This window comes from Lactuca saligna, chromosome 9 (assembly GCF_052625555.1).
Source record: "Lactuca saligna cultivar CGN05327 chromosome 9, ASM5262555v1, whole genome shotgun sequence".
In the NCBI taxonomy this organism is placed as follows: domain Eukaryota; kingdom Viridiplantae; phylum Streptophyta; class Magnoliopsida; order Asterales; family Asteraceae; genus Lactuca; species Lactuca saligna.
The window spans coordinates 30,223,013-30,367,191 of NC_136425.1; the positions used below are offsets into that span (position 1 = coordinate 30,223,013).

Consider the following 144,179-nt stretch of genomic DNA (forward strand, 5'->3'; position numbering starts at 1 on the left):
TTTTTTTTAGTTCATTCGCATTTGAGTTGTTTGTCTCACCAAATACGAAATGAATATTAACCATAATCACCTTCGTATCTTTAACCCCAATCCATACAACCTCATATGCGAAACCCAATTTTGATTTGTATTACCAAATGCGAACATTTTTGCTTTTACACGTGAACTGCATTTGACTCCAATAATGAATATTAACCATAATCACCTTCGCATCTTTATGTTGATTATTTTAAACATGGAACATTTATGTCTATTATTTAGAATAACTATTATTTTTGTCACGATAAATATGTTATTTTTAATAAATAATCAATAACCAATTGTAAACAAAATTTATATCTTTGATTCTCTAAAATTAATTCATACATTTTTGTAATGGTTGCAACATATTTACTGAGAAATATTGATCAGAAAAACGGCTTATGTAATGGCACAAGACTACAGGTGTTATCATTGGGCAAACGTGTTATTGAGGCACGTATAATAACTGGAACTAATATTGGAAATCGGACTTTTATTCCAAGAATGTCTTTAACTTCATCAGAAAAAAAGATTCCCTTCAAATTCACAAGAAGACAGTTTCCTTTGGATGTATGTTTTGCAATGACTATTAACAAAAGTTAAGGACAATCGTTGTCAAAGGTTGGTCTGTTTCTGAAAGATCCAGTTTTTTCACATGGACAATTGTATGTTGCCTTATCTAGAGTTCAGAGTAGAGAGGGATTAAAATTATTAATTTTAGATAAAGATGGCAAACTCACAAATAAAACTTCCAATGTTGTTTATAAGGAAGTTTTTCGAAATTTGTAGCCAACTTTTTTGTAACGTCGTTTTATTCAATTTTAGGAAATCACACTTAATCCATCATATTACTTTATTTTTTATAATTACGTATTGTTGTATTTTATGTTAATTTCATTACACACATTGGTATTGTATCATCTGCATATGTCCAATTAGAATGATGAATAAAAAAAATAGTTTTCAAAAATCTTCATTCCTAATTAAATACTTCCCATTTAGTTACTAATTAAATAATTACCAATAAAAAAATTATTTAAATATTCAATATTACAATTTATAAGTTATCAGAATTATTGATATAATATTTTATTAAATAATTAATTTTTAAATTCAATTCAAAAACAGCACCCGTGGGTTCCACGGGTTTTAACTTAGTATATATATATATATATATATATATATATATATATATATATATATATATATATATATATATATATATATATATATATATATATATATATATATATATATATATATATATAACCCTCAACCTATTAAACAGACCTAGAAATCAGGAAAGATAATATCTATCCTAAAATAAAAGATATACAAGATATATACGCTAGTTATTACTATAGCTCCAGACAAGAAAATCACATTGAAAGACACTCTGCATTTTAGTTATACAATGTCAATATCAAAAATTACTGTTGAAACAAACATACATATGTTTTTTCCATGGTTACCCCAAAAGATAATGATTATATGATATAAAATCATAAGTATATGACATAAAACAATGAACAAAATAAAACTTATTAAAAGAAAAAGATAGCCTTTTAATGAACAATAGAAAGATTATTAAAAGGTAACAAAATGAGACACCTTGCATGAGAAACCAAAATAGCATTAATTCCAAATGAAAAGTAATCAAGAACAACATAAATTAAACCCATCAATCGATCATGTTCGTAACTGATCAAACTGATACAAATCGGTTCTTGTTTCAACTTATAGGTTCGGTTTTAAGAGGTCACGATTTAATATTTAACATCATTTAAAGAAAACAAAAGAACGCCTTGAGTTTAACATACATTATTTACGAACCAAAACTTTGGCATGCATATAGACTCCAGGTGTTTCTTCATGCGATGAAGCTCATCAACAGATGCAGCTTGGTTTTGCTCGAGCCACTTGGTCGTATCAGCAATTCCACGCTCCATTTTCTTCAACCTCTTACAATTCTCCATATTTTTGATCTTATTCTTCATGTTGTATATGCATTCCTCTAGCGCATTGAATGCATCTGCTCTCTTCCTGTATTCTTGATCCTCCTGTTTGTACTTGACAGCATCTTCCATCATCTTTTCAATCTCTTCCATACAGAGCCTTCCATTTGCATTGGTAATTGTAAGTTTCTCCGTCTTACCCGTTGATAATATCTTTGCTGTCACTGTCAGGATACAATTTGCATCTATTTCAAAACAATACTCGAGTTTTGCAATTCCTTTTGGAGCCGGTGGTATTCCAGAAATTCTGAAGGTCCCTAACAAATGATTATCTGTAGATCTTGTTCGTTCACCTTGATACACCTGAACATCTACACAAGGTTGGTTGTCGCGGGATGTATTATATACTTTAGATTTCTTGGTAGGTATTGGAGTGTTCCTTGGGATAACAACATCAAATATGTCTCCTAATATTCCTACACCAAGGGACAAAGGAGTGACATCCAATAACAACAAATCCCGACAACTCTTATGATTGTTGCCACTTAACTTTGCAGCCATAACAGCTGCACCATATGCAACAGCCTCATCAGGGTTTACACTCTTGCATAGCTCCTTCCTTTCAAAAAATTCCTGCAACATACACTGGACCTTTGGTATTCTAGTTGAGCCACCAACAAGAATCACCTCATTCACATACGGTTTCTCCATCTTTGCATCCCTTAAACATGCCTCTACAGTCTCGATGCATTTAACGAAGAAACCCATGTTAAGCACTTCAAATTTAGCTCTACTGAATTTCATAGAAAAATCAATCCCCTCGTGTAAGCAGTCTAAATCGATAGAAGTGAGATTATTGCAAGAAAGAATCCTTTTTGCTTTCTCACAAGCACATCTCAACCTCCCCAATGCTCTTTTGTTACCAGTTAAGTCCTTATTCCATCTCCTGTTGAATTCCTGAGCACAGTGATGCACCATACGACTATCAAAATCTTCACCTCCCAAATGAGTGTCACCTGCAACGGCTTTCACCTCAAGGGTACCACCACCTTCCGCCATTGTTAATAGAGAGACATCAAAAGTGCCACCACCCAAATCAAACACAAGCACATTAATCTTGCAAGTGATATCTGACTTATTGTCAAGACCATAAGCAATTGCAGCTGCTGTAGGCTCATTGATAATACGAATGACATTAAGTTCAGCAATAGCTCCAGCATCCTTTGTTGCTTGACGTTGCGAATCGTTAAAGTAAGCTGGGACAGTTATCACAGAATCTTTTACAACTTTTCCAAGGTATGACTCAGCAGTTTCTTTCATCTTCCCAAGAATCATCGATGAAATTTCTTCAGCCAAAAATTCATTCTCTTCACCTTTGTAGGAGACAACAATCTTTGGTGTGTCGACAGGCCCTTGTATGACCCTAAAAGGCCACAATTTCATGTCATCCTGCACTTTGGAATCACCGAATCTCCTTCCAATCAACCTCTTAGCGTCTGCACATACTCGGTTAATTAGATAGCCAAAAACTTTCAATCATAAATTGACAAAGTAAAATGCAGAAGAATTTGGAAAGAAACATCAAGTAGACATAAACAGATATATATCCCAGTTTCCAACAGAAAGATAACCAAAGCTCGTGCTTATAGTAAATGCATTCGAGACTTGTTGATTTTTGGTCCAATGTATTCCACTGTTCCCAAATAAAACCAGTCATGCATGATGTATGTAATTTGTTGTTTAGTTAGTTTTCCCTCAAACCCATGAATACCTAAAACCCTAAAATCCTAAAATAGAACATCTGGGTCAAACTTGTTTCAACGAGTAGTTTATAACAAGGATCAAATGCTTCAGTGGATTTGATTATGACTCAATTTACCGAAAATTCATTCAGAAACAGTTTTCTTAGGATACGACGACCATTCAAATATATAACGAACTGTTTACAGTTCTTTTCTTATACTTAATACTTAATCATAATAACATTAACAACATTTATTAATAACTAGCACAAGGCTAGCTTACCAAATATAGTGTTTATTAAGTTCTTTTCTTTTACTTAATACTTAATCATAATAACATTAACAATTTCTTTTCTTATACTTAATACTAAATCATAATAACATTAACAACATTTATTAATAACTAGCACAAGGCCAGCTTACCAAATATAGTGTTAGCAGGGTTCATGGCCACTTGGTTCTTGGCGCTATCACCGATTAAACGTTCTGCATCACTGAAAGCAACACAAGACGGTGTGGTTCTATTTCCCTGATCATTGGGAATGATTTCGATGCGACCATGTTTCCAAACGGCGACACATGAGTACGTTGTTCCGAGGTCGATGCCGATCGCCGGTGCATTGTTTCTTTTGCCGTCCATTGCGGTCAAAATTCAAAATCAAGTTATAGCTCTGATAATACAATGCGATAGATTATAGAATTTTCTAACGAATAAACGAATTTGGTTAAATACAGTAGATCATAGCATTTTCGAAAAAGATAAACATACGTTTTAAATTTAGAAGATTAATCTAGATATTTAAAAGAACCAGATAATATGGATATTTTGAATTTTCTATAAATATTAAAAATGATTTTGGGAAAAATATTAAAAATTGAGAAGGTGTTTTAGCTTTCGACATTTTAAGTTTGGATGAACTTCTTAATAAATGAAAATAATTTTAATACATGCTATTCTCTTATTAACTTGGTCACATGTCATTTTTTTGTATTTTTGAATAATTGTTTTTTCCATTTCACCATTTGTCATTTCTATTTTTTTTTTCTTAATTAACACATTATACTTACACCTCAATTAACAATTGCTTTACTTAAAAATAACCAATAAATTACAATATTAGTACTCATATGATATTTAATATGTTTCCTTTTAAATTTTAAATTTTAAATCTACAATTTCAAATTTAAATAAAATTTTGTTTAAACTTTCATATTTGATTTTTTGATTTATCAAACTCATATAACATACGGGTCTTACATCTAGTTAGATTATTAAAAACACATCATTCCTAATAAATGAAAATAATTTTGACACATGTTACTTTCTTATTAACTTGGACACATGTCATTTTTTGGTATTTTTGAATAATTGTTTTTTCCTATTTCACCATTTGTCATTTTCTATTTTTTTTTTTAATATTTTTCTTAATTAACACATCATACTTACACCTCAATTAACAATTGCTTTAATTGAAAATAACCAATAAATTACAATATCAGTACTCAGAGGCAATCAAACTCGTATAACATAATGGTCTCACACCTAGTTAGATTATTAAAAACACATGAAAATGAAAAATATCGTTAAAATTACTTACTTAATTGTTATACAGAGAAAACAAAATATTTAAATAAGTAATTTTAAGGATGTTTTCATTTTTCATGTGTTTTTAATAATGTAATTTTTCCATTTTAATGTGTTTTTAATAATATAATTTTTATATAAATAATTCTAATTGTGATTTTAATAATCTGTTCACCCCGGGTGAATAGAGAAATGAGATTATGAGTCTCCTCCATGACTGTCTGTCTGACCCCACCAGACATCGGAACCCATACCCGACCGCATCGGGTCAATAATTCCCAGTTATCCTGCACAAACCGGGTGTTCTCACCCTTGATTGTCTCCAACTTCCAGTTCTCCGGTCGCATGCCCTCAACCTGAGCATCCCTGATCAAGTTCACTAGCGGAGAATCCACCGCTATCCTCATACATACCGCTGGGGTGGAAGACCCAGCTGACTTGCGGCTCAAAGCATCCGCCACCACATTCGCTTTACCGGGGTGATAAAGGATCTCGCAATCGTAGTTCTTGACTACATCTAGCCACCTGTGTCGCCTCATGTTCAGGTTCGGTTGATCCATGATGTGTCTCAAACTCTTGTGATCCGTGTATATGGTACAACGAACCCCATATAGGCAATATCTCCATATCTTGAGAGCGAACACTACCGCTCCCAACTGTAAATCATGAGTAGGATATCTCGTCTCATGCGGCTTCGGTTGTCGCGATGCATAGGCTATCACCCATCCTCTCTGCATGAGGACTGCCCCCAAACATGTGACAAATGCATCACAGAACACCACAAAATCCTCCACTCCCTCCGGGAGTGTCAAGACTAGAACCTTGCACAAACGCTAACGGAGAGTCTCAAACGCGCTCTGTTGCTCAGGACCCCACCGGAAATCCACCCCTTCCTCATCAGACGAGTGAGGAGTACTGCAATCTTAGAGAAATCCCGAATGAATCTCCAGTAGTACTGTAACGACCCAATTTTCACATCAAAATTTTTTTTTTGTTTAAAAACGTTACTTTAGAAAATATTAATAACTAAAACATCATTCGATCATCCATAATATAAACTGAACCATGTCCGAAAACCAAAACATACAACTAATCAGAATATCAGAGTATCAATCCCAGAAAAGCTCGTAAATGCGGAAACCGAAGAGTGTGTGTGTGTGACATGCTGCTACCGCGCCGGCTCCTTTCCCCTAGCTGAGGAGGTACCTGAAACCAAAACTGAAACCGTAAGCACAAAGCTTAGTGAGCTCCCCCATAATACCCCATACCATGCAAGCATTTAACAAACAACATGCAATTAGGAGATACGGGCCACGCCCACACTCGTGAAGATACGGGCCCCGCCCACACTTCGCTTTCTGAGAGATACGGGCCCCGCCCACACTCGTGAAGATACGGGCCCCGCCCACACTTCGCTATCTGGGAGATACGGGCCTAGCCCACACTCCATTCTCGGAGAGATACGGGCCTCGCCCACACTCAACCGCCAACTCATATCATACAAGTATCGCACAGACAACAAGTGTAAACAATTCTATCATACTGGCATATATCATAATCAACTCAACTAAGAGATACGGGCTCGGCCCACACTTTAATACTAACGTCTTGTCTATACGGGCCGGCCTTGGTGCCTTAGACCCGTTACTACTGGAAGGAAACTCACCTCGAAATAGCTGCTGGTCTGTGTGGGAATTGATCACCTACTACTGCTGCTGCTGCTCCGGAAACTCCCCGGCTGTAATTCCCACAATGTACTTAATCATACACTGCTAACTGTCCTTTGGGTAAAAAGACCATTTTTCCCCTGGTCTAGCCCTAAGTCAATTCGAAGTCAACTTTTAGTTGACCCGACTCGCCGAGTGGATCTCCACTCGCCGAGTCCCTGTCTAGACAATTGTCCTGGGTCCCTGATTCTACTCGTCGAGTTGGGCTATGACTCGACGAGTTCATCTTCTAAACTGACATTCAACTCTTTCATCCTACTCGCCGAGTTGTATGAACAACTCGTCGAGTTCATCTTCATCCGAAGAACACATATGCTAAGACTCGCCGAGTTGTATGAACAACTCGCCGAGTCTGTTCTTGATCTATGAAGATTGCCTTGGACTCGCCGAGTCAGGGCATTGACTCGCCGAGTCCTAACATGGGTGAGTTCAGCTCCCAACTCACCGAGTCACCCCCTGTGACTCACGGCTCAACTCGACACATCATGAAGGGACCAAATCGGTGACTCGCGACTAGACTCGCCGAGTCACCTATACGACTCGCCGAGTCGCCGCCATGCATCCACCAAATACACCGATTTGCTCGATTTCAGTCCATGCCATTCATAGATCTGGACTTCTAGGACACAAATCACACGTAAAGTTTCCAACTTTACGTGTGGATATTCACCAATATGGATTTTAGGGCTCAAAATGCCTTAAAATGGTAGATCTAGGGCTAACAAGCAACATGGGGCCATAAAGCTAACAGATCTGAGCTCCTGGAGCTCAATCTTGCCTAGATCCAGAGGCCAAACATCTTAATACGACATATAAGGCACATACGAGCTTGGGGACTTGACCAAGAAAGACCCAAATGAAGTTTTAAGCATAGAATCATGGGGAAAACGGGTTATACCTCAAAGGAACTGCTGGAAGAACACAATAGTTGCTTGGTTGGCTTTCCTTCTTCTGGATCTACTTCTTTCCTCCTTCAAAACCTTCAAAAACACCCACAAAAGTCTCAAACTCTCAAGGAATGGCTTAGGACGAGGTATACAGGGCTCTAAGGGTGAATGGGGGTTGGCTTGGGGCAGTTAAGTCGTTTAAATAGGGTGATAACCCCTGAAACTTAGGGTTTCATCCAACAGCGGCGACTCGCCGAGTCTAGGATATGGACTCGCCGAGTCGCCAACTTAAAACGTGACCTGGATCGCGTCTCTACTCGGTGAGTCGGACCTATGACTCGCCGAGTCCAAGGCTAAAATGGGAAATGTTCGAATAAGATTTACATACTAGAAACCAGGTGCTACAAATCTCCCCCATGTATTTTAGACTTCGTCCTCGAAGTCTACTGCTCGTTCCTGAAACAGCTCGGGGTAATGCTCCATCATCTCGTCCATAGGCTCCCAAGTCCATTCCGAACCCTTGCGGTGCTGCCACTGCACCTTCACTAATTCCACTCTCTTGTTCCTCAAATCCCTCGACTTCCTGTCGAGGATTGCGACTGGGCGCTCAATGTAATTCAAGCTGTCATCAACCTGAATATCCTCCAAAGGCACTACTGCTGAATCGTCCACTAAGCACTTCCGCAACTGAGAAACATGGAAAGTGCTATGGATCTGGCTGAGCTTGGCTGGCAGATCCAACCTGTACGCCACCCTGCCCACCCGGGCTACGACCCTGAACGGTCCGATGAATCGCGGGCCCAACTTGCCCCGCTTCCTGAATCGAGTGACGCCTTTCCAAGGCGACACTTTCAGGAGAACCATATCCCCGACTTGGAACTCCAAGTCGGATCGACGCTTATCGGCGTAACTTTTCTGTCGACTCTGAGCAGTCTGAAGTCTGTTCCGAACCTGTTGGATCCTCTCTATCGTCTCTAGCACCACCTCGGTGCTTCCCTTGACTCTTTGGCCAACTTCACCCCAACATATCGGGGTTCTGCACCTCCGCCCGTGCAACATCTCGAACGGTGGTCGGTCAATACTCGCGTGATAGCTGTTGTTGTAGGAGAACTCAGCCAAGGGAAGATAGGTATCCCAGCTACCACCGAAATCCAACACACACGCCCGCAACATGTCCTCCAAAGTCTAGATGGTCCGCTCACTTTGACCATCTGTCTGCGGGTGAAAGGCGGTGCTAAAATGCAATCGAGTGCCCAACTCGTCATGAAACTTCTTCCAAAATCTGGAAGTGAAACGTACATCCCTATCCGAGATCACCGATACCGGCACCCCGTGCCGCGCCACGATTTCCCTGATATAGATATCGACCAACTTCTCGGCCGATATGCTCTCCTGAATCGGAATAAAGTGAGCACTCTTGGTCAGTCGGTCCACGATGACCCAAATCGAATCCACTCCACGCGCGGTTCTGGGAAGCTTTGTAATAAAGTCCATGGTGATATCTTCCCATTTCCACAGTGGAATGTCCAATGGCTGCATCTTACCATGCGGTCTCTGATGTTCGGCCTTGACCTTCCTGCAAGTCAAGCACCACTCTACGTACCATGCCACATACCGCTTCATGCAGGGCCACCAATAGTTCAGACGAAGATCCCTATACATCTTCGTCGCCCCGGGATGGATAGAGAATCGGGACTTATGCGCCTCATCCATAAAAATCTGGCGGACGCCCCCGTGATACGGCACCCACACCCTATGGTGTAGTGTCAATAGACCCTGACTATCATAATCAAAAGAGGATACCTGACCCACCATGCGCTCGCTCTTCCGATGCTCCTCCTTGATAGCCTTCTGTTGAGCCTCCCGAATTTGCTCCAATAGGGGAGTCACTACGGTCATCCTCAGGCATACGTCCCTGATCGGTGCCGCCTTGCGGCTAAGCGCATCGGCCACCACGTTGGCCTTCCCCGGGTGGTAAAGGATCTCGCAATAATAATCCTTCACCACATCCAACCACCGACGCTGCCTCATGTTCAGATTCGGCTGGTCCATAAGATACCTCAGACTCTTGTGGTCCGTGTAGATGGTACAACGAACCCCGTAGAGGTAATGTCGCCAAATCTTGAGGGCGAAGACCACGGCCCCCAACTCCAAATCGTGCGTCGGGTAGTTCGCCTCGTGGGGCTTTAGCTGCCTTGAAGCGTAGGCAATGACATGCCCCCTCTGCATCAGTACTGCGCCCAACCCTGAAACGGACGCATCACAATAGACCACAAAATCCTCTACACCCTCTGGCAGGGCTAAGATCGGCGCCTCACACAGTCTCCGTCTCAGCGTCTCAAATGCAGCTTGCTGCTTGGGTCCCCACCGAAAGACCACGGCTTTCTTCGTCAGCCGTGTCAGGGGTACGGCTATCTTTGAAAAATCCTAGATAAATCTCCGATAGTAACCCGCCAATCCCAGGAAGCTCCGAATCTCAGATGGAGACTTCGGGACCTCCCATCTCATCACGGCCTCGACCTTGGCCGGATCAACTAGAATCCCGTTCTGGTTGACGAGGTGTCCAAGAAATTGCACCTCGCGCAACCAAAACTCACACTTGGAGAACTTGGCATACAAGCTCTCCCTCCTCAGGGTCTCCAATACCTCCCTCAGATGCTCCTCGTGTTCCTCCCGAGTCTTGGAATAGACCAAGATATCATCGATAAAGACTATCACAGACCGATCCAGCATTGGTCTGCATACGCGGTTCATGAGGTCCATGAACGCGGCAGGAGCATTGGTGAGCCCAAACGGCATCACCACGAACTCGTAATGACCATAGCGCGTCCGAAACGCGGTCTTCTGCATATCCTCCTCCCTGACCCTCATCTGATGATAACCCGAACGCAAATCAATCTTGTAGAACCAAGATGCCCCCTGAAGCTGGTCAAATAGGTCATCAATCCTTGGAAGCGGGTAACGGTTCTTAACCGTTACCTTGTTCAGCTCCCGATAATCTATACACATCCGATGCGACCCGTCCTTCTTCCTTACAAACAGAATCGGGGCTCCCCAGGGTGAACTGCTCGGACGAATAAATCCCTTGTCTAGCAGCTCCTGTAGCTGCGTAGACAACTCCTGCATCTCGGGAGGGGCCAACCGATACGGCGCCTTGGATATCGGAGCCGCGCCAGGGACAAGGTCAATCCTAAACTCCACCTGTCGCTCCGGAGGTATCCCAGGAAGCTCCTCCGGGAAAACATCTGCAAAGTCTCGAACCACTGGAACCTCGCTCACTGTCGCCTTACCCGCCTCCCGGGTATCCATCACATATGCGACATATCCTGCGCATCCCTGCTGGAGGTAGCGCCTAGCCCTCGCAGCTGAACATACAGTGGGTTCACGCTGAGGCCTCTCTCCATGAATCACTAGCTCTCCCCCGCTTGGGGTCCTGACCTGTATTAGCTGCTGCGCGCAATCTATCACCGCCCCATTGGGGGTCAGCCAATCCATGCCTATAATCACCTTATTCCCACGCAACGGAATGGGAACCAAATCTACCAAATAGCGCTCCTCGAACAAACGCAGCACACAATCTCAGAATATCATCGATGCTCGTACCGATCGATCGTCAGCGATCTCCACTTCCAAAGGGCAATCTAACTCGCCCGATGGCTCAAGAAACTTCTTGCTAAGTGCAAGGGAAACGAATGATCGGGATGCTCCTGAATCAAATAACACTTGAACTGGGAAGCCGTTCACATGGAACGATCCTAAGGCATACATATACATATAGAGCACATATCAATAACATAACATCATCATAAAAAAAATAAAGGGGAAGAATCATACCCGTCACCACATCGGGTGCAGCGCGTGCCTCCTCGGCAGTCAACTGAAATGCCCGACTCCTCACCACTGGATCCTCTGCCTTGCCCTGCCGACCATCCGTGATCCGCAGGGTCGCTGGAGCTGGTGCCTTCACCGGCGCTGCAACTGTCAACTGGGGGCAATTGGCCTTCTTGTGGCCCCTCTGGTTGCAGTGAAAACACAGCAACTCGGATGTCTGAATAGCTAAAACTGGAGCAGTACAATCCCTGCTAAAGTGCCCTGTCTTGCCGCACTTGTAGCAGCCTCCTGATCCCATCCTACATACCCCCACGTGCGTCATGCCGCATTTCCCGCAGCGGCTCGATCCTGACTGACCTTTCGGCCTACCGTCTGATCCCTTGGGCTTCTTCCCCGAAGCCCCTCCCGCCTGACCGTCCTCTAGTTTCCGTTTCCGGATGTGCTCCAAATCTATCTCCCTCTCCCTAGCCCTGGCAATCATAGAGTCCAGGGTAGGGCAAGCCGAAAAGCTAACATGCTCCCGGATGTCAGCTCGTAGCATATCATGGTAACGAGTCCTCCTCATGTCCTCGTCACCAGAATACTGGGGCACCAATAAAGCCCTCTCCCAGAACTTGGCGGTGGTCTCCGCCACAGTCTCCGTCGTCTGCCTCATGTCTAGAAACTCCCTGGCCAGCTGCTGAAGCTCGACCTCCGGTGCAAACTCTGCCCTGAACCTGGTCACAAAGTCCGACCAGGTCATTGCCTCGATAGCTGAGGCTCCCAACGAGTCACCCACTGACTCCCACCAATCCCGGGCTCGGTCTCGTAAACACTCTGCTGCGTACCTCACCTTCGACCCCTCGGGGCAGAAGCTAGTCAACTGGGCAGACTCGATATCTGCAATCCATCGCCTGGCGACAATGGGGTCCTTCACCCCATGGAAATCCAGCGCACCACTGCCCCTGAAGTCCTTGAAGGATAGTGTGCGAGATCCTGACTGGCTAGAGGCTAAATCGCTCCTGAATGCCCGTAGGCGATCCTCCATCAACTCCATGATCCCTTCCTTGATCCACCCAAAGAGAATGGGGGTCGACTCAAGGATGCCCCTGGTGATCTCCGACGTGATGAACTCACGTAGCCTCTCGTCAATCGGCTCGGAGCCTGATCCCGAACCTGACCCCTTTCCTGAACCGCCATCTGTCGGTCTCGGTCGAAGTACCACCATTCTGCAAAACATCATAATAATCATTAGTGCTACTGCTACTTTCTGAGGGATCTCAACTAGTTACAGGTTCCCTGGTCTCATCTTGGCCTTCCTTGGTTCGGGTACGGATCCTCTGCTTTCAGTAGTACGGGCCCATACTACCTTCCACATCTATTCGTACCTTCTCCAAGGAATTCCTCGACTCCACCAAATCCCCTTCACTACTGTTGATCAAAGCTATACTCATCCTAGGCTTGCCCTAGGGAGATCTCTAATTCTACTCTAACCAGTCCTCAGCTGTTGCAGGTCTCATTATAATGCCAATTGGCCATCACCCGAACACCATCACATGCAGCGAGACTCAGATAATCCTTCGAGTACCCGAATCGTCCCTACAACGGTTGGACTCAAACAAGAGCTGCGCAATAGGATTAAATCCGGTACTCTAAGATTATTCAACTCTGATCGCATGTGGTGTGACGTATTCGCCTAATGGCTAATTCCCATTATTCGGAGTCCCACTTAGCACGAAGCAAGCAGCATTCGGACAAGGAAAAACGACTTCAAACAATTCTGCTCTCATAGAGAGGAACTGAACTAGCACACCGTGTTAGCTTATACTACCAGGCAAACCCTAACAGGCTACCCTACCGCTGTCTACACTATACAAGCATGCAATTCACATATAGATAGAACATGTAAGGCAGGCACATAAGGCATCATTCCTAGATCCTTAGCCCTATTCTAGCATGTTGTTCTACAAAAGCTGATAAACATAACATAAACTGGTATGGGTACTTTGGGGAGTACTTACTTGAGCTCGGCCGGTCGCGCACATCACACACACTTTTGTTCTATCTTAAACTCTTTTCTTGTTGTTCAAAATCATTTTCTAAAAAGTTCTTTAAATCCCTAGATTTGAGTTCAGACACCCCCAAAGGTGAGTCCGAATCCCTCAAACCAGGGCTCTGATACCAACTTGTAACGACCCAATTTTCACATCAAAATTTTTTTTTTGTTTAAAAACGTTACTTTAGAAAATATTAATAACTAAAACATCATTCGATCATCCATAATATAAACTGAACCATGTCTGAAAACCAAAACATACAACTAATCGGAATATCAGAGTATCAATCCCAGAAAAGCTCGTAAATGCGGAAACCGAAGAGTGTGTGTGTGTGTGACATGCTGCTACCGCGCCGGCTCCTTTCCCCTAGCTGAGGAGGTACCTGAAACCAAAATTGAAACCGTAAGCACAAAGCTTAGTGAGCTCCCCCATAATACCCCGTACCATGCAAGCATTTAACAAACAACATGCAATTAGGAGATACGGGCCACGCCCACACTCGTGAAGATACGGGCCCCGCCCACAAACTTGTAACGACCCAATTTTCACATCAAAAAATTTTTTTTGTTTAAAAACGTTACTTTAGAAAATATTAATAACTAAAACATCATTCGATCATCCATAATATAAACTGAACCATGTCTGAAAACCAAAACATACAACTAATCAGAATATCATAGTATCAATCCCAGAAAAGCTCGTAAATACGGAAACCGAAGAGTGTGTGTTTGTGACATGCTGCTACCACACCAGCTCCTTTCCCCTAGCTGAGGAGGTACCTAAAACCAAAACTGAAACCGTAAGCACAAAGCTTAGTGAGCTCCCCCATAATACCCCATACCATGCAAGCATTTAACAAACAACATGCAATTAGGAGATACGGGCCACGCCCACACTCGTGAAGATACGGGCCCCGCCCACACTTCGCTTTCTGAGAGATACGGGCCCCGCCCACACTCGTGAAGATACGGGCCCCGCCTACACTTCGCTATCTGGGAGATACGGGCCTAGCCCACACTCCATTCTCGGAGAGATACGGGCCTCGCCCACACTCAACCGCCAACTCATATCATACAAGTATCGCACAGACAACAAGTGTAAACAATTCTATCATACTGGCATATATCATAATCAACTCAACTAAGAGATACGGGCTCGGCCCACACTCTAATACTAACGTCTCGTCTATACGTGCCGGCCTTGGTGCCTTAGACCCGTTACTACTGGAACGAAACTCACCTCGAAATAGCTGTTGGTCTGTGTGGGAATTGATCACCTACTACTGCTGTTGTTGCTCCGGAAACTCCCCGGCTGTAATTCCCACAATATACTTAATCATACACTGCTAACTGTCCTTTGGGTAAAAAGACCATTTTTCCCCTGGTCTAGCCCTAAGTTAATTCGAAGTCAACTTTTAGTTGACCCGACTCGCCGAGTAGATCTCCACTCGCCGAGTCCCTGTCCAGATAATTGTCCTGGGTCCCTGATTCTACTCATCGAGTTGGGCTATGACTCGACGAGTTCATCTTCTAAACTGACATTCAACTCCTTCATCCTACTCGCCGAGTTGTATGAACAACTCGTCGAGTTCATCTTCATCCGAAGAACACATATGCTAAGACTCGCCGAGTTGTATGAACAACTCGCCGAGTCTATTCTTGATCTATGAAGATTGCCTTGGACTCGCCGAGTCAGGGCATTGACTCGCCGAGTCCTAACATGGGTGAGTTCAGCTCCCAACTCACCGAGTCACCCCCTGTGACTCACGGCTCAACTCGACACATCATGAAGGGACCAAATCGGTGACTCGCGACCAGACTCACCGAGTCACCTATACGACTCGCCGAGTCGCCGCCATGCATCCACCAAATACACCGATTTGCTCGATTTCAGTCCATGCCATTCATAGATCTGGACTTCTAGGACACAAATCACACGTAAAGTTTCCAACTTTACGTGTGGATATTCACCAATATGGATTTTAGGGCTCAAAATGCCTTAAAAGGGTAGATCTAGGGCTAACAAGCAACATGGGGCCATAAAGCTAACAGATCTGAGCTCCTGGAGCTCAATCTTGCCTAGATCCAGAGGCCAAACATCTTAATACGACATATAAGGCACATACGAGCTTGGGGACTTGACCAAGAAAGACCCAAATGAAGTTTTAAGCATAGAATCATGGGGAAAACGGGTTATACCTCAAAGGAACTGCTGGAAGAACACAATAGTTGCTTGGTTGGCTTTCCTTCTTCTGGATCTACTTCTTTCCTCCTTCAAAACCTTCAAAAACACCCACAAAAGTCTCAAACTCTCAAGGAATGGCTTAGGACGAGGTATACAGGGCTCTAAGGGTGAATGGGGGTTGGCTTGGGGCAGTTAAGTCGTTTAAATAGGGTGCAAACCCCTGAAACTTAGGGTTTCATCCAACAGCGGCGACTCGCCGAGTCTAGGATATGGACTCGCCGAGTCGCCAACTTAAAACGTGACCTAGATCGCGTCTCTACTCGGCGAGTCGGACCTATGACTCGCCGAGTCCAAGGCTAAAATGGGAAATGTTCGAATAAGATTTACATACCAGAAACCAGGTACTACAAGTACCCTGCTAAACCCAAAAAGCTCTTGATTTCTGAATGAGACCTCGACACCTCCCACTGCATGACTGACTTGATTTTGGCTGGGTCATCCAAAATCCCCTCCTGGTTAAGGAGATCTCCTAGGAACCGGACCTCTCGCAACCAAAACTCACACTTCGAGAACTTGGCATATAGCCGTTCTCGTCTTAGAACTCCCAACAACTCCCTGAGGTGCTGCTCTCTGGTCTTGGAATACACCAAGATATCATCTATGAACACGATGACCGAGCGATCAAGCATCGGTCTACAGAACCGATTCATCAGGTCTATGAATATTGTTGGCATGTTGGTGAGCCCAAATGGCATCACCACGAACTCATAATGACCATAACGAGTTCGAAACGCGGTTTTCTCAACGTCCTCCTCTCTGACCCGGACTTGATGATACCCCGACCTCAAATCAATCTTGGAGAACCAAGATGCACCCTACAACCGATCAAAAAGATTGTTTATCCTTCGGAGTGGATAACGGTTCTTCACCGTCAACTTGTTCAACTCCCTATAATCAATGCACATCCAGTGTGAACCGTTCTTCTTCATAACGAAAAGGATCGGTGTTCCCCCATGGAGAACTGCTAGGTCGAATGAACTACTTGCCCAACAGTTCCTGCAACTGTGAAGACAGCTCCTGCATCAGGTGGCGCCAACCGGTACAACGCCTTGGCGATGGGAGCTACACCCGGCACCAGGTCGATCCGGAACTCGACCTGCCTCTCCGGAGGTATCCCTGGCAACTCCGTCGGGAACACGTCAGAAAACTCCTTAACCACTGGAACCTATGAAACCGAAGTCTGATCCCTGACCCGTGTATCCACCACATACGCTAGATAACCCGCACACCCATGCTCAATATACTTTCGAGCCCTGGCAGCTGAATAAAACCCTGATCCCACTCTAGTGCCCTCACCATATACAATCAGTTCTCCTCCACTTGGGGTTCGAACTACCACTCGCTGGCCCTCAAAATCAATCATGGCACCGAACCGACTAAGCCAATCCATCCCTACAATCACACACACACCTCCCCCATGGGGATCAGAATCACATCTTTCGAAAAGGACACTCTGAAAATCTCCAACTCACACCCTCGGTAGACGGAAGAAGCACCCCCGTGTTTGTTGGCGACAGAGACTCGCAACAGACACTCTAACTCGCCCACTGACACACTAAACTCCCTACTAAATGACTGAGATACGAAAGACCAACTCGCCCCGAAGTCAAATGAAACCAATGCAGGCAAGGAGTTCACTAAAAACGTACCTAATCACAGGCACAAGGGATAAACATAATACATATATAATAAATGAGATAAAGATAGAAACATACCAGCAACCACATCCGTTGCTGTCCTGGCCTCCTCTGCTGTAAGCTGGATGGCACGCCCCTGAGCCTTCGGAGGTGCTGCCTTAACTGGGCTCCCATCTGCAATCCTCAATGTGGCCGACACGAAAACCTGTGTTGGCTTAGTGGCAAGCAACGGACAGTTGGCCTTCAAGTGGCCAACCTGATCACAGTGATAACATATCCTCATACTCGGAACCGAGGCAACCTGGCGATAATCCTTCGCATAATGCCCCTCCTTGCCACACCCGTGGCACCCACTACCAGCTCGACAAACCCCATAATGACCCCTATCACACTTTCCACAATTGCAACTCTACTAACCCCCGGTCCTAGAATCAACGGTCTTGCACCGCTTAAGCGCCGGTTGTGACTGTGTCGGGGCCTGCTGCTGCTCCCTCAAATGCAGCGCAATCTCCAACTCACACCACCTGGAGGCCTCCAGCAATTCCTAAAGAGTATCACATCGTTGGGTAGACATAAACTGACGGATGTTAGTCTTGATCATGCTCAAATAACGGGTCATCTGAGCCTACTCGAAAGCAAACTCTGGGCAGAACATCACCCTCTCTGTGAACATGCGGGTGATCTCCGTCACCGACTCCCCATCCTGTCTCAAGCTCAAAAACTCCAATGACAACCGTTCCTGCTCAAACCATGGAATGTATCGGGCGCAAAACATATCACTTAACTGCTCCCAAGTAATAGCAGCTCTTTGATCATCAATGTACGACCCAGTCATCAATCTCCACCAATCCTTGGCCCCGGACCTTAGCAGGTTCAGAGCACACCTGACCTTCTAGTCAGTAGGACACGAGCAAGTAATGAAACACCCCTCCAAATCTGAAATCCACCTCATAACCTTGATAGGGTCATGTGTCCCATCAAAAGTAGGGGGCTTCGTGTTATCGAAGTCCCTATACTGGAAGCCCCGAGTGGCTCTTACTCCTCCCCTTGCCGTTGTTATAGCCGATGCGGCTACAGCGGCAACCGTCTCTGCAAGGGCTGCGTATCGCTCATCGAAGTACTCAATCAAGGTAGTCTTAATAGACCCAAACATCTCCGGTAGCTGAGCCCAGAACAAATTGGGAACCTTATTATGCAGGATCTCTCGAACCTTGGCGTCTAACTCATATGTCCCTATCTACACCATAGGCTCATGTGCTACTGGCCTCCCCTGGTCTCCGCCTCCTGATCCTGATCCGGATCCAGTCACATAGTGTCTCGTCATCACCATTCTGAAACATACCCAAAGATATCAGATAATCCACATAAATAACTGGGAACCAACTCTCGTCTAAGCCCTAGGGGTTGTGACTTCCTTGCTACGTGTATGGGCCATGTGCTTTCAGTAGTATGGGCCCATACTACCTTCCACTCCTACCCATATTTGTCTCAAGTATCACCACAACTCCCTAACAACATACATACATCTGGTGGTCGCTCAACCTCACCCCTAGAAGAAGGCTAACTGTCTCACAACTGACCTACCGACCTTACACAACCCACCCATTCGTGAAACTTCCACCAACCCTGCAGAACTAGCATATGCTAGCCATACATAACGCTGGACCCTATAGACTTTCGAATATCTGATCATGCCCTAAGTCCCTAATCAACAAGAACAGAACATAAGGCCAAATCAAACATTCTCGGGCTATAAGATCTTAATTATGTACAGTCGTGATACATACATAAGTAACTATAGTAATGATGTCAATCTCATATAAGGAAACCCTAGGCTAGCAGGCATCATGTAATCAGACAATTCTATCATGCAATTCCTGAAGATACCTAGCCTGATACTAGCATGCTGTTCTAACATATCACAATATCAAATAATCGAATGGTATTGTGGGGTCTACTTACTGGCTCCGATTGATCGTACACCCTGCATCATCCTTTACTTATTTTGAAAACCATTTGAAAAAAAATCATTTTTAAAAATCTTTTCCTTGATTTGTGACAAGAGTCACACGAGTGTTCCTCCAATTCACTCAAACCAAGGTTTTGATACCAACTTGTAACACCAAAAAATTTCAAGCTAATTTAAAACTTTTCAAAACATTTAAAACCAACAGTTATTACAGATTTGTTTTCAAAATAGTCTATATAAGAGTCTTTCCCAAAAAACATAAACAAAACATGAGGAGATGTACGATCATGCCTTCGCCTTGCCACGATCCCCTGGTGTACCTAAAACATTAAACTAAAGTTGTAAGTCCGATAGCTTAGTGAGTTCCCCCAAAATACCGATACACTACACATAATACATATATAAATACCACCATATATTGGGTCCACAACTTTATAGACTGGTTTGCCCCCTAGGCCCATAGTGTGAGCTTGGATTGCCTTCCAGGCCTACATCTCACATCTGGATTGCCATCGAGTCCACACTACGAGTCTTCCTCATCTCGTATCTGGAATGCTCCTGAGTTTGTTGGTTACCGCATGGAGCAGTATCACCTCAACCCATCCCACATAATATGTCGACATATAATACAACTAATGCACATACAGATAATCACATGATACTACAGATAGACCTACAGATCTACCTAACTGGCATAGCAACTAACATGCAACACTAAATCATACTCAACATACTACCAACTGCTAGGAAATCATATCCAATGGGCCGACCTTGGTGCCTTAGACCCCTTAGCATAGTGATGATAACTCACCTCACACTGTCGACTCAAAGATTAACTCAAGCTCTCGGATTGCCGGCACAAACTCCACCACCTATATTCACTATAGAACCATACTTGTAAATTTCCAATTTCCCAACAATGTCCCCATAATTCCACTGGTCAACCGTTGGTCACAATCAAAGTCATCGGTCAAGGTTAATAGTCCATGTTGACCTCAACTCGTCAAGTACCCTCAGCTACTTGCCGAGTTCCTTGTATAACTCGCCAACTCGTCGAGTCACTAAAGTGACTCGTCGAGTTCCTAAGGTTTGCGGTCATAAACTTCTTGGCCGACTCATCGAGTTTCCCTTGCAACTTGCCAAGTTCATATGTGTCTAAAGGTTGGGAAAACCCTAGCCGGCTCGCCGAGTCACTCATCTGACTCGCCGAGCCCATGACAATCTCCATCGGATTCGCCGAGTCCTACAGTCCTTCATCCATACAGATGCTTTTTAAGCCATGCTAAGGCTCCAAATTGTAGATCCAGCTTCCCAAGGCATGTTTATCACGTAAAGTTGCAAACTTTACGTGCATGCAAAGCTCTAAAGTCTTAAAATGACAAAACTAAACTTGTAAAGAAGTCTTACACTTGAGGGAAGGTTCATGCTTGACAAAGATAACAACTTTATGGACCTAGAGACCAAGGAGAGATCAGATCTGAAGTTTCAACTTTAGATCTTAGCTCCAACACAAGAAAGGCTTCCAAAAATCCACCCAAATGAGATCTAAGATGAAATGAGGCCAATATAACAGCTTAATAGCTTCAAAAATGGGTGCCCACTGAAGTACATCGTTGATTCCCACGAGTTCCTTGCTTCAAATCACTTGTTCCCTAAGCTTTTCTCACCAAAATCCTTCTTTAAAGCTTAAACACGCCAATGTAGCATACACACACACGAATTAGGGTTTTGGAATGACAAGAGGCTGTAAAGGGGAGGCTGAAGAGGCCAATGATCCTTTAAATAGGGTGCAAAACCCCGGAAATTAGGGTTTCATCCACCAGCTCCTACTTGTTGAGTCCCATCTTGGACTCAGCGAGTAGGTCACTTAAACACGTGGACCAACCCGCTACTACTCGACGAGTAGGGCAACCAACTCGTCGAGTAGACCTTGAATTCAAAAAAAAAAAACTTATATCAAAATCAATACTTGAGAATCGGGGCGTTACACACAGCATGGTGAATAGGCACCACGTGGTGGTATTCTTATGAAATCTCGTATTCTCCAAGTCAACTCATTTATTGCGAATCTTCCAACCACCACGACGTGGTGTAGAGTAGCCACATCTTGGTCTTCAAATTCCAAGCCTTTTTTTGTCTTGGCTCACTCATTCCTGCTTCCAACTCTGCATTTGCATCCTTTTTATCTTGAGCAAGTATTTGCTGCTACAAAGCAGGTTTTAAAGCAATTAAGTGCCTTTTGTTCTATAATGAGCATAAATGTAGCAAAAATTATTAAGACAAATGTATGAAATATATAACTAAATAAGCACATATCAGGTTGTTCTGATGGTTGTTTTGATTCTTGGACCACCGGCTTTTGTGTTTTCCCGAGTTGTTGGATGAAAAGAAAAGAGCTACACTTTGAGACATAAGAGATTCAATACAAGAATCAGAGGCCACCTCCTAAGACTCATTCAATAAAAACATATTTTTAGCCTCAATAAATAAGGGAAATGGTTTAATATTGGTGATAACATCCACAATGCTATGATAGGAAGGTAGAAATTGTCTCAAAATTTGCATCACAAGCTCGATTTTAGTGATTGTAGAATCAACATCTTTAAGATCATTGACAAGGTTTTTAAGTGTCTGACAAAACTTGGTAATGGAGCTTGAACCTTTCTTTGTGTTTCAAAATTGATCTTGCAGTTGCAACACTCAGGACATTTTATTGTTCTGAAAAAATTCATCCAACTTGTCCCAAAGGTCTTTTGGCAGTACAATCATCACTAGAGATGATTTGAAACAACTAGGGATCACAAGTGCTATAAAACCATAATTTAATACTAGCATCCACCGAATACCATTCCTCATCGTCATCTTCGATTGGGAGTGATTTACCTTAAAGATGACCATAGGATAATGTACCTCTACACATGTTTGAAAAAAATTGACGTCATAGCTTATACTTTGAACCATCAACATTTAACTTGAAGCTAAATTGATTGTAGACATTTTTGAGGGTACATAAGAGACTTAGCTTTGATGGAGTATTGGTGGATGAAGAGGTCGATATTGACATGCAGAACACACGAGAGATAGAACAGAGACGATCAATTTGCAGCAACAATGGACAGGAACTCGACAACAACATAAGCATATTATGCGCAGTGTAATCAACAGGAAACAATCGAATTTGGTGGAGAAGGACCGGTGGCATTGTGAGACCTGGTGGACATGGTTGTGCTGATCAAAAAGCAGAAGTTCAGTGGAGAAGAAAGACATGTGAGGAGCTGTGGGAGTTATTGTTCTCAGTGATCAAGAGAGAAAAAAATTAGCAGTTGGGAGAAGACACTCATAGACCGTACGTGAGAGTAATGGGTTGGAAACCCTAGCTTGATACCATGTTGAATATGGGAAAAGCCTCAATTGGGAGAAAGTATGCACAATATATTTATATATGCAATAGTTACAAAGGGGACCCTACTCTATACAATAATCGACAAAAGTAGTATAAACTAACAATTATGATTTGGCTAAAATTTGTTCTTTTAAAAGTTATGGGATTCATTTGAAGGGTGTGTTTGGTGCCCATCCCTACCTTCTCATCTATTCCTTCCAGTGGTGTGAATATGGCTTCATCATCTTGTACTATTTGCAACGTGGAAGTCGAGACTACCGATCACAAGTTTGCTTCTGGTCCTTTTATTCACAAAGCGATGTATTGGATTTTTAAGTGGTGTGGGATTGATGGTAATTGTTTCTCAAATAAGGAGGAGTACATAAATTTTGCGGCTAACTGGGTAACGACAAATTGTATGGTGTTTTTTGGTATGTTTGGAAGGCGCGCAACGATAAATTGTTTCATCTTCTTCCTCCTAGCCCTACGAAAAACGGCAGATAACATAATTTTGTTGGTGTTTAGTTGGTATAAATACAAGTGTAAGGATGGTAATTGTAGTTGGGCTTGTTGATGTAGTTTCCCTTTTTCTTTTTTCTTGTATATATGTAATTTCCCTGTTTCTGTTTTGTCTCACTACTGGGGCCTTGCTAGGTTTGTTGTTTTACCAAACGTTGCTGGTTAAAAAAAAATTGACAAACAATCAAAATAATTAATTCATGTTAAATGGTAGTTAATTACTATATATAAGTAATAGCCCCTGATAATAGAAACACGCTCCATACCTTAGTCATAAAAAGTTCAATTATTTTTAAGAGAAATAAAATTATAAATCTTTTTTCGACATTTACTAGAAAAAAAAAAAAACGAACAATTATGATATACAATCAGAAAACAATTACATAATCAACACAGAAAAACAAAATACAAGAAAGAACAAAATGCAATTTATAAAAGATATAAAAACTTCGCCGTTATAGAAAGGCTCAATCTTAATAATGACCATTTAGAGCTTGATGCCAAACCAGTCCTTAACTAAATTAAAGGCCCCCATAACCAAACTGTAACTGTTGTTGTACCAGTCCTTGTTTTAATGGAGCTTTAAGAAAAATTGTAGGACCATCAAACGTCTGAGACTTAGGTTCAGTTATCCACCCTCGACAAGATACACGATCTTTCAAAGTCTAGAAAAAACTGTGTTGTGTAAAATATTGGAAACTAACCACCCATAGCATATCTATATATGGTATGCAATGTTGTTCATATAGATATATAATGTACCAAAACCATATATAAAATAGCTTTCGAAATTAAGTGTAACCAACCAAGAATGTAAACTAACCCCATTAAATGATCATGTTCATGTTTTTGTTCACAACTAAAAAAACTGATAAAAAGTGGTTCTTGATTTACCAATTTAAAGAAGTTACATGTTACTACATGTAACTACGTTTAACATCATCTTATGAAACCAAAAAAAAAAATACTTAGAAGATAGGTGAGTGTCACAACCATGATTTGAAAGCTAAAAATCTCACACGCATATAGACTCAAGATATTCCTTCATGCGCACGAGCTCATCAGCAGATGCAGCTTGGTTATGCTCAAGCCACTTGGTCGTGTCAGCAACCGCATGTTCCATTTTCATCAACTTTTTACGGTTCCTTGTGTTTTTCATCTTATTCTTCATGGTGTGTAAGCAGTCTTCTAATGCATTGAATGCACTTGCTTTCTTCTTGTATTCTTCATCCTCATGTTTGTACTTGTCAGCATCTTTAACCATCTTCTCAATTTCATCCTTAGAGAGTCTTCCATTTTGGTTGGTAATTGTCAGTTTCTCAGTCACACCTGTTGATACTATCTCTGATGTCACTGTGAGGATCCCATTGTCATCTATTTCAAAGCAGTTTTTGATTTGTGGTACTTTTCTAGGAGCCGGTGGTATCCCAAAAACTGTGAACATCCCCAACAAATGGTTATCTACAGATCTGGCTCTTTCACCTTGATAAACTTTGATGCAAACATCGGATTGGTTGTCATAAAATGTAGTATGAAATTTGGATTTCTTTGTAGGAATTGGGGTGTTACGTGGGATCAAAACATCAAATACTTCTTCTTTTACTTCTACACCAAGGGATAAAGGAGTGACATCCAATAACAACAGATCTTGAAACAGTCATCCCCGTTCCCACTCAACTTTTCAGCCATAACAGCTGCACCATAAGCAACTGCCTCATCAGGATTCACCCTCTTGCATAGTTGTTTTCCATTAAAAAACTCCTGCAACATAGATTGGACCTTTGGTATTCTGGTTGATCCACCAACAAGGATCACCTCATTTACACGAGATTTATCCATTTTTGCATCGGTCAAACATGCCTCTAGTGTCTGAATGCATTTAACGAAGAAACCCATGTTGAGCTCTTCAAATTTAGCACGACTGAACTTCATAGAAAAATCAATCCCCTCATGTAAGCCGTCTATTTCAATTGAAGTCAAAATATCGCATGAAAGAATCCGTTTTGCTTTCTCACAAGCACATTTCAACCTCCCCAAGGCTCTTTTGTTGCCCGTTAAGTCCTTTTTCCATTTCCTCTTGAATTCCTGAGCACAGTGATCCACCATACGACTATCAAAATCTTCACCTCCCAAATGAGTGTCACCTGCAACGGCTTTCACCTGAAGAGTACCACCGCCTTCCTCCATTGTCAATAGAGAGACATCAAAAGTGCCACCACCCAAATCAAAAACAAGAACATTAATCTTGGAAGTAATGTCCGACTTATTATCCAAACCATATGCAATTGCAGCTGCTGTTGGCTCATTGATGATTCGCATGACATTAAGTCCAGCAATAGCTCCAGCATCCTTTGTTGCTTGACGTTGCGAATCGTTAAAGTAAGCTGGAACCGTTATCACAGCATCTTTCACAACTTTTCCAAGGTATGACTCAGCAGTTTCTTTCATCTTCCCAAGAATCATGGATGAAACTTCTTCCGCTGAAAATTCATTCTCTTCACCTTTGTAGGAGACAACAATCTTTGGTGTGTCGGAAGGCCCTTGTATGACCTTGAAAGGCCACAACTTGATGTCATCTTGCACTTTGGAATCACTGAATCTCCTTCCAATCAACCTCTTAGCATCTAAAAATCCACAATATAAAATTAAGCCAATTTATATAGCCAAGTAAATTTGAAAAAAATAAAAACAGCTTTTACCAGTAAAGATTATAATTACCTGCATCAGTTGTAGAAGTAGATGTATAGATTGATGTTTCAAAGACAATTGAAGTAATATGCATGCAGCAAAATATGCAAAGAAACATTGACTAAATATCCCAGTCCACAGTAGAATGAAAGATATACTTCTTGTTTAAAAAACTTTATCTGATACTAAAAGAAGCAGATATATATTAACCCAAAAAAACATAAAAACCATATCGGAGAAACCTAACTTCAAAGATTAGTTTAAATCAAGGATCAAAAACTTTAGTTCATTTGAATGTAATTCACATTGCATAAATTTCATTCTGAACAATTTTCATAATATCAGACTCCTTTGCTGAATATGATATTTTCACATGCTTAATCTTACTAAGGTTAACCAAATAATTAAGAAAAATAAAGGCTTACCAAATATGGTGTTAGCGGGGTTCATGGCTACTTGGTTCTTGGCGCCATCGCCAATGAGACGTTCTCCATTAACGAAAGCAACACAAGAAGGTGTGGTTCTGTTGCCTTGATCATTGGGAATGATCTGGATATGACCATGCTTCCAAACTGCGACACATGAGTAGGTTGTTCCGAGGTCGATCCCAATCGCCGGTGTGTCGTTTCCTCTTCCGTCCATTATAGTTAAAATTTAACGTAAAGTAATAGAGTATTTTCGATTTTCAACGCAACTTCTATTTCAATATCAGACTCCGTCGCTTGGTTAACGAATTGATGAAAACCGACGTTGAAGAAGCCTAAGTTTGACAGAGCCCCTAACTTTTTGAGGCCTCCATTTTAATTTGTTATTTCCCGCTCAAAGTTTTAGTCGCCAAATAACCTATCTACCCTTATTCTCACTCTCGCTCAAAGCTGGAAAAGATAAAGTTTCCAACTTCATTCCGAGAAGTCAGCTACTAAATTATAAAGATTTTCGTATTGATTAGCAAGATCTGCATAAATGATGAAGGTAATTTCACGAAATCATCTCCTAAATCTCTGTGATTCTCAATCTTTCTGTTGGTATGTAAACCTCGTGGCTGGAATGTTTGTTTTTCTTGACATTTTAGCTCCTTATGTGTATTATGTGAGAAATAAATTAAGCCATTAAATAAATACTATTTAAGCCATTAAAGATTACTAACAATTTTTATTCAACTATCAGTTGTATTTCCATTCTTTGGTAAGTCAATGGACTCTTTACCATGTTTAGCATATTTTCAGTTTGATTGAGCTATAGATTGTTTGTTTTTATCTTAGGTTACATATAAAATTAGGTTTGTGATTTCAATATTGGTTGCTAATACAATGGACACCAGATGGTAGACAAAATTTCACAAAGAAAGTTTGTGTCTTTACTTTCTATTATTTTGATTATTTGTGGAATTACACTTATATTCACTACAAAAGTACGGAGCTATTGCGACGACTATGGTTGTCAAAATCGCAATCCTGATCGTAGGATCATACGATCCTACGATCCTAAGTAAGAAAAAAGATCCGTATCTTAAAAGGATCGTATTTGAGATAGAATCGCAGGTAGGATCGTAAGATTATCGGTAGAATCGTAGGATCGAGATCCAATCCGATGCTACCTTCCTTTTTTTTTTTTTTGCAAATGAAATTTTTTTTTTTTTTACTATTTTATGTTTCTTTTACCATTTATCAATCTAACATTTATCATTATTTATTGTGACTTATGACTAATATTTTAAAGTTTTTATAACTTTTGAACGAAAAATTAAATGTTTGAAATATTTTTCATGAATTAAATATTATAAATTAAAATTATATTCTATTTTGTGGGATTTTAGGATTTGGCTCCCGATCTTGCAAACCCAAAAACGATCCTGGATAGGATCCCGATCTTGACAACCTTGGCGACAACACCTATCCCGAAGACGGTAGTCGTCGCTACAAGTCAGGTTATGCCGACGCCATATCTTATGCCAACTAAGACTAAAGTTCTTTGTCTGTGCCGACGACTTGTCATCGCTACAAGTCTGGGAACGACCAAATTATTCGCGGTATTCTGAAAATCTACGCCGACGACACGGTATAGGTGTCAAGAAATCTATTTTTCATTTATTTTTATTCTATGGTGCAGAATATCAGAACGACAAAGTTTTTTTTGGAAGCTATACCGACGGCATGTCGTCGGCATGCTACGTGGCGATCCGCGTGAAATGTCTATCCCGACGACTTGTCGTCGGCACAACTTTTTATTTTGTTTTTTTTATTTCAACAAAAAGTGGAACGGCATCGTTTATTTAAACCCTATAACGACAATGTTGTACATGTATATTGTTTTATGACAATGATGATAATGTTGTACATATATATTGTTCTAGTGATGAATTTGATTGATGGTATGTTATAGTTATTATATATCCTGATTGCTTATATATTTGTTAAATTTTCAAATATTCCTTATTTATAAGTAGTTTTATTATATATTTTGAATGTTTATAATATTTGTTAAATAGATGGCAGAAGTCGCGATGGACTTGGAGGAGATGGTAGGGATAGACCTCCACAAGGGGTCCTATGCGGTGTACCATTAGGTTGCCAATCTTGTAAGTTATATGAAATTCTTAAGTATTAGATATATTAAAGTTTTAAATGTCTAAATTTCCAATTCTATATGTAAATCTAGCACAAGCGAAAAATGTGAATGTGCGTGGAAAAGAGCGAAACTTAAATTTGTACGATAAGTATGAAAATAACGATTGTAAGCCTTTGGTTGTGAAAATTGATACCTCCGGGTGGACATATCAATTCGTGGGGGATAACGGGAAATTATATGTCAAATTGATCTCAAATCTAGTGGGATCAGAGGTACTGTTGCTGAAACATCCATAAAAATCAGGACAAATTTAAACTTTTTAAAACATTTAGAAACCAACAGTTATTACCAATTTGTTTTCAAAAGAATTCTATATCAGAGTATCCCAGAAACATAGTCATAAAAGGTGAGGAGTTGTACGATCACGCCTTTACCTTCCTGCAATCATCTGATGCACCTGAAACAATAAACTGAAACTGTAAGCCCGAGTCTTAGTAAGTTCCCCCAAAATACCGATACACATACAGTTCACATAACAATATCAACAATATCATAACATAATAAACTGAACAGCATGCAATGGGTCCACAGCTTTACAGACTGGATTACCCCTGGGCCCACAATATGAGTCTAGATTGCCTTCCGGGCCCACAGCTCACATCTGGATTACCATCGAGCCCACAGTACGAGTCTCCTTAGCTCGTAACTGGAATGCTCCCGGGTTTGTTGGTTACCGCACGGAGTAGTATCACCTTAACCCATCCCACATAACATATCAACATATAACATAACCACTGAGCATGCAGATAATCATATAACAACATAGGTAGTCCTATAGATCTACCTAACTGGATAACCACTAGCATGCAACACTAACTTCATACTCAACATAATAACACTGCTAGGATAACATATCCAATGGGCCGGCCTTGGTGCCTTAGACCCCTTAGTATAGTGATGTAACTCACCTAGCACTGTTGAACTCCCGCATATAAAACTCCAGCTGTTGGTTGACAGATTCCCGAACTGTCAACATCAAAAAATACCTAATTAATAATTGGATTCCAAGCCCAAGGTCCATCTCACACTCCAAAGACCCAAAAGTCATGTAATGACCAAAGCCTAACATGTGCCCAATTTTTCCAAATTGGGCCCAAACCTTTACATGGTTATAATTAAAGGCCCAACTACCTAGTCCAGTCCAAACACTAGGCATTTCCAATAGCCCAATATCATATAATCATCAAGGCCTAACTATGGCCCATCTACGACCCAATTTTCCAAATTGGGCCCAAACCCTCATATGGGATTTACCCTAAAGCGCATTAAATTATTCTAGTTCATTTGCTTGTTCTTGGATGGCCCATTAATAACCCAATTACCAAAACCCAATAGAAAGGCCCAATTAAAATTTAGTTTTCTTACATGAAATGATGATTAGGGTTAAGTGTTCCTACTTAACCCATTAAGGACTTAATCCATTAAGTCCATTATTGCCTCAGGTGAATTTGTCAATGATTATAATTTAATATTTTGATTCTGTTAATTAATTCAAGAGCGGGTCTCGATAATTTTCTCAAAAATTAGGGTTTCAAGCCATTAAGGTTTTCCAACCCAAATACTAGCCCATTAATCAAATTGCTTAATTAAAAAGGTTGATTTCGTCGTTTATAGGAAATTTTGAAAAATTGGCTTGTGTTGTTTTATTTGAGTGAATTTGACTATATAATAGTGTATTTGATCAAAAAAAGTGAAATCGAAAGTCTTATTATTTTTAGTATCAACTTGTTTTGTTGGCTTAATGGGTTAAAGTTCTATAAACTTTTAGCCTATTTATAGTGGATCTTTTACAAAATTTTATATATTCATTTTGTTGTTTAATTATTCTAACTATTTTTTTTTTAATTAGAACCTATAATCATGTTACAATTAACTCATCCTTATGAACGTACAATATATATTACACTCACATAACTAAAAGTTCATATTTCAAAGTAATATTAAACCAACTTTATTATATCACGTTACTTTAAATAAAAATAAAAAATCAATGTCATCAAAAACCTAAATGTAATTTTTTGCTTATTAATTTTTTTATAAAGGTTGAAAGATTATGTGATTGATGTAATTACAAAAAATAATAAAAATAAAGAAAAATATGGGTTTCCAGTTCTAAACTCATTTTACCCGGTTCCACCTTACCCACTTTCCTATTTCCGGGTTTTTCGGTTCTACACCCCTTTTACCCGGTACCGTACCCGGAACCGAACCGGAATCGGTTCCTATATACCGGTCCGGTTTCCGGTTCTAAAAAATATCGTTAAACGGTTCTAGGTTTTCCGGGTCCAGTTCCATCCGGTCCGGGTTTGGACTCACTTTCATCCCTAGTTCTTAGTATGTGATGGATAGAGGAGAAAGAAGATGCTTTTCATACCCGTTTTTTCCCCGAGGAGAAAAAAGTTCGGTTTGTCTTAGACAAATTGTAACATGCATCGAGAGACGTTTGGGATTTGATCGCCTAGTCCACTACAGTGGCCGATCTAGAAATCGTGTTGTGGGAGGAGTTCATGACTCAATTTAAGAAGAATTAGGTATCTCTAATGATGGGTAATCATATGTTTCCAAAGTTCGGGATGGAGGCTCAACAGAGGACGGATGAGCAAGAACAGGTACTCATTCCAGTGATATAGGGAGTCAGTGTCATTATGGTAAGTGTGGGAAAGCGAATGATGCTACCCATTAAATGGTTATACCTAGGTGTTTTAGATGTAGGCAAAAGGGTCATTTCAGTCGTGAATGCAAGTACTAGAAGAAGAAAGTATGCTTTCGTTGCATCTGGATGGGTCACGTTAAATTATCCAAGGGGAGCAGGAGGGATGAAATCTGATCCAACAATTGTGATTATCTCTAGTATGTTTATGATTATATTATGATATTCCTTTTATTCATTTTATGCTTATGATGAATTATTGGTCTGAACTCATGGACAAGCTATGTTGATAGATCGATTGATTGTTAGCATAGCGTGTTAATGTTATGTTGGGATTGTCAAGCTATTGTTTGAAAAATTAGAAGGTTCGTCAGAGAACAATGCAGGAATAGGTATTCGGGGGCTTGGAATTTTGACCTATCCATTTTGTTTGTTCTTTTTCAACTAAGGTTTTAGGATAGGGTTAGTTATTCAGATGTCTATCTTTTCAGTTATAGATGGTATGTATCGGTTCAGGCCCTGTTAATTATGGTGGATGGTCAATAATAGTTAGAACCCTAAGTAAGAGAGAATCGGGTATTCTGAATGGAGGTCCAAAGGACAATTCAAATCATTGAATTTCAGTATCATGAGTTAGAAGAATATATTGTTCGAGAATATAGGATTATTGGTTTAGGCTTACTATTAACATAAGGGAGGGAAAGTACACTACCATCATAGTTCTCGCAACTGCAAAGTTTCTGTTATGTTTCTTAGGGATCCACCAAGCTTTAGGAAGAATTCAACAACCGATAAAATAGTGGGTGTAACACGATTAGTCATAAAATTTATGTCTTTAGGAAAGCATGAGTTGACCTCGCAGTAGAGAGTTATTAGGCAAGGAACTCGTTGTAGCAAGTAGATCCCTTCGGGAGCGCCAAGTTTTTCGTGATGGAACGATTGGATCGCTCAGGTTGTGTATCGGGTATAAAGAGTATGATTATCTTGCATCATGGATTGATTATCTTTTAACAAGGATTGGCAGTTGTTGATTGGTTTTAGGGTAAGGTATATGTTTTTTCGTATGGGCTTTGTTTAGACAATCGTTAATGGTAAAGGTGATATCTTTCAGGATTGCTATGTAGCAATAGTAATGAGATTTATGGATATTAATGGTTTGGTCATTTTCGATCAATTGGTTATACTTTTCATCATCATTAACTAAATTTGTTTGAAAGTTTTTATCAAAACTGTCAGAAGTTCATATGTCGGAGGCGATGTTTATCCAATTCTTCATATGCCATCTTGTAATCATGTAAACTTCAGCTTTGGGATGTTACGTCGGCAGGATGGCAGATGGGGTCAATCCAACAATAGTTCAGTTAGTTTGACTTGAGGATAAGACTTGATGGGAATCCAGCCAGGTATGGTATGGTTATCAGTTTGCGAGGTTCTTTACTTTTTGATTTGGGTCGTAAATCAGAAGGGATGCTGAGGATCTAAGTCAGGTAGTATGTCCTTTTTTAGCCATGTGAATCTTGTTGGACCATCGAGTGATTTTCGTAATTGCTGCATGTGACTTGAATAAGATAGCCTAAGAACTCTTGGTTTGGCTTTATTGCATGGTTCTTGTCTAATATATTGCTTTCAAGTAGAAACAAACATATGATTGTCTATCTTATTTTCTGACTACATACAAATATGTTTTCATCTGGTGTTGTGCTGATAACAGTTATACTTCAGTATGGTTTTTTGTTACAAAATTTTATGTCTCATGTTACGACTGGCAAGTGCGGGAATGGATGTTGATTGGGTTCTTGCAGGTCGGTGGGATGATGGTTATGTACCTATAGGCCCACTGAGGTGTTGGTCATGAGTCTTCAAGCCCATGGAGGAATGATGGCAAGAGCAATGTTGTACTATGAGCTTCTCATTCCAATGGTTGGATGGTGTCACGACGTATCGTGAACTAGCGTGTATTAGAATTATGTGGGTTGAACCCGATAGTTTTTTGGTTGAGACTCTTTGGTCTTGGTTCGTTAGCCTTTTTGGCATAGTCTGGGTGTTTGAGCATTATGGAAACACTATGTGGAGTCTCAGTGGCCAACAGGTTTTAGGTCATAGGTGGGTATTATGTTGACTCGTTGGAAGTCATGGTTGTGCATCCAAAGTTCTTTATTGCGTTTCTGCAATTGTGGATCTATGTTTGTCTTTGAGAGTTGTTTATTAGGCGTTGGGTTACTACTTATGGGTATTGGTTTTGGAAACTTCAAACCATGGTGTTCTTTGTAGTCCTCTAGGATGATTTATCAGGTGATTGCGTACGTGATCTGAGATGGAACGTTAAATACGATGTGAGGTTTTGATTTGTTCATTGTTTTGCTTATGGGAGCAGTGGGTTGGTGATGACTTGTTAGGAATCCATGTGTGCATTTCAGGACCTAAGGTCAGGTGTGCATTTGAGGACCTAAGTACATGAATTTTCATATTTGAGATTGTTTGAGTTATTTTGGTCAGGATGTTTTGGGTACTCGCTCCAGCGTAAGATGGTCATGATGAATTTCCAACTTGATGACTTTACAAGTCCACAAAGTGCTTAATACAAGGTCTTAATCCATTAAGACCTTCTACAAGATGCATGAAACAATTCTAGCAATTGGGACCTAATTTTTATGGCTTAGACCCCCTCCTAGGGTCTAGAAGGACAACTCAAAATGACAATAACCAACCATGCACAATATGGGACCTTTGGGATAAGAAAAGCAACATAAAACACCCAAAAATGGGATAAAATAACCAAGACATCAAGGTATAGACTTTATACCTTCTGGAGCTTCTCAATAAGGAAAAGATCCCAGATCCACAAGCTTGCTTCCACTTCAAGGCTCCTTGATACAAATTCTTCTTCCTTTAACACACCAAAACACACTCTTGAGCTCAAAACACACACTAAGGGGGCTAGGATTTGCAAAAACGTCTCAAAGGGTGTGGAGGATGAAAAGGTGGGGAGAAATGAGCCACAATGTTGCTTAAATACCACCCAAACCCTAATAATTAGGGTTTCCTCCTGACATTAGTATGCCCCGCATACATAAGTGTACGCCTAGCGTACTAGGGCGCGCAACATACACACATGTATGCTTGGCATACTCCTCCTGCCTAAATTACAAAATTACCACTAGGGCTTCAAAGCTTATTTTTTGGACTTAAGGACCAATTTGACATGAAAAAGAATTATAGGGGTGAATTTAGAAGTACCTGAACATCGGGATGTTACACAGGATGTTTCCTTTTTCGGAAAGACAAACTTTAGTTTGATCAAGGGAAGGTCTTTCACTTTAAAGGATAAAGTTTTATACCTAAAGGAATGGAGCTTGTGGGCTAAGAGAATAAGTATTAAAACTATAAGGATTAGCTTTTTCTAAGAAGTTGTCCGGGTTTAAGCAGAATCGGGCCTTACTGGATCAGGACATTTGCGACGCGACATATAAGGTGTCACTATACGAATCCTATTGTTTGGTATTAAGCCTTAGGTCTCGGGATTTGAGCCTATTTAAGAGCATTTAACCTAGGTTTCAACATTAGCAACCTCCATCACTTTCTTAAGAACCTCTAGTGAAACCCTAGACCTTATTGAAGCTTTGAAGCTCATCCACTCCCTTGGGAAAAACACCACCACTTTAAGCTAGTGATTTCGGTCAAAAACCCCAACCGAGAACCTCCTTTAAACCACCGAGATCAAGGGTGATTGCGGTCCAAGTATGTGACTTCAGTCTCACATGTTCTCGGTCCAAATATAAGATTTCGGCCTAGTTAAGATTTCGGCCTAAGAGATTTCGGTGTAGGAGATTTCGGTCCATCTCAACTGAAATCTCAAGATTTTTGGGTCCCAAAACCGAAAACCCCAAATGCAAGGTGTAAAAATGTTTTGTCTTAACTATTTGACTTTTGTTGGCTTAATTTACTTTTGTTGACCCGAAATAGCTGGTTGTCACATATTGGATCTCAACTAATGGGTTCGTCAACTCTTCTTGGAGAAGAGAGTTTAGAGGTGTTTGTGAAGCTGACGAGTTCCGATAATTAATAACTCGTAATGGGCATAGACAAAACGATGGGTGTGGGGATTTCACTATTACCTCTACTCCCATGCAGTTGCTTACGCCCCATCAACTTGTCTAATGTTTTTGTATTAATGTTGAGTGTCGATAATTTAAAGATTAATTTGAAAGAAATACCTTAATATTTATAATTTTCATTTGATATTTATCTACCATATTTTGTGAGAGTGTGAGACATTTAATCAATGTGTAGGAATGACACTAACCATTATAAATGACTTCTTTTGTTTTTTGCAAAAATGATAATTTTTTCATATATGGATCGTTTCATACTTGTTCTTGATATTCAGGACTAACTAGATATATGTAATGTGTGCTTTTTTTCTCGATTGCACCATTTTTTTTACCAACCAACCCTCTTTTCTAATTCTAATGTCTAAAATATCTATTTCAAAATGTAATATCATTTTTTTCAATCAAATATCTTATTTTTAACCCTTGTATCGCATACATACTTTAGATTTACTATATTTTTTTTTATTAGATTTTAATAAAAAAAAACGAAGTATTTTCTCGAAATTGCAGAATTGTTCATCGGGTTTTCGAAGTTATTCTTAGAATTTTTGATTTTTTTTTTCAAAAGTCGGATTTTAAATCAGTTAGTTGAAGATTAGTCGGCACCTAGTTGGAGACCCTAATTAGGAAATAAGTTAAATATAAAAATAAATAAATATGACTTATATCATAATAAAGTAGGTAAATGCTACTAATATCATAACACAAATAAAATAATATGACTAATGCAACACTAATACTTCCTCAAATAGTTTTTATTGAGGTATTATTTTTCAAGGTGTTAAAATTTCATCATTTTCACAATGCGACTAATATCATAACAAAGTAAGTAAGTGCAACTAATATCATAACGTAATAAGATAATATGACTAATGCAAAACCAATACTTCCTCAAATAGCTTTTATTGAGGTATATCTTTTTCAAGGTGTTAAGTTTCATCAGTTTCACAATTTCACTAATTACGTACAAGATGCTTAATCGTTAGATGTCGCCTAAAAATTAATCGTATTTTAGTCGACTTTTACAACCGATGTTAACTTAAAATGGTTAGTTTTGATAATTTCCATTTAATCAAAATTTCAAATTATATATATATATATATATATATATATATATATATATATATATATATATATATATATATATATATATATATATATATATATATATATATATATATATATAGAGGAGGGTTCAATTGAGAAAAAAAAAGTTGAGAATAAGAGAATCATTCTCAACCACTCATTTATTTTTGTCGCAAAAGCATTCATCGTACCAACGGAAATGGGAAAAGAATAGACATGTGTTTTCCAACAAAACATATTTTCTTAAACTATGCTAAGCATTACCTTAATATATATAAAAACATAGTTTTTTTGGTTTTTTTTTATTTTTAAGAAGCTATTTTTATCGAAAAATGATTTTAAATATACCAAAATTCATGATTTTTTAGTCTCTACAAATAGACATCCATATTGATATATAGTTTTAAGATAAAATAAAAGAAAATATATTTTTTTTTAATATTTTCAGCTATCGTTATTCATAAGTGAATAAAAATGAATCAGGTTTTTACTACAGTACATTCGTTATTCACTTATGAATTAAAATTATGATTATTATTTTTTTACAATTTAAGTATCATTCATATATGAATGTAGCATATACTAAACATAGTATATTCATATTTAAATATTAGACGATTCATTCACTTCTGAATATTACATAATATATTCAGTTGTGAATATTAGATGGTATATTCACTTATGAATATTAGATAATATTTTCATATCTGAATATTACATAGTATTACATGGCATATCACATGTGAATATTACATAGTATATTTACTTGTGAATATTAGATGATATATTCACTTATGAATATTACACAGTATATTCACATATGAATATTACAATGTGTTTTCACAAATATATATATAATTTTTATATGTTATTCACATATGAATAACATATAGACTTGCATATTCGTTTTTTGTTTTAATAATCATATACTAATTCAAGTGAGAATTATATGATACTTGGACTATTTAAATCTTACAAAATAGTAGATAGATAGAGAATTATATGAAAATTTTCAAAAAAAAAAAAAACGATTTGATCTTTTTCTAACATCAATTTTGAAGTTTTATTTGAGAATCAATGTTGAATGAATTATATGAACTGGATTTTTTGTTGATTATCGATTATGTTGATCTAATAACGCTGGGAGTATAATTAATCGTAAATGTTGAAGATCTGATCGTATTCAAGCAGAATTGAAGGTTGGCTTAAAAGAACCAAAAACGAATTTTTGTTGTTAATTGCTGAATCGTGTTGATAAACATGTTATTAACGTAGATCGATGATTGATTAACACCGGATGATGTTGATGATGGTTTAACTGAAGAAATTTGGATGATGAACGATTGAAATTTCTATATAGTTACATAGTTGAGATTGAAGGCTATTATCATATTTACAAGTTTGTCACCGTGTCTTTTTATGCTTCGATTAAATGAGTGGTTGAGAATGATTCCCCCATTCTCAACCTTTTTTATTTTTTCAATTGAAGACACCTCTCTCTCTCTCTATCTCTCTCTCTCTCTCTCTCTCTCTATATATATATATATATATATATATATATATAATCTTTTTATTTAAAACCTGTTTTTTCTATTTTCATCTTTTTTACTTTTGAAAAGTTATTTTTACATCATCAATAAATGTCATATGTTGTAGTAAAATTCAACAGTTTTTTTCTTTGTTGTTGTTCTGGCGTTCTTGTTTTGGTTTGAATTTGAGTTCTTCGCTCATTTTTTGGTTGTAGCTTCTTTTTCCACTTTCGGTTAAAAAAAAGTATGCGATTTAGGTTTGTGTTCATTTGGTCATCTTTGCTTTTTTTATGGTTTAGCCTTGCGTTGGTATTTGATTCTCGTTGAATCTTGCTCGCATTCATTGTAATGGGTATTTCTTTTGTTTCAGTTTTACTGTTGTTTGGCAAACTCTCAATGCCTATTGCTCAAGCGTTGTGAATTTGAGGGAGGGAAAGAGAGAATAAGCAGGATATGGTATATGAGTTTATCGATTTAGTACATTGTAGAGTTGCAAGAAAGGGTTTTCTTTGTTGTGATGCTTCCATTGATATCTTTGGGGTTCGCTTGTATGTTGTCGAAATGTGGATCAGGGTTTCTCTAGCTTCAGAAATACAAATTTTGTTTGGCTACATAAAGTGTAGATTGATTTTTGTTTTAGCTGTTGTTATGTAGGTTAGATTAGTTTTGGTTGCTTCCGTGCAGCGGAGGTGGTAATGGTGATGGTGGGTTGTTGATTGCGGTAGTGGTGGTGGTGAGTCTGTTTGTGTTTGTGTTTGTGGGGGTCTAGGTGGGTCGAGTGGGGATGGGGATGGGGCAGGAGGGATGGTTGTGGGTGGGTGGGTGTTTATATTTTAGAAAAAAGTTGGAATTAGAAAAATATGGAAAACAATAATTATTAGTTTTCTAAAATTTTCAAAGTTGTTTGTAATTTTGAAAAATAGAAAATTTTCATTTTCCGTGAAAAATAGAAAAAATTTTGAATAAATGAGTTTTAAAAATTCTCATTTTTCTTGGAAATTTTTTCTGGAAAATGACTCAGTTTTCCGTAAGTAAATGCACCCTAAGTAATTTCCAAACTAGAAAGTATTCTCAACGTTTTCTTATGGGGTAGCTCGTCGGATCACAAAAACATCACTTAGATTGCTTGGTACAAAACATTGAAACAATGAACTACGAAGAATTGGGAGGTTTGAACATTGGAAGTTTAAAAGCTTCTAACCTTGATCTTCTTACTAAATGGTGGTAGCATAGACAATATATGGAAGAGGGTTAATAGATCTATTTATTGAGTTAATTGGGGTTTAGGGACGATTAGACCGGTGGCCCAAAGGAGGTTGTAACGGGAAAAATCAATCACTTGAATGTTGACTTGAAGCCTTTTCAAATTGATCTAAACAATCTCTTTATAGAAGCAATGACACTTTTTTTTTGTAATTTTGCTTAGTTGGGTGCTTTTTTGCTCCTTTTTTGTAATTTTGCTTAGTTGGGTGCTTTTTTGCTTAACTTGTGGAAATACCTTCCTCACTTCAATGACCGCAAAGCATTGGATGTCATGTTAGACCATCTCCAATCCACTTCCATCCCCCTCCAATCCACTTCCATCCCCCCTGGAGTCCCTACATTCAGTGTATCATCATAACAAGCAAACAGGAAAGGGGACTCGACGAGTTTCCCTAGTAACTCGACGAGTCGGATTGGGTTTCCAAGCCCTGGAGTCCCTATATTCGGTGTATCATCATAACAAGCAAACAGGAAAGGGGACTCGACGAGTCGGATTGGGTTTCCCCGCCTTCTGGATATCAAGTGAACTCTTCGAATTGATGAAACAACTTGGCGAGTTGGCTAGGGTTTGACCAGGTTTTCTGGACTCGATAAGAACTCGACGAGTCGCTAGATACACTCGACGAGTTGAGGTCAACATGGATTGTTGACCTTGACTTTGACCAAGGTTGACTTTGAGAGTAATTTTAGGATGATGACAAGTCTATCTTATAATGCTATAGGCGGTTGAGTTGGAGCAGCACGTGGGACACATCTAATTCTAGCTTGTCAGTTTAACATTCGTGAGTGTTGAGTCTTCTCACCATACCCATGGGTCTAGGGCACCAAGGCCGGTCCATTTTATGTTATGTGGTACACTAGTTGTAGTAGAGATATGTGGTATGATAGTTAGCTTTATGCTAAGCTGTATGCTAGTGATTATATGATATTTGTATGGAAGACCTTGGGGGGAGCCCATGGCAGTTGGATATAAGACCATGTGGGGGAGCCCATGGCATTCCTAGGTAAAGACCATGTGGGGGAGCCCATGGTATGATGGTATAAGATACTAGGGGGAGCCCACGACATCCTTATATGTTTTTGTATGTGTTATGTAGTATGATAGATACTTGGGTGATATATGATATGCTAGTTGTTTATGTATGTTATTGCATGGAAGACCATGGGGGAGCCCGTGGCAGTTGGATATAAGACCATGTGGGGGAGCGCATGGCATTCCTAGGTAAAGACCATGTGGGGGAGCCCATGACATGAAGGTATATGACCCTGGGGGGAGCCCACGACATCCTTATATGTTAGTAGGCATGTCTTATGTGGTATATGTAGCTTTTATAGCTAATATTATATGTGTTATGTAGATTGTGTGTAGTGTATGCTCTGGGGGACTTACTAAGCATATGTTGCAGGTTTTGGATTTGTTTTAGGTACATCTAAGCCCAAGGGTAAGGGCAAGGCTTGAAGGCGCAATGTGCACTCTCTCATGGTGTTTTATGGGACACTCTGATGTTTGAAATAAAAGTTGTAATTGATATGAGTGTTGAAAACAATTATATTTGGATTTCGTGATTTATGAGATGTGTTTGGTTAATCAAAAATGAAAAAATTCTTTTGAAAAATTGGATCGTTACAAATATTAAATAAATGAGATTATATTTATAACACTTAATTATAAGGTTTTGTAAAATAAGTTATCATATTTTAAAATTTCAATATTTATTTAAATTTTTATATGAATTTGATAAACAAAAATCAAACTTTATATTTATCATTAATTAATATAGTTTAATACATAACAAAATATTATAAGTATTAAATCTTACATTTAAATTATAATTAGTAGATAAAAATAAACTAGAAACATATAAATATATAAAAAGATGGATGAAAACCAACAATTCAAAGTTTATCCCCATTTTAAGATAAATGAATACTATAACACCAATTTGGTGTTATACTATTCATTTCTCCCAAAATGGGGGGAGGAGGAGGAATAAATGGGTTAGAGTTAAAGAGGAATGGAGATGGAAAATGTAAGTGAGTTGGAGATGGTCTTAGGGACCACTTTTAACAACAGGAAAAGAAGGAAGGAAACAGATGTTTTAGAGGCAATCTCAAGGGCTTTTGTGGGTGATTTGGACATATAGGAACGGTTAGTGTTTAAAAGTACGGTGAAAGCTCTCCCATGTTGGCTTTCGATGTTAAAGCCATGGCCTTCTTATGGCTTAAGAATAGAATAGAGTGGGAAGGTATCTCATTTGGGAATTTTGGGCTGCTAATCCTCTATATCTCAACATGTCACTTCTAAGGATACAATTCAACATACAAAAACATATAAGGATGTCGTTTTTCAAAATATGCATATCTTTAGATCGTGCTCTTTCACCTTGATACACCGTAATAGTTGCATGAGATTGGTTGTCATGACATGTATAAAAGTCTTTGGATTTCTTCGTAGGTACAGGAGTGTTTCGTGGGATCACAACAGTTAATTTTTCTCCTCTTGTTTCTTGACCAAGGGACAAAGGAGTGACGTCCAATAATATTAAATCTCGAACACGTTTATCGCTATTACCACTTAACTTTGAAGCCATGACAGCTGCACCATATGCAACAGCCTCATCAGGGTTCACACTCTTGCACAGCTCCTTCCTTTCAAAACATTCCTGCAACATACACTGGATTTTCGGTATTCTAGTTGACCCACCAACAAGAATCACCTCTTTTACACACGATTTCTTCATCTTTGCATCGCTTAAACATGCGTTCACAGTCGCAATACATTTATCGAAGAAACTCATGTTGAGCTCTTCAAATTTAGCTCGACTGAATTTCATGGAAAAATCAATCGACTCATGCAAGCCATCTATTTCGATGGAAGTTTGAATACTGCATGAGAGAATCCTTTTTGCTTTCTCACAAGCACATCTCAGCCTCCCTAATGCTCTTTTGTTCCCCGTTAAGTCCTTGTTCCATCTCCTCTTGAATTCCCGAGCACAATAATCCACCATGCGGTTATCAAAATCCTCACCTCCCAAATGAGTGTCACCACCAACAGCTTTCACCTCAATGGTTCCACCTTTTGCAATGGTCAATAAAGAGACATCGAATGTGCCACCACCTAGATCAAAGACGAGCACATTGATCTTCCGAGTAATATCAGACTTGTTGTCTAGACCATAAGCAATTGCAGCTGCTGTAGGCTCATTGATGATGCGAATGACATTAAGTCCAGCAATAGCTCCAGCATCCTTTGTTGCTTGACGTTGCGAATCGTTAAAGTAAGCTGGGACAGTTATCACAGCATCTTTCACAACTTTTCCAAGGTATGACTCAGCAGTTTCTTTCATCTTCCCAAGAATCATCGATGAAACTTCTTCCGCTGAAAAATCCTTCTCTTCACCTTTGTAGGAGACAACAATCTTTGGTGTGTCAGCAGGCCCTTGTATGATCTTGAAAGGCCACAACTTGATGTCATCCTGCACTTTGGAATCACTGAATCTCCTTCCAATCAACCTCTTAGCATCTGCATATACACGGTTAATACGCCAATAGCCAAATGTTTTCATTGATATTGAAGTGACAAAGTAAAATGCAACACAATGATAACCAAAGCTCGTGCTTATAGTAAATGGTGCAATGTATTTAAACTGTTCCCAAATAATACCAGTCACCATGTAGGTACGTAATTTGTTGTTTTCTTAGTTTTCCTGAAACCCATGCATAGCTAAATCCATAAAACCCTAAAAACCTAAAATGGAACATCTGTGGGCCGGTCAACCGTGCTTCAAAGATTAGTTTATAACAAGGATCTAATGCTTGAGTGGATTTGATTGTGGTTCAATTTGAAGAAATTTTGTTCGGAAACAATCTTCTTAGGATCGGATGACGATTAATCAAATATATTAATGAACTCTTTAATATTACAATTCCTTCCGCTGAATATGGAATTTTCCTATACTTAATCATAATAAGATTAACAACATTTAATAATAACGAGCAAAAGGCTTACCAAATATGGTGTTAGCAGGGTTCATGGCCACTTGGTTCTTGGCGCCATCGCCGATTAACGTTCTGCATCACTGAAAGCAACACAAGACGGTGTGATTCTATTGCCCTGATCGTTGGGAATGATTTGGATGTGATCATGCTTCCAAACGGCGACACATGAGTAGGTTGTTCCAAGGTCAATGCCGATCGCCGGTGCATCGTTTCCCCTTCTGTCCATTGCAGTCAAAATTCAGAATTCAAAATTCAAACTTTAAGTGTGTTTTCACTTTTCACGGTAATACAATACACGAAATAGGCGAAATAAGAAAGTCAAATTGTATGATAAAAATTGTATATTGTATAACATATAGTTGGAAACTATCATTTTATACCAATTACAAAGAATAATTAATAAAATAAAATCTAAATTGATATTGTTAAAGATTCTCTATAACCATATTATCTTAATACTTTTTTCACTTTTATCCATGGGTTTTGCATAAATTAAAAACTATATTCACTCTTATTTATATTTATTGTTCACTTTTGATTTTAAGGTTCTATTTTTCAATTTTGATTATTTTTTTTATATATAATACTTAATGTAAATTATATGAATGAGTTGTGTTTTAAATATTTTTTTATTGTTATAAGTTTCATATTCTAGTAATATATAATACAAATAAAAATATTTAAAGTTAAAGTTAATAAATAAAGACTTCAAAAATCAAAAATTAACAATAAATATGAGACAGAAGAAGAGTATAATTCTAATTTAAAGTCAATCTTAGATATTATCATATTAAATCAATTAAAAACTACTTATCTGACAAAATCTTACATTTTTAAACATTAACCTCATTAGAATAGAAATAATGAAATGTTTAATTATATTTTTTTCCCTGAATTTTAATATTTTGAAGAGTTTGCAAAGATAAAAAAAGATTAATGAGTTAAATAGCTATTTTAAATTTATAAGTAAGATGTTATTTAAGTAATAAAGAGATTTTTAAGTTTGCTTAACATGATGATATAGATCAAACTTGCATTTATTATGCGCACTTTTGAATCATGTTTCTTATCTCACATCTCTTAAGAAACATAACCAAAGTGAAAGCACACAACTATGTATTAAGAATCTATTTTTTTAACCCACATTGCTTAAGAAACAAAATTCAAGGGAAAATTAGAATCTGCAAATAATAAGCTAAAAGCATTTATTTATAAATTTTTTTAGAATGGCTTAAATATACAAAAAAAAAACCCACCTCTAACAAGGAGTTAGAAGGAAAAGAAACATTTGGAGTACAAAAAGAGAATTTTGAAGCCACAAATTCCAATATGAGTGGAAGTTATGATTATTATGCACAACCTATCTAAAAAAAAAAAAGAAACAACATCATCAAAAATATTATCTTTCTTTTGGATTCTCCGTCTCAAACAAGTAGTTATTCCTGAAACGCCATATATACCACCACGTCATCGCCACAATAGACTCAAGAACAACTTTCTTAGTCGATGAAACCACAACCAAATTCAAGAACTAATCAAAAGCATCTACCAAAATCAGAGCCAACAAGTTAACTAAACACCAATGAGCAACTCTCCTCAAAACAACCTTTACAACCTCACATTCCAGTAAGACATGATTCACAGAATCAATTGCATTGTTACACACTAGAACCAAGCCACTGGGGACATCGATAGAGCGAGCCAAAAGGTTGTCCAAAATTGGTAGACAGTTCAAGACAACATGCCAACAAAAAATATTAATTTTAGAGGGTACCACCTTGTTCCACCTAATGGAAATTGAGTTGTAGGGCATTCTAGAAGCTAACTCCTACAACTAGGTATAAGGATAACCATAAAGCACATATTATCCAATTGAGAGGACACAACTCCCATAGTAGGATCATAAGACTAACTCCAACGTCTTCACCTTCGGTGGCACATTTGACTTTGCCACTTCGTTTTTCTTTAGGAAATTCCTCGAAATATGCCCACCATCTCTGTATTCGTAACATTTCTTATCGTTGAATGTACAATCTTTGGAATAGTGACTCGTTCTTCCATACTAGTAACAGATCACCTCCCTGTCGCATCTCCCAAAATGCTTATTCTTGCACTTATTGCACCACTTGGCTTCATCGCTACCCCTATATTTCTTGTCGTTGAGGTCATACTTTGAGAACGTATTTTTCTTGTGGGATCTTGGAGATCCTTCAAGCTTCCTTTTCTCTCTTTTCTCTACTTTCTCCAGACTATTCTTTCATATATATGGGTCTCTACATTTCTAGCTAACCAAATAGCCTCCTTCAGAGTCTTTGCTACTTTCACCATTGGCCAAAGTCTATTGGCAGTCCATTAGCAAATTTGTCAACCTTGGAGAGTTCGGTGGGTACCAAATTAGGTACCAGCTTCATTTTCTTAGTGAATATGGCAGCATACTCACTGATACTCATCTTTCCTTTCTTCAAGTTATGAATTTCGTTGTTAATTTTCATAATGTCTTGCTCATAGCAGTACTCCCTTTTCAGTTGCATAAGGAAATCCTCCCAAAACATCTTCCTTACTTCTCCTTTTTGCATGGAGTTAGCCAGGAGTTTCCACTAACTTAACATGGCATGCTTATGTTGTCTAGTAGTGAAGATTGTCTTCTGACTATTGTTGTACTCACAACTTTCGAGTACCATCTCCACTTGGAGATCCAATCAATAATTTCCACTGGTGGTGGGATTCCATAAAGACTTTGTGGCTTGGATGTCATGAGGTCCTTATACTTACATCCCTCTTTTTCGATTTCATCATCAGGGTTGATCATCCTAACCTTTCATGGCTTAGCTTGGTTAACATTTTGACTGTAATTTCCTTCCTCTGATTATTCTTCTTCCAGTTCACGTTGCACGATGGGTTTAGTAGGTTCATTCCTAATCCCTTGAAGTAAACGCCTTATCTCTTCTATCTGGAGATCTAACATCACCTGAATCATTTCCATCATTATTTGTTCTTATGCAGGCATTGCCCCTAGTGTATGCTTGACTGTACGTAGCTCATGCTGCTGATTACCATTTTCTAATCCGCTTCGAGTGCTCACCATGTCATTCTACACACCATAGCAAAGTTCAGTGTACCGAGATGAGAATTTAAGATAAGGAAGGATTTATTTATGATAGACGCATAAGTCCTATTTATCCCTTCGAAAAGTTACATTCCAGTTCTAATACCGTAATTAAAGATTCAAAATCACGAACACATAAAATTTCCGAAGTCTAGGTCAGCAATAGACCTTAAATCTAACCAGGTAATAGCAAATTAGGCAACCTAAAGAATGCTATAAATCATTTAGAAAATAAAAAACAAATTAGGCATCTTATCCTAAGGTAAGTTAGTGCTTGTGCCAATTCAGGTGTACTACCTAACGTATAGTCACACGTCTCACGATCATTGCTTAGCATTCTAAGTTTATGTCTAAGAATCCTCAAATATCTCCAGTTTGCTTAAACTAATGTTATAATACCATCTGTGACATCCTTATTTTTACAGTCGTTTTAAAACTTTTTATTTATGCTTACTTAAAAGAGAGTTTATTTATAAGTGCGAAATTTGGTCCCGTAAAAGTATTTCCGAATAAATGTTTTTCATTGATTTATAAAATATTAGGATGTCATAACTGATACAAAACATAAGAATAAATAAACCTTACAACATCTTAGGCTATCAGTCTACATCTTCTTGAATCTCCCATCATTCATGTACCTTTATACTGCTACCTGTCATACAAAAAAGTTGAGTGGGTCAGGTTGAGAAACATAGTGAATACATAGGGTTTTCAATCCATAATAATATAGTTAATATGTTTAATTCTCAAACATTTAACCCAGACACCCAGTTATCCATTCCCATTTTCTTTTATATCTACTCTAAGAACCTCTCTTAAGAATCATCACCTATATCACAATTTCTTATTAAATCATCACCTATCATCACATTTTATATTTTCATCTCTAAGGGCTTCTCCTAAAGTTCATCGCCTATCATCTCAATTTATATATTTCACCGCTAAGGGCTTCTCCTATGGGTCATCGCATATCATCACCTATCATCCCATTGATAGTACTGTTTAAGGGATTTCTATGCAATACATGTTAGTAGAGTACACCGGATGAACATACGGCTCATACATCGCCTGAACATGTAATTCATCACCTGCAGGTTGCGAACATGCATGTGTTCCACCGACTGTTTAGATTAGTATGTGGTCGTCATCTACACTCTGGTAGATGGCTGCATCGCAATCATTGCAAACATCGTTAGTAAGGGTTGGGGTATCTCTTAATCATTTTCCATGGTTAAAGACCTCTCTTAATCATTTTTCATCTCCCATCTCTCATCACCCATCACCACCTGATATATATATATATATATATATATATATATATATATATATATATATATATATATATATATATATATATATAAGTACGAAAATAATGGCATATTTAAATCGAGTAAAATCATATCATATAGGTTTACCAACACACATTGCAAATATAGGCACGTATATCATTTAATTGTCTAAATACCTCATATGTATGTATAAGATGAAAATAACTATACGCTCACTTGTTAAAGTGGATGAGTGGAAAGTTGGACAGCGCTTCGCTTCAGCACTTATCATTTCCTTTGATGTGAACTAGGTTCAATTATCACTAAGTCTTACTTATTATTTCTTATGACTAATGATAGTCTAGATTCCTCAACAATCCTAATGTCTACATCAAGATCTATCAAGTAAGTAGCAACCAGATAAGATCATATCAGATGTAGGGTCCATTTCGTTTATAGAGTTGGTTGGAAATCCCACTTTAAGCACCTCACTAAATCTTGCCTAACCATCACCCCCATAAGTAGATCAATCAATATAATGACTTGGAATCACTAACAAATCTTATTTATAAATTCATAACAACTATGAATATAAATATAAATTACACAAAAATAACATTGAGTGTAATTTAATTTACAGAGATTTCTTAGACAAAAATTCAAAAATTGTCGTGGTAGAACTCTAACCTTCTAGCTACTAGATGGCGGGCTCTCAAGGACTCCAGGACCTCGAAAGAGAAAGGTTGTAGGGGTGAAGAGATCGAATGAGAGACTAATGTTATTTATAGGGCAAAAAAATTATTTGCACGCCATGCACTTGTTTAGATCGGGTGGCATGGCGATTCCTAAGTGGTGTTACGTGTCGCAATTTGGGTGGGCTGTCAGATGTGCACCGCGCATCTTGTCTATGCACGCAACTGCATGCGGAAATTTCTATTTTCTTAAAAATTCATATATTCTTCATATGAGATTCGTTTTTGACGTACTTTATATCCATACATAGCTATCGATGAAATCTACAACTTTTGTTTTCCGATGGATAGTTTTGAATTTATTTTTAAAGTTATATTTTTAACATGGTTGGAGATGTTGTACCCCATTTGTTGGGTGGGGGGGGGGGGGGAAGAGAGAGAGAGAGAGAAAGAGAGATAGAGAGAGAGAATTGTACCATCCCGATGTTGAGTTACTTTCAATTGTAACCCTATGTATGAATAAATATTGCATTTTAGCCCTTGAGTATAAGAAAGAGTGCAAAAGGCCCATAGTGCACAGTCAAAAAAATTCTTACTTTTTCACTACCCACTCCATCTCCTTGTCGTGATGTTCTCCCCACGAAGAACCTTCACTGATTTCTTCAATTTTTTGATTTCTTCTACCAACAAGGTAACGCTTTTATACTGTTTTTTTAGTTATAGTCGAGTATTGTGCTATTAATGTTGCGTATTTACTTATTTGAAACCGTATTTGGGGCTATTTACTATAGTTAGGGTTTCGATTTTTTGGCAAAAATCGGACTTGTTTTTCATGTTTAAACTTGGATTTTTGCTTCAACAGATTCGATTACATGCCCTAAACAAACCCTTGACTTGATTACAGTGGAATATGGCTTGATTTTGGTTTGAATTTGTATAGATTACTCGGCCAGTTCGTCGACCACGATGACTCGCCGTGGTCAGTAATTTGTGACTTTAATCTGTTTATTTTTTATTCCTAATCTTGCATATTATTTCTTGGTTTGTTGTTCTTTGTTCTTTTGCAGATTATGGCCAGCCGATCGAGGAGGAATCAACTCGGGAGTCGCCCCGACTTCCCGTGGTACACTTTTTCAAGATTTGTGGGTCCACAGGTGCTTTCAAAATGGAACGGACGTCTTGAGTGGCTGAAACAATGAAAAGTTCATGTACCAGCTGTAGTTTATTGGGGTTGGATAGAACAAGTTGGATTGTTAGAAGGTATTAAACCAATTTTGGTTAAATCTTTTGATGGGGTGCAAGGAAGATTTATGTGTATGGCATGGAAGAGGCTGTTCCAGATCCAAGAGATTATCTATAAGGAATTGGTGATCGAGTTTTTAGCAACGGTTTCATTTAGAAGGAAAATTGGTTCGCTCGAGAACGGAAATCTTACATTCTGTTTGGGAGGAGAAAGGCGGGACCAAAGCCTTGTCGAGTTCGCGATGAGGACGGAGATTTATCTCCCGTCCGAAGTTCACACTGAATCATGTATTGAGTTTATTACAGGTTGCATCCGAATCGCTAAGGGATTCAAAGATGATACATATTGGCTGACTATTGCAAATGACACATACAACAAAGGGACTGCACAAGAAAGCGAGATCCGGTCACCTCTCCATTGCCTCCTGCACAGGTTAATCACGAATACCATAAATCAAAGGCAAGAGGGGGACAAGGTCCCGACATTGGGTTTATTTTTCTTATGGTCCCTCATCACACTAAATATCCATGTGTATATCCTTTTTCTTTTGGTGGAATTTCTATCCATTCGGGCAGGAAAAGATCGCCACGATTCTCCTCTATATGGCGAGATGTTGATCACCCGGATTGCACGGTCCTTTGGCATTCTTGAGAAGCGTGAAGCCATGTTCTTGACAATCGAGCCTCAAAAATATTTTCTCTTCTTCTATATAAAAGGTCTCAAATTGATGTTGATAATGGGCTTGGTAATTTTTCCATTCTAGATGATACTCCCCGGCCGAGGATGAGCTCCCAATGGAACCATACAATGTAACTTTGAGGAAATTCCAAGACAACTTGACACAAGGTGTCAATTTTACGAATATGAGTTTGGATTTCATGATGCAAAAAATGAACTTCAATCGACCCAATAAATTTTCGGCTTCATATCCGCATGTTCCATGTTGGGAAGAGCTTTGACGGGAGTGGAGCGGCATGGAGGAGCTAGTGGAAGTGGAGGCGGTGCTTACGATGATGAGCAGGAATGAATATTTTTATCCTTTTGTTGCAAGTGGACTTAAGAGATTTTATTTTGTTTGGTTTATTTTGGTTTGTTTGCTTTGGTTGTTTATGTTGGAGATTTATCTTTTTATTTGGTTATTTAATTTATTTCCTAGTTTTATCACTTTTCCTTGCTTTAGATTCCTAGGAATTTTTTAGTCCAAGTGAGGAGTAGTTTTGGCAAAAAAAAATGACGCATTTTAGAGAAAGATTAGAAAACGGCGAGAGAAGTGAGAGTTGAGTATTTTGAGTGTTATTTTGTGCGAACGAGTGAAGAGTCACGTCACCGAAATGGTTATCTTTGGAATATTGAAGAAATCTGATGTATACAACACTTACTTGTGCCATTTCATTCTCAACACGACGTGGTACCCTACACCATGACGTGGTGTCACAGTCGGAAAAAAAACTCTATTCCACCAAGCCCACCACAACGTGTTCATTTTTACCATGAGGTGGTGCCTTCTCGAGTCAGATTTTTTAGTCTAATCCTATACATCCTGAAGTATATATGTCCAAGCCTTTGAGTCACGTTCTGTAGCGGTCAACCACTTCCATTTCCACACTTTTGAGCAAGCTATCTTACACACATGCAACACGATTCACGATGCATCTTCTATCTTAGGGGAGTCTTTTCCTTTTTGTCCATTTTATTTTTATGTTTTGCATAGCATGCAATAAAGGCATTGCATGGATTAAGTGTGGGGTAGGGATATATTCCATTATAAAAAAAAACATTTGATTTTTCAAAAATTTGCGTTGCTAGTTTTCAAAATTTACATTCATATAGACTTGAAACAATAGTTTAATTTAGTAAAACCTAGCTAAGTAAATTTTTTCCTAGTATTGAATGGGATGATCCGAAGAAAGCCTAAATGTTTATCCGAGCCAACACATATTATAGTGTATTTGTGGCTTCCCATTTACTAGTAAAAATCACGAGGTATGAAAGGTAATCTGGTAGCTTATATGATGTAACAAGTTTTGCAGCTTGTGCCTAAAATCTATCCAGGAGAGCTTATGTAGTCATTGCACTTAGACTAATGCCTCTAACCAATCAAGGTTGAAGTTAATCTCCTTTCTTAAGCATGTAGGACTTTGAATGAAAAAAAAGTGAGATACATTAAAAAAAACAGAGAGAGAGAGAGAGAGAGAGAGAGAGATTACCAAAAAGTTGAAGAATTTTAGAGCTGACAAAGTATGAAATCCAAAGATCAAAAATTCAGAAGAAATTATAAAAGTTGAGGATACCAAAAATCAAACAAAAAGGTGGTGAATTTAAATAAGTGAAAGACAAATATCAAAGAAGAGATGAATTCCAAAGAGCTCCATTGTGGTATCAAGTTGTAATTTTTCTAGAATTTATGTATGCTTGGTAGTTTAACCAAATTACCTTGAGGTTAAGAAAGATTTATGGGGATGGATTCGGAGGTTTGCAAAAATGAGTGTCGTATAAGCTAAAGGGTGAAGGTTCATATGGATTGTGAGTATTTAGGAATGGGAAGTTTTTAGGAATTATAGACACAAATACATGCATTGTGGTCTTGGGATAATGGCTGAGTTTGAAATGGATTGTTTTATTTGATATTGGTGAAATAATAAAAAATCAATTTACTTGGGGGCAAGCAAAGAATAAGTGTGGGGTATTTTGATATGTGTATATCTATACATATAATTGTACAACATATATCAATATTTTTAATTTCTTTTATGCCCTTTATAGAACAAAAGGTACTTAATTTGTTATGTATTGTGCTGAAGGGGTAAAAGATATGCTTTGAGAAAAAAGGAAGCAGGAAGTTGGAAGCTAGGAATTTTAATGAAGACTTTTAAATGAAAAAAATGCACTTAACACGTCGTGGTGACATCTCCACCACATGGTGTTTTGGAACCTTCCCGATGGATTATGGATGCTTGCCGAATACGGGATAACTTTGAAGACCACGACGTGGTGGCCTTACCACGTCGTGGTGATATGTTTTTTGGAAAACTATAAATAGATGTCATTCTCCTCCGAATTGGGAACTTTTGTTGGGATCTTTGGATGATTTTTGAAGGCCAAATATCTGAATTGAAGCTTGGAAGTGAAGAAATCGATTATAGCTTGGGAATTGAGAGCATTAAGGCAACAAAACTATTAATTGTGACTTTATGTTTTAGTTTAATTATGTCTATGCATACGAAATTCATTTTTTTTGACTTTAGTTGCTGAAATCATGGGCAAAAACCATATGACTTTCGTTTGGTGTAGATTTGCTTGACTATCTATGATTTGATTTATGGTAGGATTACATTTTATTGGTTATTTGTTAATTTAGATTATTAAAAGACCCTTATGTGCTTATGATAACTGCTTAATCTATTTATAATCTAATTATTGTTGAGTTTAATTAAGATTGCATGATTATATTTCTTAATTGAACTTGAATCTTATGATCTTTGTGGATTGCAAAAATAGTAGGACTGGAGTTTTGACTAAAACCTAGGGTTAGATAGAAAAATGGATAAATAAGTGTAGGAGCTAATATATGATGACCAATCATATATTGAATTGAATCAATTAATCAAATTTGATCAATCTATTATAAGTCTAATTTAACTCGAACCGAACATTAGTGAGCTTGTTAGTTTATGTCACACCCCCAAACCGAGATGGCGGAAACATTCGGGGGTGGAGGATGTCATGTACAATATCATAACAATGCACAACAGTAAAACAAGCAACAACATCCATTGCATTAATAATATAGTTAATACATGTGTGTTCTTTGTATAGTTGTATGACACCAAAAATGTATAGCAAAAATAAAAGACGAGTCTTGAACATGCTCCGTCTTCTCAAAACCTGTGCTCGTGTACCTGTCTAATGGTTCCCTGAGAATACAAGTTATTTTGAAAAGAGAGTATCAACATTTAAGTTGGTGAGTTCATAAGTTTTTAGTGTCAAAATGTTTGTATTTGCTTCATGTAATTGTTAGTATACTTCCCAGAAAATCCTATATTTTCTTTTTTAAAATGAAAAGTAGTCTTTTACCCGAGACCCAACTGTTTGTATGTTTGTTCTCTTGTAATAGTGTAAAATGTATGTTTGTACTTGAAATAGTACAAAATGTATGTTTTCAATATTTGTAAACTATCGTTACTAGAAAATTAGTATGCATTGCTCATGTGAGAATATCATTGTATGTATGTAATGGAAAATGAATATTTACAGTAGTATTGTTTAAAATACACTACTGATGAATTAACTGCCTTGTAACCGAATTGGTTAATTAAGGTTTTAATGTGATTAAGGTTATAACCATGCTTTATTAACAAGTATAAAACACGACGTTCTTCATGCGTCGAAAATGATATGATATTTGTCACCCGTAGACCTATAGGTCCCACTGTAGCTAGCAACAAGGTATAAGCTGGTCAGTCCTGTATATATCTATACACAAACTCACACTCTCCCTCCAGGAGACTCTGGTTACAAATCATAACTTAGCAAGAATATCGCTATGTGCCATGAAATAGAATTTCACATTCTAGTTAACTTGTTCTTATATAGTATGTAAGTTCCTCTTGTTCTTGTAAATGAATAGTATACTTTGTAATGAAATGTAGTAGTATGTATGTATTGATTCATGTATTGTTTCTATGGTCTAGAAAATAATATGATTTAATTCTCTAAACTATACCTATTATAGTTTAGTAGTACGTTTTGTTTGATCTGTAATGATTTGGAGAAAAGACTCAACTGCCGAACATATGCAATTGTGTTAAGTATGTCCTTGAAAATGAGATTTAATATTCATGTATATATTTAGCATGTATAATTATGATTTAGCCAACAGTCGGACTAGAGATCCTACCCTAATCCAACAACCAAACAATGAGCAGGAGTTACGGTATTTAACAATAGTCCTAAGTCAGTTAAAGCATGATTATGCATAACTATACAAACGAATATGATTTTGATATAAACAGAAATCTAAAATAGTTTAAAAGAGTTTTGAAATGATTTTAACAATATTTATAAGCTTAAGAATACCTTTTTTTGTTTGTTTTCACATGTAAGAGTTAACATAATTAAATTATGTTCTACTTGTATTCCCCCCCTCCGTAAAAACATTGAAAAAGGTAAATTGTAGGGGTATGAACTCACCTTATGTGAGTGATTCGTTTGAAGGTTCGATATAGGATTTTTATTTCCACAAGTTATATCCCGAGGCAAAAACGAGTCCTAAATGCATTTCACGTAATATATATGTATACAATTAGTGAATATAATCGCAAGTACGTTAATGAAATAGACTAGTTTGTAAGTTTCACTTACAAATACGAGTGTTAGAAGCAATTTCGAAAGGCTACTACGAGTTCTTGGCCAACCCTTTGGGTTTTCGGCCTAATGAAGATCTTGGTGTTCCTAGTGAAACCAAGGAGATTCAAGGGTTTTCGGTTAAGGATCTTGATGAAATGAAGAACACTTGATGCTCTAAGCAAGATACGAAGGAGATTCAAAGGATTTTCGGATGATAGTTGAGAGAGAATGAGGGTTATCGGTTGATGTTCTTGAGAGAGAAAAGTGTGTTTTCGGTTAGAAGTGTAGAAGTGAGGAAATGTGTTCGGTTTGGTCTCCATATAGGGTCAAAACTAATGGGACACATACGTTGGTTCTCGCACTGAGAGGATAAGACCGAAGTTTGCGGTCAGAAGGGAGTTCTCGGCTATGAACCGAGGGTTTGCTGTCCGAAGTGAGTTCTCAGATGCGAACCGAGGGTTTGCGGTTCCTGCGAGACTTCTCAGATTTGGGTGTTTTTTCTTCTTAGTTACTCAACAATGTAAAACATGGTTTATACACTTAGAGTTTATTATTCTAACAATAATAAGTTAAATCAAAACCAGATTTTGACTTTTATTTGACATGTTTGACTCTAATTGACCTAAGTTTGACTTTGGTTGACTTTTAAAATAATGAAAATAACGGGTTGTCACAATTTATCCACCCAATCATTGAATGAATGAACTTGTTTGCTAAAGGATTAAGTTAGTGAACATTAACTTGGTCATCTTAGGAATCGATAACCAATTGAATATTAATCCATTGCACTTCCATAAATCAACCATAACAGCAAGTAAATTAAAGTTGAACGAAAGTCTTTCAAATACCTTGGTTTAAATCGTTTTTTTTTTTTTTTTTTTTGCTTTAGTTTGATAATTGTTTTAATTAATTGTTAATTTAGCTTAGTTAAATAAGTGTCTAGTCTTGCAAAACTATAGAAAACCTTTTTCTCAATTAATTAGTAATTTAGTTAGTAGTATGTAAGAATTAACTAAAAATATCGTTCCTTGTGTTCGATACTTGTCTATTGTGCTATACTATTTACAACAAGGTACACTATCTTAGGTAGAAATTAGTTACATTAGTAGGATAAAACTACTGCATAATTATTTTTCACATCACAAAGAATCCAGTAATCAACAAGCGTTGAAAACACATATCATTAGACTTCCATTTCATACAAGAACAAGTGGAATCCAGTTATTTATCTATCAGTTCCATTTCTTCGGTTGATCAATTGGCGAACATCTTTACAAAACCTTTGCATTAGGATCGATTGGAAATATTAAGAAACAAGCTGCAAATTCGACCCACATTTCAGCTTGCGGGGGTAATAACGTTCACTAAAGATTTATCAAACATGTTTTATATCTCACGTATAGAAGTAGTCTTAGTCAACTTATGTACCTAGTCTTATGCTTATATTCAGGAGTCAGTCGTAGTTTAGTCTTTATATATGTTAAATGTATTCCTTGTAATATTCACAGAAATATACAGAACATACATTCATTAAACTATTCTCTTTGTCTTTAATGAAGATATGCCTTCGTCAGAGTTGGAGTCGGGCCCTTCTTGCCGTCAGTAAACCCTAGCGTTGCTATTAGGAAACGTAAACGTTGTTGTCACCTCCTGACCTTTAAAGAAGGCTACCATTAGAAACTCCTAGCTTTGGAAGTGGAAAAAACCATTCTTATCGTTAGGAAATCCTTCTCGTCGTCAGAAAACATTTGATGCAGATCAAGACCCGATAGCAGACGTCCCGAGCCTGCTTCATGAAGACCCACTCGACGACCCGGTTGATCACTCTTGAACCCATGTCAAATGCATGGGTTATTTCAAACAGGAGATTTCTTTTGCTTTAATTTAGTAATGGTATAATCTCCAATCTTGGATGGATTGGATTTGATCTATTTTCCTTATTTAGTGATTTAAGAACTTTTAATTGTTTTGCTTCCTGGGAACGAGGGGATTGTTTTTTTTTATGAATAATTGAGATTCTTATCTCCAGTATTATTTTCTCTCTTTTGTTGTGTTCCTTCCTATTCAATATCCCTATCAAGTGGTATCAGATTCAGACTGACGATCATGGTTGGCAGAGGTCGACCTCCACGTAACGTCACACGTCATGTTGGTGCACCCGATGTGACCGTTGTGAACCGTGACCCACGTGATATTGAAGAAATCGAGCGACTACAACAACGGATTCGAGAATTAGAATTCCGACAGGATGACCGCAACGAGGAAACCGAGTCAGACTCCATTGTCTGGGACGATGGTAATGACAGAGAGGAGAATCCTTTTGGCCGCCGTCCACCGTGTCAACTCCGAACACAAAATCACAGCGATATCCTACGTTCTTTGGGGGTGCGAGTTGAGATTCCAGAATTTGAAGGGAAAGCACAACCAGACGATTTCATTGATTGGTTGAGTACAATGGAACGTGTGTTTGAAATCCGGGATATCCCTGATCATCTCAAAGTTAAAGTTGTTGCCATTAAGTTGCGCAAATATGCGTCTTTGTGGTGGGATCATGTAAAGCAGAAACGACTTCAACAGGGTAAATCACGGGTTGAAACTTGGAACAAGATGAAGAAACTTCTACGTGCAAAGTTCTTACCCATCAATTACAGGCAAGATGCATTTTTCGAATATCATAGTCTAACTCAAAACAACTCTTCGGTAGAACAATTTATCGTCGATTTTGATCGGTTAAGGATGCGTTGTGGAGCCGATGAAGACGAAGAACATGTGATTGCCAGATTCTTAGGAGCCTTGCGTCCCGATGTGGCTGATATCGTTCAGTTACAACAATTTTGGACCCTTGATGACGTCTTTCGTCTTGCACTTAAGGTGGAAAAACAACTCAAAGGTAAGACCCGTGTTATTCCTACTACTCGTACCCAACCACCTGTACGATCTTCCATCACATCCGGGACGCGAATGGGGATTGTTCCTACGCAGCGATCAGAGGGTACCTCTACGGGGGATGTGACCCAGACGGGTACACGACGTTGTTATAAATGTCAAGGCTTTGGTCATTATGACCGCGGATGTCCAAACAAACAACTTGTTACTTTCGTTGATGATACACCCTGTGATTATGATACAGATGGAGGCGATGATGTTGCACCTCTTGATCAACAAGTTTTGTTCCCAGACCGAGGAGAAGCATTAGTAGTGCAACGAGTCCTCTCCTCCACCGTTGCTCAAACTGCCGATGACACTCTTTGGTTACGTAACAACATTTTCTGTACAAAATGTACAACAAAAGGTAAAGTGTGTACGGTCATTATTGACGGGGGTAGTTGTGAAAACGTGGTGGCAACGACTATGGTTGACAAGCTTGGGTTACAGGTTGAAGACCATCCCGCACCTTACCAATTAACATGGCTAAAAAAAGGGTAACCTTGTTCGTGTGACTAAACGTTGTTTGGTACAATTTTCAATTGGCAATAAATATACAGATGAGGTGTGATTTCTATGGACGCATGTCACCTGTTGTTGGGGCGTCCGTGGCAATACGACCGTCGCGTAAAACACGATGGCTTTCGCAACACTTATAGCTTCAAGAAAGATGGTCTCTCCACATTATACTTGCTCCTCTTGATATTCGAGACTCTGCTACACAAGCTCTCATTCTTCCTAAATCATAATTTTTGGAGTATTCTAGACACATTGCTCCGCCTTTTTTACTTGCTCTAGTAGTGACAGAAGCGAACCAACATAATGCTCAGATGCACCCACAAATTGAACCACTAATAGTAGAATTCATTGATATTTTTCCTGATGATATTCCGGCAGGTCTTCCTCTTATGCGTGACATACAACATTGTATTGATTTTTTACGGGGTGCAAGTCTTCCGAACAAACCCGCTTACCGGATGAACCCCAAAGAATATCAAGAGCTCCATCGACAAGTAACTGAACTTCTGGACAAAGGGCTAATTCGGGAAAGCATGAGTCCATGTGCTGTGCCGGCCTTGCTTGTTCCCAAAAACGGAGGTGCTTATCGTATGTGTATCGATAGTCGAGCAGTTAATAAGATCACCATCAAGTATCGGTTCCTTATCCCACGATTTGAGGGCCTGTTAGATCGGTTACACGAAGCTAAAAAGTTTTCAAAAATCGATCTCAGAAGTGGATACCATCAGATCCGGTTACGACCCGGTGATGAATGGAAAACCGCATTTAAGACGCGGGATGGATTATACGAATGGATGGTCATGCCGTTCGGTCTCTCTAATGCTCCGAGCACTTTCATGCGACTTATGAACCACGTTTTTCAAGATTTTATTGGCAGATTTGTGGTCGTCTACTTTGACGATATTTTGATCTTTAGTCAAAACATCCAACAACATATAGCCCACCTTCGTGATGTTTTCACAGTCCTTCGTGATCAAAAGTTATTCGCCAACCGTATGAAGTGTCATTCCTCACTTCTGAAGTTGTGTTCCTGGGGTATTTGATTTCCGGTGACGGGATCCGGATGGACGAGACTAAAGTTCATGCTATTACTTCGTGGCCTACTCCAAAGTCATTACATGATGTTTGTAGCTTTCATGGCTTAGCATCATTTTACAGACGTTTCATCCGTAATTTTAGCACTATTGTTGCACCCATCACCGCATGCTTGAAAGGTGGTAAATTTTTGTGGACTGAAGCTGCAAGTAAGGCCTTTGAAGACCTTAAGCACCATGTCACGAGTGCCCCTGTCTTGGCTCTTCCAAATTTTAATGACATGTTCCAAGTTGAGTGTGATGCATCGGGTGTGGGCATCGGCGGAGTTCTAAGCCAAAGGGATCGCCCTATTGCTTTCTTTAGTGAGAAACTCAATGACACGCGGCAGCGATATAGCACGTGCGATAAGGAATTCTATGCTATTATTAGAAGTCTCGAATATTGGCGACATTATTTGTTACCCGGTGAGTTTATTCTTTTTTCTGATCATCAAGCATTACGACATATTCAGGGTCAAGCCAAACTCAACCCACGACATGCTAAATGGGTTGAGTTCCTTCAAGATTATTCTTTTGTTATTCGCCACAAAGCGGGCTCCTTCAACACAGTCGCAGATGCTTTAAGTCGCCGTCATTCTCTCTTGACATCTATTCAGCTCCAGGTACACGGGTTTGACTTATTTCGGCACTTATATCAAGATGACCCAGATTTCACGACCGCTTGGAAGGGCTGTCCAAACAAACCTTATCACGAATTTTCAAAACAGGATGGGTTTTTGTTTAAAAACAATCGACTATGTGTACCGCGTTGTTCACTCCGTGATGCCATCATCTTAGAATATCATCAAGGGGGTTTAGGGGGACATTTTGGAAGGGATAAAACAGTGAGTCTCATACGAGACCGTTTCTATTGGCCTCATTTGGTGAAGGATGTTTCCCGGATTTTAGAACGATGTCGAGTATGTCACATTGCTAAAACGAATCATACCAATGCGTGTCTGTACACACCACTTCCGGTACCGGATGGTCCCTGGGAAGATGTCAGTATTTATTTTGTCTTGGGCCTTCCGCTTACACAACGCAAGAAAGACTCGATTATGGTGGTCGTCGATCGGTTCTCCAAAATGGCTCATTTTGTGCCTTGTGCAAAAACGTATGATGCAAGCCAAGTCGCCCGTCTTTATTTTAGCGAGATTGTGCGTTTACATGGTATTCCCAAAAGCATTACATCAGACAGAGATGTGAAGTTTGTGAGTCATTTTTGGCGTACATTGTGGAAGCGTTTAGGTTCTCGACTACGATTTAGTAGTTCACACCATCCTCAAACGGATGGTCAAACTGAAGTTACTAACCGTACTTTGGGTAATCTCCTTCGCAGCCTTATTGGTGACAACCCTAAATAGTGGGATTTGGTGCTACCTCAGGCAGAATTCGCCTACAACCGTTCGAACCATGGGTCTACAGGTAAGAGTCCTTTCTTTGTTGTTTATGGCCGAAATCCTTTTACCCCTATTGATCTCACACCATGCCCGGGAATTGAGCATTATAATGCTGAAGGGGAAACACGGGCAAAACAGATACAAGACCTCCATATACAAGTGCGTGAACAGATTATTAAACATAATCTATAATATCAACAACGAGCGAACAAACATCGTAAAAGACTTGTCTTCAAAGAAGGTGATCTTGTGTGGATACATTTACGGAAGGAACGTTTTCCAGGGACTCGTTTTGGCAAACTTCAGCCTCGTGCGGATGGGCCATTTAAAATTCTAAAACGTATCAATGATAATGCTTATAAAATTGATCTATCGGGAGACTATAATGTATCTGCTACTTTTAATGTTGGAGATTTAACGCCTTATGTTCCAGCTGATGGTGATGTTTTTGCGGACTCGCAGTGGAGTCCTTTTCAAGCGGGGGAGGATGATGCAGATCAAGACCCGATAGCAGACGTCCCGAGCCTGCTTCATGAAGACCCACTCGACGACCCGATTGATCACTCTTGAACCCATGTCAAATGCATGGGTTATTTCAAACAGGAGATTTCTTTTGCTTTAATTTAGTAATGGTATAATCTCCAATCTTGGATGGATTGGATTTGATCTATTTTCCTTATTTAGTGATTTAAGAACTTTTAATTGTTTTGCTTCCTGGGAACGAGGGGATTGTTTTTTTTATGAATAATTGAGATTCTTATCTCCAGTATTATTTTCTCTCTTTTGTTGTGTTCCTTCCTCTTCAAGATCCCTATCAACATTAATGATAAAAAAACATTTTTGTCATCAGAACCCTTCTCGTTGGCAACGTGAAGGGTTTCTTCTGACCACCTCACCATTTTCGGATGAGAGAGAAAGAGAGAGAGAACATCGTTGTCATATCTGTGATGGCGGTGTTGTTTACAATTGGAGATGTTGACTCTAGTATTAACTCACAAGGCATTATTTTTCTAGTCTATTATTTTGATCGTGCTTTTCCGATGGATTCGTCAATAAAAGTAACATAATAGCAAGATCCTCCTACTTAATAAACTTATGTAAGGTCGTACACATCCAAGGGTGAGTCTATTCATAATGATGGTAGGTCACTTAACCTACCTTTTCATTGTATTTTTATAAAAGATAATACATAAACATAAATGGTGACCTATCTTCAAAATTTGGAGTGAACAACCATTATGGCAACAAAATATATGTATAAAACAAGATTGCAAAAGCACATATTTTATAAGGCAAAATACCCAAATCATTTAAGTTATAATCTAATAAAAATTAGTCCAATATAAATTAAAGATAACTAGCCGTTTACCCGCGCTAAGCGACGGGTGCGAATAAATTCTTTCAGAAATTAGTTCTTAGAGGCGATTACTATTCTTGCGCAAATAGGTTCCTACATTTAAACAATTATCAATAAAAGTAATGTTAGCAAACTCAAAATCAATAAGAATGAAAAATAAAAAGTTGAGATTATTTACAAATGTACATGAACATATGATTGATTGTGCACTATTAATTGTCCAACACTTATTTATACGCCACATTTGATATATAGAATTCACTGTCGTTATTAATCGTGCTAAGCAACGGGTGATGAATACTTTGTTTCGTGAATTAGTTTTTTTTATCAGCAATGTTTATTTGAAATCTGAAATTTGATCATGGAAATGTATCTTTTAGTTTAGTAGAAAATATATTTAATGTGAGACGGAGTCGGATGGCGAATACAGTGGCGTTGATAGTATCGTTTCGGGAAATTGTTTTTTTCGCGATTGTCTTGTTTTAGGGGTGGACACTTTAGGTTCTAAAAGTGTGGAAAAAATGCAAGAAATGGCAACGAAGTTTATATGCTTTTTTTTATAGCATCTTAATTAAGATTATACTGCATGACTAAAATTGAAATTAAAGTTCAATTTAAAAAAAAAACGAAAACATATTTAAAAAAGTTTAAAGTTAAGTAATTAAAATATGATGTTATATTACACAAAAAATGTATGTAAATTGCTACTTCTTACATTTAGCCAATCAGAGCATTGCACTTTAAACATGGACCAAAATCACAGTAGTGTTGGTAGTAAGTAAGTGCATTGTTATTCAAACAATCCTTCCTTCAAAAGCCCCTCCAATACCTACATAAATAACGGTTTACACATGTTTGGTTATTCTGAAAACCAAATTTTTTTTTTTTAAAAAAAGCATGTTATACTAAAATCGGATTCGGTTATAATCAGTTCGGTTTGTTAAGAAGTGAAATTAGGTCAAAAAATATGTTTTTCTTGGTTAAAGGAATCGGGTTTTTTAGAAAAACTGGAAAAAAAAAAGTTTCAATTTTTTGAAAAACCTATATTAAACCGCTAGTTAGGATTTAACTGGACCAGTTTAAAAAACGGGTATAGAAAACACATATTTCGGTTTTTTGGGCTATAACGGTTACAGGAAAAAAAAAGAATTCTTTTGTTCACCTCTTCATATGCATGATATAATGCTCTGCACCATAAATAATAAAATATAAGCCCGTAAATAATAATTGTGGAAAATAATAGTAAAAAAACCTATTTTGTTATGAACTCATGAGTGTTATTGTATGAGTTCTTAGAGATAGATATTGAACGCATAATTTGTTACGGGTAGAAAATTATAAAATAATTATATATTATGTTATAAGACTTTCATATCGTTATAAAGTCCTTTTTGTTCATTTTTAACTCATCTAAATGAAAAAAAAATGCTCAAATTTACCAAAAAGTGAAACAATCATTTCTTGTATATTTACTTAACCATGAGCCTTAACAGGGAGTAAAATAGTCAATAAACCAAATAAACATCAATTTTTATTGTATTTTGTGATATTCTTACTTTGTTCACGGGTGTCATACTTCTTGTTCATGCCATCTGAATCAAAAAAGTGCATGTTACTTGTAACTCCTGCTTCTCTAGTTTCAGGAGTTGGCTTCTCAAGCACTCTGTTATACGCCTGTAACACGCATCACAAAATGCTATGTAAATAATGCTAACATGTCATGTCACATAAAATTTAAAGTTTATAACATAAAAAATTATAAAGCTTTTGGCAGTATTTCTTTAAACGTTCTTTCAGCTTCAGTTGTTGATCCACTTTAGACAGCTCAAGGAAAGACTTTGATTTGAATCCATCAACAACAACTTTGGATTGAATTTGCCTCTTCAAATGATAGTAATCACTAATACTCAAATTTAAAATCAATAAATAACTGTTAGTAAATTAAGTTACAATAGAGGGGTAAATTTGTAAATAAGGTACCTTCTCTTTACTGTTTATGTCTCTCCATGCCACTTCCATTCAAGTTTCCTAAGACAAGTTTTCCTAGGGCGATTGAAATCACATGCAATGTAGTGGGACACAAATCGTCCTTAAAAACCAAAATTGAAACCGGTGCATTAGACCAAATGGAGAATATGTATATTGTTATTGATAAGTAAATTCATCTCTTATCTATGGATATACAATTGTATTAGAAGTTTAATATATATTTGAAAGTTAATATTTGATTTTACGATACAAAAGTTACAACAATCGTCAATCATACAACTTTTTTCATTTAGAACATGATACATAAAAGTTGATGCATCTATATATTGGTAGCCATGCATTAAACATCAAATGATTATAAAAAATATCATAATAAATAGCATATACAAAAATCAGAATAAAAATCATAGCAATTTTGAAAAAATGCATTAAACATCAAATGATTATTAAAAAACAATCAGCAACAAGAAATCACCGGTTCTTTCAACTTGAGCCTCAACCCAATTATGCCATCAAAATTGTGTCACCTCAAAAAAAAAAAAGGAATTGTCATAAATCTAAGTAGCCCCTTAATAAAAACTGTTAAAAGAGGTTTTATTCCTAGTTTATTTAGGGTTTGTTGTATATGCATAATGAAATTCACACAATGTGGTGATATTTTACATCAAAAATATAAAATTAAAGAAAAAAAAAATCTTATGAACCAAAATCATTGCATTTAGTATCTTGTAATGATTATTAAAGACAGACTACATGATTTAACTTACTTTTGTGACTATATGACCAATTTGGGAATGGACGTTGTGGTGATATTGTAGCAAATAGCCCTTTTTTTCACCTCTCAATCTTGTCTTACCTGCAACATTGTTAGATGTAGATTTTAAAATGATAAAAAGATTGAGAGAATTAGAACAAGACATCTGATGGATGTTTCCATAAGTTGTCAAGATTTATATTAAGATAAAAAAAATATATGTGATCCAAAAAAGGAAATACTCTTCAAGGCCTTCAGAAGAAGATGGTGGGAACCACGATGTATCACATTTGTCACTTTAAAGTAACCTTCAAATTCAGCTTTTGGTGTATGTTCCAAATCTTCTATATCTTCACCAACACACTCTAAGAAAACATTAAGAGTAAATATCATATATCAAAAAAGTAAAAAAAATCAGAAAGTCAATAGCATGGAGATGTACAGTACACTTAAAGCTTAATAAGTTAAGATGTAATCCAATCGGTGAATCTTGTATCTTCTGGGGCAAATGTAGAGCCAACGTCAAAGGCTAATTTGGCAGTCTGATATTATTCAAGACTGAAACATGATGTCCTGTAAAACATGAATACTCTAAAACTAATAGAATCAACACATGCCAGAGTTTCTAAATACATTTTTGAAAAGATAACAAAAATATACAGACCCCCATTAACCAAGAAATTGAGGAAATGAAAGATCTTCTGAGTAGTCCAACCATATTCTGACACTCTTACTTGGATCCGAATTAATTGTACCTGCACCCATCCGAAATCATGCCTGATCAGTAACTAATAACTATAATCAAGTATGCAAAAACGAAATCATGTCATGAATCCAAATGGAAAGTTTATAGTAATATCCAAGCTATATAACATACACATAATGGCCAGACAAAAGAAACCCAAGGAAGTTATTATAGAAAATTAAGTCTACAGGGGTATTTTTGGCATTTCTCTCTGAAATTAACGGTTTGGAAAATGCAACAATATTTATGAACTATTTCATTAGCCTCATGAAATGTTGTGATTATGATATTAAATCAACACAAGATGAGATTGCATTGCAGGTGTAAAGCAAAAAAAAAAAGAATAAGAAAAAAAATTATACCTATTTGTGAGATTGTTGCACCTATGGCGATCCTGTTGTTTGTCTGAACTAATCCTAAACATAGCAAGTATATATATATATATATATATATATATATATATATATATATATATATATATATATATATATATATATATATATATATATATATATATGAAACCAACTTAATGTTTGATATAAGTAATTCGGCAAAATAAAAGTTTACCTGCCAACAGGCTTCTACTGTTCAGATCTTTGCTAAATGAACCAGAGATAAACCATAATTATGAAAGATTGAACTCATATGGATCTGTAACAACAGGCATCCATACGTTTATACTTACCTGCCTATGTTGAATGGATTTCATACCAAAAAAGAAAAGGAGTGATAGTAATGAAGACTGGAGTATTAAACCTTAAATAACCTTGGTCATTGTTCCCCCTTCATCATTGATTGGGATTTAGTCGGTGATATGAGAGCTCCTACCATCGCCCCATTCCCTTGATTAGGGAAAGAGTAAGTATGCGAGAGGAGCAGGTTTTGAAACACGGAAAAGTCAAAATGGAAGAATACGTATAGATGAAGGCGATGAAATGGTGTAGGTGAGAAAAGCTGATTTTTGAGAAATATGTGACATGATTACAGAAATAGGTGTTACAAATATGCATTTACTGAATTACTTGAGAAAAAATTCAGTCCGATATAAAGAGAAGTGAAAAAAATTGCTTAGCAGAGAAACATAAAGATTGATTCTTGAATCATGAGTGGTGAATGTCGGGTGAACTGAGATACGGAAAAGTGCGACTCCAGTGTTTACCTTGCAAAGCAGTTGCACGCTGGTAGGTTGCAGACTTCGAACGTCATCGGCTATCTATCGAAAGAATCGTCTGGACAAGGCCTGAATCGAACATACCCGGCCCCATGTCCGGCTTTCAATCGGTGTATATTATATACATTAGGGATCAATAGGAGGAGAGATTAACAGAATTTAGGGAAATTGTACAGAAATCTTGGAAGTTCTAAACCCAGAGAAACAACAGCCCTCGTCGATTCGAATCTGGAGCATCCTATGAAGAAATGGAGGCGAGATTGTGGCCATGTGGTGGCAGTGATAAACGCTAGCTTTGGTAAAAATCAGTGTATGAGAGTTTTGAATTAGCGAGAAAAAACCCTAATCTTCAGCTTCACTTTGAGGTGGAGAATCGGTTTCTGGTATGAAGGGAGCTTCCGTAGGGCAAGGATGCGATTTGGTTTGACGGCAGCTGTTGTTTGTTTGTAGAGGAGATTAGGGTAACACAAAAGGTAATACCGTGCATTAGGTATATAAGCTTAAGATTATTGTACATTAGCTAATAACTATTATACCTCTTAATTTTCAAGAAAGAGGTAATATGTTTAATAATATAGTAAAGATTAGATAAAGAAAGGAAAAAATAAAAAATAAACAATAAAAAATACATTCTCCACACGTTCTTCTCCCACTTTACTGCATAGGCTAATACGGTGATACATAATTGCACAAATCGGAAATCATCAATAAAGACAAATAAGAAATCACCCAATGTTGTGCGTCGGGCGCCGACCCTCTTCCATCGCCAACGGCAGCGCCGACCTTCACCACCACCATCAACCCAAACCCGCAACTAGTATTTTTTTCTCATTTTTTATCGGTTATACTACAATAGTGAATCGCGTGGTTTTAAGTTTTAGACTCATCACTGTACACATCAACATGAACCGGCTCCAACGATCTAGCCTTGGGAGACGTTCTGATCTTTCCAAGCTAAACTCTTTTGTTTTCCAAGATCGCATGTCTCATATCCACACTCAAAGTCTTTTTTTTTTCGAACGGCAAGCTGGCATTAACAAAAAAAGAAAACTAGCCAGAGGCTAGGAGGTACAAAAGTTTTGGAGGAAAAACATACAAGAAAAGAAAAGGGAACAGAACAAAAACAACACAGACGGAGAATAACTACACTCTAGAGTAGCACTCCAGAACGGGATCGCAGCACCAATCATTCCATCTAAGGACAGCAGCCTTTCTATTCCTCGCATTAAACCAGAATAATGAGAAAGATTGGACCTCGTAAGCCAACACCGATATAGATTTAACACCTGAGGCGTGCGACTTCAAGTTGCGGTAACTCCAAACCACCCATAAAAATACTAACATGATACCTTCATGAATGTTTGACAACCTCCTGTGGCCTTGCAGCAGATTTTTGCAATTAAGGAGATCCCCAATCGTACGTACATTTGGATCCAATAGCCACCACCAGCCAGATAATCTTTGCCATAGATCTTTTGTTATTCCGCATTGAGTAAAAAGATGGTTCTCGGTCTCTGGAGCTTCACCACACTCAAAGTCTTTAAATATGGAATTATGCCTTTAGAAGCTAGCATCGTCATGTGCCTATGTCTATGTCATTATCACATCATCAATAGCATCATTAGTTCCATTTGTAATAACCTCAATCGTGTACAAGAATCCATGTTTCTAACCTCAAGCAACTACTATTTTCCCTTTTCTTGTCTTCCGTTGATGACCTCTGAAATCCATATGCGACAGTCGTCTAATTTGTTGGAACTTTGACTACAAAATTACAATGTGGGACTTATCCCACATTGGTGGAAGAGAAAACCTTCTCCCACCTTATATGTCTAGTCCCACTCATTTAACTAAATGGGTCAAGTAATGGGTTAAGCATATTGGGCTTGGGTTGTGGTGTTGGATTAGCCTAATTGGACTTAAAATGGGCTAATATCAAGAGAATATTTAATGGTCAAAAGATGGGCCTTGGGCCTTGGGGTCTTCCTGATTAATTACGAAATTAATTTTTATTTTTTTTTAAATTCGTAATTACTGAATGACAGGTTTTTAACAGTTATTTTCGGTTTTGACAGTTTCCAACTGTCATAACTAATACCTATAAATACATGTTTCATTCATCTGAAAGGGGTTGCAGAAATCATCATTCACACCACAGAATTCTCTTTAAAAAATTCGTTCTTTCAAAGATGAAGAGAACATAGGAATTTCGTCAGAATCAAGAGAAGTTCTTGATTGATTGTTGTATCCTCTAGACAGATCCCCACCAGGGAAATTTTTGTCTTAGGACACTGCAATTTGCAGGCCTCAATCTACATAATTTCGTTTTGTGTTTCTGTTGTAAGCATAAACCATCAAGTATGTTTTCTGCAAACTGATTCTTGTATATTTCATATATATATATATATATATATATATATATATATATATATATATATATATATATATATATATATATATATATATATATATATATATATATATTTCAATTTCGTTTGTTTTATTTCTGTTAATCTTGTTGATTGTATACTTCTGTCATAACATAATTAACCCACATTAATATGCTTCTATTCAGATCTTTAATGTATCTAACATTTTAATGTCGAATTCGAGCCAAGAGATATTTTGATACAACATCACATACACACATATTATTAAGACTATCGTATGTTAGTCTCACCATGTCACTATATTGCTTAAATGTGTATATTGATTTTCTGAATAGATTGGCATCAAATGATTTGCTTCGATATTCGACTAGATTCTCTATGCAACAAATAAAGAATCGTCAAAATTGGCTTCCATTTTTACCTCTTCTTGCATTTATATGGTAAAGTTCGAGTCACTGATATATGAAATACCCGGATCCTTTCCAACAAACGATATATTTCTTTTTCTTAAATTGGTCATCTTTCATGATTCTAATTTTCCTCTACTATTAACCCCTCTATCAAATAAGGTGAAGGGAAATATGATGCCCATGCCCCTGATCCATACGCAATATGGAACTTGAACACTCACTTCCTTCAAACTTAACTTTTCCATCTTCAACCGTATCTCTAATACCAACTGATAGGTTTTCAAACAACAAATATGCAATTAAAGATGCAACAAAAAAAAAAATAAAGAAGAGGGAAAATTGAAGTAGTTCATATTTTATGGTAATCGTGATATGCCCACATACAACATAGAATTATTATTTACGGCATATTAGATTTTGAACACAAAACGGACATATAAATCGGCGAAAAAAAAAAATCTTACTCGTTTAATTTTACACAACACTAGTCCCACCAATCTACAATATATATTTTTTTAATTGAAGTAGAGATCTCACCTCAAACAAAATTCATAGTTACAGGCTTACAGATTACAATCATCGAGAGCTAAACGTGATTCTGAAGTGTTTTAAGTTATGTACATGTTTTACATGCTAACATATCTAAAATGAACACGAATACTTAATGCCATTGGAATTGCCGGTATATCAAGTCTCATACTTGTAAGTTTGTGACCATTTGTTACAACATTACAAGTATCCAACACCAAATATTTACACACATCTACGAAATAACATGAGCAGTTTTTCAAAGTGAAAGAGGTGCTTCCGAACTCGATAAATATGAACACTATACATAATCACTGCTATTGTCACCAACCAGAACGACACCAAGATCAACTTCCAGAAATCCTAAAACACAGAAAAAAAAACATTATCTTAAAACTAGAAATTATAACAACATAATTTTAATTGTTACCCATTTACTCCACCTTAACAAAAAATAAATGATAGAAAAAAAAATTAATTGTATAACGGAAGTAAATGGTATAACGAACGAAGATCACCTCGGGATTAGAGATAATCAACCCCATGATGTATGTCATCAAGTCCCAGAATGACTGAATCGAGTTTTGAACACCTCCAACAACAGCTCGATCGGATTCAGAAACTTGATCCTGTTCCACAATCAACATAAATGTAAGAAAGAAAAAAAAAAAAAAAACATGAATCTAGAATCATTATTCTTAGAATTCAACGGCATATCAGGTCACCTGCATTTGTTGAATAACCGATAGATCAAACGTCCATAGCCCTAGACGTGAAGCTGCAACTCCAGCCATCAATAAATAAGCCGATGCGGTATTGTTCTTAACCCATATTGAGCCAACACAAGCCAAGAGGCATGCCCACTATATATACATACAAAAAAAAAAAACTCATGACTTTAGCTTCTAGATAGCCTTTCAAAATCTTTGATAAAAAGCCTCCATGGAAGATACCTGTGACCAGATCGACCAAAGTCCAGTTCGAAGTGTTGAAATTCGAGTCTCCATGGAAGGATACAAAAACGTAGCTGAAATACCAATTATAGCGCTTATTCCTCTTCCCAATCCAATTATATACACTGGTATTCCATCCCATTCCAATGTCGCAGTCATCAAAGTCCCGAAACTGTTAAAAAGATCACACTAAATCAAGCGAAAAGAACACTACTGTATCTTTCGTTTCATTCCAAACAATCATTTTACAAAAAACGTTACTTTGTAACTAGAGGATCAAGAATGGCACCTGAGGACAGTAAAATAGAGCAACGCTAGAGATAATCCAGGCAAAACGACATCTTGTTGAAGGTAAACTCGCCAAGCACGAATAAACGAACTGTTGGAAACCCTTTGAATGAGTTTCCTAACAATTGGATTACTTGATGAAACATCTTCTGAAAGATCTTCTTCTGTGTTATGATGTTGGATAAGTTGTTCTTGAGAAGTAGAAGAAGAGGATGCATGTTCTTGTTGAGTAGCTATGTTGGTTTTTAGTCCTCGTTTTTTGCTGCGTTCTTGGAGAGCTGGGATTCCTTTGTATACGGAGTTTAAAAGCCAATACTGCAAGAAAACCGAGACTATGTTCCAGATTGCTAAACTTGCAGCTGATGCGATTAATGACACGAAACTGATGATGAATCCTGTAACGACAGGTGCAAATAGTTTGCATATGAGATCGATTCTCCGGATTCTGGAGTTCATCGTTGTTAGTAAGTTTGAAGAATGGCCTTCTGATATCACCACCACCCTGTCAAAATTTGAATTATATGTCACGTTTAATGTCAAACATGATATGACATATAGAACGATTTGACCTTAATTGGAAGATTTACCATTCTCTTTCAATCAAGATAGTTCCGGCGAGAGTTGAAAGAACAGCAAGAGCGCCGGAAAGATTGGTCAACACGACGAGCAATGTAAATGCAGTGACGTTGGTGGCCCGCAAGTCCGGAGAGATTAAAAGTCCGACCACCGTGACTCCGGCAACGATGAATGAGAGGTTTTGAGTTATTAGCCAAATTCGGAGAACCTGTTAAACAAAGATTTCAAAATCATGGGCTCATGGGATATGAATTGCATTGTTTTTCGGATCCATAATTAATGGTTTGGAGTTTGTGGGCTGGTATTGGGATGGACCTACATGGTCTCTGATGCTTATGTATCAATCTTTTTTAACGGCTATAGGATTCATATTACACGTGAAGTGAAAAAAAAAACAAAACAAAACAAAAAGGTGTAAATGTTATTACATGTAACGTGATGAAAATTTAAGATTCATATTAGATGTAACATGACTGGATTATATTGTACCAAATGTGTGGACTCATAAAAAAAAATGTCAGAAAAACAAGAAAAACATGATTTTAGAAGTGACACGTACCCTAACAATTTCTAAAAATTTTGAATTATCTCCGAAAATTTGAGGGGTAGCCCAACTACCCATCCTAGTGGGTCCATCCTTTTGTAATGGATTAGAAATTTTAATTATGGAGCCATTTTTTATGATGAGAGCTAATGTCTTTTGCAAAGATAAGAGAAGATAGTATAAAAAAGATTGAAACTTTATCCATCTCGCAAGGTAAATGTTATACAACCTATAGCTACCCATAAAACATAAAGGAGAATGCTAATCCCAGCTTGGGTTTGGTTGGTTAAAGTATAAGTGTAAGGATTTTAACTTTAAGAAAAAAATAATAATAATTGGAAAGAATATGATGTAGAAACTAAATGATTTTCACAAGCCTACAAATAGATAGAGGAGTAGGTGGTGTCATGTCCACCTCACGTTTTTTGGCCATGACTTAAAAGGTTTTACTTGCAGTACGTAGGTAGAATTTACATTATAATTTTAATTGGTGTCGGACTATCTTTTAAATTGATTACAAAATAAATACTTGTCAAATCAATTAAACGCATTGTGTGGAAATTTTGCAAATCAGTTGAGTAATATTTTTTCTCTACTAATCAATCCTTGAAACGTTAGAAAAAAAAAATGATGATGAAGGATTACTTAAAATAGAAAGATGTAATAAGAAAGAGATTGAACCTTTGGGTATGTTGAGTTGTCAATCCACTGGCCTACAAAGGGACCAAATAAGGTGGTCGATGCTGACTCGACCACTCCATAAGCCGCTGCCATAAGCAAAGAGTCTGGCCATACGTTTATCATATACAAACCCACCGAAAACTCCCACGTCCTATTTATCCATAACGTACGTTATAGTTTTATACAATAAAAATCAAACGAATTTGTATCTTATAACTATTTAATTTGGTTTTTATCATGTTGACTTTTAAAAATAGTTAGTAATATTTAAATCTTATGCTTAAAATGTAATAGTGTTAATTAAACCAATAGAATTAAATTAATGTGTTGGATATAAATTGAATACACAAAAGAAAAAAACGAAAACATGTTTTGATATTAATGTGACTAAATCATAGCAATTACACACATGTAAAAACAACCCCCAAATCAAGATATATTTACAAGCAAAATCGATTTTTGGGTTTTTAGGGTTTCTTTGAAGTTTTCAAATATAGAATGAACCGATTTGCATATATATATATATATTAAATTTAAATTGCAGAGAAAAATTACCTAAAATTGAAATATATTGTTATTAAATTACAATATTGAGAGAGAGAGAGAGAGAGAGAGAGAGAGAGAGAGAGAGAGAGAGTGAGTGAGTGACACCTGGCACCCCATCTGGCTAAGAAGTGTCCGACATATAGAGACGCTAGAAGAGATGTATCGATAGGATCTTGATGATGATATTGATGACGGGGAAGAAGCTGTTCATTGTCCATTACTCTCTCTCTCTCTTTCCCTTATATCCTCCCTCTTTGATCCATAAATGTTTGCGTGAGTATTTATAATTGTATCTTGAAACAACAAATGATGAAAATGACCTTTATACCCTTGCAAATTCAGCCAATATAAAAGTATGAAACATGCCATGGGTAGTAGATAGCTGATATAATTATTTTAAAACATGCATGACATGGGTAGTAGGTAATTGGTATAATTAATTATTTTATGCGTGTAGATTAAACTGAATTATGTTTTAATTACATGTTCTGATTTAAAGGAAGTATCAATCACATGAATTTTATCAAATTATTAGTTGCCGAATTCTGGAGAAAAACAAAAGAAAAAGGAAATTGAATTGTATTTATATTATACATCATATACATACAATGTTTCTATATAAATATGCAATGTTTCTCATAAGTCATCAAGTTTATTCACGTTCTCCTCATTTGGAACTTCTTCAGGTTTCTCATGAAGGGCTTCCAATCAATGCCACTCAAGTGGTGTTCTTGTTGTGTTTAATAGATAACCATAAAGTTTTAAAATATCGTTAATATTTATTTAATTAGTTATTTACTTTGTAAAGAATTTATATTAGACTAGGTTTATTGTATCCTCAGATAAATCTCTCCTTGTGTATTTTATATTCCACCCATGTGAAGGGAGCACACAATTATAAGGTGTTTGGGATTGTTTCTCAAAACAACTTATAAAAATATTTGACAACTCAAAAACACTTCTCAAAATAGATTTTCTTTTAGCTTTCAAAATTAAATTTTAAAAAAAACATAAATTTGACATTTTAGTACTCTTTTTAACCATAATAGCTTTAAATAAGTCACACATTTTAACATATTAACTTGTTGGCCTTTTTCACCACAAAAAATAATCCAATTTTTTTTAAACTTCTTTTGCCACTAGTTACCCACTAAGTCACTACCATAAATCAATAAACACTTTTATCTAAAAACTTTTAAAATTGAAAATACAATCCTTAATATTTACTTATTATTCTAAGGTCCTTCACCCCTTTAGCTATCTGAAAAGATTTACATTCAATAGTTGCTACTCAATTAGTATATAATCTATACTTTCGATAGTTACCCATGATAACATTTATATGATAATCTATATATTCAATAGTTGCTCAAAGTGACATTTGTTATTTAATATACTAAACAACCATAAATGCATGTAACAAAAATAAAATAACATAACCTAGCGTAATGTCCAAGTATTAAATATATATATATATATATATATATATATATATATATATATATATATATATATATATATTAAAAAATAAACCAAAAAACATTTATCAAATTACCAGGAACAGCTTAAAGAAATTTATATACGAAGTTGAATTTACAACTTGACCCCTATGATTTGAATTTTGTAACAAAAATAACACCCTTCACAATGTACTTGCAGGTTTAAAAAATATAAAAAATAAAAAGATGAGAGAGAATCTGAATGTGTACCCTTTCCGGTAAAACTAAAATAAAAAGAAAAACAAAAATAATAAAACCGACAACGATCAACAATAGAAAACCTAGGAACTCACAAACTGTTCATCCACATATAAAAAATAAAATTAAAAAAGCAAAGTTTTTCTACACCAAACAAAGACCAGAAAACCAGTCAATTGTACAAAAAGGACTTTTTCTTTAAAACGAACAACAAAATGAGAAGGCGAAATATGCATTAAAAAGCCATGTGCATTTCCGTACAAATGATTAATTAGTTGAACAAATCCAAGAGCCCTGCAAAAAAATAAATAAATAAATAAATAAATTAGTTTAATTATCATCATGAATATAAATCCACATTATAGTTAGCGATACCAAACAATAGAACAATCGAACTTTTAAACTCAAGATGAAGGGCTATTTACATCTTTACACACTATAGCAACATAATTAATTTGCAACAATTTTAGGCAATATAGTTTTGGCATTTTATGTAATAAAGCAACAATCTTATGTAGGGATTTTTCTGAAAATTACGGGCTAAAATTCAAATATCTAAACAATTGCCATTTCTTGTCCTTTTCTGTAAACAATTTGAAATGAAAAATATATAGTTCCTTTTATGTAATATTGCCATTTGTAAAACCGAAAGTACCAACATTTGAAATGAAGAAAAAAAAATTAAAAATGTATCTCTTTTAATGTTTCAACAAGTTTTATGCTCTTTCGGAATGCAATATGGGCATTCGTTAATATTTCTTAAATTTTTTATTATATCAAAGATTGTCATGTATTTTTGTGAAAAATTTTAATTAGCATGTTGTCTTTCTTCTATTTAGGAATAATTGACGGATGTATGATGAGGTTAACGTACATATGGAAGGAAAAATATAAATAAAATTAAATAAAAAAAACAATCTACTTCTTGTGGGCCAGAAAAAAGAGAGATTTTGACTTTTTTTTTTAAATCAAAAAGCTTGGTTTTTCGATTACAATTGGAAAATTTCCAGGCATTGCAGAATTTAAAATAGAAAGCAGAATATAAAATAGAAAAAGAGAGATTTTGACTCTTTTTTTTTAATCGAAAAGCTTGGTTTTTTAATTAGAATTTGAAAATTCCACGAATTGCAGAATATAAAATAAAATAAATCTGTCAACCACATTAAGGGGGTGTTTGGATGTGTGTTTAAACTCAATATTGTGATCTGATTTACAATAATCAGTTTTCAATGTTTATGATTAAGATTCTGCGTCTTTTGACAAGTTAAGGGTCAAAAACTCAAAATAATTCAATTAACTCATAATCTGAATATTTGAACATCTTTTTTTTTATTCTTCAAGTCATAATAATAACTTTATATGGACACATACAAACACTGCCTTAAGTTTGTAGCAAATACTACAACTTGAACTTATTTTTTAGTTTTTGGGTGAATATTACTACTATTTTCAGTATGCATTGCTATTCATCATAGGCATTCGTGAATACTTTCATGTTCTCTACAATATAATAAATTAGCTTTCATTAGGGCAATTATTATCTCGCTATTTCTTTTATAATCAACACTTTAACCTTATTACTTGCATTCAACCTTCTTATCATTAACATGTCTTCTCTCTATCTATATACATTTTCACTTAAATTTATCACTAACCACCTTTCAAACAACACATTCAGGAATTATAAGTGATTGCATACAAGTACTTTTAAAATGCATAAAAAAAGGCAATATAATAAATAATAATGGTCCTAGAGAAAAACAACTCAAATAACCACATAGAAAAGAGTCGAATACTTTGATAAATTATCCTTAAAAGAATCCATGAAATTCATAAAATGGAGAACATGTTTGAATTAAATTGGGGTGCATTACCTTCTCATGTATATCAAGAGTCATCCAGCAACTCTTCTGAATCAGAATCACTTGCGTTATAGCCTGATAATCAAATGATTTAGAAGTTTCTTAGTGATTCAGAACACATGCATTCAAAAATATCTATAGAGAGAGAAGAGTGTGTGTGTGTGTGTGTGTGAGAGAGAGAGAGAGAGAGAGAGATGACCTGGACGTTTATTGCTAACTCTCCAAACTGAAGAACGGACTCTTGCAGCTCTTGTCATCCAAATTTTTGCCTGAAACAAAGACATTGATAATTCATTCTTATTATATGATTAATACACTTAATTTATTTGCATACTATAAGTGATTATAAATAAGGTCCCTAGACAAAAAAATTAGATGCGATTTATGGGTGATTTGCATCGACTGAAATAAAATAGAGTGGTTAAACCACAAAATATTGTGGCTTTTATGTATATTGCCCCTAACTGATGAACATTACTGAAAGTTCAATATCACAAGAGAAAACATGAACAAGTTTTTATATGAAATGCGAATCAAACATTAAGCTTATGCAGAAAAGGTTAAACACATTAAGCCTGATGAAACTTATAACATGAACAGAAGCAAATAGGTGTAAAGTAATCTAAAAACTTCCCAAAAATAGAAAAGCTACAATTTTTATGGGAAGAAACTAATTTGGGCAAAGGCTCGACGATTATATTTTTGACAGTATTCGCTTGAAAAAACACATATTTGTTCCTCAAGAACTGATTCCAAATTCAAGGGAAAAGGTGAGAATCACTTCTATGCGTATCTGTTTGACCTTTGATTATCCTAAATAGTCAAAATTTCAAAGGGGTTTTTAGAAATTACAAATTGGCCCAAAAAATCCCAATTCATCATATTCCTGGATTCCTAATAAACATGCATACTACGAATTGAAAACAACCAGGAAATCGAAGTCAAAATTCGAAGTTTAAAAGGTCAAAATCAAACCTTTTGGGTATCTTTTGGAATCCCATAGCCATTGAAGTACATCTGGGCAACCAAAACTTGCATAGACAGATCCCCGGCTTTGGCTTCTTTCAGGGTGTCTTGAAACCATCTTCTCAAGCAATCAGACACCACATCCGACAGCGGAAGACGGTGGCTCTGCTTCTCGCCACTACCACCGCCTCCGCCACTGTTATTGCCGTTATCCATCTTCTTTTTCAACTTTGACCCTCAAAGTTCTCTCGATTCGTCAAAATTTAAACAGATTTCTCAAGATTCGATGTGGGGTTTTCTGATTTTTCTTGGATTTCTGGGTTGTGCTCAACAATTGAAAAAAAAAAAAAATAGCTGAGCTGGGTTGGCTTGTGGTGGACGGTGAGAAGTTGGCACACGTAGAATGCAGTAAGCCAGTAAAACACACAAATCAATATTTAAATTGCTGATTTCGTTTTTATATGAATAAACGAGGGATTACCATGAAATTTCGTTGAAGGGATTGGAAGATAGATGTTATAAATAGAGGATTAGTAATTTAGAAACCAAGAAGGCGGCTGTCAACAACAAGAAAATAACAGCTCAAAACGACATCATTTAGAACAAGGGGACCTCCTCATTTAGAATGTGGATGGTATGCGAATTATTATTGAAAGATAACTAGATCAACATAAAAAGTTCGGAGGTTTTAGCAAAAGGAGATTACTTACAAACGTATTTACCAAAATCTTGATGCGTTAAATCTTATTTATAATATAATTAAAGTTAAATTTTATTTATAATATAATTAAATTTATAGGGTTAATATTATCAACACCAACAAACCTTGGGAATCCCTTTAAAATGGGGTAGGGTATCTGGCGACAATCATGTTTCCATCGAGGATAGAACGACTCCGTCGATTAAATGACATGGCATGTACGAAATGAAAACCTACAAATGAAGCAAAACAAGGAAAGAGTACGTTAGGAAGGATATTTAACAAATACATGAATAGATTTTAATACAACATAAAATAATATGTCGATGGTAGAGGGACTACGTCCCTTAGATGAATCTGACATGTGTGAAAATGAGAATGATACCTTCATGTCACATATGACTTTGATGCCTCCCTTCATTTTAACCAACCTACATTTATATGATGGGTGATGCTTACCTCCACAATGCACACCCCTTCCCTTGTCGATAAACACCTCAAACGCTTGAAACTCTCCTTTGGGAAAAAAGCTTGCTCCCCTATGCTTATATGTACTCTTTCATCATTCGCACCCCCACTTATATTACACCAAAGATACTTTGTTTTTACAGTGTTGATTTGAAGCCCTTTCTTTTCTAGTAAAGACCCCCAAGTTATAACCTATCATTCAACTCAATCCCATACTTGGGTTTGAACACATGGCATAGAGTAGCAATACATATAATGAATAGTCATGACATGGTTCTCTTGGACTTCTCTATCTTCCTAGGTCCTCCATATCGCCACTCAAAATACATTATCATATGTCTTTTTTAGGTGTATGGACATCATATAGAGATCCTTATTTCTCTCACTAAATTATTCTGTAACGCATTTAAGAAGGTAAATCCCCTCGGTCTTCGACCTCTCAGGCATAAAACCAGATTGGTTTTCCAGAAATAGTCATGTTGCAATGCAACCTAACATCCATAACTTTCTTCCATAGTTTCATCGTATGATAAATAGCTTAATATCTCTATAGTTCCCAGAACTTTTTCTATCATCTTCATTTTTATAAATTGGGATCATAGTGTTTCATCTTCATCCTCAGGCATCTTACATATTTCGAATATATGGGGTTAATATTATAAACGATCTTATATATCCATATTTTTATGTTTAAACCTAAAAAAAATTATTGCCAATAAAACCCTTACATCTTTTCAATTTCTTCATTTTGAACGTTTTAATAGGTTTATCGGTAATTGACAAAAAAAATAAAAAATAATAATAATAAAACCCTAATATTTAAGAAACATTTTTTGCATGGACCAACTTTTTCATTTTAACTTCAAATTCCCATGTTTTTCTTGTTGATATTGCTTATGGTGTTCTTGGTGGATAAAGATGAAGGTCTGATTGTATATGTTCTTACGAATCTTAAAACTGAAGGTTGTATATCTGTTAATTTGCATGGAATTGTATCACAATTGGTTCAATGTCTATTAATTTAGAGACTTTATGTTCTACAGTCGATAACTATGATGGAATCGTGTCAAAAATGGTTCAAGTAATTTGAAAATGGAAGGTTATGTGTCTACTAATTTGAAGATTGTATGTTCTAATTTGCTAACTAAAGGCTCTATGTCTACTAATTTGAAATGGGTAATAATGCAATGTTGGTCCTTGTGACAACCCGAAATTTCTATCTTGTGAAGCCATCCAATCTAACCAAAAGTCAGATAAGATCTTTGCCTTCTAGCCTTGTTAAAGGTCATTCTAAAGACTTCTAAGCCTAGTACACTTAAGGATTGAGTGTTATGAAGTATTAGCTTGAGATTAGAAAGTTGCAATCAAGCTGGAAACTCCATCACAAGGAGTTTACAGCCGCAAACTAGAGTTTACGACCCTCAAAAGTGTGAGTATTCCATCTATCATGTAGTTGGACATGTTAAACACTAGATCATAGTCTTGAAACATCATAAATCTCATCAACTTCAAGAGTTTACGGCTGTAAACTCTTGGTTATGGTCGTAAACCCTTGTCTTGGTCATAACTTGAGCCTTAAACACTTCTAGACACTTTCTATCCATTAAGCACTCTTGAACCCCTTTGATTTAAGACCCAAAAGACACCATTTAGAGAGTTTACGGCCATACACTCTTGGTGTGGCCGTAAACACCTCAAAAGCCTTCCAAATAGTTGGTTTTGCTCATCCACTTGTTGAGCAATAGTCCTTCAAGCTTCCCAATCATTCAATCACCCATTTATGCACATTTTACCATGAGTTTACAGCATAAAATCCATGGCCGTAAACACCTAATGGTGGCCGTGAACACTCCTTTGAATCAATCACATGTGATTCTACACTCCATTTCAAGTGTCCCTTAGTCCCTTGGAGTGTTTCCTTGCATGATAGTTGCCTTAAACACTAAATTCATGTCATTATATACCATATTATGTCATTTAGGAATCGATTGTGTCTCGTGAATACATTCGTGGAACTTCTCATCCTCACACGCATATTCGTTTGAATCACCCACATAAGGTGAGTTCATACCCCTATAATCAATCTTTTAAACTATTTTTTTAAATACTTTTAGGGGGAATACAAGTTGAACATAATGTTAATTGTGTAAATGTTTTGTTATAAACATCTTTTAAAGGATTTCTTATGCATAATTAAGTAATCAAAATGTTTCAAAAACTCTTTTAAAGTTATGTTACTTTATAGTTTACAAACTCCGTTCTTAAAGTATAATCATAACTTAGTAGATAAAATGAGTCTTTCTTCAAGTCAATACCAATCCCAGTAAACATACTAGTAAACTATAATAGGTATAGTTTAGGGGTTCAGTTCATACTATAACAAAGTACAGAGAAGAACATACTATTACAAGTACAGGGAGGAACATACTATTACAAGTACAGGAAGGATCATACTATAGCAATAACAGACGAACAATTCAAGAATTACACACTTATACGATGTTCCTAGTACTTTAGGAAGACATCGTATCCTTAACTCATTGTTTGTAACAAATTAAGGTGTTAGTATATCTTTCCGGGTTTACGTTAACACCAGTACGATTACACGTATCGGGGTTAGCAGGCATGAGGTGATAAGACATAATAATATATCTTTCTGGGTTTGCGTTAACACCAGTACGATTACACGTACCAGGATTAGCAGGCACGAGGTGATAAGACATAATAATATATATTTCCGGGTTTGCGTTAATACCAGTACGATTACACGTACCACCGTTCGCATGCACGAGGTGATAAGACATAATAATATATATTTCCGGGTTTGCGTTAACACCAGTACGATTACACGTACCTGGGTTAGCAGGCACGAGGTGATAAAATATAATAATATATCTTTCCGGGTTTACGTTAACACTAGTACGATTACACGTATCAGGGTTAGAAGGCACGAGGTGATAGCAATATATTGAATCGAAATTATTTATACAGAGTACATTTGTAAAGTACCTCACTATAATAAATAAAACATACAGTTATACAAAACTCACATTAGTATCGGCTAAGGTGTCAAGAGTACAAAGTTTCATTACTTCTAGTAGTCGTCCAAACAATAGAACATTGAGTAAACTAAACAAGAAACTCGTCTGTAAATGGTTTAATCCATTTTATTAAACCAATATAACTTAAAGGACCTTAAGTGGTTAGTTCTATAATATCGTATTTTTTTACATGAGGGTTATACATATCATTAATATTTGATAGGTAGTTGGACGTGTGATTTTCTCCTTACTTCTTGTTCCTTGTTTGGTTGTGTGCTTAGGGCAGATTCACACAACTCATTATCCATTCGATGTTAGATTATATATAGCTAGTGTAAACTAAGTGATTATAGAAGAAACCATTTTGGTTACCATTTTTACTAAAGGAAATAAGAATTGTTCTTAAAAGAATGTTTTCTTCACACATAAAGGAACTATTACAGCTAACTCCATGAGTACCAAAGGAATACGTCAGGGTTTTATACAACGACGATCTAACAAATAATGGGATGTGTGACTTCCACCTTATTTTCTGTTCCTTGTCTGGTTGTGGAATGAGGGCAGACTCATACAACTGATTATTTGTTTACTCTGAGTTTTATAGAACTAGTATCCATTTATCACTCATAGAAAGGATTGTAGCGCCATTTTTACTTAACTTTCAACATACCATAATATATAGGATCTTCTGGAGGAACAGGCGAACTTTTCTAAAAAAAAACTTTCAACTTACTTCACATTACTAAAAATACATATGAACTCACCAACATTTTATGCTGATACTCTCTTTCAAAATAACCTGTATTCTCAGGAAACTAGCAGATAGGTACGCACACTAGGATTCAGAAGATGGAGCATAGTAGTTTCATGTCTTGTTTGTTATTTACATATGTAGTCTATGTTTTGTGAACCACATACTTTTTAAACACTTTCTTTCCAATGAAATGGTTGTTTATTACTTTGATTACTATGATGCATGTCTTGTAATACTAAACATGACGTCCTCCGCCCCCAAACGTTTCCATTGTTCCGGTTTGGGGGTGTGACAGTCCGAAACACACAATTGAATCAAGAAAATATGAGAACATGAAGATACATTGAAACTAAACTTTATTGATAAGAATAGTTTGGTAAAACTCGATAGATAATCAGAGAACAAACTACAATTATTAGCACACTCTCATAATCTTCACAAAGATATATATATATATATATATATATATATATATATATATATATAAGCTAGATAAAACTAGAAACATAATCATTACACACACACACACACACAAACACACACACATGCACACACACACACACACACACACATATATATATATATATATATATATATATATATATATATATATATATATATATATATACAAAACACCTAAAAAAACCTTGCTTAATATAGAAGCTAGATAAAACTAGAAACACGATCATTTACATAAAGGGAGTCTTATATTATATGGAAATTTTATCTTCAAACAATCATTATCAGAATAAGGAATGTTACTTTTAGGAAAAGAGTTCTTCATTTATCGGGTCTTTAATAATCATTCTAAGGATATTAGCGAATACACATGTTGACACCTATCAATCTTATTTGCAACTGCAACAGTAGTTTTTGACTCATTAAATCTAATTAAACTAACAATTTCCCCATATTTAATAATGTTATCATTAACTATACTATATAAAGAACTCTTTCTAGAATAAAAAGTTTACAAAGTATTTTAACAAAGAAAAATTAAATATCCTCCTACCTTTTGTTCCTACATACCATCCTACTTAATTAAATGGTGATATGTATAACATTTAATGCTTATTTAATGATATTTTAGGATACTAATATGACACATGTCACCATTTCAATAGGTAGGAACAAAAGGTAAAGAGATATTTAATTTCTCTTTAACAAAACTTTACACAAGAAAAACATAGATAAGACTTTAGAATGAGCTATAATCAGCACCATCTGCATATTCTTCAGCTTTGGTATAAACAAAATCAACATTATCTCCTAGCTCCACTCTTCTCTTGTTCATTTCCACATGAAGCACAATATGGAAATTTATACCAATCTTGACACCAATAAAAAGTTCCCTCGCCTTCAACAAAAAAGGAATAGATCTTCTTGGAAGATCACTATTCCTCAAAAAACACATTACTCCATTTTTGTCTTGGTAGAATATTCCAAAGACCGGAGAGTCGATCAATAGACTTGTAGCACTCACGAGTCAGACCAACTAAAAGTATATTATAAATCTAAGAATGCCTATATGTGATCAGAGCACTATTTGACTCATTATGGATCTGTTGAGCCCTTTTTCTTTTCCTTGGAGTTAAAAAAGGAGTTGGTCTAAAAGTAACTTGAACTAACTTCATCTTCTAAACCTTATCTATTATTTTGTTGATAGTAATCCTCAACTCGTGATAAAGTGTACTCTTACAATTTGAAATTGTTTCCAAGATCTCTTCTCATTCAATGAATCCATATTTAACCAGATCAGACACATGCATCTATTTAGGTCAATGATTTGGAGTGGTTGCAGCTGGAACTATAGATGGAGCTGGTACAAGAGAAGGTTTAACTAGGTCTTTCATGGCGACCATCTTTGTATTTATATGGTTAATTTTAGAAGATAATGTTGCAACCTTTGTGGACACTATAGAGGATAAGCTGGAAATAGCATCCAAAACTTGAGATAAAGTGACAGATAGACTAGTTGTGGGAATAGTTTGTTTCCCACCAGAAGTAAAAACAATATTATGTTAAAGTAGTTGTGGATTTAGGAAAGATGGGGATTTGTTTAGAAATATTTACAGTGCGTTTGGTTGTGGAAATTTTTCCAGTTTTATAGGAAATTTTTCAAAGACAAATGGAAATTTTGAAAACGCGTTAGGTTCGTTCAGTTTTCCAAAGTTTCTAAGAAAATAAAAATGTTTAGTTTTCCTAATTATATGTAAATTAGAAAAGTGATTTTTATAGTTTTCCAAAGATTTTCAAATTTCTAAGATGGAAAATGAAATCTCCACCGTTTCCAACCAAACATGTTTTCTAAAAATTTTATTGAAAATTGAAAATGAAAATAGTTTTCCACAACCAAACGCACCCTTAAAGGGTTCAGTCTCCCAGAATTCAGAGATAGAGAAACTCTAACAATTCTCGAGGAGGAGGGTGTTAGTGAAGGATTGTTTAAGATAAATTAACAACATGGATAGAAAGATCTGACTAAGAGGGAAAGCATGGTTGCCTAAAAATAGTTGGATAAGGGATTAGATCGGCTTATTTTGGGCTGGAATTAGCTCTATCCATAGAAAAATTTAAAGGCTAAGTGGAGATTGATCCCAAAGGTTGAAGAAAGATGGATTCATACCTTGCGACTGATTGTTAGATGCTCTAATTAATGATATGACTAATAAGGATGATGAGGGATTGAAGTATATGTGTTGGCTGATAGGGATGATAAATTGAGAGATTATCACATGTTTACGAATAACATGCTAATCATTTACAGCTTGTTCAGCATTTGGACCCTCATTGGATCCATGGTCAGACTCAATATAATCTCTTTCTTCATCTTCTTCTGTAGATTTTAGTATAATAGCTGGAGATGGTGGTTGATATGGATTAGAAATTCATTGGCACATAGACAGAGTAATTGAAAGATCGGTAGGAGATGGTGTAACATCTAATACATGTATGAGTTATGTTTTGTATGGTAAGTTAAAAGATTTGGGTTTTGGTGTTTTTTCCTAGTCTGCGTCTTGGTGATTGGCTTACCATGACGTGGTAATCCCTTATCACTATGGCGTGGCATTTAATTAGACCATGGCACAACGCCATTATGGGCTCAAAACCCTATACCTCATATCATGATCCCTGTTTAAAGAATGATGGGGCTAGAGTTTTCCCCGACCACATCCTCCATCTTTGTAGAAAGTATCCCCCAAAACCCTAGCCTCCTTTCCATGCTCTAAGCCTCTTAGTGTGTTTTGTTGTATTCTTGAAGGAAGAGCATCACCCCATTGGAGTTTGAGAGTGCTTCTTGAAGATATCTAACATCTTGTGCATCTTCAGGACCTTTGTAAGTGTTCAAGTTCCTAACTTGATGGTTTAAACTGCATAGATCTAGCATTTTATGGCATTTTGAGTCCTTTTATGGTTTTAGTTAGAGTTTAGGGAAGAACTCCAGATAAATCTTGCAACTTTATCAACTGTGAGTGTCCGTGGAGTGTTTTATCTTTTAGATCTAGAATTAAATAGTAATTTGGGGTCATGAAAATGTTAAAGGTCACATCATTTACCAATTTTGACCTAAAATGGTGTAGAACATACATGGGTTGTGTATGTCTATAAAGTTATAATTTTTATAACTCATTTTCATATGATTAAGCATTCTTGAGACTTTGAGGCTTGGTCTTAATGGATTAAGTACTTAATAAATAAATGAGTATTCTAGGTGGACCGTGACGGGGCCACAGGCTGACTAAAGTGTGGTGGGCAAAAAACTCGCATCTGATCTGTCTCTAGTTGCTACCACGCGACGAAGAATTGGCCACGATATGTGTAACATCCCGATATTAAGGTACTTCTAATTTCAACCCTTTAATTTTATTATATTGCATTTTGGTCCCTAAGTCCAAGAAACTGTGCATTGGAGCCCTAGTGACATTTTTGTAATTCTAGCAGGAGGAGTACGCCATGCGTACTAGTGTGTACACTAAGAGTACTAGGGAGTGCCCTAATACGTTGGGCGTACATCTAGGTAGGCGGGCGTACTTGCTAAATCAGGAAACCTTAATTTTTAGGGTTTGGCTTGTATTTAAGCATCCTTATGGCCTCATTTCCCTTCACCTTAATAGCCTCCACCCTCTCTTTCATGATTATAGACCTAGAACCACATTGTGAAGCCATTTCAAGCATTTAAGTGTGTGTTTGTGTTCTTAAAAGAAGAAGGAAGGAAGGAACCAAGCTCATCTTGGATGGAAGAAACATCTTGGATCTGGAAGTTTTGCACCATTCTCCATCATTTCAAGGTATAAAGGTCATACCTTGATGGCTAGTTTGCTAGATCTTGTTTATGGGTGTTTTGTGTTACTTTTTGGTCCCACAGGTACCATCTTGAGCATGGCATGTTCTGGATGTTTTAAGTTGTCCTTTCAGACCCTAGGAAGGGTCCTTAGCCATAAAAATGAAGTCTCATTGGTTAGAATTGTTTCATGCATCTTATAGAAGGTCTTAATGGATTAAGACCTTGAGTTAAGCTCTTATTAGGCGTGTAAAGTCATAAAGTTATAAACATCATGACTCTAGAGTGTGTTTTGGTCATGGATTTGAAGTTGGCGCGTAAGAGCTTAAGCCGTTAAGCTCTTAATGAGGTTTTAGACTTTACGAGGGTGCGCTCCACATACTCGGAGTATCCCCCGCATACGAGGTCAACCACCCCGATGGTGGTCAACTGCGAGGGTTAGAGTACGCCACGCGTACTCGCACTGGGTCAGCTCGGTTGGGTTGAATTAGTGGGTTTGACCAGTTGACTTTGGCCAAGTTTGACCTTAAGGTTGTCTTGGGTATTTTGGAAATTCTAATTGGTTTGGTCATTTGGTTGGAATATAAGGCAGTCGAAGCTGAAATTCAGAGTCGGGACCTTATCATCTTCTCTTCAGTTTGCGAGGTGAGTTTTCCTTATTGTACTTGCGGTTTGACGGCACCAAGGCCGGCCCATTTGTTTGATAACCCGATATTCATTGATATGTTAAGTATGGAATAGATATGTATGCTAGTTTTGATATGTTTATCTGGTAGATCGATAGGACTACATGTGATACTGTCTATATGATTATTTTTATATGTTAGTATCTGTATATGTCGACATATTGTGTGGGTTGGGTTGAGGTTGTATTGCTCCGTGCGGTGGCCAACAAACCCTGAGCAATCCAAATATGAGTTGAGGGTCAGGTAGGGCATGTTAAACTCATATTGAGGACTCATGAGAATTCCAGATACGAGCTAAGGGTCGGACAGGGCATGTCAGACTCGTATTGAGGGCTTAGTGGTGTTCAGTCCGAGAACTGATCTGGTCAGGGAGCAAGCCAAACAAAAGATGTGGGACCCAAGGGAAAGCCAGACTTTTGTTGTGGGCTCAGGGGTAATCCAGTCTTTTAGTTGTGGACCCATTGCATGTTGTTATTATATATGTGATATTTGATTATGTGTTGGTACTTTAGGGGAACTCACTAAGCTTTAGGCTTACAGTTTCGGGTTATGTTTAAGGTACTTCAGACGATCGCGGAAAGGCAAAGGCGTGACCATTGACATCCTCATGTTTTGACTTATGATTTTGGGAACTTTGATATTGAGCATGTTTTGAAAACTATGGTGTAAACAATTTATGATTTTGGGTTGGTTTTAAAAGGTTAAAATTTTCATGATTTTTATGGATGTTACAGTGCGGTGGCAGGTTGTAAGTTGAGTATTTTGTCTTTTAGCCACCACGAAGCGGTCGTGGTGTTGACTATGGTGCGCTAACTCGACTGTTAACTTTGATCGTTGACTTTTGGCTAAGTTTGACTTTAGATCAAACTTCAAGGTTTTAGGTCATAGCTTGAAGTTTAACCTTTGAATACATATTTAGGTGGTTGTTATGTCTGCCTTTGCATGTTTCAAGATGTAAAGATTTTCTACTTTTTCTGTGAGGTGATTTTCTCACTATATTTTATACTACAGTATGGATCCTCTGTATGTTAGGAATTAGGAGGTTGATATGGTGCAGTGATTTATTAGACACGTAGATTTGTTAATAATTGTTTGTGACTGTTTGTTTGGTAATTTTCTATTTATTGTATATGTTGATATATTGTGCATGGATTGAGGGCGGTCCAACTGTGTGTTGAAGGCCAAGATACTCGGGCGGTCCAGTTAATGTTGTAGGTCCAGAAGGAGCGGTCCATTTTAATGTTGTAGGCTTAGGACGCGGACCAACCTTGTGTTGAAGACCATGTGGTGCATGCATTATATGTATATTGTTGTGTAGGATACTTTGGGGAACTCACTATGCTTTGGTTTATAGTTGTGGATTTAAATGTTTCAGGTACTTCTAAGGATCATGGAAAAGTGAAGGTATGACTATACATACTATCCAATAGTCTTCATGATTTTGAGATATGTTATGTTACAATACTCTTATTTTGATCCCATATTGTGAAACAATTATTTTGATGATGTCTGACTTTTATGAAAATGACTTTTAATGCCTTTTTTAAAATTGAAAATTTTCATTATGGTTTTTTGGTCGTTATAGATGGAGTATCTTGAAAAATCTTTGAGTTGAGCTGGACAATGGCAAGAAAATGACCATTCAGCTGCGAATATGATTTAGCTCCAATAGATTGTTCCAATACCAACGGGAAAAACCTTGGGATTGGAATATCCGACTCACAAGTTAGAGCTTTGGAGAGCAATTTGACCAAATTGTCAAATATAGGTTGAACAAAATCCACATTTCTTCCAAACACCATGCCATAGAGAAACTCATCTTTATGGAGTTAAGTTGATCCCAACTCTGGGACACTTGGTAACTGTCCCCATAAGATACTTCTAGGTAGGACATTATCAAAGAATAAGAGTTTTGTGCTTTCCATGTTTGTTATGATCATTATCTAGACCAGGAAGGATAGTCTTTAATTTCAAATCGGATACCAGGGATCATGAGTTGGAAGATGAAGAGCATTCTTGATGTGAATCACATTGATTGAAACTTGTTGATTTCCACATGAGATTGTACCAATGACAGATGAACTATCTTGATCAAATTCGAAAGTGTACCATAACTCGCATAGGGCATTGGCATTAATTCCAACTAACCTATTTAAAAGCTTCAAAGTCAGAGGATTGGATCGAAGAAACTATCTTCATGTCGATTGTTAATGTATTGAGGAGGGATCTCAAAATTAGCAAGCTCATTGGAGGTCTTGATTGTAACGAGAATGATTGGAGTAGAAGTAGCAGGAATGAGAACGAAATCAGGATTGAAGGTGTAGAGAGTCGTGGAAAAAGTTGAAGATTGTCTTTGAATATCGTATCATGTCAATTAAAAACACAACATGACTATCCAATTTAACACCCTTAATTTAAATCAACAAAATCGACATACTAGATAAAGTACATCATGTATTCAAATAGATGCAATTTCAATATAGGTGAGAATTGTATTGGGTTTGGTAGAGCTATATATATATACTTTTTATCATTTCTTATAGCTTTATAAATAATTGATGTGTTAATTATGATTATAAATAATAATAACTACAACGATAAGCTAGAAAAACGATTTAGGAGATTCTTTTATGCGTTTTTAATGCACTTTAAGCAAATCCAAATCCATTGACAATCCAAAAGAAGTAAAAGGCAAACTACTACTACAAAATACCACCAAATAATCGAAAAAACTAAAAGATAAATTACACAACCGCACTTCTCGTATATGGCCAAAGTAACATCCATGGAAAGGACAAACAGGTAAAATCACAGTCGCAAAAAGGAATAAAAAATCTATACACGATAAGGTGATACAGCAAGCATATATATTATAATACAGTTTATCATAACTTCCTATAGATAGAATTCAAGAGCATCATAACCCCAAAATTAAAAAAAAAAAATTAAAAAAAAAATGTAAATAACTACAATGGAGGAGTGTGAAGAAGAAATGTAAGGAGAATCTTGGTATTTTGCATCAATTTGATGTTCATCTTCATCACTATTCACTCCAACTATCATCATCATCTTCATCTTCATCACTTCCAGCAAACGCATGGCGTATTGCATTTGCTTTCTCTAAAATGGCAGCCACCCTTAAATTGGTTGAAGGACCTTGAATGATGGGCCTTGTTTGGACAGCTGGCTTCAAGTTGAAAGACTAATGTATAACCACAAAAAAAAATATATTATATTATTAATTATTGTGAAGTAAAAATATACCTCCATCATTTAATGCACAAAAGCTGCAATTTTTGTCATGTCGACATCAGGCTCAGTCTAAGCTTTTTGGACGAGACAAAAAAGTTACAATTTTGTCTCATTGATATCATATCAGTCTGAGTCTCAGTCTAATGCATGTCAAACACAGTACCTTAGCACGTATTTGTTCCAATAAAGTGTCTCTTTCTTCTTCTTTTGGGATTTGAGGCCTTGCTCTTTCTGAAACCTTCCTCAATGGCAACAAAGTGTCTCTTTCCTCTTCTTGGATTTCAGGCTTTGCTCTTTCGGATACTTTCCTCAACTACAAAAATACAAAAGCAAACATATTTTTCATTTTTTTTTTTAAATATCATTTCTGTTATATCATGACATTATTAGCTTCAAATCGTATATCATATTTGTACCTTGCTTTTGTCATGAGCAGCAACTGCATCAATGAGAGGCGTACGAGGTCTCTGAACTTTCATAGGCCGAATTCCAATTCCATTTGGCCTTTCATCATCATCACCTTCATGAATCAAAGAAACACTCGATTGCCTTAAAGATTCTTGTCCAGAAGTTGAAATATTTTGAGATTGTTGTTCTTCAACATCAATTGGTGGTTTTGGAAGTATGACAATCTGTTCTTCTGCAACTTTTGTTTGCTCAGTGTGTGAAGTGGAAGTGGAAGTGGAAGTGAAAGTGGAAGTGGAAATCTCAGTGTCTTGATGATTATCATGTTGAGAATTAGGGTTTTCTGTAATTTCATTTTGAGGAAAAGGTGGTGGGAAGTGGTTTTGTTGTTGATCATCATTATTGGGAAGCTTTCCGATCCGCCATTGCATAGGTGGAAGAGGCGGCAATGGTGGCATCTCCTCCAGGTTGATTGGAGGTGATAATGGTGGAAGCATGTTGAGTTCAGTGAACACTGGAGCTAATGGATAATTAAAATTAACTTCATCTGAGATTTTGTTTTCACTTCCCAATTGTGGTAAATCTTCCATAGATGGTTCTTCATAAACAGGTTCTTGAAACTCTTGTCCATTTTCCAAACAGGAGCTTTTGTTGTTTGTAGATTTAGATTCTACAGCATCTTGATTGGATTCAAAGTCCAGATCTGGTTGAATTACAACATCTCCATTTTCAACTGTTTTTTCAAGAACAATTAGGTTTTCATTTAGATTTTCATTTGTAGGAATTGAATCAAGAGATTGTATGTTGGAATGATCATAAGCTGCAGAAGGAACCGAATCTAACTCTGTAGAAACATCTAATTCCTTCTTTTCACCAGATTCAGAAGGAATGGAATCCAACTCCGGAGTAATAACTGGTTCCTGCTTTCCAACAGATTCATCGGAATCATCAATGACAGGACCATTCTCACCAGAAACACCATCATCATCAGCATCTTCATCTTTCTCATCAGCAAAAGTCAAAGCTTCAATTTCAGAGTTGAAAGATTCGACTTTTCTCTCATCTAATTCTGTATCTTCACAAGTAGAAAGACTCTTGCTTTCATTATCATCGGGATTAGTGACTGAATTATTAACTGATTCTTTTTCATCCTCAAGAATAGGAAGATTATTATTATTACTATTATTATTGTTATTGTTATTGTCACTATTGCTATCATCCTTTGATTCTATTTCATCTGAATCCCTATCAGATTTACTCTCAACAACATCATCTGTTAACTCTTCTTTAAGTAAAGAACAAGTATCAGGAAGAAAAGATATCTCTTCACTAGGTTTCCCTTTCACTTCCACATCTGCATCATAATTTTCAACTTCTTCCAAGGAGGGAGTGGGACCAGAAGGCTGCTGTTCTTCCACCTGTGAAATTTCAAGGGTAGAATTGGAATTACAATCCTCACTTTGATGATTAGATGAAGATGGATCATCAATTGCAGAGGCTGCAATGGCTTCTGGATCAATTTGATTGCTTGATGACATTTCACTCAATCCCGATTCTTTTGAACCACTTTCTTCCAAAACTACCCCTTCGTCCGAGACTTGGCTAGGCAAAATTCGAGGGCGAAATGGTATTTCGGTAGATGCAAAGGTGACACTACGTGGGGTATTGTCGGTTGAAGTGGTGGAAGCTTCAGAATCTGAAAAAGTTTCCATTTTCTTCCTGATTAAGCCATTCTCAATCTCATAACCTGATTGAGAATCTGAAAATTGTGATTGAATTTGTTCTAAATTCGCATCGGAATTAGTTCTAAGTTCTGTTTCCGTTTCGATTTCTGACTCCATGGTAGCAAGGGCATCCACGTAATTTTCTCCCTCACTTACAACATCATCGGATTGATAACCATCAGGAGAAACATCATCCAGTTTGTGATTCCCTTCAACAGATATATGCTTCTCTTCCACCTCCTCCTCCTCAATTCTGGAATTGCCCTCGGTTTCGTTTTCCGGAAGCTCCGGAATCATGATTCCGGGCATGTTGTTATTCATGTGCTCCATAGAGACTGTCTTATCCACACTTGGAGATTCAAATGGGCTTCCATTTTGACTAGGTGAATTGACGATATTACCCTCGTCATGTGTTTCAAGCACGGGTCGAACAGGTACTTCATGGACAAGTTTATCCTCAGGTGGAGAAGTTAATAAAGTCTCCATGTAGCCTTTTCCAGTTTCAGTATCGAATGGAAATTTAATTTCTCTTTTCTTTAATTTCACATGACGTGTGGGCTCACTTGTTCCATTTTGCATACGCTCTTCAAGGAGTAATTGATGAAGTCTACAAATGAAAATGAAAATTTGGAAATTTAATAAAAATCATTCGGTGTGAAATAAATATCAAATTAGGGGCATACTTGACATGCGATGGCTGAAAAACATCAGGAGTCTCTCCGTTTTTCCATTTTGATCCTTTTTTCTGTTAAACATATGAATAAATTTGTAAGCAAGAATGATGGTCAAATGCAACATTTCAAAATAGTCAACTCACCTTTGTTTTACGGATATTTTTGCCCCTTTGAGCTTCTGTGTTCCTCATTTCAAAAGAAGATGCCTCCACTTTATAAAATGATGGATCAGTGTAACGTTTTAAGCATGCCCCAGCTCCAGCAATATCAAACCTGTTAAAAAAATACATAAGTCAGCAATGTTTGACTTTTTAGATGTCAAAGAATTTACCTTTTAACTTCATTAATGGTTTTATTATAGAACAAAAACGGCCCACAATATTGATATAATGCATGTTGAATGAGAATAAAAAGGTGAAAAAAGTGAAGTTGCCAAGTTGGGTTTGTAGTACTTTGAAAGGTACAAACAAGCATGAATTTTGAATTCTAGTTATGAGGTGGGGGAGGGTATTTAAGGGAATATAAAGTTTCTTACTTGTCTAGAAGAAACAACCGAGGGGGCCCACGAGATTCTTCATAAGAATCCATGACAAATCGAGGTAAATCTCCCCTTGTAATAAGATTTTGCTCTGTTTGCAAATTAGGATGCCAACCAATACCTGTTAACATCAAATGCCTCATTAGAACTTTATAAAAGCGAAAATAAATGATAATTAAAAAAACTAAAACCAACAATTGTAGGAGAAGAATTGTAACCTGAACCAGAGAAGAATGCTGAATGGCTTGTTTGTGACAAAAATGCCCTTTCAATTGCAGGGAAATCTGATTCAAGCTGTTGAACACGTACCAGTAATCCATGGCCTCTAGTGGCAGTTACCATTACTTCTTCATGCAAACCATGGAAAATCTCTGCTGCAAACCTTCAGAATTGGATGGAAGAGTTTTGTTACAACAATATCATATGTTAAGATAGTACCAATGGTGAAAATTATAAAACAGATACAAGATTATAAATGATAAGTCTATATTGTCAATTAAAAAATTTCTACTTTTCGTCCTACATTGTTCCTTCCCAAGAACCCTAATTGAAAGACTTAAGATCTGTGTAGTAACTATAGAAGACAAAGGTTTGTTCAAACTGATCAAATGTGATGAATTCAGCGCATAATGTCGCTTGTGATTTCTTTTGAATTGTAGAAATCTTGAACCCTAAAACATTTACACTCTCTTTTTCGTTCATCGAACACATTATTATTCCCCAGAACAGATCCATATCATTCGTTAGATTATACAAGACAGGAATCGGTAATTTATGGGCCCAAAAAAACAAAGCCGTAAATTACAGTGTGTTAGCATGAAATCCTAGGTTTAGGATTCGAAGTTAACTTACGACTGCAAATTCCCTATAACTCGATTGCGGAAGTATGAAGTCAATTATCCTAAAAGTCGAAATCTATCCTGGAGAATGCAATTCGAGATTTAAAATGATACAGGAGCTGAATCAGTTCAGATACTCATTCGATTCCAAATCCATTTGCACCGATTCAAGCCACAAAATTGGGTAATTTATCAGTCGCTTGAAGCTGGTGGTTCAAATTTGAAACGAAAAAAGATTCAAATTTGATTGCAGAACTCCAAATTAATTCTCCCAAATAGAAACTAAATGGATTTAATTATGAAATAAATACGAGACAAAACCGGAAGTACTGACTCGGCTAGGTCACCGAGCTGACGGAGAACGCCAACGAGACCGGCCATGGCAACACCTTCAAGTAAAGCTTCAGGGTCATCTTTATCCGCTGCTTTGTACAGCTCTGGATCAGCCAAACTGAACTCATTTCGTATCTGATATCTGCTGAATGGCATTTCTTCTTAATTTCAAAATCAGCTCAACCAAATCTCATCACAATCATAACGAATTTATGTTTGTATATCACACTATCTTGCAACAATTTTCACACAATGCAAAATCTTTGAAAATGTTTGAACCCCAAAAGAAAATTTCTAGAGAGAGAAAGTGGTGAGGGAAATGAGTGGGGGAGTTGAAATGAATGTGAAGGAAAAATACAGAGAGAAATGCAGACGACTCGGTGGTGGGGTGATAGTTTCCCTTAAGCCCTTGTACATTGGATTAGTTACATATAAACCCCTATAAGTTTGGTTTTTGATGATTTAGGCCCTTGTGCATTTAGAGTATTTTTGTTCCGAATAAAGTTAGTTTTTAAGTCAAACAAATTATTGTGGAACTTTTGCTAACTTTTTACAAAATGACCTGTACAGATACAATTCAATATAAGCTTTGCTTTTGAGGTGTTGAGTATTATATAAAGTATAAAAATAAAAATAAAAAGACTTAGCAATTGGATATGTCATGATAGAAAAATGTGTAACCGTTCAAGTAAGGATGTCACTAAAACCGAAATTAAATAAAAGAGTTCAAGTAAGGATCTCACTAAAACCGATATTAAATAAAAGAGTTGTTTGATAGTTATTGATTGAATCATATATAATTAAATCAATGTCTAATTGAATTAGATCCAACCTTTTATTTGACCTAGTAAAAAACATATCAGAGGCTATAAAACCAAATCATAGGTTTTTAATACCGTAGTATCAGACAATTTGAATACGATCAAGTCGGACTCGACCTCTTACCTAACCCTCGGACTCGACCTCTTACCTAACCCAGCAAAAGGGATATCAAGTAGCCCCTAAGTCATTTGAGTTGAATAAGGTTTGGGTTATTTGGTTTGATTAACCGAATAATGATAATCTTGTTCCGTTTGGGTTCGGTTAATATTCTTGTTAGTCGGATCAACGAAATAATCGGAGCATGACATCGTGTTAATATTTTTAATTGAGAAAGAGAAATTAAATATCTTTTTATATTTTCTTCCTATTATCCTTCGATCCATATTAAACGGTGAAAATGGATTAATTATTATTAATTTCATTAAATGTGATAAATGTCAATATTTGATATGGTAGGAGGATGAGTTGGGAATAAAATATAAAAAGATATTTAATTTCTCTTTTAAATTTGATTATTAAAGATTAATAATTTTGAAACCCAAACTTGTGTTTTATTTCAGTAGAATCCCTACTGTTTGTGCTCTCGCTAAGAGAGGTGTTTCTACTCAGAGTAGTGAATGATTATGGTGTGCTTAGGAGGCTAAAGATGTGGATCACCTCTTTGTGGGTTGCTCTTGGGCTCGAGATGTTCTACAACAGATTTTGGGTTGGTGCAATATTCCTTAGCAAAATTTCGATTCCATCCGGGAGCTTATCGATTTTGCTTCCAAATGGGATAATTGTCCGAATAAACGTAATGTTCTTTTGGCCATTTTCTATGGATACATGTGGTGTATTTAGAGAGCGTGAAATGATAGACTTTTCAGCAAGGTGTGTATCTCTAAAGTAGATGTGTTTGATAATGTTATTTCTCTTGTCTTTAGTTGGGTTAAGCATAGAGGATGATTTGTAAATTGTATTTGGGTGGAGTGGTATGTCTCCCCGTTTAACATTATGTAGGGGGTGTTTGGATTAGATTTTTAGCTTATTGTTTATAGCTTATTTGTGGTGGGAATAAGCAATAAGCAATAAGCATGAGAAGAGATGCTTATTAAAATTAGCTTATTTAGCCTAATAAGCTGAATTTTATCCAAACACTTAAATTAGCTTATTGTGGGAATAAGCAATAAGCAACTTTTTTTTTCCTATCCAAACACCCCCGTAGTATCTGTTTTGTTTATTTTATAATCTAGCTTTTTCTTTTAGGTTGTGGCTTAATAATATCTCACCGTTTCCATCAAAAAATTAAATTTTTTGATTAAATAACAAACCCAACATTACATTTACAACTTTATAAACACAAACTATTCCAAATTAAAACTAATAAATAGACAGATTCTATCAAAACATAAATCACTAATCCTTAATAAATATAATTTGATTTAGTGACCAAATGAATGAATTCTATAACACCAAAAACCATGACATGAACAAAAAGATATATTACTTTTTCGTTTGTAAAGAAAAAACACTTTGCCTAAAATATATAGAATCTTGTTGCTTGTAAAACGAATCGATAACCAAAAACTCAAAATCAATTAAATTGAATCTTATCGATAACTAAAAACTCAAAACCGATTAAACTGAATCTTATTCGATTTAGTTGGTTATGATTAATTTAAAATTAATAGAAACCTGAAGAAACAATAAAATTAACACAACCTCAAGTTTAGAGTTACAAATAAACACAGTAAGGATGGAGGAAGTTGACCACTCCTAACTCATTTAATTTAGTTGTCACATTAGTTTTTTTTCTCTTTTTTTTTTCCAATTCATAACACATGATATTTTTCAACCTACTCAATTAAAAACATACAAAACAACATATGGTATAAGTCTGAAAACATGAAGTACAAGGAAAAGAGAGAGCTAGTCTAGAGAGTGAGAGGGAAACAACGGGATGAAAAACCCGCATGAGACATTTTCTGACAGTACCATCGAGGCGTGGATGCATTACCTTGGTAGTACTAACAGTACCGCAGCTACCAACCGGAGCCCGAGCAGGACTCAACACAACCTAATATATATATATATATATATATATATATATATATATATATATATATATATATATATATATATATATATATATATATATATATATAAAAGTAGGGGACCAATGTTAATTACTAGACAAATTTTTGCGACAATATTATTTGATAAACATTTTTCTCCAAAAGTTATTAAGGAAATGGGTTTATAAAATATTTATGACATAAATATATGCAAGATTACATCAATAGCAATTATAATACATTGATCAAATAATATATTCGTTGGTTATAAAAGACAAAAAGTGTTTTTTTTTTTTAAATAACTTTACATATGGAACTCTAAAAGGTACTTTTGAAGCACCATTTATTACTTCAAATGTTTCCATCAACAACTTTTTGTGCTGTCTTCCAAATACCATAGAAGTCTTCAACACACAATGTAATTTTATAAAAGAGTAGGGGTAGAATGGATAAATCCCTCAACATATTAGTTAATATAAAAATAGCTCAACAGATTATGGTCCTTAAAATACGCTAGAATAAATAGAGTAAAGGCATTGAGGAGAATAAATTGCTCGGGGTGCGTAGAGAACACATATCGGGGAGGCTTCCTGTATTTCCGCTTAAAGGAATGTAATAGCAGTTTATTTTTTTCATTTTAGATTATTAAAATAGTTGGATACTTTATATGTATATATTTATAAAACTATGCTTTAGTTTTTATAGATTTAAGTTGTTGATATAAATACATGAACCTATAAAAGCGTATTTGATTTGGAATGATTTCTCTTGTATTCTATTGAAGAATGATACAAATATTTATGTACAGAGAAAGAATTGTAAGCTAACCTAGTTTCCACATATACAGGTTCGTGATGAACAAGTCCTTAAGACTAGGATTAACAAGACCAATTTTAATGACTAATTCCTATTGACTAATTGAGTTGATTAAGTAGCCGTTATTACCCCCCCCCCCCCCCCACCCCCGCCCGGACAAGCTCAAGTGCAGGTTGCACTTGAAGCTTGTGTCATAATTGAGTATCCCAATCTTTGCCAAATGGTTTAGTAAATATGTAGAGAAGAGACTTGGCAGATGTTGAGGTTTTCAGAGTCGACCTGTTCACGAACAAAATGAAAATCAAGGGTGATGTGTTTTGATCTTGTGTGTATCACACGATTCTTGCACATGAATGTGGCACCAATGTTATCGCATCATAAGATTGGAGCTTTTGGAAGTAAAGCATGCAAGTCTTGGAGAAGTTGTTGTATCCAAATGAGTTCTGCAGTTGTGTATGCAAGAGCTCTATATTCCGCTTCAGTGCTCGATCTAGCAACACACGTTGTTTCCTAGATGTCCAACTGATGAGGTTTTGGACCATGGAAAACTGCAAATCCATATTGTGAACAGTTGTCATTAAAGTCTGACATCCAACCAGAATGGGAATAAGCTAGTAAGCACTTCGGTTTGTGAGGTTTAAAGTGAAGATAGTGATGCACGGTACCATTGAGATATCTGAATATACATTTCACGACTTGCCAATAAAGATTTGTTGGAGCATGCATGAATTGGCACACGTGATTCACAGCATAGGCAATGTCGGGTCTAGTTATCGTAGCATATTGGAGTGATCTTACAATTTGACGGTACAATTTTGGGTTCGGAAACGGGTCGCCACAGAGAACAAGCTTGGTGGATAGATATGCAGGTGTCGACATAAACTTGGAGTCAAGCATTTTGGTCGTTGTGAGAAGATCATGGATGTATTTATATTGCGAAAGAGTGAGCCCATAAGTAATTTTAGTAATTTGCCCATAAGATCATGGATGTATTTATATTGCGAAAGAATGATCTGTTGTATGAACGGGGGGTAGTTCCCTGTAATTATTGAATCATCGACATATACCAAGACAAAGACTGTTGCACTTTTTGATTTGTGAACAAACAGGGAAGCGTATGAATGGCATGCGCGAAACCCATGGGTGATCAAGTGAGTTTTGAGTTGATTTAACCAAGCTCTCGGAGCTTGTTTTAGACTATACAACGCCTTATGGAGTTTGCAAACGTGATTTGGTCGTCACTTGTCTTCAAAACCATGAGGTTGTTGCATATATACCTCTTCAGATAAGACACCATTCAAGAAAGCATTGTTGATGTCGAGTTGATGTATAGACCATCCATGAGATAGAGCCACAAAGATCACAAGACAAATGGTTGTTGGTTTTATTACAGGGTTGAATGTCTCAAAAAAGTCAACACCCTCCTTTTAGTTGAACCCTTTGGCAACTAGGCGGGCCTTGTACCTTCCAATGGTACCATTAAAGTGTTACTTGATCCTGAAAAGCCATTTATAGCCAACAATGTTAGTGTTAGAGGGTCTTGGGACAAGGGTCCATGTCTTATTACGCATTAAAGCATCAAATGCACATCGCATTGCATTTAACCAAGTGGGATTTTGGAGAGTTTCTGGGACATTACATGGTTCAAGGTGGGTGGAGATGTGGTGATATGGACCAAGGCATGTGGTTTAAGGGAGTTGGTGCGAGCACGAGTCACCATTTGTTGTCGAGTATTTTTAGTAGGATGGAAATAACTAGAGGCATGTTGTTTGGCGTGGGAGTTGATGGTGGGTTGGCGATAAGATGGGCTGGAAGAGGAATGGGAGGAGGAGTTTGGTGGTGTGGGGGTTGTGGTGTGAGATATATGTGGACATATATGAGGTGGTTTTAGTAAAGGAAGAGCATGAGTAAGGAAATTAATGTCTGATGGTGTGGGTGGATAAGAGGAAGGAGTGGATTGAGGAAGTGAAGTATTTGTGTTATATGGGAATACCATATAAAAGCGTATTTTATTTGGAATGATTTTTCTTGTATTCTATTGAAGAATGATACATATATTTATATGCAGATAAAGAATTGTAAGCTAACCTAGTGATTTAACCTAGTGATTTTTCTTGTATTCTATTGAAGAATGATACATATATTTATATGCATAGAAAGAATTATAAGCTAACCTAGTTTTCATATATACATGCACGTGATGAATACGTCCTTAAGACTAGGACTAACAAGACCAATTTTAATGACTAATTTCTATTGACTAATTAACTTGATTAAGTAACCGTTATTAAAAACATACATTGAACCATGAATAGTGGCGTATCTAGAACCAAAAATCGTGTGGTTTCTTATCTGAATGAAATCAAGAAAATGAGAGTAGATAATACTAGTAGTGGGATAGCGCCTGGTGAAGGGGTGGCATTGGACCAATAGCGATGGTCGGACAGCGAATGACAGAGGGCAGAACTGGTGGTCGGGTGTGAGCGATCATCAAAGCAACATCATATGATAACTCATAATCGTTGTGATGCTTTATAGATGTTGATCATGCAGCCCAAGCGACGTTTCATATTTCAAGTCTTTTTTATTATCTTTTCCCTTTTTGTTTAATTTTAAATGGACTCAAGTATTGCCTAATTATTACATTTTAAGTCGATTGAAGCATTGAGCTATTTTAAGTGAATTGAAATACAAATTATAGGCTTCATACATTTTTTATCCATTTTCTTTTTGGCAAAGTTTATAAGGTAAATCCTTGAAACAATAATAAAGTGGTTCCCTATTTTTTTTCATGCATAACTTATACTATTTTGTTATACACAGATATGCCTTTAACCATGACTCGTAAAAATAAAAAGCAATTCATCTCTAAATCTATTTGATTGTGTCGTTTTTTTATGTGAAGTCTTGATAACTCTAAACCGGTGTATGATATTTATCTTCAACAAAAATATCTCTTAGTTTTTTTAAGGATAATATCATTGTAGCCCTACAAACTATCATATTTTTTTTAAATGTATAATTATTTTTTTGGTGGTATAGGTGTCTAAAGTTTGCAAAAGTTGTTAAAAGCGTTATTCATCGAAAAAAATGGAGTATACCGGTTGCATTGATGAGTTTTCATCCATGTTGGCTCTTTGGTAAATTGAGTTAATCCATGTGGCACCGATATGGCTTCCACGTATAACATTTCAAAAACACACTCATTCTAAGTTTGCAACCACAAAACCACTATTCATCTTCTTCCAACTTAACCTCCACCTCCCACTACTACCACCACTCATCTTCCTCTAACCCATCTTCCATCATCGACATCATTCACCTACCACCACTCATGTAAGAACCTGAAATTTAAAGAAATTTAACTTTTAGTCGTATCTTGACCAAAATGGCAAAATGGTCATTTAGAGAAATTTATTAAGTTTATGAAGTAGTCACCTCATGGAAATGGCCAAGATAGGTTTAAGTCACTAAGATGAGATTAGATGAGTAAGTTCAAGAGAATAAATACATGAGAATATGCATTTTAACCAAAAGGATAAAATGGGAAATTTTATGCTTTTTGGGTCAAGTTTGTGACTTCATAGATTAAGATCCGTAATAATGTAGTGAGAAGTGACTTAAAGGAGTTGTATAGCTCATCCCCACCTTCATGTGAATATAATATTTATGGAAAACGAATGTAAGATGAAGAAGATATGCATCTTTGAAGATGCATTAGAAAATGGGACAAAAAAATTGCATTTTAAGCTTTTTTCATGGATTAATGGATTACATTCCGTATGAATTAAGACAAAATTAATTAGATAGAATTGTAGATCTTTTCAACACATACGCGTGGATATATAGATCACTGAAAATGGGTTTGAAATGAAGAAGTTATGATTATTTAAATATTAGAATAAAATGTCTCAAAGCTGGAATCTGTGAAATGTTGTCACCACGATGTGACAAGAAGGGAACCACAACGTGCTGACTACCATAATAGATTTTTAAACCTGTTAAAGTCTCATTTCGAATAAAAAACACCCCATAGTTAGGGAGAGCAGATTGGAGGCAATTTTGAGGCTGAGAAAGAGATTGGATGAGCTAAAGATGGATCCTAACAAGGATTTAACATCCTTTAACACAATCCTAGTAATATTAAAACATGCATAATAAGAATATAACACATATAATCATAATATAGTGAGAGAGGGAGAGAGAGAGAGAAAGAGAGAGAGAGAGAGAGAGAGAGTTATAACTCATATTGTTAGTTAGTGAAAACTAATAACCATTAGATTTAAATGTTCAATTGATACAACTTGATCCATCTTCTTTCCCCAATGCATATTCATACAACATATCAAGCTCTTTAGAACTTATCTTAGCTAATTAAGAGCTTAACCACTCTCCATATCAAAATGATTACTCAATTGATCATAATTGTGATGTAAAGTCTGTTCCAGATATCATTTTTGTGCTAGGACTCGACGAGTTGGGGATTCCAGCTCGTCGAGTAGAGATCATTTTATGAGGATGCGGGATTTAGATCCTATTTGACGAGTCGGAAGGCTCCGACTCGATGAGTAGGCGTTGTAAAGGAAAACCTTAATTTTCAGGGGTTTGTACCATATTTAATGAACTTATGGCTCATTTGTAGCCTCTTTCATCGTTCTTACAATCCAGAGAGAAACCCTAGCCACATTTTGGTGCTTTCTTGGGTGTATGTGAGCCTTGGAGAGTGAATTTTGTGCTTTTATGAGGAAAGTTGAAGGTTGAAGAGATTGAAGTGAGGATAAGGCTTTGGATCCGGCATCTACTTGTTGTTAGCATCCATTTAAGAGCTTAACCACTCTCCATATCAAAATGATTACTCAATTGATCATAATTGTGATGTAAAGTCTGTTCCAGATATCATTTTTGTGCTAGGACTCGACGAGTTGGGGATTCCAGCTCGTCGAGTAGAGATCATTTTATGAGGATGCGGGATTTAGATCCTATTTGACGAGTCGGAAGGCTCCGACTCGATGAGTAGGCGTTGTAAAGGAAAACCTTAATTTTCAGGGGTTTGTACCATATTTAATGAACTTATGGCTCATTTGTAGCCTCTTTCATCGTTCTTACAATCCAGAGAGAAACCCTAGCCACATTTTGGTGCTTTCTTGGGTGTATGTGAGCCTTGGAGAGTGAATTTTGTGCTTTTATGAGGAAAGTTGAAGGTTGAAGAGATTGAAGTGAGGATAAGGCTTTGGATCCGGCATCTACTTGTTGTTAGCATCCATTTAGAGGTAAAAAGTTGCTACCTTGACCTTTATTTGCTTATATCTCACCTTATGGAAGAATATGGTAACTTTTAATGCATAAAGGGTGTCATACTCGGATTTGGACCTGTCATAAGGATATGGTTCCAGATCTGGACACCTCTAGGTCTTCAATGACATAAAGTTGCCCACTTTATCCAACTTAGGCCATTTACATGCACTAAAATCTTGTAGGAACCTTAGTTTTAGTGTTTTAGCCTTGTGAGACCTTGCATGCGCGTAAAGTTTGCAACTTTACACGGTAACTACACTATAAGGGGTTGGATCTATAGTTTGGAGCCTTGGATCCCACTGGAAAGGACTGAACACACAAAAGGCTAAAGGGACTTGATGAGTTGCTTAGCCAACTCAACGAGTCGGGTAGGGTTTTCCTGCTTTCGAGATCCAAAGTTATTTCGGTGAGCTGATTAAGAGATTTTGGTCAAAAGATATCAGTTTAGAATTTTCGGCCCTTGGACATTAAGGAACTCGACGAGTTACTCAGGTGACTCGGCGAGTTGTATTGGGATATCGGTTGTATGGACACTGAAGGAACTAGACGAGTTGCTAGATACACTTCACGAGTTGGGGTCAACATGGACTGTTGACCTTGACTTTGACTAGGGTTGACTTTGAGGGTATTTATGGTATTTCAGAATTGTGACAAATTAATCACATGATTATTATAGGCAATTGAGTTGGAGCTATGCGTTGGGACTTATCGTATCTTATCTTGTCAATTCAGCATTCACAAGAAGTGAGTCTCCTCACCATACCAATAGGTCAAAGGCACCAAGGCCAGCCCATTTTATGATATGTGGTACACTAGCTGAAGTTATATTATGAGGAATGATAGTTCGTTATGTGTTAGGAAGTATGCTAGTTGTATATGTGGTATGCTTATATGGAAGACCATGGGAGAGCCCATGGCACCCGGATGTAAGACCATGTGGAGAGCCCATGGCTTTCCTATTAAGGACCATAGGAGAGCCCATGGCTTTCCTATTAAAGAACATGGGAGAGCCCATGGCACTTAGGTGTAAGACCATGTGGAGAGCCCGTGGCATCCTGGAGTAAGACCCTAGGGACGAGCCCACGACATCCCTATATGTTGTATGCATGGCTTATGTGGTTTATGTAGCTTTATAGCTAATATGATTATGTGATTATGTAGATTGTGTGGGGTATGCTCTAGGGAACTCACTAAGCATTAACTTAAAGTTTGTGGATTTGTTTCAGGTACATCTGAGTCTAAGGGCAAGGGCAAGGCTTGACGACGCGGCATGCACTCTCTCTCTCTCTCTCTCTCTCTCTCTCTTAGGTGTTTTTACGGGACACTCTGATGTTTGGAATAATATTGTTAATGCTATGAATTTGAAAACAAATGTACCTGAGATGTTCTGGTATACTAAAAATGATTTTGACTATTTAAAAATGAAAATTTTCTTTTAAAAAATTGGGTCGTTACAAGTTGGGATCAGAGCCTTAGTTTGAGGGATTCGGGCACACTCTCGGGTGTGTCAGGACTCAAACTAAGGAAATGGTAAAATTGTTTTAAAAAAATAAGAGTTAAAAACTTCTTAAATTGGAAAGGAGGAGAGTGCAATGCACGTGATCGGCCGAACCAAGTAAGTAGCTCCCCAATATGTTAGCCATGTTATACTGATATTTGAGTTGTGATAATCGCATGGATCTTGCTATGTGTATGCTTTTAAAATTATATACGGTTAGGAGCTTATAGCCTTAGAATAATTGATTTGGCCTTATTTCCTGTTCCTTGTCTGGTTGTGGTCCTAGGGTAGAATCTATTATTCGGAAGTCTATTTGATCATTTTCTTTGTATAATTTTCATGCATAAAGGCGACCTGTTATGATTGAGTTCTGGTTTGATATCTATGGAGGAAATCTTAGGTTAGCCTAGGATTTGAGCTATGCGGTAGCCTGTGAGATATGATTTGTTTTGGGACGAATTAGAGTTATCAAGTAGAGCCTTGGGGAAGGTACAAGTAGGTGTGGAAGGTAGTATTAAGCCCGTACTACTGAAAGCACAGGACCTGTACCCAAACCAACGTTAGATCTAGAAGCTCTAAGGAGGATCGGTGTGGGATGATCCCCTATTTGGATATCCTGATCATTATGTTTTGTGGTATGGTCGTACAGTATGGTGGTGACACGGTTTGGAGCAGGGGGTCAGGATCGGGATTAGGATCTGGATCGGGGTCGGGTGACGCTACCAAGCCCATTGATGAGAGGTTGCACGAGCTTATTGCAGCTGAGGTTATGAGGGGCATCCTTGAAACTACCTAAGTGATTTTTGGGATGGTCAAGGAAGGTATTATGGATATCATATAGGAGATTCCCAGGGCATTTAGAGCTGAGATTGATGTGAACCAGGTCGAGGCCCGAACTCCCTAGTTTCGAGAGTTCAAGGTGTGCGTGGCACCAAAGTTTTTCGGGATCAGGGACCCCATTGTTAGCTGATGCTAGGTGGCAGACATTGAGAACATCCAATACATGAGTTCTTGCCCTGATACAGAAAAGGTGGGTTTTGCTTCATGTATATTGAGAGATCGAGCTCAAGACTGGTAGGGAGAGGTGACTAGCCAAGTAGGGGCAGCCGGTGTGGCTGAGATGACATGGGTCGAGTTTGTTAGGCAATTTGATCTGGAGTTTGCACCACCTATCGAGGTGCAACGGTTAGTGAGGGAGTTTCAGGAGCTTCAACAGACCACCGAGACTGTGGCGGAGATCACCGCTAAGTTTCGGAAACAAGCACTATTGATCCAAAAGTATGTTGCGAATGAGGATATTGTTAGATTAGGTGTCTAAGCTCATAACTATATTTGGTATGTACGTGACTCGATAGTATCATGGTCCTTTTGGGTTGCCTTCACCAAAGCAACTTGACTGGATGAATTATGGAGAAAGATGTTAATTATGATTTATTAATATATTGTGTGAAGAATATATTAAAAGAGAAACCATATTATTTAATTGACATTGGTCAAAAATTAATTTAGAATTAATTTTGTGGTCAAAAGAGATTAATTAAATTTAGGGGACTGTTATTGTAATTATGTGATAATTGCAAAATGGGTTGAGGATCCTTATGGATAGGGGTAGACGAAATCTTATGGATAGCCCATAAGGATTTTGTCCATGATAAGGATTCCGGATGGAACTTATGGGCTGCTTAGAGCCTAAGCAACTGGATTAACTATTTGACTGAAACCCTAATTCTTCAGCTATATAAGGAACCCCTTGGCATTATACTTTCGGCTACCAGAAACCCTAGAAGGATCTTAGAGCCGATTTTAAGCCTCCTCCTCCTCCTCTCTCATATTCTCCAACTTTCTTCTTGTTGTTTGTGATCGATTAGAGGTATTACACTTGTGATACTAAAGCTCTCAAAGGTTAAAGATCAAGCTACAATCGAAAGGTAACATCCTAACTTAGTTTTAGTAATGATTTTCAATTTTATGTATGCTAGATTAGGGTTTATAGGATTTGGATGATTATTGTATGTACAATTAGAAAAGCAAGATCAAAAGCTTTAGGGTTTGCATGTGCACCATAGGATTGTTGTTATGCTTAAAACCCATCAGTGGTATCAGAGCCTTGGTTGCTTTTCTATTGTATTTGATGCTATGCTTAATTGTTCAAAGCAAAAGTTTTTCGATTTTGCATGTGCCTGATGACCACAACGTGGCATATCTTGCCACGACGTGGTAGCGAGTCAGAATGCATATTTTCGGGATGTTTGAAAAGATTGGATTTGGAGGATTACCATAACGACAAATTATTTGATTAATTAAATTATTTTAATTTGATCCAGAAGGTTTTGAAAAGTTTCAAAACTTGCCTTCAAGTTTTGGAATTTAAATTTTAATTAAAAAGTTTTAATTTTGAAATATTTAAACTAAACCCTAGAGTTTTAAAAGTTTAAAAGTCAACCCTTATATTATTATAATATTAAAATATTAATAATTATATATATGTATAAGACGAATCAGTCTTATTGTTAGTAGGCCTCGTTCACGAAGTCGATCTATAAAGGGGTATAAGGTTACTGCCTACAAAATGGTGGTTTAATGGGTGTCTACTCTCACCCACCACTTCCTTGATTGGTGAAGGGTCGTTAGTCGAACAGTTAGGATAGGACAACTAATTCCTCATTAATAAATATAATGACTATACAAAGTAACTAAATGTTTTTATAAATTCTCAATCTTAGTTACTTTAGGAAAAATGTGAAAATGTATGCTATTCCATGAAATTGCACTTTGAACTTTGCCAAGTCGTTAGTGGAGCGTGTGTGGCTAACCGACACACTAATTTGGGACTAGCAAAGGTGGCAAAGGGTGACTCGATGTTTATTATAGATTGATGGAGCGTGTGTGGCTAACCGACACATTGATTATGTGATAAATGACATCGAGAGTACCAAGCACATTTGCATGATTATTCACAACTTGTTTGTGATCCTTGGTATCCCAGTCACAAACTTGAAGGGAATAATCGAGATTTAAACATGCCATTGAAAAGTTCAATGAATCTCAAAAGAATCTAGGAATTTCAACTCATTTAAAACTTAAAATCCTTTTTCATTTTTCATGGTGGAAATTGGTAAATCGTCATTTACCTACCTTCAAATTATTTGCAATTAGATTACGTCATCCCTCTTCTGAATTGTAAATACTTGTGTTGGGTCCTAGCCCTAATTTCTCATTTGGGTGATTAATTTGGGATTCTTATCTAATCTAAACTTTGTTCCTTTTCCTTTTCAGATGTCTACCTCAAACAACAACGCTTCTGGATCGAACCCATCTGGTGCTTTCTCCCTCGTTAACTTATGTGGGAGGTGATGGGATTTGAGCATTATAACACTCCTAAGGTTTACATGCAACCCTAAATACCTTGGATCTATGTTTTCTCTATTATACATGCAAACTTTTAATTTCCAAGGTATTACCCTAGCTAGCATAAAAAACTTTGATACTTGGGTAATAAAACAAGTTAGATAACATACCTTTTGTTGTAGCTTGTTGCTTGGCGTTTCAAGAGCCTGGCACCAATAATGTGAATGCCTCAAGTGGAATCACAAATCACCACTAACACTTGGAAACTTGGAAGAGGACTCTCTAGCTTACAAAAATCGGCCTCACTCTTGTAAAGACTCTAGGTGCTAATTTCTTGAACCAAAGGGCTTCTTATATAGTGTGGTTACATTATGGTTACACCATGTAAACCCTAATGTGAATGACTTTCCACATTCCTCATGATCCATGGGTCACCACGTAGGTTAAGCCCAACATAAGGAATCATGGATCATTAGCCCACATTATAAGAACGGATGATTTACACAATCAATCCCTATATATTTAATTAGTCTCCTTTGGCCACAAAATTAATTCCAAATTAATTCTTGACCATTACTAATTAAATAATATGATTTCATATTAAAATATTATAATTTATAATATATTAATAAATCATACATATCCTCTTCTCAAAAGTCCAAATTGTTCCGGTGAAGTGCAGCCCAAATGGACCATGCTAAATTGGGTCAATTACATACCAAATATAGTTATGGACTTAGACACCTTATCCAACAATCTCCCACTTGAATAAGTATAATAACCATAGTTGCAAGCACGACTTCAGGAACCGACCAACAATCGTAGTTCTTAAAACTTTGTTGAACCAGAACGCGCCATTTTAGGCAAGTGATCATATAATCCTCTGTTCTCAAGATATCAACCAGACAAATACATGGAACAACGCCATACTTATTGTCCAGCAACTTGTTTCCCGATTTCTGATTTGTTTGACATAGAACTTAATCGAATACATCAATTGAGTTCTGACCAGGCCCAACACATAAGTCAAAACAAAATCATTGAGGGGCCCAAGATGTCACCTTTAATTATACCCACATGCGTGTACTAATTATTCACCAAATCATACACAACAACACGTTTTATAACATCATGTTACTGATGCGTTTCCGTACTATCAATGCATAACCAACTCATAGTCAACAACTCATATCCCTTGGTTTGAAGACTTATATGATATTATCATCTCACGATCACTCGAGATAAATTCCATGAAATGATACAAGTGAGCGTGGGTTTAATCCAATACTCAGAACTTATGATCACTCATGAATGTCATAGCAATGTCTAACCATTTCAGACAATCTACAAGCCAAATTCATGACAGTCTTGATTCAATACCCACTTCCAAAGTATGATTGACTGTGGACAATTCTAATAATCTTTTTATTATGGAAGTCAAAACATGCAAAATTGAAACAATAGTAAATAACTGACACAAGATAGTAACTTTACTCATAAATAACAACAAATTTTATTTAATAATTAAATGTAAATTACATTTTATCTATTACAAGTTTCAGAAATAACTATCTAATCACTAAAACTAATATTGTCTTTCAGCCCGATGTGCCTCGCATGTTGCAAATGCTTAACCCTATTCGGTCCTTTTGTGATGGGATCTGCTGGGTTCTCTTCTGACGATACCCTCTTTGCTACGAGGAGTCCTTTTTCTATCTTGTGTCTTATGAAGTGATATTTTCTGTCAATGTGTCTGGATCTGCATGATCCCTTGGTTCCTTGGCTAAGGCATCTGCACTGTCGCTATCACATAAAATCTCCATAGGCTCCTTTATAGTTGGTACAACTCCAAGGTCTCCGATAAGGTTCTTTAGCCATATCGCCTCCTTTCCCGCTTCGCTCTCTGCTTTGTACTCTGATTCGCACGTTGAATCAGCTATGGTCTCCTTGGAACTTTTCCAAGTAACTGCTCCTCCATCCAGGGTAAATACCTAGCCTGACTGAGAGCGGAAATTATATATGTCGGTCTGAAAGTTGGCATCACTATAACTTGTCACTCTCAAGTCATCACTCCTACCGAGGATAAGAACCCAGTCCTTTGTCCTTCGTAGGTACTTGAGAATATTCTTTACCGCAGTCCAGTGAGCCTTACCAGGGTACCCATGATATCTGCTGATCATGCTCAAAGAAAAGGCCACATCAGGGCGAGTACAAGTCATAACATACATGATCGAGCCAACAACGGAAGCATATGGTAATCACCTCATCTTAGCTATCTCATCCTCTGTACTTGGACTCTGTGTTTTACTCAGTTTGGCATTGCTCTGGATCAATAAGTCACCTTTCATGGAATTATGCATGTTGAACCTCTTCAACACCTTATCCAAGTAGATACTTTGACTAAGTCCAATTAGTCTCTTACTCATGTCTCTCAATATCCTTATCCTTAGGATATAGGCAACTTCTCTAAGGTCCTTTATAGCGAAACACTTCCCAAGCCAGGATTTCACCTACTGCAAGGTTGGGATGTCATTTCCTATGAGTAGTATGTCATCCACATATAGTACCAAAAAGCTAACGATGCTCCCACTAGCTCTGACATATACACAAGACTCATCCTCGCTTCTCGAAAAGCCAAACTCTCTGACTCTCTCATCAAAACAAAGATTCCATCTTCGAGATGCTTGTTTCAATCCATAAATGGTTTTGTCAAGCTTACATACTCTATTAGGGTACTCTGCATTGACAAAACCCTATGGCAGACTCATGTAAACATCATCGATCAACTTTCCATTAATGAAAGTGGTTTTGACATCCATTTTCCATATTTTATAATCATGAAATGCAGAAATGGCTAGCATAACCCTATTATACTTAATCTTAGATACTGGTGAGAAGGTCTCATCATATTCAACTCCTGGAGTTTGAGTAAAGCCCTTCGCAACCAGTCACGCCTTATCAGTGTGTACTTTCCCATCCATGTCATTCTTCTTCTTGAAATCCATTTGCACCCGACTGTCTTACGACCTGGCACATTCTCAACCAAGTTCCAAACTTGATTGTCATACATGGACTGAATCTCGCTGTCCATAGACTCTTTCCACTTTGCAGACTCAGGGTCTGTCATGGCTTCCTTGTAGCTGTTAGGCTCATCCAAATTTACCAGTGTGCTATCACTGATAAATGTATCACCTTCTATAGTAATATGGAAACCATAAAACTCAGGTGTATTCCTAACTCTTGTGGAATGCATCAGAGGTATAGATTCATCAATCGGCTCAACAGGAGTTTCCTCCTTAGGTTGATCGCTAGTGTTTGAGGTTCCTTCACCACTTGACTCTTGAATCTCTTCAAGGTCAATTTGCCTCCCACTTTTCCTTGGCTTATGAATTCTCTCTCACGAAAGACTCCTCTCTTCGCAACGAAGACAACATTGTCACTCAGTCTGTAGAAGAGATAACCAAAGGATTTTTGTGGGTAGCCGATGAAAATACACTGCTCACTTCGAGGTTCGAGCTTGTCATGAGTCTCGCGTCTCACGAAAGCCTTGCAACCCCAAACCTTGATGTGTGATAACGAGGGAACCCTCCTTTTCCATATCTCATGAGGTGTATTGTCAACCTTCTTAGTATGGACTAGATTAAGGATATGGGCAGCAGTAAAATGAGATAGGTAATGAAGCTCGACTCATCATGGAACGAACCATGTCCAACAAGTTTTAATTGCGCCTCTCAGCCACACCATTAAGCTATGGTGTCCTAGGAGGTGTCAATTATGAAACAATTCCATATTCCTTAAGATAGTCTAGGAACTCGATACTAAGATACTCACCACCTCGATCAAATCAGAGCATCTTTATCTGCCTGCCCAGCTGATTCTCCACTTCCTGCTTAAACACTTTAAATTTATCAAAGGTTTCTGACTTATGCTTGATTAAGTAGATATAGCCATATCTGTTGTAATCATCAGTAAAAGTCACATAGAAGCGATTAGCATCCCTTGTGGCGGTTCTGAAGGGTCCTCACACATATGTGTGTATGAGGTCTAACAAACCTCCACCCCTCTCACAAGTACCAGTGAAGGGTGACTTAGTCATCTTTCCAAGCAAAAAAGATTCACAACTATATGACTTTAAGTCTAATGATTCCAAGACTCCATCCTTTTGGAGTTGGTCTATGCGCTTCTTGTTGACATGTTCAGGAAAACAATGCCACAAGGATGCTTTATCCAAACTAGTGGAAGAATCAATATGCAATATAATATTTCCTAAATGTCTACAACCATCACAGTTTCATATACACCATTACAAGGTAATGCTTTAAAATAAAAAACACCATTATAATAAGCATTTATTGCACCAATTTCGTTATCAAAAGAAAATGTGAAACCTTGTTTGTACAAACCATGAAAAGAAATAATATTCCTCACCATTTCAGACGAGTAACAACATTTATTCAAATCTAATTTCAACCCACTACAAAGAAATAAAGAATAAACTCCAATCTTGGTGACTGGCGAAGCTTTCCTATTCCCCATGATTAAGTTTATCTTCCCGTGCTCCACATCCTCACTTCTTTTTAGTCTCTGCAAATCAAAACAAATGTGAATACCAAAACCTGTATCAAGGACCCAAGAATTAGTATGTGGTGTAACGCCCCGATCTTCAGGTAATTGACTTACATAAGAACTGTCTCGATTTCAAGGTCTACTCGACGAGTTGGTAGCCCTACTCGTCGAGTAGCAGTGGGTTGGTCCGCGTGTTTAGTGATCTACTCGACGAGTCCAAGTAGGGACTCGATGAGTAGGAGCTGGCAGATGAAACCTTAAATCCCGAGGTTTTGGCACCCTATTTAAGGATCACATATTCTCCTTAGCCTCTCTTACTGCCTCTATTGAATCCAGAAACCCTAATTCGTGTTTACCCTCTTTTGTGTGTGCTTTTTACTTTGAAAGAATATCCTTTGGAGTTAAGAGCTTGGATTTCATGAAGATGGAGCTAGTGGTCGTTTTAGATCTAGATTCTTCTTTGGCTTGGCATCATTTTGAAGGTAACAAGTTGTTACCTTGATTCCCCTTTGATTAGATCTCCTCATGGTTGGGTTTAGAGCCCTTTCTAGGGGTTTTGTGGTGATTCTCTACGTTGGGTCAAGATCAGAGGTTGCAACCTCAGATCTGGACTCATTTATCCCCTCTTTATCATAAAGTTTCAGTACTTGCCAAGCTATGACCTTTCCCCTTACCTTAAGCCACTCCTTTAGCTTGTTTTGGGTCATATCATCTTGCATACACGTAAAGTTTGCAAATTTACGTGATAATCATGCCCTAGAAGCTTAGATCTGCAGTTTGGAGCCTTTGCATGACTTAAAAAGCTTTTGTATGGTCGAAGGATTTAAGGTAGTCGACGAGTCGTATGGTCGACTCGGCGACTCATATGAAGATGGTCATGAACTCGACGAGTTGGATAAACAACTCGGCAAGTCTGGTGAAGATTGTCGTAGACTCGGCGAGTCAGTAGAGCGGCTCGACGAGTCAATGAGGGTTTTCCCAAATCATTGGGTGTGTATAAACTTGTCAAGTTGCACGCGGGAAACCTTGACGAGTGGTCTCATAGGTTCGATCGCAAGCCTTAGGAACTCGTCGAGTCACTTTGGTGTCTCGGCGAGTAGGCGAGTATTAAAGAAACTCGACGAGCAGCTGAGGGTACTTGATTTAAGGTCAACATGGAATGTTGACCTTGAATTTGACCATGATTTGACCCATTGAATTTTGAGGACCATTTTGGAAAGATTGGAGATTTACGTGTATGGTTCGTAACATTTACAGGTGGTGGTGTTCGTGTCAGTGATCCGAGAGTTTGAGCTTATTTCTGCGAGTCGACATTGTAAGGTGAGTTATCCTCACTATACTTAAGGGTCTAAGGCACCAAGACCGATGCTTTGGAATGTATCTGGTTATGTTATGCTATTATGATCTGTTAGATCTGTATCGTAGAGGGTAGGATAATATTATATGATACGTAGTATAAACTGTTAGATCGGTATCCTGGTAGATAAGATGATATGATAAGCTATGTGGTATGATTTGTTAGATCAGTTTTGTCTGTAGACTGTTATGTGATTGTCTGTTATAGGTCCACATGTTTGTTTAGTGGTTGAGGTATCTGCGTCGTGCAGAGGCCAATAGACCGAGGCATTCCAACGTATTGGTTAAGGGCCTAGAGTATTCCATCTCGAGGATGATTGGACCCATAGTGTGTTGGCATTCCAACCTGCTGGTTGAGGGCCTGGGGTATTCCAACCCGATGGTTGACTGGACCCATTGTATACCGTGTTTATGATAATATGTGTATTTGTGAGTATGGGTATTTTGGGGGAACTCACTAAGCTTTTGGGCTTACAGTTTCAGTTTATTGTTTCAGGTACATCAGGGGATCGAGGCAAGGCAAAGGCCTGATCGTACTGCTCCTCACATTTTTATATGTATTCTGGGAAAACTCTGATAAAGACTATTTTGGAAACAAACTTGTAGTAACTACTGGTTTTAAATGTTTTTGGAAAGTTTAAATTTGGATTAAATTTTATGGGTGTTATATGCGGTGAGTTATCAGACAATATAATGTATATACCTGCATGGGTGGGTTTTACTTTCCCATCCTTAACATCATGCAAATACTTTGGGTAGCTTCGCTTCTAGTGCCACTTATCATGACAATAGAAGCACTCTTTCTTATTTTGGGTTGGTGGAGGGAGTAGCAGGACCAACTTTAGTCTTGCTAGAGGAGGGCCCATCAAGAGACTTTTCCTTGTGGCCCTTGGAAGGGGTCTTCCTCTTCTTTCCCTCACCTTGCATGATTGCCAAAACAGGGGCGGTGGTAGGAGTAGTAACAACCGACTTACTTTTGAGACCAGTTTTGGCTGTCCTCAGAAGTCCTTAAAGTTTGCTATGTGTGACCTCCTCTTCGTTCATATGATAGATCATGCAAAACTTATCATAACATGGAGGTAAGGAGTGTAGTATCATATCAATATCCATCTCCTTATGGAAGCTCACATTCAACTTTAGCAATCGATCCACAAACCTTTGCATCTTCTGCAAGTGGCGCGTGATGGCTTCACCATCCTTCATCCTGGTTATTATCATAGAAGAGTTGATTTCATACCTCTCTTGACAAGCACTTTGATGGTATCTTTCCATCAGGTCCTGGTGCATCTCAAAAGGGTAGAAGTCCTCATAGGACTTTTGGATTTCTGGGGACATTATGGCAAGCATGATGCAAGCTACCTTGGTGGCATCTTTTTCATGTGCCCTAAAATCAACAATTTCTTGAGGAGTTGCAGTAGACTCATCAATTTCCTTTAGCTCCTTATTCCTTTTCTTCATAACGGGTGACCATCCTTATGTTACTAATTCAATCATTGAAATTGGTTCCATCAAAGATGACTCTCCCACAAAGGTTCATGAGAGAGAAAGAGTCGGTAGTGTTTGAGCCAGAGGTAGCATTGTTGGAAGACATCTAAAAAGGAAGAAAAAAAAGTTTAGATTAGATATAGAGTCCTTAATATAACATCCAAAATGAAATATTAAGGCTAGAACCCATCACAATATTTTACAATTTGGAAGAGGGATGTCATAATCCAAGTTGCAAAATATTTGAAGGTAGGTAAATGACGATTTACCAATTTCCACCATGAAAAACAAAATAGATTTATTAGGTTTTAAATGAATTGAAATTCATAGATTCCTTTGAGACTCATTGAACCTTTCAATGGCATGTTTAAATCTCGATTATGCCCTTCAAGTTTGTAACAGGGATACCGAGAATCACAAACAAGATGTGAATAACCATACAAATATACTTGGTTCTCTTAATGACATTTATCACCTAATCGATGTGCCGATTAACCATACACGCTCCATCGATCTATTACAAACATTAAGCTAACCTTTTCCACCCTTACTAGTCCATGTTAGTGTGTCGGGTAACCACACACGCTCCACTAATGACTTGATAAGGTGCAAAGTGTAATTTCATGGGTTAGCATCAATTTCACATTTTCCTAAAGTAACTATGAATGGGATTTTATAAAAGGTTTAGTTACTTTATTACTATCATTATACTTTTAATGAGAATTATAGACTTTGTCCTACCCGTTCAGCTAACGACCTTCCACCAGTCAAGGATGCGGTGGGTGAGAGTGGACACCCATTAAACCACCATTTTATAGGCAGTAATCTTATACCCCCTTATAGACCGGCTTCGTGAATAACACCTACTAACGGTAAGACTGACTTGTTCTTATATATATATATGTATGTATATATATATATATATATATATATATATATATATATATATATATTATTAAACTTATAATATTATAATAGTATAAGGGCTGAATTTTAAACTTTTAAAATTCTAGGGTTTAGAATTAAAGTTTTAATGTGTGACTTTACAAATTCCAAAACTTGAGGGAAAGTTTTGAAACTCTTCAAAACTTTTCAACTTCATAACATATGAGTTTAATGGTCTTTTAAAATGAGACTCTTCATTTTTCTATAACCAATGACTTTTAGTGATTCAATTAAATGGAAAAACTTTTGGAATTTTATAACTTGAGGACAAGTTATGGAGTCTATTAAAATCATCAAGACCATCAGTTAAACTAACAAGCATGTTCAAGTTCTTGATTAAACTCATATGAACAAGATAATTCAAATCAAAAAAATTCCATGTAATTAGACTAATCGTATAAACTAATACAAAACATGAAATTCTGATAATTATCTTTTGAATTGGATAAGCATGATCATTACCACATCAAAAATAGGTTTATAAGTTCAAAAACAGTTTAGGGTAATGATCCTAGTCTAATTTCAGCCTTAAAAGTCGAAAATCTGCACTTAGGGGCTCCAACTCGCCGAGTGTATGAACAAACTCGGTGAGTTGGGCTGTTTTGTGAGGGGACTCGGCGAGTCCACTGTCCAGACAACAAATTTTTTATTTTTAAAGTCATTTCAAGAAAGTATCATCAAGTATAATTGAAAACAAGCATAGGCTGTGATACCACTGATGAGATTTGAGCATTCTAACACTCCTAAGGTGTACATGCAACCCTAGATACCTTGGATCTATGTTTTCTCTATTATACATGTGAACTTTCAATTTCCAAGGTATTACCCTAGCTAGCATACAAAACTTTGATACTCGGGTAATAAAACAAGTTAGATAACATACCTTTTGTTGTAGCTTGTTGCTTGGAGTTTCTAGAGCCTAGCACCAATAATGTGAATGCCTCAAGAAGAATCACAAATCATAATTAACACTTGGAAAACTTGGAAGAGGACTCTCTAGCTCACAAAAATCAGCCTCACTCTTGTAAAGACTCTAGGTGCCAATTTCTTGAGCCAAGGGGCTTCTTATATGGTGTGGTTACATTAGGGTTACACAATATAAACCCTAATGTGCATGACTTTCCACATTCCTCATGATCCATGGGTTTTAACCTCCATGGAGTATCCATGGGTCACCACATGGGTAAATCCCAACGTAAGGAATCATGGATCATTAGCCCACATTATAAGAATGGATGATTTACACAATTAATCCCTATATATTTAATTAGTCTCCTTTGACCACAAAATTAATTCCAAATTAATTCTTGACCAATACTAATTAAATAATATGATTTCATATTAATATATTATAACTTATAATATATTTATAAATCATACATATCCTCTTCTTAGAAGTCCAAATTGTTTCGGTTAAGTACAACCTACATGGACCATGCTAAATCGGGTCAAGTACATACCGAATATAGTTATGGACTTAGACACCTTATCCAATAGGAGGGTTATCTTTGATGGATCCAATTTTAATGATTGGATTCAAAATATTCGAATGTTCACCCGCTACGAGGACAAAGAGTATATTCTCGATGAGAAACTGAAGGAGATTGATCAAAACACTGCTACTCCCGAGCAAATCACTCAATATGATACTTATGAGAGGGACGCGGAAAAAGGTGTTGTGTATCATGCTCGCAACCATGCCTGCCGAACTCCAAAAATCCTACGAGGACTACGATCCTTATGAGATGCACCAAGATTTGATGGAAAGGTACCATCAAAGTTCAATGCAAGAAAGGTACGAGATTATCGCCTCCATGATCACCACCAAGATGAAGGATGCAGACTCCATCGCCGCCCATCTACAAAAGATGCAAAGGTACATGGACCGCTTGTTGAATTTAAATGTAAGCTTCGATGAAGAGTTGGCGATAAACAAGGGTGTAGGTAGTAAGGGTGAAGGTAGGTCCTAGTACCTACCTTTATTTATGTATGAAGTATTTATAAAAAAAATACAAGGACCTACCTTATTTTTTATAAAAGAACTACCTAATTTTTATTTGACAAACATTACCAAGCCTATATCTTTTATATTTAAGAGCCCATAATCTTAGCCCGATCAATTGATCCATTAAAAATTAAAAAAAAGGAAAAAGAGAAATAGAAATAAGAAACTGAAAAGACACAGACATCGTTGTGAGTCCCCTGTGTTTGGAATCGATCATCGTGAGTGACAGAGTGACATCGTCCCTGCATGCTCGGCCGTCCGGCAAGGTCGCCGTCGTCATCACCCTCCAGTCTGCCCGTCCAGCGACAACCGCCCATCGAGAGTTGTTGATCGGCCATCAATCCATCGCCCATCATCGTCCATATCCATCACTCCATCGATCAACACTCAACAGGTTTGTAACTTCAAGTTACAACTGTTACAACTTAGTAACTTACATTACAATTTTAGAATTCTTGGCTTTTTTTTGTTCAAAATCAAAACCCTTTGTTTGATTAATGAATAATGATTTTATATTTGTATGATTTCATGATTTGTATCACACTATCACTGATTAGATTTTAGAATTGCTTATGAGATATTGAGATTTCAGAATTGCTTATGACATAAGCCTTATGTTAATATTTGATTAATATACATAATACATGTGATGATTTGATTCAAATTGTTAATTTGTTTTTGTTAAGTGATAACAGTTTTGAGAATTCTTTATGTTAAGTGTTAACAGATTTCAGATTTTCAAAGTTGTTATTGTCTATTTGATATAAGAACATTGTTTGTTCAACTATAATTGTCTTGATTTTATGTTATAGTCTTGTTTTTGTGATTTGTCTATTACTCTATTTGATAACAAAATAATGATAACGGTTATTAGTTTGATACTTTTTATAACATTCAATTTCATACAATTTCAGAATAAAGCATCAACATTCAAGAATGTCTTTGCATAAGTTTTATAAAAAGAAAGAAGATGGTGAACAACAATATAAGTATACGAAGATTGATTTAAACGCACTACCTGTTGATTCATTTGAATGACCAAGTATAGAATTTTATCATGTAAACCAAAGAGATGAAATTAGAAGAGCATACTTGCAAAAGGGCCTTTCCAACCTCTAAATCATAAGTTCCCACCACGTGATTTTAGAGGTAAACCTCGAAGATTTATTCAGTCTTGGTTTGATGATAATAAATATTGGTTAGAATATAGTATAAAAGAGGACGTTGCATTCTGTTTATGTTGTAATTTATTCAAATCAAGTATACCAAATCAAGGTGGATCAGATAACTTTGTGAAAACTGGATTCAAATATTGGAATTGGAAATCAAGAATAGATAAACACAAAGAAGGAACTCCATACACTATTGTTGTCCACAAGTGTCAAAGTTTGATGAACCAAAGACAATCCATCATGTATGCTTTTGAGAAACAAACTACTTTACAAGAAAAAGAATACTGTACTCGTTTGAATGCTTCAATTGATTGTGGTAGGTTCCTACTCCGACAAGGGTTAGCATTTCGTGGTCATAACGAGAAAGAAGACTTGGATAATAAATGTAAATTTCTTGAACTATTACAGTGGTTAGCCGATCGATGTGATGTTGTAGATCGTGTTGTGTTAAAGAATACACCAAAAAATGCACAAATGAAATGCGGTGAAATCCAAAAAGATATTGTGCAAGCATGTTCGGATGTAATTTTAAATGTTATTACGAGAGATCTTGGAAATATTTTTTTGCAGTTTTAGTAGACGAGTCACGTGATGTGTCATGAAAAGAACAAATGGCATTGGTTTCGCGGTTTGTTAATAAAAAAATGTTAAGTTGTAGAAAGGTTTGTTGGCCTTAGAAATGTTAATGAGACTTCAACTTTATCATTAAAGGCTTCCATTTATGATATGCTTTCAAAATGGAATTTGAGTCCTAGTAGGATTAGAGGACAAGGATATGATGGTACTAGTAACATGAGTGGTATATTCAATGGATTGAAGACTTCGATTATGAATGAAACAAAATATGCACACTTTGTTCATTGTTTTGCTCACTAATTACAGTTAGCCCTAGTTTTTGTTGCAAAGAATCACACGACGGTTAATGATCTCTGTGATGTGGTTTCTCGGTTGTTAAATATTATTGGATCTTCTTACAAATGACGAGATAACTTAAGAAAAAAACAAGCAGATAAAGTTATGGCAGCACTGGCTGAAGGTATGGTTATTACTAAATTGTAAATTATAACTATTTTTAGTTGTTTATACTAATTATTCGACTAATTAAATTCGTATGTGGTTTATTTTAGGTGAGCTTGAGAGTGGTACCGATTTGAATCAAGAAGTAGGTATTAAAAGACCATCTGATACTTGATGGGGTTCTCATTTTGCATCTTTATTAAATATTCAGGCCATATATGCTTCCATTTGTGATGTACTTGAAGACGTTGGTGAATTTGATAGTGATTGTGATCGTCGTGCTAAAGTAATTCGCATCTTACAGTGGTTAAAATCATTTGATTTTGTTTTTTGTCTACATTTGATGGTTGATATCTTGGGAGTGACGGATCATTTGAGTACAATACTACAAAGAAAAGACCAAGATATCATAAATGCCATGAATCAAGTAAGTAGCTCAAAAAAGCAATTCAAGAAATTAGAGATGTAGGATGGGAACCACTTTTAGAGAAAGTTACTTTGTTTTGTGCTAAAAACGAAGTTAAAGCCGTCGATTTGGAAGATGCATATTATAATGCATACAGTCGCTGAAGAGGTTCACAAGTTAGTAATTTTTGTTACTACTAACTACCACACTGATTTATAAATTTATTGTCTTTTATCATTAGTTACTAATATATTTGTATATATATGTATAAGGTTAAAAACCTGCACCACTATCAAGTTGATGTATTTAAGGAGGTGATTGATATGCAGCTTCAAGAGCTAAACCATCGCTTTAATGAAGTAAACACGCATTTACTCCTTTCAATTGCTTGTTTGTGCCCCACTAAATCTTTTAAAGCCTTTGATTTAGATAAAATAATGAAAATGGCTACACATTATCTAGAAGAGTTTCCAACAAAATATGATCTTTGAGTTCTTGAAGTGGAGCTTGGAAATTACATTAATGATGTGTGAGAAGATGAACAATTTAATGATTTGAAGAGAATTGGAGACCTTGCCAAAAAGATGGTCGAAGCAAAGAAGCATATGATATTTCCCAAGATTTATCTTCTTGTGAAACTTGCATTGATCTTACCCATAACAACAACAAGTGTGGAATGCGCATTTTAAGCAATGAAGTTAATAAAGACTGATATATGCAACAACATGAGTGATCAATTTTTGAGTGATAATTTAGTGTCGTATATTGAAAAAAATGTTTTAAAACGCATCGGTAATGATACAACTGTGAAAAAGTTTCAAGATATAAGACCTCGTAGGGTTCAACTGTAATAACTTTATTATAATTATTGAATTGATGGTTAAATATTTTAGGCATGCAACCCGACCTGCCACCACTAGTATTCTTTAGTCTTTCATATCTTTTAAGTTTCATTTACATAAGGAACTACGTGGTTTTTAGTTCTAGATTCACCACTAGCCATACCTATCATTCTATACTATTTTCCTTACTATTATGATCAGTTTCGTATGACCTATCATATGAACAAGGAGAAGGACTCTCTAGCCAAGCTCCAAGGCCTTCTACGCACTGCTGAGAGTAGTTTGAAAGGCAAATCGGTTGCATCTACTCCTACTATTGTTGCCCCTGTCTTGGCAATTGGACAATAGAAAAATAAAAATAGGAAGGGTCCTTCTAAGAGCCACAAGGGAGAGTCTCATGATGGAACCTCTTCTAGTGGAACCAAAGGTGGTCTTGCTGCTTCCTCTTCCAATCCGAAGGATGTAGAGTGCTTCTACTGTCACTACATAGGACATTGGAAATGAAACTGCATGAAGTATCTGCAAGACATCAAGGATAGGAAGATAAAGCCCACCTTCGCGGGTATTTACACTATTCAATGAACAACTCATCATATGCTATTTCTTGGGTCCTTGATACAAGATGTGGTTTTCACATTTGTTCTGATTTGTAGGGTCTAAGAAGAATTAGGGATGTGGAGCATGGGAAGATGAACTTGATCATGGGGAATAATAAAGTGTCGCATGTTACCAAAATTGGAGTTTATACTGTAGTGCTTAGTAGTGGGTTAGGTTTAGATTTGAATAATTGTTGCTACTTGTCAGAAATGAAACGAAACATTATTTCCTTTCATGGTTTGTATAAACAAGGTTTTAGATTTTCATTTAATAATGAAACCGGTTCTATTAATGCTTTCTTGAATGGTACTTTGTATTTTGAAGCAATGCCTTGTAATGGTATATATGAAACTGTGATGGTTGTAGAAAACTTAGGAAATAATGTGTTGCATATCGATTCATCCAATGGTTTGGACAAAGCATGCTTGTGGTATTGTCATCTTGGACATGTCTACAAGAAATGCATAGCCCAACTCCAAAAGGATGGAGTGTTTGAGCCATTTGGCTTAAATTCAGATGACACGTGCGATTCCTATTTGCTTGGAAAGATGACTAAGTCACCCTTCACTGTTACTTGTGAAAGGGGTGAGGGTTTATTGGATCTCATACATACGGATGTATGTGGACCCTTTAGATCCACCACGAGGGATGCGAACCGCTTCTATGTGACTTTTACCGATGATTATAGCAGATATGGGTATATCTATTTAATCAAGCACAATTTAGAAACCTTTGAAGAGTTTAAGGAGTTTAAACAAGAAATGGAGAATCAACTGGTCAGGAAGATAAAGATGCTCTGATCCGATCGAGCTGGTGAGTATCTTGTTGGGTTTTAAATACTACAACATCCTATGGTGCACATACAACCCTAAATGCTTTGGATATATGTTTTCTCTAATTATACATGCAATATTGTTTCCAAAGCATTACGCCTACAACTAGCATACAATTCACATAAACGATATAGAATTGAGTTATAAAATTACCTATTTGTTGTAGCTTGTGGTTTTGGCCTTTAAGAACTTAGCACCCCAAGTGTGATGCTTAAATGGTTCACAACACACCTAGGAAAAGTAGAACTTCAGAGAGAGGTTCTATTCACTCAAAATCGCTTATAGAACTCCAAGAACTCTAGTGGCCAATTTTGGGTGCTAAGGGAGTCCTTTTATAGTGTGGCAAAGTCTAAAGTTACATCTATACAAACCCTAATGCCCATAACATTTCATATTACTTAGGATCCATGGGTTAAACCTCCATGGACTAACATATTGGTTTATCCCATCCTAAATAACAATTTGCCCACACTATAAGAATCATTGATTTACCAACTCAATCCCCATATATTTAATTAGTCTCTTTTGAACACATAATTATATCCAAATTAATTCTTGATCGATACTAATTAAATAATATGATTTCATATTAATATATTAGAACTTATAATATATTAATAAATCATAAGTTACCTCTTACTCAAGTATCCATACTATCAAATTGTCCTGGTGATATGCAACCCGAAATGGACCATGCTACTCTCGGTTCAAGTACATACTAATTATAGTAATGGGATTAGACACCTAATCCAACATTCTACCACTTGGATAAGTCTAATAACTATTATTGCAAGTATGACTCCAAAATCCCGACTAGCAATCCTAGCTCTTAAAAGCCGCTGACAAATTCTGACCTAGTCAATGACGTGCTCATTAGATAAGGGATCATGTAATCCTCCATTTAGATATCATATGGACATGATACATGGATTATAATCATTCTCTCTGTCTATTTGTTGTTTCCCGATTTCCAATTTATGAAGACTGACTAATTGAATAAATCAAATCAGTCTAGGCTTGGCCAAACACTTAGGTTTGTCATCACTAAATCATCGAGGGGCCCACAAATATCACTTTTATCCCACGTTGGGTAAAAGGAATGGATAAATTTCGACTCAAATTCTTCCTTGTACTTACTCATCAAATCACACACAACAATATGTTTTATAACACCAAGTTACTGGTGTGTTTACATATGTCAATGTGCAACCGACTTGTAAACTACAACTCACATGTCTTGGTTTCAAGAATATAATATATTATCGTCTGACAATCACTCATGATAAAATCCATGAAATGATTCAGATGAGCATGGGTTTAATCCAATACTCGAATCTTATTCCAGAAGTACCCATGAACACTGCAACAAACTTGCGATATGTCTAAAACACCTAGACAATTTACATTCAGATTCATGACAGTCTTACCTCAATACCTACTTCCAAAGTATGATCGACTGTGGATGGTTTAAATAACCTAGTTCTTCGGGAAGTAAAAACATGCAAAGTGAAACCCAAAAATAATTGAATCCAATATGGTCTCAAAACTTATGAAAATAGAACACCTTTTATTTAATCACCATATTGATTACACATTATTCATTGTATAATGTTTCGATTAATCAACTTAATACTTGAATTAAAACAAAAGTTATGCCATGCTCCAAGCATGCACACTATGTTTGCCTATGGTCCTTTCTTTGTGAAATATATCAATTGAACACAAACGAAACTTATTTCACAACTCCAAATCCTTACCGTAAACGTAAGAATTCCAAATTCTTGCCATTTACTATAATCTGTTAGATTCTAAACTTATATGCAATGATCATCTTGTAATGACTATGCACAAAAGTTACAGAGACTTGGCAACAGACATTACAAAGTATTCCAATGAAGAGCAATTCCATGGAAATGAAGTCTCACATTCAAAGTACATTCGTTGAACATCCTTCTTACATTAAGTTTCCTAATCTTACACATATTTAAAGAATAACTTCCACTTATGGAAACATTTCCATATTCCCATTTTGACTATCACTTCTGAACTGAGTTACCTCTTCTTAGAGTAAGTCAATATGGTTCTTCTAAAATTCAGAATATACTTCCAACTGTCCATAAGCAACCAATCTTTGGTAAACTTTAGATAGTCCTCGACAATTTCTTAACCATTTTAGTCATGTCTCATTCTAGTCCCATGCATAGAACTCACATGCATAGTCAACTTTGACTGGAATGGGCATAGAAACAAGAATATGTCAACACGATACGTTACAAACCTCAACTCGTATGCTAGTGATTAAACAATTGGTTTACTCTTGATTGGTTCTTGAAAATATTTAAGAATTTCAAGACTTCCACTGACCTCTTGACATATAAGATTCACTTTGTCAAGTAACATTACTTGACAAACAAATATTCAAGAGTTAGTGCGGATTGTAACCAAGACTAACACTTCTGACAATTTGTCTTAGTTGGTCTTTGTTTTATCCAAAATATCACAACTTACCAATTTCAAATGTACAAGAGTAGAAAACGATTTACTCTACATTTGATAAGTGTTATAAATCTTCTTAAGATTATGTCACTCAAGGCACAATCTTGGAGTATGACTCTAAGACTTGTTTTGGAACAAAGTATGAATCATCTTCTAGATTTAACCATTTCAACAATTTACGATTCCTCTTCTTAGCCATACAAATGCACTAAGATATCCTTAGAGGATCAATTGTGATATGGTTTTCCATAATTATTGGGGTGATCATAAAACACGATACTAAAGTACTCTCCCATCTTTTCGGATTGGAGAAACTTTTATCTTTCTACCTAATTTGATTCTCCTCATTCGTTCTGCCATACATTGAAACTTTTTCAATGATTTAGAATTACAATTAATCTTGTAAGTATAACCATATTTACTAAACCTTTAGTAAATCATAACGAATAGTCTTATCATTCTTTGTGGTGGACCTGATCAACACACAACCAAGTGTACCCGATCCTCTAGTTCTTCACTTGACTCACATATAATGTGAACAAGGAATTAGTCTTAATTTCCCAAAGATGAAGTTCTCATTCATCACACAATACTAGTTGCATGATTCCAAGTTTCTATCCAACGAACACTCGGGTGATGAGAATCTTTCCTTATTTGGTAAATTTTGACACTATCATAAACGAAAGAATCAAATCCATTTTCCAATATTGCCATTAGTGGAAACATATAAACAACAATTTCACAAATTCCATTGTAAGGAAACTTAAAATAAAATAAATCAAAATTTATTTCTTATTTATAAAATTGCAGAAAACTTATCCTTACAATGCAAATACATATGAAAACTATGTTGTTATCTATTCCTAAGCAATCTATCATAACTCTTAAGCATCAGCTCAAAATTCTGATCATAGAACCATGCGATCGAAATGCATCTCTTCACGATCAGAATCCTTTAAGTTTCCTTTCATTTTTTCGATTCTACAAAACATCAAAATGTAATTACATTACATCATGTATTAAGAATCTCCAATTAGGAACTTAATAGAGTTAGATAGTGGATTTTACCTGAAGCAAAGTCAAAAATTTTGACTTTACCATCCTTGCGATCTTTTAGGTAAATATGGCAGCTTCGCAACCAATAAACATATGGACTCTTTGGGAATTGTATATGGGACTATCTCAAATTTAGCCTTTCTCTTTACGATTTGGTCAAATTAATTGACCATGGCCGATCCCTTTCCATTGGGAAGAGAAAAATTTTCTCGACTTCCAATGTTACCACTGTCAATGTCCATGGAAATTTAGGAAGTAGATCTTCCAATCAAATTTGCTTGAACAGTGTGCCAAATCTTTGCTGATTCAGCAACAATTAGCAAATATTTTGGATCAATAAGGTTCATGTCGTGATCTCCCATATAGTAGTCCTTAAAGACCCGCTATATGAATTAGGAAGTGATTGAAGAACCAAGTCAACAACCAACTTCCTTGAAATAATGTCACCCAACATTCCCAGCCTGTCAATATGTGACTTCATCTCCAAGACATACCTTCCATCTAGCCAATAAGGCTTGAGTGACCTTAAAATTTTCAAATCTATGAACATGTGGGTTAGGGAGAATTATTGGAGGAGGTGGAGTAAGTGAAGCATGATTTCCATTTCCACGATCCAATCGTGGAACATCATCTTCATAAGGAATGCTTTTCGCAAAAGATTTGGGAAGACCATAATTGACTGAACTAGACATCTACAAGAAGGAAATTCAAGTTTAGGTTATTTAAGTCCTTAATATAACACCCAAATAAAATATTAAGGCAAGGACCCAACACAATATTCTACAATTCAGAAAAGGGATGACATAATCCAATTGTAAAATATTTGAAGGTAGATAAATGACGATTTACCAATTTCCACCATAAAAAATGAAATTAATTATTAAGTTTTAAATGAATTGAAATTCCTAGATTCTTTGAGATTCATTGAACTTTTTAATGGCATGTTTAAATCTCGCTTGTGGCCTTCAAGTTTGTGACTGGGATGTCGAGGATCACAAACAAGGTGTGAATAACCATGCAAATTAGCTTGGTACACCCAATGTTACAGATTACCTAATCAATGTGCCGGTTAACCACACACGCTCCATTGATCTATGATTAACATCAAGCTACCCTTTGCTACGCACTGTCAGTCTCAAATTAGTGTTCCAGTTAACCACACACGCTCCACTAACGACTTAACAAGGTGTAAAGTGAAATTTCATGGATTAGAACCAAATTCACATTTTTCCTACTTGTTCGGCTAACAACCCTCCATTTTATAAGTAACTAAGATTGGGAATTTATAAGTGTTTAGTAACTTGGTATTTTCATTATACTTTTAATGAGAGTTAATGTTCTATCCTACCCGTTCAACTAACAACCCTCCACCAGTCAAGGTAGCGGCGGGTGAGAGTGGAGACCCATTAAACTGCCATTTTATAGGCAGTAACCTTATACCCCCTTATAGAATGGCTTCGTGAATGAGGTCTACTAACGGTAAGAATAACTTTTTACTTATACATATATAATTATTAAACTTTTAATATTATAATAGTATAAGGGTGTATTATAAACTTTTAAAATTCTAGGGTTTGGAGCTAAAGTACTCATAAGGGTGACTTTACAAATTCCAAAACTTAAGGGAAAGTTTTGAACAGTTCAAAAACTTTTGGGTTCTATAACTTATGAGTTTGATGCGTTTTTAATGGAAAAACTTTTCATGTTCCATAACTTGAGGACAAGTTATTGAAGACTTTAAAACCATTTAAAAGAGAGACTTTTTGTTTTCAATAACTTGAGGACAAGTTATGGAGTTCATAAAAGGCATTAAAATCAAATATTCTAACTAATAAAACTATCAAATAACTTTTCTATGATCTAGTTAAACTCATATGTCAAGATAAGTCATATCAACAATTTACAAGAAATTAGCCTAATCATATAAACTAATACAAATCTTGAAATTTTGAAAATTATCTTTTAATTGGATAAGCATGATAGCTACCTTATGAATAAAATCAGATTTTATGAACTAAAACATTTTATGGTAATGAGCGTAATACAAATAGGCCAAAAAAAACCTGAAAATCTACCATCAGAAGCATCAACTCGTCGTGTGCATGAACATGACTCGCCGAGTTGACCGTATACTGATTGGACTCGGCGAGTTCATCAGTCAGAGGCTAGAAAATCAAATTTGAAAATTTGAAAATTATGCCATGCATCAAATATATATAGAAAACAATCCTAGGCTCTGATACCACTATTGGGTTTTGAATACTACAACATCCTATGGTGCGCATACAACCCTAAATGCTTTGGATCTATGTTTTCTCTAATTATACATACAATATTGTTTCCAAAGCATTGAGCCTAAAACTAGCATACAATTGACATAAACAACATAGAAATGAGTTATATAATTACATCTTTGTTTTAGCTTGTAGTTTTGGCCTTTAAGAACTTAGCACGCTAAGTGTGATGCCTCAAATGGTTCAGAATACACCTAGGACAAAGGAGAACTTGAGTGAGAGATTCTATGCACTCAAAATCGGTTACGGATCTCCAAGAACTCTAGTGGCTGATTTTAGGTGCTAAGGGAGTCCTTTTATAGTGTGGCAAAGTCTAGGGTTACATCCATGCAAACCCTAATGCCCATGACCTTACATATTACTTAGGTTCCCTGGGTTAAACCTCCATGGACGACCATATTGGTTTAGCCCATCCTAAATTACAATTGGCCCACACTATAAGAATCATTGATTTACCAACTCAATCCCCATATATTTATTTAGTCTCTTTTGATCACATAATTAATTCTTGATCAATACTAATCAATTAATATGATTTCATATTAATATATTAGAACTTATAATATATTAATAAATCATAAGTAACCTATTACTCAAGTATCCATCCTATCAAATTGTCCTGGTGATATGCAACCCGAAATGGACCATGCTACTCTCGGGTCAAGCACATACCAATTATAGTTATGAGCTTAGACACCTAATCCAACATATCTTAGTATCGAGTTCCACGAATATCTTAAGGAACGTGGAATTGTTTCACAATTGACGCCACCTAGGACACCACAACTTAATGGTGTGGCTGAGAGGCACAATCGAACCTTGTTGGACATGTTTCGTTCCATGATGAGTCATGCTTCGTTACCTATCTCATTCTGGGGGTATGCCTTAGAGACTACCATCCATATCCTTAAGGATTAATCTAGTCCCAATTTAGAAGGTTTTCTTGAAACACCTCACAAGATGTGGTCATGGAAGGTTCCCTTATTAGCACATATCAAGGTTTAGGGTTGCGAGCCTTTCGCAAGACAAGAGACTCACGACAAGCTCAAACCTCACGGCGAGCGATGTATTTTAATCGGCTACCTGTAGAAGTCCTTTAGATATCTTTTCTATAGACCGAGTGACAATTTTGTCTTCGTTGCGAGGAGAAGGGTTTTCCAAGAAAGAGAACTCATATGCCAAGAGGACAGTGGGAGGCAAATTGATCTTTAAGAGATTTAAGAATTAAGAGATGAAGTAACCTCTAATACTGGTGCTTAGCCCGAGGAGGAAACTCCTGTTGAACCGATTGACAATTCCTTACCTCTTAGACGTTCTAGTAGAGTTAGTGTTCCACCCGTATTATATGGTTTCCATATAACTGTTGAGGGTGATACGTTTATTAGTGATAGTACACTGATAAATTTGGATGAACCTAACAACTACAAGGAAGCCATGGAAGGCCCGGAGTCTACGAAATGGAAAGACGCTATGGACAACGAAATTCAGTCCATGTATGACAATCAAGTTTGGAACTTGGTTGACAATCTGCCAGGTCGTAAGACGGTCGGGTGCAAATGGATCTTCAAGAAGAATATCGACATGGATGGGAAAGTACACACATATAAGGCGTGATTGGTTGTGAAGGGCTTTACTCAAACTCTCGGAGTTGACTATGATCAGACATTCTCACCAGTAGCAAAGATTAAATCTGTAAGGGTTATGTTAGCCATAGTTGCGTTTCATGATTATGAAATATGGCAGATGGATGTCAAAATCACTTTCCTTAATGGAAAGTTGGATGAGGATGTTTACATGAGTCAGCCAGAGGGTTTTGTCATTGCAAAGCACCCTAATAGAGTGTGTAAGCTTGAGAAATCCATCTATGGATTAAAATAAGCATCTCATAGATGGAATCTTTGTTTCGATAAGAAAGTCCAAGAGTTTGGTTTTTCGAGAAGTGAGGATAAGTCATGTGTATATGTCAAGGCTAGTAGGAGTATAGTTAGCCTTCTCGTTTTATATATGGATGCCATACTGCTCCTAAGAAATGACATCCCAACCTTGCAGGAGGTTAAGTCCTGGCTTGGGAAGTGCTTCGCTATGAAGGACCTCGGAAAAGCTACTTATATTCTAGGGATAAGGATATTAAGAATTAGGAGTAAGAGTCTAATAGGACTTAGTCAAAGTACTTACTTTGATAAAGTGTTGAAACGTTTTAGCATGGACAATTCCAAGAAAGGGGAGTTACCAATCCAAAGCAATACCAAGTTGAATAAGACTCAAAGTCCAAGTACCGAGGCAGAAATAGCAGAAATGAGTCAAGTACCTTATGATTCCACTATTGGCTCAATTATGTATGCTATGACGTGTAATCACCCTATTGTGGCCTTCACTTTGAGCATGGTCATTAGATATCAAGGGAATCCTGGTAGAGCTCATTAGACTGCGGTAAAGAACTTTCTTAAGTACCTGCGAAGGACTAAGGACTGGTTTCTTATCCTCGGTGGGAGTGATGACTTGAGAGTGCGAAGGTATCGTGACGTTAGTTTTTAGACCGACCAAGATAATTTCTGCTCTCATTCGGGCTGGGTCATTACCCTGAATGAAGGAGCAGTGACATGGAAAAGTTTCAAGCAGGAGACCGTAGCTGATTCAACGTGCAAATCAGAGTACATAGCAGCGATCGAAGCGTCGAAAGAAGTGATATGGTTGAAGAACTTCATCAGAGACCTTGGAGTTGTACCTGCCATAAAGGAGCTTATGAAGATTTTCTGTGATAACGAAGGTGCGGTTACCTTTAACCAAGGAACCGAGGGATCATGGCAGATCCATGCACATGGACAGAAAATACCACTTCATCAGACATCGAGTAGAAGAGGGACTCCTCGTAGTGAATATGGTATCGTCATAGGATAACCCAACAGATCCCTTTACGAAGGGACTGAGTAGGGTTAAGCACTTGCAACATGCTAAGAGTATTGGGCTGAAGGACGATAGTAGTTTTAGTAATTAGATAGCTTTTATAAACTTGTAATAGATAATATGTAATAGACATTGGATGATTAAATAAAGGAGTTTTATTTATAAGTAATGTTACTGTCTTGTGTCAATTATTTACTATTGTTTCATTTTGCATGTTTTGACTTCTAGAATAATATGATTATTCAAACCATCCACAGTCGATCATACTTCAGAAGTAAGTATTGAGGCAAGACTGTCATGAATTGGCTTGTAGATTGTCTAAGCGTTTAGACATAGCAAAGGTTTGTTGCAACATTCATGAGTGCTACTGAAATAAGATTTGAGTATTGGATTAAACCCACGCTCACATGAATCACTTCATGGAATTAATCACGAGTGATTTTGAGATGATAATATCATATAGTATTCATATCGGGATATATGAGTTGTTGTGTACGAGTTGGTTGTGCATTGATAATGCGTAAATGCATGAGTAACTTGATGTTATATAACGTATTGTTGTGTATGATTTAATGAGTAAATGGTAGAAGCATATAAGTCGAAGTTTATCTGTTCCTTTTATCCTACAAGATTAAAAGTGATATCTTGGGACCCTCGATGATTTGGTTTGACTTATGTGCCGGGACTGGTCAGGACTAAGTTGATGTGTTCAATTAAGTTCTATGTCAGACAAATTAGAAATCTGGAAACAAACTATTGGACAATAAGTATGACTATGTTCCATGTATTTTTCTGCATGGTATCTTGAGAATGAAGGACTACATGATCCCTTATCTAAAGGACGTGTCAGAGTTTGACAACGACTTTTGAGAGTTACGATTGCTAATCAGATTTTGAAGTCATACTTGCATTTATAGTTATTAGACTTATCCAAGTGGGAGACTATTGGATTAGGTGTCTAAGCACATAACTATATTTGGTATGTACTTGACCCGACTGTAGCATGGTCCTTTTGGGTTCCCTTCATCAATGAAACTTGACTGGATGAATTATGGAGAAAGAGATAATTATGATTTATTAATATATTATGTGAATAATATAATAAAAGAGAAATTATATTATTTAATTGATATTGGTCAAGAATTAATTTAGAATTAGTTTTATGGTCAAAAGAGATTAATTAAATTTAGGGGACTGATATTTTAATTATTTGATAATTGCAAAATGGGCTAAGGATCCCTATGGATATTGGTGGACAAAATTTTATGGATAGCCCATAACGATTTTGTCCTTGATAAGGATTCTAGAAGGATCTTATGGGCTGCTTAGAGCCTAAGCAACAGGATTATGTCTTTGACTGAAACCCTAATTCTTCAGCTATATAAGGAACCTCTTGGCATCATATTTTCGGCTACCAGAAACCCTAGAAGGATCTTAGAGCCGATTTTAAGCCCCCTCCTCTCTCTATCAGATTCTCCAACTTGCTTCTTGATGTTTGTGATTGATTAGAGGTATTATACTTGTGATACTAAAGCTCTCAAAGGTTAAAGATCAAGCTACAATTGAAAGGTAACATCCTAACTTAGTTTTAGTTATGATTTTGATTTTAAGTATGCTATATTAGGGTTTACAAGCTTTGGATGATTATAGCATGTATAATTAGAAAAACTAGATCCAAAACTAGAACAGGTTATTCATGGAAAGAGGGCCTCACAGGGGCCAACCCTCTGTTCGGCTACGAGGGCTAGGAGACTTCTTCAGCAGGGATGTTCGGGATTTCTGGCATATATATCGGATACGAGGGTTGAGCCAACGACGGATTTGGGCATTGTATCGGTTGTACAGAAGTTGTGGGATGTCTTTCTTGAGGAGTTACCTGGAGTGTCTCCAGAGAGTTAGGTGGAGTTTCGCATTGATTTAGTGTCAGGTGCTGATTCGATAGCGAAGGCACCGTACCGGCTAGCTCCGCCCGAGATGCAGGAACTATCTATGAAACTTCAGGAGCTGCTAGACCGAGGGTTTATCCATCCAAGAAGTTCCCCGTACAGAGAACTGATCCTTTTCGTGAAAAAGAAGGACGAGTTGGAGGCTCAAACTCGATGAGTTTGGCCATTTTCCACCCTATAAATAGGATGCGGGAGCACCCCATTTTCCTCACAACTTAACCCTTCTCTATCTCTCTCTCTAACTTCTCTCTAAACCTCTCCCAAAGCCCTAGTAACTCCTAATTTCTAGAGGAAATCCCCGAAGCGCTAGAAGTCTCCGAGAAGAAGAGATTTCAGCTTGAAAGTTCAGCCCCCGCAGAGCCCGGTTCCTCGCTAAACCCCCTGTAAGTTGAGTTATGCTTACCGTACTTTAAGTATAACTTATTTTTAAGTTCATTATCGTTATTATGAACCTATAAATAAGATTTATCTGTGATTCCAAGTCATTATACTGATTGATCTACTTACGGGGATGATGTCTAGGCTGTGATTTAGTGAGGTGTTTAAAGTGGGATTTCCAAACAGTATACTTTGTATACCAAACGGACCCTCTCCGATATGATCCTACCTGGTTGTTCCTTTCTTGATAGATCATGAAAGTAGACTTTTAGTTAATAATGAATCTAGACTAATAATTAGTCGCAATAAAGATTAAACTAAAACTTTGCGATAATAATGCTATGTTTCGTCGAAGGAAAATAGAATTGTTAGAAGCGAAGCGGTGCCGGAGTTTAGAATCATCACTTTAACAATTGAGTGCATAGTTACTTTCATCTTAGACATAGATATGAAGTATTTAATATAAATTACGTGCTTTGTGTGCATATTATCTGTATTCTTGATATCTATGTCGGATGAACAAAATATACATGTTTTATTCGATTTAAACTGTATACGTATTTTATACCTATAGTTATGATGAGTAAAGATGGGTAGATTAGAAATAAGATGAGATGAATGATGAGGGATGAAAGATTAGATGAATGATGACAGATGAAAGATGATATAGATAATGAGAGGTGAAACTTGAAAGATAATGAGAAGCGATGACCCAAGCGATGGCCCAGACATCTAGCAGAGTATAGATGACAACCACAGAGTATTCTAGACAGTCAAGTGGAACACTAGCAAACTTGTAACCTGTAGGTGTTGTGAACGATGTGTTCACCAGGTGTATTCTAAAAACCCATTGACATGTATTGTGGGTGGACTCCCTAAAATAATATTGTCGACAAAAGAAATAATGCCTGGAAGCTTTGGATTTAGTACCCTATAGATGAACAATGGCAGTTACGCCTCAACCTATAGATGTTTTTGAACTACGTGTTCACCAGATCCTGGCAGCTGCGCCTAAAGGATAATGTTAACATTTGTGCCTAATAGGTAACATTAGCAACTATAGACTTAGTACATGTTAGATAAACCCTGACAGCGATGGACTTCGTGCCTATTCCTTAGGAAAATCCTTAAGAATGAATAAATGAAGAATAGACGATTCTTAGGGTAGATCCTTAAGAATAAAGAAGATAATGGGATGGGTATTTGGGTTACTTGTTTGATGATGAAACAAAATAACTTTATTATTGTGGGTTGAAAACCCTATGTAATCACCAGATTTCCCAACCTAACCCACTCAGTTTATTTGTATCATAGGTGTCGATATGAAGCTACGTTACACTGAGAGATTAAAGGAGATGTAAATCACTAGTGTAAATAAACGAAAGGTCTGTCTATGCTTATGCTTTTGTATTAACGATGACATCCCAAAGTTTTAATATAATCAAAAATACATTTCTTCGGAAATGATTTGATAACATATTTATCATGTTTTATGGGAACAAATTCTGCAAAATTATTCTTTAAAATGAACACTCTGAATTTTCAATTAAGCATAAATAAAGTTATCGAAATGACCGTGAATTTGGGGATGTCACAAGTTCTCTGAGATGTTTCGCATGAGGTATGTTCCATTGGTGGAGAGGGAGAGGCTAGGTCAGGAGTATCTGGATCTGAGGCAAGACATGAGACGATGATGAAGATCACCAAAATGTTTACTGAGAGGGCTCTCTTCTGCCCTAAGTTTGTTGCTTTTGAGCAAGCTCATATGACCCGGTACTTTAGCATGCACAAAACGGGTATCATCTAGTTTTCATCCACCCAGCGCTATGGTACTCTCATTGAGCTACATGAGGCCGCGAGGAGGCGGAAGATTGAGATAGAGTTCTCGGCGAAGGAGCTGAGGCAGGATATTATGCAATCACAACTTGTGGCAAGTGCGGAAAGGTTCATGATGGTGTTTGTCGATCTTCATCTGGATGCCAAAAATGTGGAAAGGAGGGGAATTATGCCAAGGATTTTCGTCAGTAGGCCCTAAAGTACACAAATTTATTATCATTGTGAGCAAGTTGTCCATATGAAGACCAACTATCCCTTGCTTGATACAAGGCCGACACATGCTCCAACACTGGCTACATTGAGGATCACTGATGAATGCTAGGGTAGGGCGGAACCCCCTAGGGCTCAAGGTTGTGCTTTTAAGCTCACTACAGTGGAGGCCAGGACGGCATCAGATGTCGTTACTGGTATGTTTCTATTATTATTCTATCAATTTTTATGGTATGCTTATGTTTATGTTTCTACTAGTTACCTTCTTAGTGAATTCCTTTCCTGCTCTTATGCTTTTTGACTTGGATGCGAGTCGGTTCTTTGTATTTCAGTCTTTTTGTAGGGGGTTCGATATGAATCGAGTTGTAGTGTCCATTGCGGGTTTCTATCGCCAACAAACACAAGATATTTGCATTAAGAGTTTATCAAGGTTGTGTCTTGAAGATTTTTGGGGCGTCTTATCCTATTGATCTAATTACTATCCCCATTGGGGATGTGTGCGTGTGTGTGTGATTGTAGGGATGGATTGGTTGAGAATATTTAGAGATATGATCGACTACGAGGATCAACAAGTGATAGTTCGAACCCCAAGTGGAGGAGAACTGGTTATCTATGGAGAGGGTACTTGGATTGGATTGGCTTTGTGTTCTTCCCCCAGGCCCTAACAGATGAGGGCCAGAGAGGAAGGCCTGGAGAATACCGTGTTCCTAAGTCGGTATGGATTTTACGAGTTCATGGTGACGCCATCTGGGCTCACCAATGCGCCTGCGATATTTATGGATTTTTTGAATCGGGTTTGCTGGCTGATGCTCGACCGATCAGTCATTGTGTTCATTGATGGTATCTTGGTGTATTCAAATACGAAGGAGCAGCACGAGGAGCACCTTCGAGAGCTTCTGGGAGTTTTGAGGTAAGAACGGTTGTATGCCAAGTTCTCGAAGTGTGAGTTTTGGTTACAAGAGGTCCGGTTCTTGGGGAATCTCATTAACCAGGATGGGATTTTGGTCGATCCGGCCAAGATCAAGGCTGTGATGTAGTAGGAGGTTCTGAAGTCTGTCTTAGAGATCAGTAGTTTCTTGAGTTTAATAAGATATTATTGGAGATTTATTTAGGGCTTCTCCAAGATTGTTGTACCCCTCACCCTTTTGACGAGGAAGAGCATAGATTTCTTTTGGGAGCTTGAGTAGTAGGCTGCGTTCGAGACATTGAGACATAAGCTATGTGAGGTTCCTGTATTGACCCTACCTGAGGGTGTTGAGGATTTTTTCGTGTATTGTGATGCATCCATCACCGGTTTGGAATCGGTGATTATGCAACATGTGAGAGTCATTGTGTATACATCTAAGCACCTGAAACCGCATGAGGGTTGATATCCAACTCATGATTTAGATTTGGGGGCGATAGTGTTTGCCCTCAAGATTTGGAACCATTATCTGTATGGGTTCCCTTGTACCATCTACACGGATCAAAAGAATTTGAGATATCTAATGGATCAGCCAAATCTGAATATGAGGCATCACATGTGGCTTGACGTAGTCAAGGATTATGACTGTGAGATTCTATATCACCCAGGGAAAGCGAATGTGGTGGCTGATGCTTTGAGCCATAAGACGGCTACTTCTGTTGTTGGGAGCATCTGTATGAGGATTTATATTTATTTACCATTGTTGGGTATGATTAGGGAGGCTCTGGCAGAAGGAGTCAAAAAAGAAAACTTGATGCAAGAGCAACTCATAAGTGAGATCGACATGTTTTCTACCAACAGTCGAGGGTTGTTGACCTGATATGGTCGAGTTTAGGTACTAGAATTTGGTGGGGTCAGGCAGGTTGTGATGGAGGAGGCACACAATTCTAGATTTTCAATAAACCCTAGAGCCACCAATATGTATTGGGATTTGCGACTAAGTTATTGGTAGACGTGCATGAAGCGCGAGATAGGTTGGTATGCCGAGCTGTATTTGACATGTCGGATGGTCAAAGCCGAGCACCAAAGGCCGCATGGAAAGCTTTAGCTCTTGGAGGTTCCCATGTGGAAATTGGAACAAATCACCATGGAATTTATCACTAAGTTGCCTCGGACAACCAATGGGTTCGCTGCGATTTGGGTGATAGTGGATCGGTTGACCAAAAGTGCCTAATTTGAGCTTCTCTATGTGAGGAAGTGTCAAACCCCAGTTTGTTTGGGAGAGGTTGGTCATAGAGTCGATTCAAGGACTAAAGTAGTCCTTCAGATGACATAGCTCATTCAGTAGATTAGGCAGAGACTTTAGACAACTCAAAGTCAGCAGAAGAGTTATGCCGACAAACGTTGATCTGAGTTGGAATTCTAGGTCGGGGACATGTTCTTGCTGAAGGTATCACCCCGGAAGGTTGTAATATGTTTCAAGAAAAAGGAAAGTTGGGGAACCGGTATATTGGGCCATTTCGGGTGATTTCCAGGGTTGGCAACATAGCTTACAGTTCCTGAGGAGTTCAGCCAGATCGATAACACTTTCCATTTTTCACAGCTTCGGAAGTGTGTGGTTGATGATTCAACGATTGCTCCTTTGGATGATGTTTAGATTGATGATCGTATGAACTATGTTAAGAGGCCAATGGCGATTTTGGATATAAAGACGAAGGCCTTGTGCAACAAGGTGGTATCGTTGGTCAAGGTCCAATGGCAACATCGGACAGGATCCGAGTGGACCTGGTAACCTGAGGCAGAGATGAAGGAGCATTACTCGAAGTTGTTTGCACAACGACTTTGAGGACGAAGTTTGATTCAAGTGGGGGAGAATTGTAACATCCAGATTCTTGGAGGTATTTTAATTAAAAGTATATATATATATATATATATATATATATATATATATATATATATATATATATATATATAGGATTTTGGGCAGCACCATGACGTGGCAATAACTTTTGGGCTGTGGAGATTTAATTAACCATCACGACGTGGCGATAGGTGCCACGACCTGGTGGCTGTTGTTGGAGAAAACCCTAAATTTGAGGGTTTAGGCCCTATTTCAATGAACTTAACCTCTTGTATCCTCCCTCCCATCAGCCTCCACCCCTCATTATTGTCCCTTTCAAACCCTAGACCTCTTGTGTGAGTATTTATCCTAAAGTGTGTGTTTTGGACTTTTGGTGCATGTGAAGAAAGAAGGTGGTGATAAATTATCTTGGGAGTCCAAAGCATTATAAATCCAGAAAATTGTCTTCCTCAAACATCTCCAGGAGGTATAAAGCCTTCATTTTGATGAGTAAATTGATAGATCTCTACATTTTGTCCACCTTTGTCTATGCCTTGTTGGTTTGGATGGTATGATCTCATAAAGCTTGTAACTTTATGAATCCCCAGGCCTTTGGTAGTATTTGGAGCTTTGGATCTAGACTAGGATTGAGTTTTGAGACCATGCATGGATCTTGGCCTTTTTGCCCTATTTTGACCTAATAAGAGTTCAATACATGCATTGGACATGCATGTCTGAAAAGCATAGATTTTTATAATGAAAATGGTGTTAGAAACTTTTCTCGACTTGTTGCACAAGTGACTTTATAGATTATGTGCTTATTGCTTAAGCCATATGGTGTTTTGGACAAAAAAGTTGAGATCTATGCACTTTGGAGGGTTCTAAGGGATAAGTTCTTTATCCATCTAGACCCTAAAATGGACCAAATTTGAGTTGGAGAATCCTTGGAACCAAAGAAAACAACTTAATTCGTTAAGTTGCTGAATACCCAGTGACCACGACATGGAAAAGGTCACCATGACGTGGAAACTAGGTTGGTCACGATTATTTTGTCGTATCGACACCACGATGTGGTCAAGGATGACCACAACGTAGCGATCAGTATGTTGACTTTGAATTTGACCTAGTTTAACATAGGTGCATTTTGGGTATTTTGCATTGTATTTTAGAATTGGTCATTATTTTGTTCGATAGATGACCAGTAGAGCTGATATTCGAAGATGTGTCTTGTTCAGCGATCATTTTAGACTGAGATGTGAGTTTTCCTCACTGTACTTGTGGGTCGAAGGCACCAATTCTGGTCAACTAGATTATGTATCTTGGTATAGAGGATGTGGATATGTTATAGTGGTCTGTTAGATCGGTATCCTGGTAAATAAGATGTAGTATGCGTTAGTGATCTATATATATATATATATATATATATATATATATATATATATATATATATATATATATGCTTGTTTGTCTGATGAATGGTTATATGTTTATTTGCTTGCTGTCTATATGTTATATGTTATGTATATGTCGACATGGTACAGTTGGGTTGAGGTAGTACTGCTTTGTGTTGTAGCCAACACACCTGGGAGTAGGCCATACATAAGTTGTGGGTCCTGAGGGCAAACCAGACTTATGTTGTGAGCTTGGGAGCAAGTTAGGTATGAGCTATGGGCTTGAGACGCAAGCCAGACTCATGATGTGGGTACAGGGGTAATCCAGTTTGTTAGTTGTGGACCCAATATATGTTGTTATATTTTGTGTGTGTTGGTACTTTGGGGAACTCACTAAGATTTGCCTTATATTTTAGTTTATTGTTTTAGGTACTTTAAATGACCTTGGCAAGACGAATGCATGATCGTGGATATCTTCCTGTTTTTATGATATTAAGTCTCGGGAAAACTCTGATTTTTGGATAATACTTTTGAAACAATGGATTTGTAAACACTTTAAGGATGACATGGGTTGTTTTTGAAAATTATAAATTTCTATGATTTTCGGGATGTTACATTTCTCTCAAAGTCAATATCCAGAATTTTGATATCGATTGATTGAAGTGAAATTTATACTTGGATAATTTGTTTTTGACTCATCTTCAATGTAACATTGTATTGATCGATTAATTGTTCCGATTGATTGATTTCTTGCTATCTATCGATTTATGATATCAATTCAATCGAATCACTTGTTCTTGCTATCGATTGTTTTGATGATTTAAGTTATTTGAAATAACCTATATCAAATCGATGAATTGGAATGGTTGGAGAAATTGATGATGTTGTTGAATGTATGAAGAACAAGATGAAGATAGTGAAAATTGGTGTATGTCGATTTTAATCTAAAAAGCGATTGAAGAAAACATTTTTGGTCAATTGCAAAGTCAGTAATTGAAATGAAGAGTTGCTGTGTGAAGATGCGAAACAAAATGAAGCATGGGTTGTGATTGTTGTGAATCGCTATACGACATCAATCTGATTTGTGATAATGGTCTTGATTTTGGAAAATTGATTTCACATTTGATTTTTTTAATATATATAATAATAATTATAATTAGATGACTATTTTTGCATAATATATAGTTCCATACATATCGATGGAAGGCAAACATGAACAAGCTGCGCCGCTAGCCTTTTCTGGATGGGAAAACTAATTCTTTTGAAAACCACATTTGTGGATCTAGGAGATATAACATTAGAATGCATGACCTGTTGGACTCTGGTGAGGAGCTCCACCGCCTCTAGTGCGAGAAATGAAATGTATCAAATGCAAAAGGTACAAACACATGTTGATTTTCTATATATGCCTTCTCGTGCTTTGCCACTTTGCACGCAACAGATTTCAAAGCGGCATGCCCTGTTGTGAAACCCCCACTCCTCAAACCGACGAGAGGAGAGATCTCGGTAAGATCCACACAAGCGTGCTTCCCTCCTACCCATCCAAAGACCAAAATGTATGCCAGCCTGAGTGTGGATCTTCCATCCTGCGGATCCGTCAAAAAGTTCACTGATGCTTCTTTCTTTACAAAAATATCAGCACGCCGACAAAC

The 144,179-nt window shown here is 36.9% G+C and overlaps 6 protein-coding genes, 1 long non-coding RNA gene and 2 pseudogenes across 9 annotated transcripts; 3 read left to right on the forward strand and 6 right to left on the reverse strand.

Annotated features, from left to right (window-relative positions):
• Positions 1-1,832: 1,832 nt before the first annotated feature.
• On the reverse strand, positions 1,833-4,358 carry LOC145016154 (heat shock 70 kDa protein 1-like). The gene is made up of 2 exons (XM_078974557.1): positions 4,142-4,358; positions 1,833-3,472 (listed from the first exon to the last, which is right to left on the reverse strand). The coding sequence occupies exons 1-2, from the start codon at positions 4,356-4,358 to the stop codon at positions 1,833-1,835; spliced, it is 1,857 nt and encodes a 618-aa protein (XP_078830683.1).
• A 20,192-nt stretch (positions 4,359-24,550) lies between these two features.
• On the reverse strand, positions 24,551-26,865 carry LOC145016155 (heat shock cognate 70 kDa protein-like; annotated as a pseudogene).
• A 14,606-nt stretch (positions 26,866-41,471) lies between these two features.
• On the reverse strand, positions 41,472-43,716 carry LOC145017764 (heat shock cognate 70 kDa protein-like; annotated as a pseudogene).
• A 5,359-nt stretch (positions 43,717-49,075) lies between these two features.
• Positions 49,076-50,963, forward strand: LOC145018184 (uncharacterized). Of its 2 annotated transcripts, XR_013666870.1 has the most exons (3): positions 49,097-49,247; positions 49,419-49,535; positions 49,624-50,963. It is a non-coding gene; the product is annotated as an uncharacterized LOC145018184 (long non-coding RNA). The 2 variants fall into 2 exon arrangements; XR_013666869.1 differs by having other exon boundaries at positions 49,076-49,247; positions 49,419-50,963.
• Positions 50,964-57,251: 6,288 nt separating this feature from the next.
• On the forward strand, positions 57,252-59,632 carry LOC145016156 (uncharacterized). Its single transcript, XM_078974558.1, has 2 exons — positions 57,252-58,567; positions 58,837-59,632. The coding sequence occupies exons 1-2, from the start codon at positions 57,252-57,254 to the stop codon at positions 59,630-59,632; spliced, it is 2,112 nt and encodes a 703-aa protein (XP_078830684.1).
• Positions 59,633-70,521: 10,889 nt separating this feature from the next.
• On the reverse strand, positions 70,522-74,265 carry LOC145017645 (solute carrier family 40 member 2-like). The gene is made up of 8 exons (XM_078975634.1): positions 74,100-74,265; positions 73,449-73,599; positions 72,235-72,431; positions 71,649-72,149; positions 71,360-71,531; positions 71,132-71,269; positions 70,925-71,035; positions 70,522-70,769 (listed from the first exon to the last, which is right to left on the reverse strand). The coding sequence occupies exons 1-8, from the start codon at positions 74,210-74,212 to the stop codon at positions 70,632-70,634; spliced, it is 1,521 nt and encodes a 506-aa protein (XP_078831760.1). The 5' UTR covers positions 74,213-74,265; the 3' UTR covers positions 70,522-70,631.
• A 1,525-nt stretch (positions 74,266-75,790) lies between these two features.
• LOC145017965 (Sel1 repeat protein) lies at positions 75,791-78,877 on the reverse strand. The gene is made up of 4 exons (XM_078975910.1): positions 78,529-78,877; positions 77,753-77,822; positions 77,566-77,628; positions 75,791-75,985 (listed from the first exon to the last, which is right to left on the reverse strand). The coding sequence occupies exons 1-3, from the start codon at positions 78,733-78,735 to the stop codon at positions 77,579-77,581; spliced, it is 327 nt and encodes a 108-aa protein (XP_078832036.1). The 5' UTR covers positions 78,736-78,877; the 3' UTR covers positions 75,791-75,985; positions 77,566-77,578.
• A 12,313-nt stretch (positions 78,878-91,190) lies between these two features.
• On the reverse strand, positions 91,191-96,563 carry LOC145014492 (uncharacterized). Of its 2 annotated transcripts, none has more exons than XM_078972872.1 (8): positions 96,217-96,563; positions 95,262-95,425; positions 95,041-95,164; positions 94,649-94,778; positions 94,515-94,576; positions 92,119-94,438; positions 91,866-92,015; positions 91,191-91,652 (listed from the first exon to the last, which is right to left on the reverse strand). In XM_078972872.1, the coding sequence occupies exons 1-8, from the start codon at positions 96,369-96,371 to the stop codon at positions 91,494-91,496; spliced, it is 3,264 nt and encodes a 1,087-aa protein (XP_078828998.1). In that variant the 5' UTR covers positions 96,372-96,563; the 3' UTR covers positions 91,191-91,493. The 2 variants fall into 2 exon arrangements, with proteins under 2 accessions (XP_078828998.1, XP_078828999.1); XM_078972873.1 differs by having other exon boundaries at positions 96,204-96,300.
• A 23,534-nt stretch (positions 96,564-120,097) lies between these two features.
• LOC145016157 (uncharacterized) lies at positions 120,098-123,491 on the forward strand. Its single transcript, XM_078974559.1, has 5 exons — positions 120,098-120,359; positions 121,609-122,099; positions 122,806-123,021; positions 123,115-123,168; positions 123,273-123,491. Exons 1-5 carry the CDS (start codon positions 120,098-120,100, stop codon positions 123,489-123,491), a joined length of 1,242 nt encoding a protein of 413 aa, XP_078830685.1.
• The last annotated feature ends 20,688 nt before the right edge of the window (positions 123,492-144,179 follow it).

Excerpts from the sequence above, each read along its gene's own strand:
- LOC145016156 (XM_078974558.1), top strand. The coding sequence starts at position 57,252 with ATGGTTGGCAGAGGTCGACCTCCACGTAACGTCACACGTCATGTTGGT. Across the intron at positions 58,568-58,836 it reads TTAACATGGCTAAAAAAAGG|ACACATTGCTCCGCCTTTTT; the intron begins GTAACCTTGTTC and ends GGAGTATTCTAG.
- LOC145016154 (XM_078974557.1), bottom strand. The coding sequence starts at position 4,358 with ATGGACGGCAAAAGAAACAATGCACCGGCGATCGGCATCGACCTCGGA. Across the intron at positions 3,473-4,141 it reads CCCTGCTAACACTATATTTG|ACGCTAAGAGGTTGATTGGA; the intron begins GTAAGCTGGCCT and ends GAGTATGTGCAG.
- LOC145016157 (XM_078974559.1), top strand. The coding sequence starts at position 120,098 with ATGCCTGCCGAACTCCAAAAATCCTACGAGGACTACGATCCTTATGAG. Across the intron at positions 120,360-121,608 it reads TGTAGGTAGTAAGGGTGAAG|AATATAGTATAAAAGAGGAC; the intron begins GTAGGTCCTAGT and ends AATATTGGTTAG. Across the intron at positions 123,022-123,114 it reads TCATAAATGCCATGAATCAA|TTAAAGCCGTCGATTTGGAA; the intron begins GTAAGTAGCTCA and ends CTAAAAACGAAG.
- LOC145014492 (XM_078972872.1), bottom strand. The coding sequence starts at position 96,371 with ATGCCATTCAGCAGATATCAGATACGAAATGAGTTCAGTTTGGCTGAT. Across the intron at positions 94,779-95,040 it reads CGGTTGTTTCTTCTAGACAA|GTTTGATATTGCTGGAGCTG; the intron begins GTAAGAAACTTT and ends TTTTTTTAACAG. Across the intron at positions 91,653-91,865 it reads TGGAACAAATACGTGCTAAG|TCTTTCAACTTGAAGCCAGC; the intron begins GTACTGTGTTTG and ends GTTATACATTAG.
- LOC145017965 (XM_078975910.1), bottom strand. The coding sequence starts at position 78,735 with ATGGATAACGGCAATAACAGTGGCGGAGGCGGTGGTAGTGGCGAGAAG. Across the intron at positions 77,823-78,528 it reads TTCCAAAAGATACCCAAAAG|GCAAAAATTTGGATGACAAG; the intron begins GTTTGATTTTGA and ends TCTTTGTTTCAG. Across the intron at positions 77,629-77,752 it reads AGTTAGCAATAAACGTCCAG|GCTATAACGCAAGTGATTCT; the intron begins GTCATCTCTCTC and ends TTTGATTATCAG.
- LOC145017645 (XM_078975634.1), bottom strand. The coding sequence starts at position 74,212 with ATGGACAATGAACAGCTTCTTCCCCGTCATCAATATCATCATCAAGAT. Across the intron at positions 71,270-71,359 it reads TTTGGTCGATCTGGTCACAG|TGGGCATGCCTCTTGGCTTG; the intron begins GTATCTTCCATG and ends ATGTATATATAG. Across the intron at positions 71,036-71,131 it reads CGGTTATTCAACAAATGCAG|GATCAAGTTTCTGAATCCGA; the intron begins GTGACCTGATAT and ends ATTGTGGAACAG.